This window comes from Podarcis muralis, chromosome 9, assembly GCF_964188315.1.
Source record: "Podarcis muralis chromosome 9, rPodMur119.hap1.1, whole genome shotgun sequence".
NCBI lineage: Eukaryota > Metazoa > Chordata > Lepidosauria > Squamata > Lacertidae > Podarcis > Podarcis muralis.
Genome location: NC_135663.1, coordinates 2,908,356 through 3,052,534, shown reverse-complemented (window position 1 = coordinate 3,052,534; position 144,179 = coordinate 2,908,356). Strand labels below are relative to the sequence as shown.

The 144,179-nt window shown below is 43.9% G+C and overlaps 4 protein-coding genes across 4 annotated transcripts; all 4 read left to right on the top strand.

Annotated features, from left to right (window-relative positions):
• The first annotated feature begins 27,504 nt into the window (after positions 1 to 27,504).
• On the top strand, positions 27,505 to 41,027 carry LOC144328921 (C-type lectin domain family 10 member A-like). The gene is made up of 6 exons (XM_077934585.1): positions 27,505 to 27,649; positions 28,925 to 29,035; positions 30,008 to 30,169; positions 31,514 to 31,600; positions 39,689 to 39,840; positions 40,914 to 41,027. Exons 1-6 carry the CDS (start codon positions 27,505 to 27,507, stop codon positions 41,025 to 41,027), a joined length of 771 nt encoding a protein of 256 aa, XP_077790711.1.
• A 27,179-nt stretch (positions 41,028 to 68,206) lies between these two features.
• Positions 68,207 to 75,941, top strand: LOC144328920 (CD209 antigen-like protein C). The gene is made up of 5 exons (XM_077934584.1): positions 68,207 to 68,306; positions 68,850 to 69,011; positions 69,899 to 69,985; positions 74,597 to 74,748; positions 75,828 to 75,941. The coding sequence occupies exons 1-5, from the start codon at positions 68,207 to 68,209 to the stop codon at positions 75,939 to 75,941; spliced, it is 615 nt and encodes a 204-aa protein (XP_077790710.1).
• Positions 75,942 to 92,656: 16,715 nt separating this feature from the next.
• LOC114603714 (C-type lectin domain family 10 member A-like) lies at positions 92,657 to 113,339 on the top strand. Its single transcript, XM_077934599.1, has 9 exons — positions 92,657 to 92,861; positions 98,731 to 98,814; positions 101,327 to 101,404; positions 102,235 to 102,345; positions 103,449 to 103,547; positions 104,574 to 104,660; positions 109,415 to 109,566; positions 110,636 to 110,745; positions 112,967 to 113,339. The coding sequence occupies exons 2-9, from the start codon at positions 98,760 to 98,762 to the stop codon at positions 113,115 to 113,117; spliced, it is 843 nt and encodes a 280-aa protein (XP_077790725.1). The 5' UTR covers positions 92,657 to 92,861; positions 98,731 to 98,759; the 3' UTR covers positions 113,118 to 113,339.
• A 3,950-nt stretch (positions 113,340 to 117,289) lies between these two features.
• Positions 117,290 to 138,018, top strand: LOC144328919 (uncharacterized). Its single transcript, XM_077934583.1, has 9 exons — positions 117,290 to 117,294; positions 117,385 to 117,424; positions 119,337 to 119,589; positions 121,457 to 121,552; positions 123,268 to 123,366; positions 124,329 to 124,415; positions 125,754 to 125,905; positions 127,631 to 127,734; positions 137,871 to 138,018. Exons 1-9 carry the CDS (start codon positions 117,290 to 117,292, stop codon positions 138,016 to 138,018), a joined length of 984 nt encoding a protein of 327 aa, XP_077790709.1.
• Positions 138,019 to 144,179: the final 6,161 nt, after the last annotated feature.

Here is a 144,179-nt window from a genome sequence, read left to right as displayed (position 1 = left end):
AGTGCTGCTGTTTCTTTTCTTTTCAGGTACTGGAATATCTATTCGCCACATGATGAATTGAACCATGACTGCACTGCAATGAGCTTTGATTGCGTTGGTGGTTGCTGGATGGCATTAGAATGTCATCTACAAATGCCGTATATTTGTAAGAAGGTGCCTGATGATGCTTGGCTCTAAGAAGACACCTTAAGATGAACGAAACTGGATCTCATGATCACTACACAAAAGCAAAACCAAGAGATCACTTCCACCCCAATGTTTTAATGCACAATTCACACTCTGCCATAGATTATATGACTCTTTGGCATCAGCACTCAAAAACACCTTGAAAAGAAATTATTCTGCAAACTCAAATGTAGATGGCTACAAAAATAAAGAATGGAAGCATCCAGTCATAGCCTGTTTTCTGTTTAATGTATTTATTTGCAATGCATACCAATATTTGTTCCCTTACTCTGTGTGTTTGATGCCCCATTGCCCCTTCTGATTTCCATCGCCAATACCTTACAAGGCACAGAAGGACAACCCTGCATGCCAGGCAATGAGAATGGGGGCCACCTAACGTTTGGTGTCCCCTTCTAGCAGACTAATCACAAATACAACTTTGGAAATTCAGGCACCCTTACTCTCATATAGAGTTAACATTGGGCAACAAACACATTGAACTGCTCTTGATTTCTTCAGAATTTGATAGGGGGCAAGACTGGGGTCCACACCAGTGTAGGGAAACTGTTTCACTGTCGAACTGCTCTTAGTGTCAGAAAGAGGTTTAGTTGGAATCTTCTTTCTTGTAACTTGTAACCATGGGTCTGGACTTCCAGGGAGCATGGGAATGGCAGATGGAGCGTGAGCCTGATCGTTGCAACAGGCTTGATCTTCACGAGGGGGTTACTGGGAGTATTTCGGTAATACCTAGGTATATATGAATTTTGTTTTCCTAGCTTGATCAAAATTATTTATTATTTCATAACAGGTATATAGTTAAGAGGGACGCGGGTGGCACTGTGGGTAAAACCTCAGCACCTAGGACTTGCCGATCGCATGGTTGGCGGTTAGAATCCCCGTGGCGGGGTGCGCTCCCGTCGTTCAGTCCCAGCGCCTGCCAACCTAGCAGTTCGAAAGCACCCCAGGTGCAAGTAGATAAATAGGGACCGCTTACCAGCGGGAAGGTAAACGGCGTTCCGTGTGTTGCGCTGGCTCGCCAGATGCAGCTTGTCACGCTGGCCACGTGACTTGGAAGTGTCTGCGGACAGCGCTGGCTCCCGGCCTATAGAGTGAGATGAGCGCACAACCCTAGAGTCTGGCAAGACTGGCCCGTACGGGCAGGAGTACCTTTACCTTTACCTATATAGTTAAGAGCTTAGGCGGCTTCAAGCAGCGGGCACCTGGGGCCCCGCACCTCTTGCACCCCCAGGTAAAGACGGCCCTGCATAGAACACTACCCTTTTTTCTGGAAAAATAAAACTGGTGGCATGTATGTTTTGATGATGGTACATTCAGTAAACGTATACTGAACATGTTGAAATTTGACTGCTTCTGTTCCTTTTCTTTGTGCTTTAACTTTGCAAATGAAGATTTACACTATTGCACTTTGCCATATTTCCTGGTACAAGTGTTGAGACAGGAAGCTTTCCAATACTACTAGCAGAGTTTATGAGGAGTAAGGATTCTTCTGGGGGATATGCTTTGAAGGTAAAGTATGTACCCAGCCTAAATAAAAAATAAAACTAATAACTTTTGAAAAAAATAAGCAGTATATCAAATCTGAAATCAACATTTGCCTGTATTTATGCTTTATATTGCATGCTGATTGGATATGATCAGCAGCCAATCAGGAAATGGTATAGCATAAATGGGAGGAGTTTTGGAATGCCTGACATCACAAGGGAGGTGGTTCTTAGCCAGTGGGAGGATGAAATTAGAAAAAAGATTGTTCCATGACAACACCAAGGTATCCAAACAGAAAGAGGTCTGATAGGTGGAACACTTTCCTTGCAAGCTGTGATATTTACAGGGTCTCAGTCCAAGGCCAAAAGGTCACTAAGAGGCTAAATAAGAAGGAGCTTTTATAAACTACAAATGGTTTTTCTCTTTTGAATACTAGAACTCAGGGTCATTTGAGTGGTGGTACATTATAAGGATGTGCACAGGTGCTGTCTTGCCAGCGTCCCCTACTGGCTGTTTGGCCAATAGCAACCATCAGGCAAGCAAGAGGTTCTTTGGATTCCACTGGACAGAGAATTGACAGACTCTTAGGTAGAGACAAACTTTTAATAATTGGTTAACATTAGCAAAGAAATCAATCAGCAACGTAGAATAGAGTCTAATATAAAGCCAACAGCAACTGGAAATAACTACAAAGCTAGCAATATAACCAATAACCAAAATATCTTAGGCAAAAATAATCATTATACAGATAGCATAGGTTCAGTCACCCCAGCCAATGGAGATCTAGAAGGCTTATCTGGGACACTTCAGACTGGCAGGTGGTCGTTCTCTTCACATTCTGGAATGGAGCATAGAACAATGTATCAAGATCTCCCTGTCTCCTTCAGCTGCTGGCCCTTATATAGTCCATAGTGTAGGTCTCATGACAAGCTGGCAACAGATGTAATTCATGATGTAATTCCATTCCCATCCTTTGATCTGGCCTGGGAGTCGACACACGTGGGCATGAGAGCCTTCATTTGCATTCTTTATCTCTGTGGCTCAGTCAAAGTAAGATTACTTTCCTTGTTCCCAGACAACTGCTTCCTCCTTCCTTCCCCTTTGCAGTCAAGTGTTTGATAGCTGGCCAAGCCATGAAGTTCCTTTCGCTTCTTCTCAAACAGCCATGTCCCTTATAGTAAAGCTCCAGCTACATTGCAAACCAGGAGCACCACATTCTGTTTTATTCCCTGGCAATACAGGTGCCCTGCTCTGATTCATGGGCCCAGTTTGTAAATCCAGATCCAGATCATGATCCAGAAAATATAAGGTTTCGGAAAACCCATTTACTAGTATATCAAGGGCTGCTAGCTCAGATGGCTTTGAAATGGGATTAGACAACAGCCCTCTTTCTTTCTTTAAGCCACAGCATCAGATGTCAGGCTGGGTCTTTGCAAAAAGAAAACAAAATGGCACACTTGGGGAGCCTGGGTAACAGCTTCCCTCTGCTTCTTTTCCAGGTCCAACTCAAGGTCTCCAAAGTCTTGCTAGATTCAGTTGGATTTACATGCATCCAACTGAGACCAGATCTAGGACTCCATCTTTTCTGATGATCAGGAGGCAGTTATATAATTAAATGTATATACCTTCCTTAAAGGGTGGGGAGGATGTTATTGGTCTACCTCTCCTGACATCCCCAACCATTGACCATGATGCCTGTGATGGAGGGAATTGGCACCCAGGAACATCTGAAGACCTCAAAAAAAATTAATGATAATGATAATAATAATAATAGCAATTTTTACTTATACCCTGGCAGCTTCCAACAGATTCAAAACAAAATAAAACATCACACATTAAAAACTTCCCTAATAGATCCCACATTATCTATTAAATGGTGAACATCTTACCGGAGCCCTGTAAACTAGATGTCCAGGAGTTTAGAGAGGAATAGGATGCAAAATGAGAATGTGCTATATTACTTAAACCATTTTTTTAAAATGCCTTGGAATCCATATAGAACATCTCTCTTGTTTTTTGTTTTTTTAATAATATTTATTACTTTTACAACAATTTAAACACTACATAAAAAAAACAAAGAAAAAACAATACAGTACAATACAAACACGCTACATAACACTAAAACATTAAACTAACAAGACAAAGCAAAAACAATTTAAAAACACATAAAAAAGAAAAAAAATCCAATATCTTATCTTTCTTTCACATATTTCAACGACCTCCTCACACCTCCCTTTTTGTATTCCACTTCTATTGATTATTTCAGCAATTCCTTTCCATCTTCCCCTGTTTTCTATCCTATAATTATCTTAACACAAACTAACCTTATTTTTTCCTTTAATGTTCTGTTAATCTATTTATACTTAATTCCTTATAATCTTTCTACTAAAGCCATATAACTTCATTCCAACATTCTTCTAACATTCATTAATTTTACAATATTTCTGTAAATAGTCTTTAAACTTTTTCCAGTCTTCTTCCACCAACTCCTCCCTGGTCTCGGATTCTGCCAGTCATTTCCGCCTCTTTTGGTTTAAAACTGAGATTGATCCAACGAAAGGAAAAGAGAAAGACTTTTCAGTTATATTGGACAGAACAATGTATTTATGGGAAAGGACGGTCTAATACTGATAGAGGCTGCTTTCTACCTAATGTGCTCATAGTCTTATTCTCCATTTGTTTTTATCTGATTCTAAATTGTTGCTTCACAGACAAAACTGAGAGGATGGGGAAGCCAGCACATGCCAAGCCTGCAAAGCCCCCAAAACCCACAAAGCCTGCAGCACCAGCGAAGGCAGAACAACCTGCAACCATAACTGATGGTCTGTATACAGCACAATCATATGGGATGAGGTTTCTCATAAAGTAGAGGAATGCACAAGAAATGCACAGCTTCCGTCTGCTTCTTTTCCAGGTCCAACTTGTAGTCTCCATAGTCTTTTTGGGTTTGTTTGTTTTTTATTTATTTATTTGGTTTTGCAAATTAAAATTTTACAGTCGCATATCAACATACAAAATAAAAACACGATTCCAGAGAATTTCCTGGACTTCCCCCCTCCCCTTTGTGGGTCCTATTGTTGGTCATTTCCTCCTGCATCTTTTATAATAATGCAAATCTTTTACATTTATTTCTTTTTTAATTAACTTTTATTGATAAATACAACACTCAGAAACACAAAAAACCAAAACAAACTTATCATACACACACACACACACACACACACACACACAACTCCTTAATTCCTATGAAAGAAAACAATTAAACATACGTTAATCCAAAGAAATATCAAATTACATAAAATAACTAAATACGAAAACATAAATCTTGACTTCCCTCCACCTATGTGTGGCTCCCTTTGTTTCTTTTCTTCTTTTCGCTGTGTTATCAATATTATTCTCGACTATCTCATCTTATACCCATTTCTTCTTAATTTTTTACTCTATAAATTTCATTCATTTCATATTGATATATTTGTACCAGAACAATGTTTATTCATGTATTCCTTCATGCAAGTCCACTCCTCTAGCAATTTTTTATCTGATTGGCCTCTCACTACTGCTGTAAGTCTTGCTGATTCTATGTTTTCACAAAATCTTATTTGCAATTCTTTTATTGAGGGAGTTTTTTCTCCCTACCAATTTTTTGCTATAATCATTCTAGAAGACTTTTTTCCCTAGCAGCAGGAATGTCAGTCGATATAATTCCCAAGAGGAATGCCTCTGGGTTTTTGTTACATGATATTTTAAGCATTTTTTTATTTCCTCTTGGATGTCGCTCCAAAACTGTTTAATATACACACATTCCCACCACATATGATGCATTGTTCCTATCTCTGTTTTGCACCTCCAGCACAAATTAGATTTTGATTTATAAATTTTCACCAATTGGGCCAGGGTTAAATGCCATTTTCATTATATTTTCTCTGATTGTGAAGCAAACTGTAAATTTGAAATTTCTCCCTTTGGTCTAATCGAATCATGTGGCCTATATCTCTGGCCCACTTAATCATATCTTCCTTCACCTCTTCATCTTTTAATTTCCCTTCTAATAACTGGTTGTATATTTTAGATAATATCCTTTTGGGGTTTTTTAATAACTCTGTTTGTAATTTTGATTCTTCTTTGCCAAATCCAGTGTTCTTATCCTGCTTGAATAGGTGATCAATTTGGTAATATTGTAGCCATGTATTACAATATTGACTAAGTTTTTCATATGGTTTTAATTTTAATTGGCCTTGATCTTCTTTTACTAATTGTTGATATGTGGCCCATTTGCCTTCCATATTTTTCTTTTTAACAGATAGTACTTCTAATGGTGATATTCACCATGGTGTTTTGGGCTCTAACAGTCTTCAATGTCTTTCCCAGACTTTATATAATGACCTTCTAATTACATGGTTTAAAAATTCTTTGTGTACAGCTACTTTGTGATAAGCTAAATAGGCATGCCAGCCAAATCTATTATTCCATCCATCCAGGTCCAAAACATCAGTGTCTGATCCAACACAAACCTGCAGCTTCGTAATAAATTATCAAATCAGGGAGCCCAAACCCACCTCTTTCTTATCTGTTAACAGTTTGTATTTGTTGCATGGCTTTGCTTTTTGCCTTGCCATATAAATTTCATCAAGTCTGATTTCCATATGTTGAAACATTCTAATTTGCCTATTATGGAATCATTTAAAACAGAAATAGTAGTTTTGGTAGGCTATTCATTTTTATTACTGATATTCTACCCCATAGTGTTAATTGCAATTTTGACCAAATTTCCATATCTCTTTTTACTTCAGTCCAGATTTTTTTATAATTATCCTCAAATAGGTTTATGTTTTTCATTGTGATCTCTATTCTCAAATATTTAACTTTTTTAACTATTTCGAAGCCAAATTTTCTTACTATTTGTTTTCTCCTGATTTCCCATACTTGTAACCATTATCTTTGTTTTGTCTTTATTAAGCTTAAATCCAGATACTTGACCAAAATTTAACTTTTTCCCCAGTATAATCTCATATAATCTCAATACTTTCTATTGGGTTCTCAACCATTGAGACGAGATCGTCTGCATACAGCACACAATCATATGGGCTGAGGTTTCTCATAAAGTAGAGGAATGCACAAGAAATGCACGGCTTCCATCTGCTTCTTTTCCAGGTCCAACTCATGGTCTCCAAAGTGGTGTTGGTGGTAGTTATAAATTTATTTAGTTTTTCAAATTAAAATTTTACAATCACATATGCAGCACTATTATGAATAGGAAAAGAGTGCTGCAGATACTTAACCAAGACATAAGAATGGATCAAAATATAAAAAGACTTCCCTCCTCCCCTTTGTGGGTCCTATTATTAGTCATGGATGGTCTAACACTGATAGACGCCAAAGTGTAATGTTGGAAATGCCTCATTGAGACATATTTTTGGCCTGATGTTTTTGACCATTTCAACTTTATTCCAATGAAATCCTTGAAATTTGTAGATGTCCATCTACTTTAAAAATTATGTTTCTGTAATAGGGAGATTAAGTGCAGGACAACAAAAGTGAACATGGTGAACTCTCCTACTTGATGAGAGACTTATACTCCAATCAATGTGTTCATACTCTGATCCTCCATGTTATAATGGCTTGTTGTTTCACAGACAAAACTGAAAGGGTGGAGACGCCAACACCCGAAAAGGGTGCAGAGTCCATAAATAATGAAGCATCCAGAAAGGATTCAGCAGAAGCAGCAGCAGATGAAACTGATGGTCTGTATCACAGTCATATTGGATGAGGTTTCTCATAAAGTAGAGGAATGCATGGGAAAGGGAAGTTGATGAAAGGACAGGCAGGGAGTGGAACCAGTCATGTTGTGCTAGGGAGGAGTGCAGAGAAAAGCCCACATAGCTCTTTGGGTGCCAGAGATCCACAAAGCCCCATAGAAACCCCAGGACTCAGCCCACTCTTGGCTGCTGGCTGTGGTGATCCTTTACTGTATGGAGTCCAGAATGGCTCTACCATTAGGCAGAATGAGGCAGTTGTCACAGGTAGCAGGTGCTGGGGTGGGCAGAGATGGGTAGACCACACAAGCTGCGCTGCACCTCCTCAGTTACTCTGCTGTCCCATCAGCAGTATCAAAATAAGAGCCAATGGCCAGTCCAGCTCAACTTCTGTATGTGGCATTATGTGTACAGAGGGAGCATCTTGTCATTTGTTTGGGGAGCAGAAAGTCATTCAGTATCAGACGCTACTGTTTTCTGATCCAGACATTGGTCAGAAAGGTTTCCTCAAGCAGCAAGCCGTCTCGCTTTGCTTCCTCCACCTGCTTATCCTCCCAAGGGCCCACCCCCTGAACAATGGACTGTCTCTGGCTGATGGCTGCCACAGCATATGGAACCCTTTTTCCTGGGTTGGGAATGGTATGTTGGCTCCTGATGGCTAAAGCAGAATTGTCTTTCTTCAAGCATCTGGTTTTCAGAACCTGGTTGCTTTCATCACATCTCCAATGGGTGAAATATTTGTCGTACTTGAGATTTTCATCCTCACTGCCATGACACTCCTGATTTTCCTTCTATGTAAGTACATAATTAGCATACTTTGCAACTAATGTCACGGGCTTTGCTTCAATGCCAACAGCATTTCCATTTATCCCTTTGATCCCTCTTTGATTTCCCGGAGGGAGTTACAGCTGTCACCCATTGAAAGCAATGTCACTGTTTTGTTCTCCCTGAATAAGTGAGTTCCAGCACTTGGAACAGAAGCACAGGCTAACACAAGTCCCTGGGACACCCTGGACAATTCCCTTTCCCAGTTGCCATTCTTTGCTCCTTTCCCAACTAATCCTCATTTGCTTTGGAAGAGCCCCCATTCCTGATCCTTGCCACCCTGCCCTCTTCTAGGGCTCCAGTCCCCTGAAGGAAAGTGCTTGGGGAAAACAGGCTGCAGAGGATAAGGCCATGGCCAAAGTGGGTGGGTCCAGAGCCTACCTAAATATTGAGATACTGTATATGCAGGGCCTTTTTCAGCTGGAATTCATCAGGACCCTGTTCTGGCCCCTCTCAGGTGGGCGCCATTGCCATTTTAAGAGAAGAAGGGAGGCATTCATGCTGAGTTCCAGCACCTCTTTTTGTAGAAAAATAGCACTGGATAGATGAAGAAATTGCCTTTTTTCATAGCTAGTTCATTTTTAAAGGGCACTCCAAAGTAAGCAAAGCTCAGGGGGGAGGAAACCAAATGATCCAAGAATTTACATATTTTGAGCGTACGGCAGGGCATGAGGCAGCTTGGCAAATGCAAGTCTCTAGGACAAAGAGGACAGGTGCATCTAGACAACCAAAAATCTAAAGCTGTCAAAGGAAGGCCAACCATCTGATGAAAGTAGCAACAGCCACCTGAACAGGACTTCAGAGCACCAGGGCAGCCACAATCAAGGCATAGGAAACCAATATAAGGGCTGGAAGCAGAAAATATAAAAAGTATTAAAAGCAGTTTGGAACCAAGTATCCCCTCCCCCAGGTCACCAGGCTAGTAAGCTAGAACACAATTTCTTCATTTTTTTTTCTACCTACCTCCTCCTTAGATCAGAAGGAAATGAAAAAGAGAGAGGAGATTCAGGAGGCAATGAATATGATTCAAAACTTTGTTGTTGGAAATGAACCATAGAATAGAATCATAGAATCATAGAATCATAGAGTTGGAAGAGACCACAGGGGCCATCGAGTCCAACCCCCTGCCAAGCAGGAAACACCATCAGAGCACTCCTGACATATGGTTGTCAAGCCTCTGCTTAAAGACCTCCAAAGAAGGAGACTCCACCACACTCCTTGGCAGCAAATTCCACTGTCGAACAGCTCTTACTGTCAGGAAGTTCTTCCTAATGTTTAGGTGGAATCTTCTTTCTTGTAGTTTGGATCCATTGCTCCGTGTCCGCTTCTCTGGAGCAGCAGAAAACAGCCTTTCTCCCTCCTCTATGTGACATCCTTTTATATATTTGTACATGGCTATCAAATCACCCCGTAACCTCCTCTTCTCCAGGCTAAACATGCCCAGCTCCCTTAGCCGTTCCTCATAAGGCATCGTTTCCAGGCCTTTGACCATTTTGGTTGCCCTCCTCTGGACACGTTCGAGTTTGTCAATGTCCTTCTTGAACTGTGGTGCCCAGAACTGGACACAGTACTCCAGGTGAGGTCTGACCAGAGCAGAATACAGTGGCACTATTACTTCCCTTGATCTAGATGCTATACTCCTATTGATGAGGCCCAGAATTGCATTGGCTTTTTTAGCTGCCGCGTCACATTGTTGGCTCATGTCAAGTTTGTGGTCAACCAAGACTCCTAGATCCTTTTCACATGTACTGCTCTCAAGCCAGGTGTCCCCCATCTTGTATTTGTGCCTCTCATTTTTTTTGCCCAAGTGCAATACTTTACATTTCTCCCTGTTAAAATTCATCTTGTTTGTTTTGGCCCAGTTCTCTAATCTGTCAAGGTCGTTTTGAAGTGTGATCCTGTCCTCTGGGGTGTTAGTCACCCCTCCCAGTTTGGTGTCATCTGCAAATTTGATCAGGATGCCCTTGAGTCCATCATCCAAGTCGTTGATAAAGATGTTGAATAAGACCGGGCCCAAGACAGAACCCTGTGGCACCCCACTAGTCACTCTTCTCCAGGATGAAGAGGAACCATTGATGAGCACCCTTTGGGTTCGGTCAGTCAGCCAGTTACAAATCCACTGAGTGGTAGCATAGTCAAGACCGCATTTTACCAGCTTCTTTACAAGAATATCATGGGGCACCTTGTCAAATGCCTTGCTGAAATCAAGGTAGACTACATCCACTGTGTTCCCTTCATCTACCAGGCTTGTAATTCTGTCAAAAAACGAGATCAGGTTAGTCTGACATGACTTATTTTTCAGAAATCCATGCTGACTATTGGTGATCACAGCATTCCTTTCTAGGTGCTCACAGACTGTTTGCTTAATGATCTGCTCCAGAATCTTCCCTGGTATTGATGTCAGACTGACTGGGCGGTAATTATTTGGGTCCTCTCTTTTCCCCTTTTTGAAAATAGGGACAACATTTGCCCTCCTCCAGTCTGCGGGGACTTCGCCTGTTCTCCAGGAATTCTCAAAGATGACTGCCAGTGGTTCTGAAATCACATCTGCCAGTTCTTTTAATACTCTTGGATGCAGTTCATCTGGCCCTGGAGACTTGAATACATCTAGACTAGCCAAGTATTCTTGTACTATCTCCTTAGTTATTCTGGGTTGTGTTTCCTCTGCTGAATCATTTGCTCCAAATTCTTCAGGTCGGGCATTGTTTTCTTTATCGGAGAAGACTGAGGCAAAGAAAGCATTGAGGAGTTCAGCCCTTTCTGTGTCCCCTGTTTGCATTTCACCATCTTCTCCTCTGAGTGACCCCACGGTTTCTTTGTTCTTCCTTTTGCTACGAACATACCCATAAAAGCCTTTTTTGTTGCTTTTAACCTCTCTAGCAAGCCTGAGTTCATTTTGTGCTTTAGCTTTTCTGACTTTGTGTCTACACGTGCTGGCTATTTGTTTGAATTCCTCTTTGGTGGTTTCCCCCCTTTTCCATTTTTTGTACACATCCTTTTTTAATCTTAACTCAGTTAAAAGTTCTTTAGATAGCCACCCTGGCTTCTTTAGGCACCTTCCATGTTTCCGTCTCATTGGTATTGCCTGAAGTTGTGCTTTTACTATCTCCCTCTTAACAAACTCCCAGCCATCTTGAACTCCCTTTCCTTTTAGTATTACTGTCCATGGGATCTCACCCAGCACTTCCCTAAGCTTTATGAAGTCGGCTTTCTTAAAGTCGAGAAATTGAGTCCTAGTATGCTTGGCTGCTCCTTTCCGCTGTATAGTAAACTTCAGAAGAGCATGATCACTCGCGCCTAATGATCCTTCCACTTCTACCCCACTAACCAGGTCATCAACATTGGTTAGGACCAGATCTAAAATGGCTGTTCCTCTTGTTGCTTCTCCCACTTTCTGGACAATGAAGTTGTCTGCAAGGGCAGTGAGGAATCTGTTTGACCTTATGCTCTTGGCTGAGTTTGACATCCAACAAATATCCGGGTAATTGAAGTCCCCCATTACTACTATCTCCCTTCCTTTTGCATGCTTGGCCATCTGTTCCAGGAAGGCATCATCTATGTCCTCCGTTTGGCTTGGGGATCTATAGTAAACTCCCACAATGAGGTCACTGTTATTCTTCTCTCCCTTAATTTTCACCCAAATGCTCTCACTTTGGCTTTGAGGTTCTAAATCTTGGATCTCTTCACAGGTATACACATCCCTGACATATAACGCCACTCCTCCTCCTTTCTTGTCTGGTCTGTTTCTTTGAAATAGATTGTATCCCTCCATTATTACATTCCAATCGTGGGATTTATCCCACCAGGTTTCAGTGATTCCTATTATGTCATATTTAGTTTGCTGTACCAGGAGCTCAAGCTCATCTTGTTTATTTCCCATGCTTTGCGCATTAGTGTACAGACATTGAAGTCCATTAATCATTCCCCCGTGTCTCTTATTTAAGGATTTTTTCCTCCCACCACTAGGTCTGCATGCTCTTTGCTCCATTCGGTCTATGACATTTGGATGATCATCTTCATCAATTGATAGACTCCTACCTTCAGGAGCACTGTCTCCCTCCCCCACATTAGTCAGTTTAAAGCCCTCCTGATGAGGTTTCTGAGATTTTTTGCAAAAACATTCCTCCCAACCGTTGTGAGGTGCAGCCCATCGCTTGCCAGAAGTCCATCTTCAAGAAACTGCATTCCGTGATCTAAGAATCCAAACCGTTCCTGTTTGCACCATTTGCGAAGCCAGTTGTTCACTTCCACTATTTTTCCCTCTCTCCCTGGGCCACGTCGTTCAACTGGGAGGACAGATGAGATGACAATTTGTGCATTTAATTGCTTCAATTTCCTGCCCAGAGCCTCGTAATCTCTTTTGATCTTCTGGAGGCTATTGCTTGCAGTGTCATTTGTTCCCACATGAACCAAGAGGAAGGGGTATTTGTCAGTGGGTTTTATGATTCCTTGCAGTCGTTCAGTTACATCTTGGATCTTAGCCCCGGGGAGACAGCACACTTCCCGAGACATCTTGTCAGGCCCACAGATCACTGCTTCTGTTCCCCTCAGTAGGGAATCCCCTATCACCACTACACGCCTCCTCTTAGGTCTGGTCGGGGTTCTTCTGTGAGCTGTCGGTTCCAAGGTCGCCTGGACATTCCCAGAGGACTGCCTTTGCTCCTCGTCTTCATATACCTGATCGACTGTAATGAGGGAGAGATCCTCAAATGGAGTCTGCTCTTCGTCTTCCATGCTAGGGGAAAGGACCTCAAAGCGATTGCGTATTTCTAAACAATCAGAGTGAACCCTGGGCCTCCTACTTCTTTGAGTCACGTTTCTCCATATATCTGGCTCCTGTGTTGGTGAACTAGCCACCTTCTCAGGGGAGTCCCCTGTCTCTTCCTTGGTGGAGACGGTGTGCTCTGTTGCTTCCAAGAAGAGTTCCAGCTCTCTAATTCTTTGGAGCGTAGCTACACGTTCCTCCAGTTGCTGGACTTTGTCTTTTAAGAGGGCAATCAACATGCAATTGCTGCAGGTAAAGCTGCCTGCAACCTTTGGCAAGATGGCAAACATTGCGCAGGAACCACAGGCGACTGCAGCTGTTCCCTCACCCTCCATCTTGAGAACGTGTCGTTGGGGGTGACTACAGTGGTCCTCTCAACAGAAGCCCTGCCCCCTCTGACCTTTGCCCAGAGAGAGCAGCTAATCAGCCACAAGAAACTCACACAAGAAAACCCTTTTTGTTCCTTCTTCAGCTGCTGCCCTAAAACTCTGAACCATTCTATCTGGACAAGGATGGTAAGCATTTTATTTCCACATCCTCACTTTTGCTAGAACATGTTTAATTTATAGAGACTGCAATTCCTGTAGTTCAATTTGGGATTCGTATTTTGTGAGCAATACATATATTCAGTGAAACTCATCAGTTTTTTTTCATTGCTCAGCAGGAAGTAAAGCAGATGGTTGTGATTCTCACATCTTCCCACTAGAAATGCTGTCCTCCCCCACCAAACTGTAATTCACAATGTTTGTGCTAGTGCAATATTTGTGCTACTGCAAGATTTTAGCACTAGGACAAGGGAACTTTGTCCCCACTTCTCCCTTCTCTTCTGCCATCCCCAAAACTGCACTCCAGGGTGGGGAAAAACTTTGGGTTCCTGTATTTTTTGTATCTCACAAAGCATAATTGAAAGCTGCAAAGTATTCTTTGTATATTTGGCTTTACTGTGTGACTCAGTGGGAAATTGGTTTGTGATTCCCAGCAGAAAAGGAGGACATAGGAGGGGAACATAAGAGATACTTCATGAGTCACTTTCAATATCATCTTCATCATAATTTTTTATTTGTATGCCGCCTTTCCACAGTTAAAAAACAATTCTCAAGCAGCATAAAGCTCAATGCTTACAGCATAACAAGATTTACATAATTTAAAAAGTCATAAACAAATAAACCACATAAAAAATACACAACCAAATGGGAAACAATTTCCACATAAATCAAAGTCTAAAATTAAGAATATAGCATTAATATCACAGTTTAAAATGACATAGGTAAAAAATAACAGCAGTTTAAACAAAACAAAAAAACACAGAGTCCTCTCTGCCCAGCAGCAGCAGGGGCAGACGTCTTTTAGAGAGCATATCAGACCCTGCCCTAGGCCAGGAGGTGAGTGGCAGGACTGGAGCCCTCAGGAGCTGTGATTAGGAGAGTGGATTGCATGGGTGTTTGGTCTGATCCAGCTGCAGGATTCTTTTGAGGCTTTTCATTGGTGATCTCAGCCAGGGAGAATCAAGTGCCAAAACAAACAAGATGAACTTTGACAGGGAGAAATGTAAAGTATTGCACTTGGGCAAAAAAAATGAGAGGCACAAATACAAGATGGGGGACACCTGGCTTGAGAGCAGTACATGTGAAAAGGATCTAGGAGTCTTGGTTGACCACAAACTTGACATGAGCCAACAGTGTGACGCGGCAGCTAAAAAAGCCAATGCAATTCTGGGCTGCATCAATAGGAGTATAGCATCTAGATCAAGGGAAGTAATAGTGCCACTGTATTCTGCTCTGGTCAGACCTCACCTGGAGTACTGTGTCCAGTTCTGGGCACCACAGTTCAAGAAGGACACTGACAAGCTGGAACGTGTCCAGAGGAGGGCAACCAAAATGGTCAAAGGCCTGGAAACGATGCCTTATGAGGAACGGCTAAGGGAGCTGGGCATGTTTAGCCTGGAGAAGAGGAGGTTAAGGGGTGATATGATAGCCCATAGGGTTGGACTCGATGGCCCTTGTGGTCTCTTCCAACTCTATGATTCTATGATTCTATGAAATATATAAAAGGATGTCATATAGAGGACGGAGAAAGGTTGTTTTCTGCTGCTCCAGAGAAGCGGACACGGAGCAATGGATCCAAACTACAAGAAAGAAGATTCCACCTAGGAGGACAAAGGAGGGGAATATAAAAGATACTTCATGAGCCACTTTTAATATAAGAGTATAGGATAGTGGATTTCATGGGTCTTTGATGTAATCCAGCTGCAAGGGTCTTCTGAGGCTTTCCATTGGTGATCAAGTCTGCCCTCATATTCATAAGAACCCCATCCTGGAGCTCTGCTTCTTGTTTCAGGCTAGATTGTTTTAAAATGTTTGAAAATGGTTTCTTAATATTCACAGATTGTTATTTCAGATACTCCTGCCTTAAACTGTTTCAAACCTTGAGACTTCCAAATACTCGCTGCAGCTTAAAACTTATCAGAGAAAGTGCAGTATCTTGAAAACAGAAATGATCAACTGCAAAAGGAACTTGGTAAGCTAACCTATGATGCTGAAGAATTGTAGCACAGTGAGAACCTGCCCTGAGTCTGTGCCAGTTGAATGTCCCTCCTCTAGCTGAATACTCTTAGAGCCAGAGCAGAGTGCTGCCCTCCTTTGCACCCAGCCACCCTAGGGAAACATCAGAGATATTCAGTTCAGCTCTCCTGATCTGCTGAATTGATTTAGCTTCTATGGTGAGGAAAGAAAAGACCGTCATTTTTGCTGTAGCAGAGACAATCAAAACAGGTCAGCTAAAAGACCTGTCCTTTATTATATTCCCCCATGGGAGAGAGATTCTTGAATAGCACTTCCGAGGCAACTTCCACCAACTTGCTCAGAGAGACTGCTGGGCAGTGGGGTGGTTGGTGCAACAGCAAAATCTCTCTCCTGTTTCACAACCCATCATCAGAAAGGAGCCCTCAAGCCCCCTCACATAGTGAATTGGCCCATTGACATATGGGTAAAAATACTTGTGGACCATAGCAACCCTCTCTCTACCCACAGGCCTGTTCTGGTGCCACAGCAAGTACCCAGACCACAAAGCTAGGTCACAATAGGGTCCTTCATTTATCTGCACAGGTCTCTAAGGTGGGTTCTCCTTCACTGGAAACACTTCCTAAATAGGTAATGAATTTTAGGTGGGTTCCCACCAAGCAAGACCCAGTGATAACAGCAAGAACCTTTTATTGAACTAACAGAACTGGACAACAGGGGCAAAGCAAATGCTTACAGACATTTCTGAAAGCCTAGGCCACTCCCACTCTCATTGTGCTTGTCTGCCTAAACTCCCAAGCTGAGAATCATAACTGAGAGTTTAAGGGGCAATGGCAATAGCCCAAATCCTGAAATGTCCTGTGATTGGATATCATGTATCAAATCAGAACCCAGGGGCTCAGAATGCTTAGTGCAGACTCAAGCTAAGGCAAACACAGACCACTGAATACATAACACCCCTCCCTCTTAGGCACAAAACCGCATCCCCATCAACACACATAGCCATCAAAGTGGAGAGGGCAGTGCCTCACCCTCTGGGAGTGCTGAAGCTCATTGCTAAAAACATGGTGGAGGAAGGGGAAAAAAAGATTTACAACAGAAAACAGATTTTGTTATACATAAAAAAAGGAAAATATCTAGGAGTTTTGTTAACAGCTAAGAATATTAATTTATATATTGCCAAGAATGTTGTTCTTGTTTCAATCAGTCCCGGTAATAGGCAGTGTCGGATGCTTTGAGCAATGGCAAAAGGACATTTCCAGGTTTATCTGGCAGGGGAAGAAACCAAGGATAAAATATAAATTACTAACAGATGCAAGAAAGAGAGGTGATTTCTCCTTGCCAGATCTGTAATTCTATTACGAAGCATCCTGTTTCTGCTGGCTCCAGGATGCTGGATCACGCTGAAAAGTGCAGACATTCTAGATTTAGATTTATTATCTATTCTAGATAATAGATTTGGATGGCATGCTTACATATGGTACGAAAAAGCAAAGGTACATAAAGCATTTCAGAATCATATAATAAGAAAATTGATTTTCAGCATATAGGAAAAAGTATAAAAATCTCTATTTGAGGGGGTGGGACCCCTGGTGAATTTTCCCTTTGGAAGCAATATCTTTGAGAAGAGTGAACATCAGAGGTATAGATACTGTTAACTGAAGTAGAAAATCAGTTAAAATTAAAAAAAATTAAGAGATAAGAGAACTAGCAACAGATTGGCTACAGTATTTTCAGTTGAATGATATCTTCAAGATAGACACAAAGAGAGCTTTTAGTCATGAGATATCAAGATTCCAAAAAGAACTTTTGGAAAATAGTACTAAAACTCTGTCCAAAATGTATAACCTGCTCCTAGAATGGCATACAAAGGACGAACCGGTTAAATCGGTTATGATAAACTGGGCAAAGGGCTTAGGACATAACATACAAATAGAAGATAGGGAGAGGCTATGGAAAACAGATTTGAAACCTTACTAGAAACTTGAAAGATGGTTGGATTATATTTTCAAGTTCGTTCTATCTGTTTTCTCCTGAGCTACGCTCATGGGTGGATTCCAAAGACAAGTGTGAGAGGGAAGGTGCCCAGCTTGTTTCTGCAGATACAGATACAGAAGAAGAACAGGTGAGCATCAAAGCCGAGTATCTCCTTGAGTCAAAGGGTTCTTATCATCACTATCCATTTAAGAAGGTCCTATCCACCTGTATGCAGCCAAGACAGCAACTCCATCAGTCAAGCCAAGGGGTGGGTGGTGCACGGAGCAGCTGCTACCATCTAGGACTCAATGAGGTTTCTTAGAGCTGCTGAACTTGAATAGCCTGAAACTGGCAGTCATGAAGGAGGTCTTGGAGAAGGAGGAGGAGGAGGAGGAGGAGGAGGAGATACTTGAGGGGAATCTGTCCCTTGGATTTCCTGTAGATTCTTCCTCTGCTCTTTGAGATGTATTGAGTGCTTAGAAAAACGGTTTCCCTCACCACCCTAACCCTTTGGCATGAGAGTATCATAGGAGCTTGCAAGGTATATCCTTCTCCCAGCCCCTTAGCCCGGGCAGAGGAGCTACTGGGGTGCTGCAGGGCACAGACATGGGTGAGACCCCATCAACCATACCACAACCAGATTGATTGCAGTGTCTCTGGAACCAACAAACAAGCATAGATACAGAAATTGGAGTGTTTGCTTCACAGGTTACTGTCCCGATAGATGGTTCCAAGACCAACTGTTCTATGGCACAGTCATTTATAGTATCTGGGAATTTTAACTCTGTGTCATGACTGGAACACATATGTAAACAGTCTCGGTGAGGCCAGGTGAAGTTACCCTTCACTGCAATATTTCCTAATTGGGATTCTTCCTTGATTCCAATGATCATCACCCATCATCATCATAATTTGGATCAGGGGGACAATATCATATCCTCAGCACACAATTCTTCTTGGTGCTTGATGCAACCATACATGGAATAATATGTATTATTTTGATCACTGCTTCCCAAAACAATGTGGATTGGACCTTCAATGGTGACACCTCCTCCTTTTGAAATGTGTTTGTTTGATGCCAATTGAATGTCTGTAAAGGGCTGTTGTCTCCCCGAGAAAGGGACATTGTCAAGAAAGGCTTTGAGAGAAGTGCCTGGCTCCTCATTCCTACTGAAGATTTTCTGTTTTTTCTTTCTCTCCACCCCTACTGTAGTTTTTTATAGACCAGCATGTAAAAGATCGTAGAAAGTTTTTTTGGATTGGACTCTTTAAAGACAAGGAAGGGAACTGGACATGGGTGTCAGGGAGGCTACCTGAAGCCGAGTAAGTTTTTGAAGTAACATATGTTAATGGCATTAATTCCAAAAAGTTGCAGATTCTGTTTACATAATTGATACTTTCCCTCTCCAAATATATTTTGCCATGCAATTTTCTCTACTACCAAAGATCTACATATATACCCCTCCACATCATTGTCCAGGTGAGTGACTGCTGCTTCTCACCAGACTGGAAAGGCAGAAAAGCTTCTCTAACCTAGTGAATGTGGTGATTTGGAAGAGGATGAAGGCATCCTTTTAAATGGTTTGTGGTGATTAGCTCAGCTTCAAAAGGACTTGCAGGGACCTAAAGCTGAGCAACACTCTTTAGGAAAGTATTTCTGCTGTTATCTGCTAAGCAATCTGAATAACCAGCAATCTCTAACCTAAAATAATAGCAGCAGATGAAGTAAGTGTGTAAGAGAGGGTAGTTCATGTCACTCTCTTGGATAGAATCATAGACACATAGAAATTTAGAGTTGGATGAGACACCCAAGGGTCATCTAGTCCAACCTCCTGCAAAACAGGAATCACAACTGAAGAATCCTTGACAGATTCCTAATAGTTTTTGCTGTCAGCTGGCAGTTTAAGACAGTTCAAGGTTCCCTTTAAGTATCTAACAACTCTTTTCAGCTTGTGTTGATGGATGTACAAGGTCAGAGTAAGATCTCACTCATCCACAGCTTGGTAGTAGAAAAGAGAACTGGACTGGCATTTATTACCAAGACTGGATTAACAGAGGGCTGCTTTCAATTTTGCAAGGTCTCCTGCAACAAAATCCAATGACATTCATCTCCGTTGATGCACCCAATACCAACCACTAATCCTTTTGGGTAAAGGTATTGAGTAAACTTTACAAACGGGCAGTGGGGTTGTATAATACTAGCTGGGAACTTAAACCCTGTTTGCCAGTGGTTCCCAGTTAGCTAAGCACTGCAGACCCCTTGTTTTTCAAAAGCCAAACCATCTTCCTTTGAAGATTTCGATATCTCTGTGGCAGTTTTTGTTATGTGAATGGTATAATGGAGTGCCTGAGTGGGTGGTTTGTGGACCACCAATTGGGAACCACTGCTGTATGTGAACTTAGACTTGATCAAAGGTCAGATCCAAGCAGAGGTGGAGCTAGGTGCTCCGGCATCTGGAGCGGTGTGTACCTGGGGGCGGGGCGAGTGTCCCAGGGGACTGGGCGCATGTCTCAGGGGGGCACCGGCTGCCGTGAGCCTCCTTGCAGGTGCAGCCTGTGACGAGTGTTGGGGGCAGCGCAGCAATGCCACCCCCCCTCAGGGATGGCACCCAGGGCAAGCTGCACCCACCCCACTCAACTTTTTCTGCCTCTGGACGCAACCCAAACATCTCATGGAAGTAAAAAAGACCCATTTCACCATTGTTACTAGTATCAATAGATTCATGGAGAGCTAAAAATGAGTTATACAATACATTTACAACGTTTTTTGTGTGCTGTGTAGTTCAACTTGATTGAATATAAAATGGACACTGAAGAATGTAAGGCCTTATCAGAAGTGACGATAAACGGGATGGATGTTAAGACAGAAATAACTAAACATATTTTTAATGGTAGAAGGCACGGGGAGCAGGTGAGGAAATAGACCTCCAATCTTGATTAATCAGTGCTGCTCTTTCTTTTCTTTTCAGGTACTGGAATTTCTATGAGCCAAATATTGAAAGGCACCACGACTGCGCTGCAGTTACCTTTGATTGCTACAAAGCTTGCTGGATAGCATTAGAATGTCATCTACAAATACCGTATATTTGTAAGAAGGTGCCTGATGATGTTTGGCTCTAAGAAGACACCTTAAGATGAGTGAAATTGGATCCCATGATGTCTTCATAAAAGCAAAACCAAGAGATCACCCCACCCCACAGGTTTAATGCACAATCCACACTCTGCCATCTAGGTTATGGGACTCTCTGGCATCAGCCCTCACAGTCATCTTGAAAAGACCTTCTTCCGAAAGCTCAGATGTAGATGGCTACAAAAATAGAGAATCGAAGGGTCCAATCATATTCTGTTTTCTGTTTAATGTATTTATTTGCAATGCATACCAATATCTGTCTCCTTACTCTGTGTGTTTGATGCCCCATTGCCCCTTCTGATCTCCATCGCCACTACCTTACAAGGCACATAAGGACAACCCTGCATGCCAGGCAATGAGAATGGGGGCCACCCAGCGCCTGGTGTCTCATTCTAGCAGGCTAATCACAAATACAACTTTGGCTTCATCACTGGGAAATTCCGATGCCCTTATTCTCATGTAGAGTTAACATTGGGCAACAAACACAGTGAACTGCTCTCGATTTCTTCAGAACTTGGCAGGGGGCAAGACTGGGGCCCACACACGTGTGGGCACAGCACTGGCAGCATGTGCTGCTCTTTTCATGGCGTTCATATGGCAGGGGTGCCAACTTGAATAAAATATTGGGGGTGGAGCAGGTAAGCTCCCCCCTGCATAATCGATCACAAGACAGTGCACTCATACCATTTGAATGGCAATGCCCATGAACTTAGGGGAGGTGGCCCCCTAAAATATTTTATTGGGTCCTCTACCCCTAGGAGTTGGCTCCTATGCAAAGTGTCTGTTAACTGAGTTAAGTAACCAATTAGATTCTGCTGTTCAGAATCACACCTTTACAAGGTGTGAATAGCTTGGTCTATGCTGAGGACTAGCATCCCAGGAGCCAAGCCAGGGACCTCTCCTGCCACGTCTTGCATGACTGATGGCTGGAAGTGGTTGTGGTTGCTTCAATCTGTCCTGCATATCCAACCAAGGAGAACTGATATTTTAATCATTTATTGACAAAAGGATAGCATCTTGGTGGTATATTTGATACTTGTGTCTTGTGCCATGTATCCTTGTTCCTAACTCTGAAAGAGAAAGTCGTGGGGGTGTTTCATGAGGGAAGAACTGAAGCCGGCTTTCAGAACTTCTGGGTGGATTCCATCCTGTCATGTGGCTTTACCACATGCTTGAGGGTTAGAATCATTGAATCATAGGATTGTAGAGTTGGAAGGGACTCAGAGGGTCATCTAGTCCAACCCTCTGCAATGCAGAAATCTCAAACTGAAGCCTCCATGACAGATTGCCATCTAACCTCTGCTTTAAAACCTCCATTAAAGGAGTCCACAACCTCCTGAGGGAGACTGTTCAACTGTTGAACCGCTCCTAGTGTCAGAAAGATGTTTAGTTGGAATCTCCTTTCTTGTAATTTGAAACCATGGGTCTGGACTTCTGGGTGCCATAGGAATGGCAGTTAGAGTGCAAGCCTGATTGTTCCAACAGGCTCGGTCTTTGCGAGGGGGTAGGGGAAGTGCTAAGGCTATGTGCACCCCTAAACAACCTAAAGGGATCTCTTTAGGCTCTGAAACGTGAGCACTCCCTCTCTCTCCTGAGTTGCTTTGAAAGGAGCGGGTGGGGGGGCAGATTGAGTCACTGAGTAAGTGCTCCAACTCAACCCAGCAAAGAAAAGCCTAAAGTTCCAGCTGACAGTGTTTACTTTTCCAAAAAACTGCAAAGCTGAAGAAATTCTTTGAACTCATTTGGATTGATCTGGCAATCTGATGCGAGGTTGAAACAGAACTCCATCCCAACCGCAGATTATTTTACTCTGCATGGGAATATTCTACAAGTGTAAGATTTCTTTTTTCTTGCTTTCCTGCTTATGACTGCTTATGACTAAATACCAAAGGATTATATTCCTAAGAAAACTTGCATAGAATATTTTATTGTGACTTTATTTAACATATGTTAAGGAATTTTGGTGGCCAAGAATGCAGGAAGAAATCAAGGAATATATCAAGGCGTGTGAAGTTTGCCAGTGAACCAGGAGGCCCCAGGAATCACCAGCAGGGTTGCTTCAACCACTCCCCCCCCCAAGGGCCATGGGAAGCAATATCAATGGACTTTATCAGCGACCTATCGGAGTCACTGAAACAGACAGTCATATGGGTAGTGGTAGATCTGTTCTCTAAGATGGGGCACTTCGTGCCCTGCAAGAAACTGCCTCCGATGTACGTGTACAAGCTGCACGGGTTGCAGCGAACGGTCATATCGGACAGGGGAACGCAATTTACCTCCCAGTTCTGGAGGAAACTGATGCAACTATTGAAGGTAGAAGTATGTCTTTCGTCGGCCAGGCACCCACATACAAACGGAGAGTCAGAGAGAATGAATGCCACCTTACAACAGTACCTACACTGCTACATGAATTATCAGCAAGATGACTGGATGGAGAAGTTGGCACTCGCCGAGTTTGCCCACAACAACGCAGTACACTCGTCTACACAACAGACTCCGTTCTTTGCCTGACCTGGCAGAGTATTTTGAAGGTCATTAGAACCCTGCTGGACCAAACCAAAGGCCTATCCAGTTCAGCATTCTGTTCTCACAGTGCCCAGCCAAGTGCCTAATTTTATGGTCCTTGTGAGGTTATCCAACAGCCATAGGATTTTGTAGACTTTCCTCTCCATGAACTCCTTGTTGCATCTGCAGGAACTTTAGCCGCTGTCCTTCCTTTGCAGTAAAAGGGATATAAAGGATCAGGTCAGGGAATGGTGGGATAGAACAAGCTATCTCTATCTCTATCTCTATCTATCTCTATCTCTATCTCTATCTCTATCTCTATCTCTATCTCTATCTCTATCTCTATCTCTCTCTCTATCTCTATCTCTATCTATCTCTATCTATCTCTATCTCTATCTCTATCATCTCTATCTCTATCTCTATCTCTATCTCTATCTCTATCTCTATCTCTATCTCTTATCTATCTATATTAACTATCATCTATATCTCTATATTTATATCTATCTATCAATCAATGAGACTTGGGATCTTCTTGATCCAAAAAAAATTCCCTTCTTCCAACACACCAACTCTACAATCATATCAATGGGAGGCTTTTAAAAAAATGCCTATGGGAGGAGAGGAGAGGAGAAGAAGAGCAGCCAGGTCCCATTTTCTGCCCTGCCCTCAAAACCCCAGCGTGTGTGCCTTGGAGCCTTATCAAAGGCTCGAGGTCATTAATTATTCATCGGAGGCAATTTCAAAGGCTCGGCTCAGAGGAAGATGAGGCCTTATCGGCTTGGCCAAGTGGAAATGCCGACAATTATACCCCACCCATCTGGCTAGGATTCCCCCGCAACTCTGGGTGGCTTCCAGCAGAATATAAAAATATAATAAAAGTCAAGTGTTAAAAACTTCCTTATACAGGATGTCTTCTTTTGTAGTTCCTAATTTCATTGACATCTGATGGGAGGCAGTTCCCCAGGGAAGGTGCTACTCTCATGAAGGCCTTCTGCCTGGTTTGTTGTAACCTCATTTACAGTGAAGGAGCAGCCAGAAGACCTTTGGTGCTGGACCTCAGTTTCCAGGCTGGATGATGTGGGTAAAGATGCTCCTTCAGATATACAGGGCCAAGTCTGTTAAGGTCAGCACCAACAGTTTGAATTATGCTCAGAAATGTACTGGGAGGCACCTTTAGGGCCAGTGTTATATGATTCTCATATATTTATGGAGAAAGACAGGATATAAACAGGATATAATTTTTGAATATTTTTATTGGTAGGTAGAAAAAGTTAATGGACCCCTGAACAGTTAAGTCCAGTCGAAGGTGACTATGGGGTTTCAGAGGTCATCTCGCTTTCAGGCCAAGGGAGCCAGCGTAGGTCCACAGTTTTCCGGTTCATGTGGCCAGCATGACTGGCATACAGAGGACTGTGACGAGTGCCAGAGCACACGGAAACACCGTTTACCTTCCAGCCACAGTGGAACCTATTTATCAATTTGCACTTTGGCATGCTTTTGAACTGCTAGGTTGGCAGGAGCTGGGACAGAGCAATGGGAGCTCACCCCGTCACAGGGATTCAAACCGCTGACCTTCTGATCGGCAAGCCCAAGAGGCTCAAACAAAAACACAACGAACAACAAAAGAAACAAGTGTACATAGTTATGAGGGGTTTCTAGCACATGAAGCTTATCAGAGTCCAATTCAGAGTTTGCGCAGATCTATCTTTCTTTCCAAGTACAGTTCTCTATGAGTTACCATTGGTTGAAGGTCTGCTGCATGCAGGGTTTTTTTGCATCTGGAACTCACTTGAACTCAGTTCTGACACCTCTCAGGTGGACACCATTGTGAGAGAGCAAGGGAGGTGTTCATGGTAGGTTCCAGTACCTTTTCAGTGTGGAAAAATAGCACTGGTGGCATGTATGTTTTGATGATGATACATTCATTAAATGTAGACCAAAAATGTTGAAATTTGAATATTTCTGTTCCTTGTCTTTCTGCTTTAACTTTGCAAATGAAGATTTACACTAATGCACTTTGCCATATTTCCTGGTACAAGTGTTGAGATAGGAAGCTTTCCAATATTACTAGCAGAGTTTATGAGGAGTAAGGATTCTTCTGGGGGATATGCTTTGAAGGTAAAGTATGTGCCCGGACTAAATAAAGGATTATATTCCTAAGAACACTTTGAAAAAAATAAGTAAGATATCAACTCTGAAACCAACATTTGCCTGGGTTTATGCTTTATGTGGAATGCTGATTGGCTAAAATGAGCAGCCAATCAGGAAATGGTATAGCTTAAATCGGAGGAGTTCTGGAATGCCTGACATCACAAGGGAGGTGGTTCTTAGCCAGTGGGAGGATGAAACAACCTTAAGAAGAAATTAGAGAAAAGATTGTTCCATGGCAACACCAAGGTATCCAAACAGAAAGAGGTCTGAGAGGTTGAACACTTTCCTTACAAGCTATGATATTTGCAGGGTCTCATTCCAGGGCCGAAAGGTCACCAAGAGGGAAAATGATAGGGAGCTTTTATTAACTACAGATGGTTTTTCTCTTTTAAATACTAGAACTCAGGGTCATCCAATGAAATTGAGTGGTGGAACATTCTAGGGCTGTGTACAGGTGCTGTCTTACCAGTTGGATCACTGTATTACTGGTTGTTTGGCCAATAGCAACCATCAGGCAAGCAAGAGGTTCTTTGGATTCCACTGGACGGAGACTCTTAGGTAGAGAAAAACTTCAATTAATTGGTAAACATTAGCAAAGAAATTGATCAGCAACGTAGAATAGAGTCTAATATAAAGCCAACAGTGACTGGAATAAACTATAAAGCTAGCAATATAACCAATAAGCAGAATGTCTTAGGCAACAATAATGATATTACAGATAGCATAGGTTCAGTTCTTTGTGTCTGCCCAGCCAATGAAGATTTGGAAGGTTTATCTGGGATACTTCAGGCTGGCAGGTGGACATTCTCTTCACATTCTGGCATGAAGTATAGAACAATGTATCAAGATCTCCCTGTCCCCTTCAGCTGCTGGCCCTTATATAGTCCATAGTGAAGGTCTCATGCCAAGCTGACAACAAATGTAATTCATGATGTTAATTCCATTCTCATCCTCCCAGCCTGGGAGTCAACACATATGGGCATGAGAGCCTTCATTTGCATTCTTTATCTTTATGGTTCGGTCAAAAAAAGGTTACTTTCCTTGTTCCCAGAGAACTGCTTCCTCCTTCCTTCCCCTATGTAGTCAAGTGTTTGATAGCTGGCCAAGCCATGAAGTTCCTTTCACTTCTTCTCCAACAGCCATGTTCCTTATATTAAAGCTCCAGGTACATTGCAAACCAGGAGCACCACATTCTGTTTTATTCCCTGGCAATACAGGTGCCCTGCTCTGATTCATGGGCCCAGTTTGTCAATCCAGATCCAGATCATGATCCAGAAAATACAATTTTTTGGAAAAAGCTATTTACTAGCATATCAGGGACTGCTAGCTCAGATGGCTTTGAAATGGGATTAGACAACAGCCCTCTTTCTTTCTTTAAGCCACAGCATCAGATGTCAGGCTGGGTTTCACAAAAAGAAAACAAAATGGCACACTTGGGGAGCCTGGGTAACAGCTTCCCCTCTACTTCTTTCCCAGGTCCAACTCATGGTCTCCAAAGTCTTGCTAGATTCAATTGGATTTATAGGCATCCAACTGAGACCAGATCTAGTACTCCATCTTTTCTGATGATCAGGAGGCAGTTATATAATTAAATGTATATACCTTCCTTAAAGGGTGGGGAGCATGTTATTGGTCTACAACTTCTGTCATCCCCAACCATTGACCATGATGCCTGTGATGGAGGGAATTGGCACCCAGGAACATCTGAAGACCTCAAATGATAATGATAATGATAACAATTTACTATTTATACCCCGCCCATCTGGCTGGGTTTCCCCAGCAACTTTCTGGGTGGCTGCCAGCAGATTAAAGACAAAATAAACAAAATAAAACACCACACATTAAAAACTTCCTTAATAGATTCCACATTATCTATTAAATGGTGAACATCTTACTGGAGTCCTGTAAACTAGATGTCCAGGAGTTTAGAGAGGAATAGGATGCAAAATGAGAATGTGCTATATTACTAAAAAAAAAAAAAATAAATGCCTTGGAATCCATATGGAACATTCTTTTGGTTTAAAACTGAGATTGATCCAGCAAAAGGAAAAGAGAGAGACAATTCAATTATGTTGGACTCAACAATGTCTTCATGGGAAAGGATTGTCTAATACTGATAGAGGCCGCTTTCTACCTAATGTGCTCATAGTCTTATTCTCCATTTGTTTTTATCTGATTCTAGATTGTTGCTTCACAGACAAAACTGAGAGGATGGAGAAGCCAGCACCCGCAAAGCCTGCAAAGCCCAAAAAACCCACAAAGCGTACAGCACCAGCAGAAGCACCAGCAGAAGCACCAGCAGAAGCACCAGCAGAAGCCCCAGCGGAGGCAGAACAACCTGCAACTATAACTGATGGTCTGTATACAGCGCAGTCATATGGGATGAGGTTTCTCATAAAGTAGTGGAATGCGCAAGAAATGCACAGCTTCCGTCTGCTTCTTTTCCAGGTCCAGCTTGTGGTCTCCAAAGTCTTTTTGGGGTTTTTAAAAATTGATTTATTTGGTAAAATTTTACAATCACATATCAACATACAAAATAAAAACACGATTCCATAGAATCTCCTGGACTTCCCCCCTCCCCTTTGTGGGTCCTATTGTTAGTCATTTCCTCCTGCATCTTTTATAATAATGCAAACATTTACATTTCTACATGTGTATCTACTTTTATAATTATGTTCTTGTAATAGGGAGATTAAGTGCAGGACAACAAAAGTGAACATGGTGAACTCTCCTACTTGATGAGAGACTTATGCTCCAACGAATGTGTTCATACTCTGATCCTCCATCTTATAATGGCTTGTTGTTTCACAGACAAAACTGAAAGGGTGGAGACGCCAACACCCGAAAAGGGTGCAGAGTCAATAGATAATGAAGCATCCAGAAAGGATTCAGCAACAACAACAGCAGCAGCAGCAGCAGCTGAAACTCATGGTCTGTATACAGCACAGTCATATGGGATGAGGTTTCTCATAAAGTAGAGGAAGGCATGGGAAAGGGAAGTTGATGGAGAGACAGGCAGAGAGTGGAGCCAGTCAGTTTGTGCTAGGGAGGAGTGCAGAGAAAAACCCACACAGCTCTTTGGGTGCCAGAGATCCACGAAGCCCCATAGAAACCCCAGGATTCAGCCCACTCTTGGCTGCTGGCTGTGGTGTTCCTTTACTGTGTGCAGCTAGGAATGTCTCCACCATTAGGCAGAATGAGCCAGTTGCCTTAGGGAGCAGGTGCTGAGGTGGGCAGAGATGGGTAGACCACACAAGCTGCACTGCACCTTCTCAGTTAGTCTGCTGCCCCATCAGCAGCATCAAAATAAGAGCCAATGGCCAGCCCAGCCCAGCTTCTGTATGTGGCATTATGTGCACAGAGGGAGCATCTTGTCATTTGTTTGGGGAGCAGAAAATCATTTAGTACCAGACGCTACTGTTTTCTGATCCAGAAATTGGTCAGAAAAGTTCCCTCAAGCAGCAAGGCATCTCGCTTTGCTTCCTCCACCTGCTTATCCTCCCAAGGGCCCACCCCCTGAACAATGGACTGTCTCTGGCTGATGGCTGCCACAGCATATGGAACCCTTTTTCCTGGGCTGGGAATGGTATGTTGGTTACTGATGGTTAAAGCAGAATTTTCTTTCTTCTAGCATCTGGTTTTCAGAGCATGGTTGCTTTCATCACATCTCCAACGGGTGAAAGATTTGTCGTACTTGAGATTTTCATCCTCACTGCCATGACACTCCTGATTTTCCTTCTATGTAAGTACATAATTAGCATACTTTGCAATTAATATCACGGGCTTTGCTTCAATGCCAACAGCATTTCCAAAAAGAGATGGCAGTATCCACCTCCCTGAATAAGTGAGTTCCAGCACTTGGAACAGAAGCACAGGCTAACACAAGTCCCTGGAACACCCTGGACAATTCCCTTTCCCAGTTGCCATTCTCTGCTCCTTTCCCAACTAATCCTCATTTACTGGGAGAGAGCCCTCATTCCTGGTCCACATCACCCTGCCCTCTGCTAGGGCTCCAGTCTCCTGAAGGAAAGTGCTTGGGGAAAACAGGCTGCAAAGGATAAGGCCATAGCCAAAGTGGGTGGGTCCAGAGCCTACCTAAATATTGAGATATATGCAGGGCTTTTTTCAATCGGAATTCATCAGGACTCAGTTCCAGCCCCTCTCAGGTGGGCTCTGTTGCCAATCTAAGAGAACAAGGGAGATATTCAAGGTGAATTTGCCACCTCTTTCTCCAGAAAAATAGCACTGGAAAAATGAACACATGACCTATTTGCCAAGCTAATTCATTTTTAAAGGGCACTCAAAGTAATCAAAGCTTGGAGTGGAATGAACCAAATTATCTAAGAATTTGCATATTTTGAGCATACAGCAGGGCATGAGGTAGCTTGGCAAATGCAAGTCTCTAGGACAAAGAGGACAGGTGTATCTAGACACCAAAAAATCTAAAGCTTTCAAAGGAAGGCCAACCATCTGATGACAGAAGGAACAGGCCAAATGGAAACAGGACTTCAGACCAGCAGGGCAGCCACAATCAAGGGACAGGAAACATCAATATAAGGGCTGGGAGCAGAAAATATTAATAGAACTCAGATTTATGTTTTTGTTGATTTGATTTTTTATTCACTCTTCTCCCTAAGCTCCCAGGGCACGTTACAAGTCAGCATTTAAAATTCAATGTTAAAAGCAGTTTGACACCAAGTATCCCCTCCCCCAGCTCATCAGTCCAGGGTGCTAGAACGCAATTTCTTCATTTCTTTTCTACCTACCTCCTCCTTAGATCAGAAGGAAATGAAAAAAAGAGTGGAGATTGAAATGGCAATGAACATGATTCGAAACATTGTTGTTGGGATTGATTCAAACTATAACGACAAGGATGGTAAGCATTTTATATACAAATCCTCACTTTTGCTAGAACGTGTTTAGTTTAAACAAACTTCAATTCCTTTAGTTCACTTTGGGATTCATATTGTGTGAGCAAAACACATATTCAATGAAACTCATCACCCAATAGAGTTTATCACGGTTTCATTGCTCAGCAGGAACAAAAGCAGATGGTTGTGATTCTCACATCCCCCCACTAGAAATGCTGTCCTCCCCCATCACACTGTTAATTCACAATGTTTGTGCTAGTGCTAGATTTTAGCACTGGCACAAGGGAACTTTGCCCCCACTTCTCCCTGCATGCCATCACCAAAACTGCTCCCCAGGGTGGGGAAAACTTCAGAACAGAATGGAGGGAAAGGGACTGAAGATTGCATTGCACAAGGAGAAATCCTTGCAGTGACGTAACGTCCTGCTTAGTTCTCTGTGGACTGCAACTCAATATTCATCAAAAAAAAGAGTTTGGGTGCCTGTATTTTATTAGATTTCAGAAAGCATAATTGAAAACCGTAAAGTAATCTTTGTATGTCGGGACACGGGTGGCGCTGTGGGTAAAAGCCGAAGTGCCTAGGGCTTGCCGATCAAAAGGTCGGCGGTTCGAATCCCTGCAGCGGGGTGCGCTCCCGCTGCTCGGTCCCAGCGCCTGCCAACCTAGCAGTTCGAAAGCACCCCCGGGTGCAAGTAGATAAATAGGGACCGCTTTCTAGCGGGAAGGTAAACGGTGTTCCATGTGCTGCGCTGGCTCGGCATATGCAGCTTTGTCATGCTGGCCAGGTGACCCGGAAGTGTCTCTGGACAGCGCTGGCCCCCGGCCTCTTGAGTGAGATGGGCACATAACCCCAGAGTCTGTCAAGACTGGCCCGTTCGGGCAGGGTTACCTTTACCTTTACCTAATCTTTGTATATTTGGCTTTACTGTGGGACTCGAGGCGGGAATAATAATAATAATAATTTATTATTTATACCCTGCCCATCTGGCTGAGTCTCCCCAGCCACTCTGGGCGGCTCCAGCCCAGAGTTTTGGAATTGTTTTGTGACCCTGTGATTCCCAACAGAAAAGGAGGACAAAGGAGGGGAATATAAAAGATACTTCATGAGCCACTTTTAATATAAAAGTATAGGATAGTGGATTTCATGGGTCTTTGATGTAATCCAGCTGCAGGGGTCTTCTGAGGCTTTCCATTGGTGATCAAGTCTGCCCTCATATTCATAAGAACCCCATCCTGGAGCTCTGCTTCTTGATTCAGGCTAGAGTGTTCCAAAATGTTTGAAAATGGTTTCTTAATATTTGCAGATTGTTATTTCAGATACTCCTGCCTTAAACTGTTTCAAACCTTTAGACTTCCAAATACTCGCTGCAGCTCAAAACTTATCAGAGGAAATGCGGTATCTTGCCAAAAGAAATGATCAACTGCAAAAGGAAATTGGTAAGCTACCCTATGATGCTGAAGAATTGTAGCGCAGTGGGAACCTGCCCTGAGTCTGCACCAGCTGAAAGGTGTGAAAACTCTTACTACCAGAGCAGAGTGCTGCCCTTCTTTGCACCTGGCCACCCTAGGGAAACATCAGAGAAATTCAGTTCAACTCTCCTGATCTGCTGAATTGATTTAGCTTCTATGGTGAGGAAAGAAAAGACTGCCATTCTTTGCTATAGAAGAGACAATCAAAACAGCTCAGCTAAAAGACCTGTCCTTTATTATATTCACCCATGGGAGAGAGATTCTTGAACAGCACTCCCGAGGCAACTTCCACTAACTTGCTCAGAGAGACTGCTGGGCAGTGGGGTGGTTGGTGCAACAGCAAAATTTCTCCCCAGTTTCACAAGCCCATCATCAGAAAGGAGCCCTCAAGCCCCCTCACATAGTGAATTGGCTCATTGGCATGTGGGTTAGAATACCTGTGGACAATAGCAACCCTCTCTCTACCCAGTACTCAGACCGCCAAAGCTAGGTCAGGATAGGGTCCTCCATTTATCTGCACAGGTCTCTAAGGTGGGCTCTCCTTCACTGGAAACACTTCCTAAATAGGTAATGAATTTTAGGTGGGTTCCCACCAAGCAAGACCCAGTGATAACAGCAAGAACCTTTTACTGGACAACAGGGGCAAAGCAAATGCTTACAGACATTTCTGAAAGCCTAGGCCACTCCCACTCTCATTGTGCTTGTCTGCCTAAACTCCCAAGCTGAGAATCATAACTGAGAGTTTAAGGGCCAATGGCAATAGCCCAAATCCTGAAATGTCCTGTGATTGGATATCATGTATCTAATCAGAACCCAGGGGCTCAGAATCCTTAGTGCAGACTCAAGCTAAGGCAAACACAGACCACTGAATACATAACACCCCTCCCTCTTAGGCACAAAACTGCATCCCCGTCAACACACCTAGTCATCAAAGTGGTGAGGGCAGTGCCTCACCCTCTGGGAGTGGTGAAGCTTGGGTCCTTAGGCATGCCAATGAAGCTGCAGCTGTTGTCATGGGTGTCACTGATGTCATTGACTCTGCACTGTCTGGTGGTGCAGTGTTGGGGCCCCATTCCTCAGCCCTACCCTGGGCCGCAGGGTTCTCATCGGGTGCATCAGTCTATGAGCCAGGCTGATCATTCACCTTGTCCCTGGGCTCAGGTGTGGGAGCAGTGACTGGAGCTGGGGCATCAGCCAGACGGTGGGGTGTTTGGTCCACATGCTGGCAGTGGACCTGAGCATCTGGTGTGGCAGCCTTGTAGGAGCCTGGCCCAGTGCCCTGGTAACAGTGGTGGAGAGCAAGGCAGGACAATCCCCATAGTTCTGGATGTAGACAGGGTCATCAGGGGCGAAGGAACTGGGGGCCGCTGGAGCCTCTCAGCCAAGAGGTTGATCAGATGCCAGATTAGGGTGCAACCAATCCAGGAGTAATACCAGTTTCGAGTTCATAAGGAGCTCTGCTGGGCTTCAACTATTCAATGCAGAGTTTGAATGTGCTGCTGTAGCAGGAAATCCACTAGGCAATTGTTCCAGCCCCCTGGGCAATCCAGTTGAAGGATTTTGTGATGGTCCTCATCATTCTCTAAGATCGCCCATTCATTGATGGGTAGAACAGTGCTGCTGTGACATGCCGGATTAGGTCGTAGGCCATGAACTTCTGTAACTTGGCTGACATGAACTGTACTCCATGATCAGACATGATGTTGTCTGGCAGGCTGTGTATGGTGAAGAAAGACCCGCAGCAGGGCCCAGAATACGATCCTGGAGGTCATTGCTGACACTGCCACCACCTTGAGCCACTTTGACAAGGAGTCCACAATGATGAAGAATGTCTGACCTTGATATGGGCCAGCAAAACTAATGCGGAGTCTTGACCATGGTGTGTGTGTTATCTCCTACTGTCGGATTGTGGCCTGAGGCATGTCTGGTTAAGACTGGCAGTGCTGGACCCACTCTTCTACTGCAGAATCAATGCCTGGCCACCAGATGTAGCTACTGGCCAGAGCTTTCATATGGACAATGCCTGGGTGACTCAGATGGAGAGCCTCCAGCACTCTGGTCCACAGCTTAGCAGGGATCATGACCCGGTTTCCCCACAGAAGGCATCCCTTGTGGACTGACAACTTATATTGCCGGGAGACAAATGGGGAGTATTCTGTTGGGATACTGCCAGGGAGATAACGTCCATCTGAGCCCCCAAGCCGGCTGGCGGACGATCCATCAACCTCCCGTAGTCACGCAGTCACGCAGTATCAGCAATTAGCGACACGAAGCCTTAGAAATAGATTGCCACATTCCTAGGCTGGTGCACACTCTTTCAGCAGAATCCACACAGCAAAAGATGCACAGCAGGGGAGCATATTTACAGTTTATTCAACGTTGGTCAGAACAAAGAAAAGACATGACCATCTGCTTCAGCGTCCAAGCACAGACAGAGAAAACGAAAGCAATAGCAAACATAAACATCCTGTAACAGGAAATACGCAGACTCTGTGACTCACAAAAGCCTGCTCCCTTTTAAGGTGGAACGGAAATATCCTAACATCAAGGCAACCCACTAGCAACCCCCTCCACACCCAGTTGAGGACTCGAGAGATGGCGCAACGCTTCACCAAGTGTGTGGCGACATCCGTGGCATGGAGCGGCAGCTGAGGCAGAGTCTCTAGCAGTATCACACTGAGGACTGGAGATGGGTCGGAGTCTATGCCTGGCAAAGGCAGGTAGCTTAGGGCATCTGTGTGGCAAAGACTCTTGCCATGGTGGTGGTGCAGCACATAGTCATATGCCTTGAGAAAGATGGACCACCTTAGCATCCTCAGGGACAGGATCTGGGGCGTCTGCTATGCAGGAGCGCAAAGGCCCAGCAAAGGCTTGTGGCCAGTCATGATCGTGAAGTGGTGGCCATAGATGTAGTCATGGAACTTCTTCACTTCTGCCACAATAGCAAGGGCCTCCATTTTGATTTGGGTGCAATTACATTCTGTGGATGAATAAGTTCTGGAGTAGAATGCATTGGGGGCTTCCCACCCATTTGGCAACTGGTGGCTCAGGACTGTGCCAATTCCACATGGAGAGGCATCACAGGCAAGCACAACGGGCTTGGTCTCATCAAAATGGGTAAGGACACTGTCAGAGGAGTGCAGGTGTTCAACAGCATTGAAAGCAGCATTCTGAGCATGGCCCCAGATCCAAGGAGATTTCTTGTCCAAAAGCAAGTGCAGGTCCTCCACGATTGCAGCCTTGTGTGGGAGAAAGGAGTGGCATGATTGGATATCATGTATTGAATCAGAACACAGGGGCTCAGAATCCTTAGTCCATATTCAAATTCAGGCAAGCACAGAACACTGAATACATAATAGGTAAAGTGATTACAGTGGTGCCTCGCAAGACGAAAAGAATCCGTTCCGCGATTCTCTTCGTCTAGCGGTTTTTTCATCTTGCGAAGCAAGCCCATTGACAGCTTAGCGGATTAGCGCTACAGTGGTCTAGCGGCTTTCAGCGATCAGCTGTTAAGCGGGTTATCAGCGGAACAGCTGATAGGCGGCTTAGCGGCTTAGGAAAAGGGGGGGGAGCGGAAAAAGCCCGCGGGGACGCGCAAGATTTTTTCGTCTTGCAAAGCAACCCCATAGGGAAATTTGTTTTGCGAAGCGCCTCCAAAACGGAAAACCCTTTCGTCTAGCGGGTTTTCCGTCTTGCGAGGCGTTCGTCTTGCGGGGCACCACTGTATAAAATAGTTTATAAAGCTTTAGATGCGAGAGCAGAGAAGGGGAACAAATGCAGATTGCGTCACTTGTACATAAAAACAAGTGAAGGATGGTCAGCACCAAAACACACATTTCATGAGAGTTGTATAATGCCATTTCCCCTCTTTTTCTTTGACGTTGGGAAAAATGATTGCCTTTAAAGAAATTATGCCAAAATCAGACCTAAACCCTGATTGAAATGGATCTAGAAAATCAGTTACCTCCAAGGGCACCCGGATCTGGTCCACGACTACCCACTCAAGAACCTTACCCAGGAAGTATCCTTACTTTAAAGATACTCTACCAAAAGTTTTAGAAAAGATACGGGACTTTGGGCAGGTCACAGGTTCTAAATTAAATTTAAATAAGACGAAGGGATGCAGGTGGCGCTGTGGGTTAAACAACAGAGCCTAGGACTTGTCGATTAGACGGTTGGTGGTTTTGGCTAAAAATATGATGGAGAAAGAAAAAAAAGATTTACAACAGAAAACAGATTTAGTTATACATAAAACAGGAAAATATCTAGGAGTTTTGTTAACAGCTAAGAATACTAATTTATATAAGGACAATTATGAGAAGGAATGAAAGAAATAAAAGAAAGACAGAGTTATAGGGAAGAATGAACTTATCATTTTGGGGAAGAATATCTTTGAAAAAATGAATGTACTACCAAGAATGTTATTCTTATTTCAATCAGCCCCGGTAATAGGCAGTGTCGGATACTTCGAGCAATGGCAAAAGGACATTTCCAGGTTTATCTGGCAAGGGAAGAAACCAAGGATAAAATATAAATTATTAACAGATGCAAGAGAAAGAGGAGGTTTCTCCCTGCCGGATCTGTAATTCTATTATGAAGCATCCTGTTTCTGCTGGATCTGGGATGCTGGATCACACTGGAAAGTGCAGACATTCTAGATTTAGAAGGACATGATAATAGATTTGGATGGCATGCATACCTATGGTATGAAAAAGCAAAGGTTCATAAAGCATTTCAGAATCATATAATAAGAAAATTGATTTTCAGCGTATGGGAAAAGTATAAAAATCTATTTGAGGAAAAAAACACCCTGGTGGATTTTCCCTTTGGAAGCAATATCTTTGAGAAAAGTGAACATAAGAGCCATAGATAATTGTAAACTGAAGTAGAAAATCAGTTAAAATTAAAAGATTTTTAAGAGATAAGAGAACTAGCAACAGATTGGCTATAGTATTTTCAAGTGAATGATATCTTCAAGAGAGATTTTAGTCATACGATATCAAGATTCCAAAAAGAACTTTTAGAAAATAGTACTAAAACATCTTTCCAAAATGTATAACCTGCTCCTAGAATGGCATACAAAGGACAAACAGGTTAAATAGGTTGTGATAAACTGGGCAAAGGACTTAGGACATAACATACAAATAGAAGATTGGGAGAGGCTATGGAAAACAGATTTGAAATTCACAGCATGTTGTACGCTGTAAGAAAATTATATGAAAATGATGTGTTGGTGGTATCCAACTCCTACTAAGTTATCCAAAATGGATAGAACAAGCTCTAAAATTTGTTGGGAATGTAAAGAGAAGGAGGGTAGCTTTTATCATATGTGGTGGTCATGCAAGATAACAAAGTCTTTCTGGGAAGTGATATATAATGAATATATAATAATATATAATGAATTGAAAAAAAATGTTTAAAGTTACATTTGTTAGAAAACCAGAAGCATTTCTGTTAGGAATCACAGGTTCTGATATTCCAAAAGACCAGAAAGGACTGTTTATGTATGCGACAACTGCTGCAAGGATGCTACTAGCCCAAAGATGAAAAGAAGCAACAGTTCCGAGCAAGGAAGAATCACAAACTCTGCTGGACTATCCTGAAAAGGCAAAAGTGACTGGCAGACTCAGGAATCAAGAAGACAGTGACTAAAAAAGCTCTCCCCTCCCTGCTAGTTTGTATCAGCCACAAAGGGCAGGGGCCAGAGTGCAAGTGGTTGTCCTGACCGATCCAAGCACCTTGTCCGCATTCTTGAACCATACTGACTGAAACACACCCATCACAATGGAAACAGACTCTGCTCTGGACACCCTTCGAGATTCATCTACTGTAATAGAAGGGTCAAGATGCAAGCAATTTTATCCTCCAAATGCTTTGCAAACAAGTCACAGAAAGCTGCTTTCAGTTCTACCATCTCCATCGGGCCAGACTGCAGCAGGGCCTGCACTACCTGGGAAAGCTCTAGCTGGATGGCACAATGGAGGAAATGGAGGAAGCAAAGCAAGCCTTCTTTGTAGCCTTTACTGCCACTTGTTAGGTTTGAGGATGAGCCCTTACTAGTAGTCGATTGCATTCAACCAGAGTTTCTTCCACACGCGTTAAAGCCATCTCCCAGCTTCTTTCTTCACCCTAACTTCTGCACTATGCCAGGGGGCAAAACAGGCTGCATGAAGCGGGAAAGGGCATTCAGGGCCAATTGTGTCAATGGTCCAAGCCAAGTCAGAGGGCCTTCTGGGTAGCTGTGCCCACACTGTGGCACTCCCTCCCACCAGATGTCAAGGAAATAAACGACTACATGACTTTCAGAAGACATCTGAAGGTAGCCTTGTGCAGATAAGTTTTTAATGTTTTGTGTACAATTGTGTTTTAATTTGTTGGAAGTCACCCAGAGTGGCTAGGGGAAACAAAAAAGCATGTAAATGAAGTAGTAGTAGAAGTAGTAGTAGTAGTAGTACTGAAGTTGAGGCTCCAATACTTTGGCCACCTCATGAGAAGAGAAGACTCCCTGGAAAAGATCCTGATGTTGGGAAAGATGGAGGGCACAAGGAGAAGGGGACGACAGAGGACGAGATGGTGGGACAGTGTTCTCGAAGTGGCCAGCATGAGTTTGACCAAACTGCGGGAGGCAGTGGAGGACAGGAGTGCCCGGCATGCTCTGGTCCATGGGGTCACAAAGAGTCAGACATGACTAAACTAACAAAAACTAAACAAAAACAACAACAGTAGTCAGTTGTGCCAGAGCTTGGTCAAAGCTCAACAGGAGCACCAGTCAGATCAGCTGGAAAATCCCCCAGAGCCATTTGGAAGCTCACTGGATTTATCCTGTCAGCTCAGGCAGGGAGACAGCTAGGCAGCAAAGCGGGTGGTAAACCTGCAGAATCCCTCATCTGTCCCAGTTGCCCAATATCAACAACACACTCTAGAGTCCCCTTTCCCCTCCACAACTCGACAGAGAGCCTGGAGAGAGAAAGAGAATTTTGATAAACCACAGCTACTCCCCCTTCCCAACCTTCACATTGAAGGAATGGGTTTCCCAAACCCAAAACTGACTGTGCAGGCAGTTTGAAACTGCACCAAAATCCCTGTTTTTCCTTAGCTAAAATCCATTAACTTGAGCTCTGAGCTCAATGTATAAACAAAAGCGTGGCTGTATAAAAACGTGCTCAGAGCCATCTCCTTTATCAGTTTGTGACGGCAAGGATGACCTTGGCTGTTCAGTAGAACACGGATGACACATCTAGGTCTTATCTTATGTCCTGGACACACTCTGACGCGCAGACCTAGTCTGGGAACAGTGCCAGAGTGTGTTCTTGGAGTTGGTGACCTCTTGCTCCAAGATAAGAGTATAAGAACAGGAATATCATTTTATGGTCAGAAGTACAGGAAGGAAAACCCTTTTATGGTTAAGAGTAACCAGAGCAGGAACATCTGTGATGTCAACCTGCGTGTACAAGCTGACGTGCTTGGATTCCTGGGGAAGGGGGAGAGGGTGCCTAGAGGATATCTATACTGCATGAAATCTCTCATTTCTTTGGACTTGCTGTGGACTGACCACGCAAGTGCCTTTCTGCTGTTCCGGAGAGCAGAAATAAAGAACTCTTTTTCTGAACCAACCCTCGGTGTCATTTGACTTCCTTCCTCCCTTCCGGGAGCAACGCAGAGCCCACCAATCGGTAAAGTCTAATAAGGCTACAACGTCTGCCCTAATTGTGCCCTAAGTATCCAGGTGGAAACAAGTGGGTGAGGCCCCTGGGGTTCAGATAAGGCCTGTGAGGGGACTTTGTCTATTCCCTCAAACGAAAGGTTCTTCACTGTGCTTCCAGCTATGCCCCCCCCCCCAGTATTTACTGCAGCATCATAAAGTGGTTGAAGAGTTAACGTTGCTCTTATTTTAATCTTTTTGAGCTTCCTAGATGAATATATGTTATCATGTGGCCGCAGAAATGAACTTAAGAAAAATAATTGAAATCTGCACAGAAATACAAGTTTGTTCCCCTTAAATTCCCTATCTTGTTTTCTTTTTCTCTTCGTCTCGTCCTCTGGCTTGACTCAAAGACATCCTTACTAGAAACTTGAAAGATGGCTGGGTTATATTTTCAAATGCGTTCTATCTGTTTTCTGCTGAGCTACGCTCATGGGTGGATTCCCAAAAAAAGTGTGAGAGGGAAGGCGCCAAGCTCATTTCTATAGAAACAGTGGAAGAACAGGTGAGCATCAAAGCCAAGTATTGAAAAAGGTAGGGGATCTCCTTGAGGCAAAGGGATCCTATCATCACTATCCAATTAAGAAGTTCCAATACACCTATATGCAGCCAAGACAGCAACTCCATCAGTCAAGCTAAGGGGTGGGTGGGGCAGGGACAAGCTGCTACCATCTGGGGTTAACTAAGATTTCTTAGAGCCGCTGAACTCTAATAGCCTGAACCTGGCAGTCAGGAAGGAGGTCTTGAAGGAAGAGGAGGAGTAGATACCTGAAGGGAATCTATCCCTTGGATTTCCTGTAGATTCGTCCTCTGCTCTTTGAGATGTACTGAGTGCTTAGAAAAAAGGCTTCCCTCACCACCCTAACCTTCTGGCATGAGAGTATCATGGAGATGACTCTAGAGGAGCTTGCAAGGTATATCCCTCTCCCAGCCCCTTAGCCCAGGCAGAGGGGCTACTGGGATGCTGCAGAGCCCAGACATGGCTGAGACCCCACCATCAGCCCATCAAGCATACCACAACCAGACTGATTCCAGTGTCTCTGGTACCAAGAAACACGCATGGGTACCAAAATTAGAGTATTTGCTACACAGGTCACTGTCCCACTGGTATCAAGATGTTCTATGGCAAAGTTATTTATAGTATCTGGAAATTTTAACTCTGTGTCATGACTGGAAGACATATGTAGTCAGTATTGGTGAGGGCAGGTGAAGTTACCCTTCACTACGGTATTTCACCTTTGGAATACTTCCTTGATTTCATCATCAATCATAAGCATCATCATAATTTGGACCAGGGGGACAATAGTGCATCCTCCATACCAAAATTATTCTTGGTGCTTGATGCAACCATACTTGGAATACTATGTATAATTTTGATCATTGCTTCCCAAAAAAATATGGATTGGGTCTTCAATTGTGTCACCTGCTCCTTTTGAAATGTTTTTGTTTTATGTCTGTTCAATGTCTGCAAAGGATTATAGTCTCCCCAAGAAAGGGAAATTGTCTAGAAAGGTTTTGGGATGCTCCTCATTCCTACTGAAGTTTTCTGTTTTTTCTTTCTCTCCACTCCTACCGTAGTTTTTTATAAACCATGAAGTAAAAGGTCGTAGAAAGGCTTTTTGGATTGGACTCTTTAAAGACAAGAATATGGAATGGAAATGGCTATCAGGCAAACTACCTGAAGACGAGTAAGTTTTTGAAGAAATATTTGCTAATGGCATGAATTCCAAAAAGTTGCAGATTCTGTTTATATAATTGATCCTTTCCCTCTCCAAATATATTTTGCCATGCAATTTTCTCTACTACCAAAGACCTACATATGTACTCCTCCACATCATTGCCCAGGTGAGTGACTGCTGCTTCTCACTAGGCTGCAGAGGCAGAAAGGCTACTCTTCCTGCTTCTCTAACCTAATGAATGTGGTAATTCAGAAGAGGAAGAAGGCATCTTTTTGAATGGTTTGTGCTGATTAGCTCCGCTTCAAAAGGACTTGCAGGGACCTAAAGCTGAGCAACACTCTCTTTAGGAAAGTATTTCTGCTGCTTTCTGCTGAACAATCTGAATAACCAGCAATCTCTAACCTAAAATGATAGCAGCAGATGAAGTAAGTGTGTAAGAGAGGGTAGTTCATGTCACTCTCTTGGATAGAATCATAGACATATAGAAATTTAGAGTTGGATGAGACACCAAGGGTCATCTAGTCCAACCTCCTGCAAAACAGGAATCACAACTGAAGAATCCTTGACAGATTCCTAATTGTTTTTGCTGTCAGCTGGCAGTTTAAGACAGTTCATGGTTCCCTTTAAGTATCTAACAACTCTTTTCAACCTATGTTGATGGATGTACAAGGTCAGAGTAAGATCTCACGCATCCACAGCTTGGTAGTAGAAGAGCGAACTGGTCTGGCATTTTTTACCAAGACTGGATTAACAGAGGGCTGCTTTAAATTTGGCAAGGTCTCCGAGATCAAAATCTCCCAATTTTGTTGTTGTTTAGTTGTTTAGTCGTGTCCGACTTTTCATGACCCCATGGACCAGAGCACGCCAGGCACTCCTGTATTCCACTGCCTCCCGTAGTTTGGTCAAACTCATGCTGGTAGCTTCAAGAAAACTGTCCAACCATCTCGTCCTCTGTCGTCCCCTTTTCCTTGTGCCCTCCATCTTTCCCAACATCAGGATCTTTTCCAGGGAGTCTTCTCTTCTCATGAGGTGGCCTCAGCTTCACAATCTGTCTTTCCAGTGAGCACTCAGGGCTGATTTCCTTCAGAATGGAGAAGTTTGATCTTCTTGCAGTCCATGGGACTCTCAAGAGTCTCCTCCAATACCAGAATTCAAAAGCATCAATTCTTCAGCGATCAGCCTTCTTTATGGACCAGCTCTCACTTCCATACATCACTATTGAGAAAACCATAGCTTTAACTATACAGACCTTTGTCAGCAGGTGATGTCTCTTCTTTTTAAGATGCTGTCTACGTTTGTCATCGCTTTTCTCCCAAGAAGCAGGCCTCTTTTAATTTTGTTACTGCTGTCACCATCTGCAGTGATCATGGAGTCCAAGAAAGTAAAATCTCTCACTGCCTCCATTTCTTCCCTTTCTACTTGCCAGGAGGTGATGGGACCAGTGGCCATGGTCTTCGTTTTTTTGATGTTGAGCTTCAGACCATATTTTGTGCTCTCCTCTTTCACCCTCATTAAGAGGTTCTTTAATTCCTTCTCATTTTTGTCATCAGAGTTGTGTCATCTGCATATCTGAGATTGTTGATATTTCTTCCGGCAATCTTAATTCCGGCTTGGGATTCATCCAGTCCAGCCTTTCGCATGATGAATTCTGCATATAAGTTAAATAAACAGGGAGACAATATACAGCCTTGCCATACTCCTTTCCCAATTTTGAACCAATCAGTTGTTCCATGTTCAGTTCTAAATGTAGCTTCTTGTCCCACATAGAGTTTCTCCAACTTTGGCTGCAAAGAATATGATCAATCTGATTTCAATGCTGCCCATCTGGTAATGTCCATGTGTAGAGTCGTCTCTTGTGTTGTTGGAAAAGAGTGTTTGTGATGACCAGCTTGTTCTCTTGATGGAACTCTATTAGTCTTTGCCCTGTTTCGTTTTGAACTCCAAGGCCAAACTTGTCAGTTGTTCCTTTTATCTCTTGACTCCCTACTTTAGCATTCCAATTCCCTATAATAAGAACATCCTTCTTTGATGTCATTTCTAGAAGGTGTTGTAAGTCTTCATAGAAATGATCACTTTCAGTTTCTTCAGCACCGGTAGTTGGTGCATAAACTTGTATTACTGTGATGTTAAAAGGTGTGCCTTGGATTCGTATCGAGATCATTCTATCATTTTTGAGATTGAGTCCCAGTACAACTTTTGCCACTCTTTTGTTGACTATGAGGGCCACTCATAGAGCCACTTCTATGGGATTCTTGTCCACAGTAGTAGATATGATGATCATCCGAACTGAATTCGCCCTTTCCTGCCCATTTTAGTTCACTGATGCCCAGGGTGTCAATATTTATTCTTGCCATCTCATTTTTTACCACATCCAACTGCCATGGTTCGTGGATCTTACATTCCAGGTTCCTATGCAATATTTTTCTTTACAGCATTGGACTTTCCTTTCACTTCCAGGCACATCCACAACTGAGTGGCATTTTGGCTTTGGCCCAGCTGCTTCATCAGCTCTGAATCTACTTGTACTTGTCCTCCACTCTTCATCAGTAGCATGCTGGACCCCTTCTGACCTGAGGGGATCACCTTCCAGCGTCATAACTTTTATATGCCTGCTGTTTTTGTTCATGGAGTTTTCTTGGCAGGGATACTGGAGTGGCTTGCCAGTTCCTGCTCCAGGTGGATCACATTTAGTCAAAACTCTCCACTATGACCTGTCCGTCTTTGGTGGCACTGCATGGCATAGCTCATAGCTTCACTGAGTTATTCAAGCCCCTTATCCACAACAAGGAAATGACCCATGAAGAAGGTTGCACCCAATACCAACCACTAATCCTTTTTGGCGAAAGTATTGAGTAAACTTTACAAACTGGCAGTGAGGTTGTATAATACTAGCTGGGAACTTAAACCCTGTATGCCAGTGGTTCCCAGTTAGCTAAATACTGCAGAGCCCTTGTTTTTCAAAAGCCAAGCTGTGGGCCACCCTACCTTTGAACATTTTGATATCTCTGCAGCAGTTTTTGTTATTTGAATGGCACCAAGAAGCCCCTGGGTGGGTGGTCCATGGACCACCAATTGGGAACCACTGCTGTATGTGATCTTAGACTTGATCAAAGGGCACATCTCACCCAAACATCTCATGGGAGTAAAAAAAAAACCTACTACACCATTACTAGTAATTTCAATTTAATAGATCCATAGAGAGCTTTTAAAAAGAGGGATTTATAGAATACATTTTTCACAGAATTTTAGTGCTGTGTAGTGGGACTTGATTCAGTATACAATGGACACTGGAGAATGCAAGGCCTTACCAGAATTGACAATAAGTGTGGGGCTAGGGTGATATCTTTATCAACTATGGATAATTGATTAGAGTAAATATAGAATCAGCATCTAAGATTTAGATAAGATATATATGTGAGAGATATCATATCATTTCAGACAACTATATAATGGATTTGTGGTTATAGATTATATTTTGTATTTCCTTTGTAGACATAGCTATGTTTGTTTCTGTATAGTGTCATTGCTATACTCAAGCATGGGATGGGTGATGGATGTGAGAGGAGGTGGATGAAGGCGGATGCAAATCTAACAAGGTTTTAATATGCTCAGAATAATCGCTACTGTGCTAACTCTGCTATCAGAGAGTAAGGATCTCTCTTTCAAAACCCTCTCTCCAACACCCACAAAAGTCCAGAGCAGATCTGAGGAGGATGTGGGTGCATATGGAAAGGAGAGAGGGCCAGTTCTGTTGCAGAAATGGAAATCCTGGCAATAGCAGAAGTACTGGATTGGATACTGCCCAAACTAAATTGACTGACAGTTCTTGTGTGTACCTCTGAGCCTTCCAAAGTGACACCTTCACTATTTTGTAGTTTCCTATGAGAAATCACTTCATATAAAAAGAAAAGAGACAGTCTTGACCCACAGATTTTTTAATATTTGGTTAGAATTCTAAAATCTGGGGAGAACAATCCATTCCTATTGTGGGTGGATGTTAAGAGAGAAAGAGCTGAACCTCTTTTTAATGATAGAAGGCAAGGGGAGCGGGTGAAGAAGTAGACATCCAATCTTGATTGATCAGTGTTGCTCTTTTCTTTTCAGGTTCTGGGTTTATTATTCACTACATGATGAATTGAACCATGACTGCACTGCAATGATCTTTGATTGCGTTGATACTTGCTGGATGGCATTAGAATGTCATCTACAAATGCCGTATATTTGTAAGAAGGTGCCTGATGATGCTTGGCTCTAAGAAGACACTTTAAGATGAACAAAACTGGATCTCATGATCACTACACAAAAGCAAAACCAAGAGATCACCCCACCCTGCTGTTTTAATGCACAATCAACACTCTGCCATCTAGATTATGGGACTCTCTGGCATCAGCCCTCAAAAAGACCTTGAAAAGACCTAATTCTGCAAGCTCAAACGTAGATGGCTACGAAAATAAAGAATGGAAGGGTCCAGTCATAGCCTGTTTTCTGTTTAATGTATTTATTTGCAATGCATACCAATATTTGTTTCCTTACTCTCTGTGTTTGATGCCCCATTGCCCCTTCTGATCTCCATCACCACTACCTTACAAGGCACATAAGGACAACCCTGCATGCCAGGCAATGAGAATGGGCCCCCCCAGCACCTGGTGTCTCCTTCTAGCAGACCAATCACAACTTTGGCTTCATCACTGGAAATTCTGGCACCCTTACTCTCATATAGAGCTAACATTACTCTCATGTAGAGCTAACATTCTACTCTATCAGCGTTTATTTACAGCAGTAATAAATCAGCCAGTGTCCGGCACGAAAAACATCCTCTGCGCCAGACAAAACCAAAAGTCAGACAGAACAAAGAAACCAGGTTCTCCAGAAGTGGAGAAAGCTCCTCCCCAGAACAGGCAGGATGACACTAGGACTCTGAGCTGTTAACCCTGTAAGCTCTGATTCCCCTCACACTCCCTCTTGTCCTGCGCTGCTGGGGGCTTGTAAGTATCACCACTTACCCCAAAACCAAACCTTCACAGAACTCCCCATGACGCTGGAAGCTCAAAGGTTTTGTGAACCCATCTGCCAGGTTCTTCTGGCTTGGGAAGTACTGCAACTTCACCAAGCCTGTCTGGACACTCTGACACACATTCTGGAAACGTATGTCCAGATGTAATGGTGTCCGGCACACTTCCCTGTGCCAAATATTCCCAAAACTTTATGACCATCCCAGATACAGACTTCCTGTCATCCAGATTCGCCCAGTCACTATCTGTTCAGAATGTGAGTTTGGCATCACCTGTAGCTGACAGTTTGAGACGGAAGTCTTTGCTATCCTGCAGGTATCTCAGCACCCGCTTAATACCATTCCAGGCACTTATACTGGGCTTTGTAGCTTCCCTGCTGAGCAGATTGGTAGCAAAAGCAATGTCCAGCCTGCTCCACTGGGAAAGATACAGCAGACTACCCAGAGCTGACTGAAAGATTTCAGCATTCTCAAACTCAGTGTGTTCCGCTAGCTGACTGTCTTTCACGTAGCTTGTCTCCATGGGTGTTCTAACCCCTGCACAATCAGACATTCTGAACTTCTCAAGCAACTGCTCAATCTTGCCTTTCTGACTGAGCAAGAAGCTTCCATCTTCAGACCTGTCTATCTGTACCCCTAGGTAAACTCACTGAACCCAGGTTCTTGAGTTGGAAACATTTTCCAAGCTCTTTGGCAAACGTCTGCACCTGATTGTCTGCCCTTGAGACATGAATTATGTCATCCACAAAAACAAAAACCAGTTATTGTGACTCTCCTAACCCTTTTAGGTACAGACAGCTGTAAATAAATACTTCTAGAGTAGAAGAGAGGGACGCGGGTGGCGCTGTGGGTAAAACCTCAGTGCCTAGGACTTGTTGAACATAAGGTCGGTCGTTTGAATCCCTGCGACAGGGTGAACAGACAGGACGACGCTAGGACTCTGAGCTGTTAACCTTGTAAGCTCTGATTCCCCTCACAGACCTCTCTGCCACGTCTTGCATTATTGACAGCTGGAAATGGTTGTGGTTGCTTCAATCTGTCCTGTATACCCAGCCAAGGAGAACTGATATTTTAATTAATTATTGACAAAAGGATATCATCTTGGTGGTATATATGATACTTGTGTCTTGTGCCATGGATCCTTTTTCCTAACTCTGAAAGGAGGTTGTGGGGGTGTTTCATGAGGGAAGAACTGAAGCTGGCTTTCAGAACCGCTAGGTGGATTCCATCCCGCCATGTGGCTTTACCACATGCTTGAAAGTTAGAATCATTGAATCATGGGATTGTAGAGTTGGACGGGACTCAGAGGGTCATCTAGTCCAACCCTCTGCAATGCAGGAACCTCAAACTGAAGCCTCCATGACAGATTGCCATCTAACCTCTGCTTTAAAAGCTCCATTAAAGGAGTCCACAACCTCGGGGGGGGGGGGAGAGACTGTTGCACTCTTGAACCGCTCTTAGTGTCAGAACTATGTTTAGTTGGAATCTCCTTTCTTGTAACTTGAAACCATGGGTCTGGACTTCCAGGTGCCATGGGAATGGCAGACAGAGCGCGAGCCTGATTGGACTGACGGGCTCGGTCTTCGCGAGGGGGGTAGGGGAAGCGCTAAGGCAGTGTGTTGTTGTTTGTTGTTTAGTCGTTTAGTCATGTCCGACTCTTTGTGACCCCATGGACCAGAGCACGCCAGGCACTCCTGTCTTCTACTGCCTCCCGCAGTTTGGTCAGGCTCATGTTTGTAGCTTCGAGAACACTGTCCAACCATCTCGTCCTCTGTCGTCCCCTTCTCCTTGTGCCCTCCATCTTTCCCAACATCAGGATCTTTTCCAGGAAGTCTTCTCTTCTCATGAGGTGGCCAAAGTATTGGAGCCTCAACGATCTGTCCTTCTAGTGAGCACTCAGGGCTGATTTCCTTCAGAATGGATCGGTTTGATCTTCTTGCAGTCCATGGGACTCTCAAGAGTCTCCTCCAGCACCAGAATTCAAAAGCATCAATTCTTCGGCGATCAGCCTTCTTGATGGTCCAGCTCTCACTTCCATACATCACTACTGGGAAAACCATGGCTTTAACTATATGGACCTTTGTTGGCAAGGTGATGTCTCTGCTTTTTAAGATGCTGTCTAGGTTTGCCATCGCCTTTCTGCCAAGGAGCAGGCGTCTTTTAATTTTGTGACTGCTGTCTCCATCTGCAGTTATCATGGAGCCCAAGAAAGTGAAATCTCTCACTGCCTCCATTTCTTCCCTTTCTATTTGCCAGGAGGTGATGGGCCCAGTGGCCATGATCTTCGTTTTTTTGATGTTGAGCTTCAGACCATATTTTGCGCTCTCCTCTTTCACCCTCATTAAAAGGTTCTTTAATTCGTCCTCACTTTCTGCCATCAAGGTTGTGTCATCTGCATATCTGAGGTTGTTGATATTTCTTCCGGCAATCTTAATTCTGGCTTGGGATTCATCCAGCCCAGCCTTTCGGATGATGAATTCTGCATATAAGTTAAATAAGCAGGGAGAAAATATACAGCCTTGCCATACTCCTTTCCCAATTTTGAACCAATCAGTTGTTCCATATCCAGTTCTAACTGTAGCTTCTTGTCCCACATAGAGATTTCTCAGGAGACAGATGAGGTGATCAGGCACTCCCATTTCTTTAAGAACTTGCCATAGTTTGCTGTGGTCGACACAGTCAAAGGCTTTTGCATAGTCAATGAAGCAGAAGTAGATGTCTTTCTGGAACTCTCTAGCTTTCTCCATAATCCAGCGCATGTTTGCAATTTGGTCTCTGGTTCCTCTGCCCCTTCGAAATCCAGCTTGCACTTCTGGGAGTTCTCGGTCCACATACTGCTTAAGCCTGCCTTGTAGAATTTTAAGCATAACCTTGCTAGCGTGTGAAATGAGCGCAATTGTGCAGTAGTTGGAGCATTCTTTGGCACTGCCCTGCTAAACCTACAAAAACTAAAGGGATCTCTTTAGGCTCTTCAGGCTCCTGCAACCTGAAATGTGAGCTCTCTCTCACTTCCCTGCTGCTTTGAAAGGAGCTGGGGGGGCATGACTGAGTTGCCGAGTAAGCGCTACAATGCAACCCAATGAGGAAAAGCCTAAAGCTCCAGCTGACAGTGTTGGGGTGGACCTGCTTTTTTGTTTCTAGGTGTCATGAAGTTGGTGTAAGAGAAGAAGCCCACAAAGCAAAGCCATCTTACGGGTTTTCCTCTCTCCTTCTTGTGAATGTTGCTATGCGTGAAATTATCTGGGAGGCTTTGATTGTGATAGAGAAGAAACAGGAAGGGAGGGCAAAAGGTTTAAGAGGCTACCTTATGTGGTGGCAATGTAAAATTATTAAAAAGGCCTGGGAAAAGACATATAAAGATTTGAAGAGAATGTGGAAAATCATTGTTGTTTAAAAAAGGAAGTTATGATATTGAGGAATATTAGCAATCTACTCAGAGCAAAAAGCAAAACTAATTATAAACCAGGTGATCACGGACGAATGTAATATCCATAAAGGAACCAGACAAGGGTGTCCACAATCACCATTGCTGTTCATCCTGGTACTGTAAGTACTTGCCAAAAACATAAAAGCAGACAAAGAGATTATAGATATAAAAACTGGGGAAAGCGAGTTTAAATTAAAAGCATATGCTGATGATTTAGTGATAACAGTGGAAGACCCAAAAACATCACCCCCCAAAGTAATAGAAAAGATTCAGAAATTTGGGGAAGTGGCAGGATTTAAACTAAATAGGAACAAAACTAAACTACTAGTCAAAAACTTGAAGGAAGAAGAAAAGGATTCAGAGCAAAATATTGAGATAGAAGTCCACCAAAAGGTTGAGTACTTAGGGATATGGTTAACATCATGAAATATAAACTTATATAAAGATAATTATGAAAAAAATTGGCTTGAGGTAAATTTAGAAATATGAACAGAATGAATCTCTTATTGCTAGGGAGAATAGCAGCGATTAAAATGAATGTGCTTCCAAAAATGTTATTCGTTTTTCAATCAGTCCCAGTAATCCTGAAAGATGAACGTTTTAAAAAATGGCAGAAGGAAATTTCTAAGTTCATGGGGGGGGGGGGAGGCCAAGGATAAAAAATAAAATATTTACAGATACTAAAGATAGAGTTTGCCTTCCCAGACTTTAAATTATATTACGAAGCTACATGCCTGGTATGGATCAGGGACTGGATGAAGTTGGAAAAGCAAGAAGCATTAGAACTGAAAGGACATGATAACAGATTCGGCTGGCACGCATATTTATGGTATGGGAAAGGGAAGGTACATAGAAGTTTTTATAACCATATAATTAGGAAATCACTAATGAGAGTATGGGAGAGATATAAAGACTTGTTAGAACAGAAGTCCCCTTGGTGGCTCTCACCACATGAAGCCTTACTGCTCAAACCACTTGGAAAGAAAGTAAAGTGGCTGATTTGCTAAAGGACCAAGATGGGAAATGGAAACTAAGAGATTATGATGAATAAAAGACCATTTTCAGAGTTGGTTACATTATCGACAATTACATGAAACATACAAAGAAGACAACAAGAAAGGATTTAGCTATACGACATCCAGATGTCAAAAGGAAGTGGTAGAAGGGAAAGTAAAACTGTTAAAAGGTGCATATAGCATCCTGCTAGAATGGGAGATGAAGAGGTGAAATCAGTTATTATTAAATGGGCACAAGATATAAGCCCTAACATCATGTTGGAAGAATGGGAAAGGTTATGGGAAATTGATTTAAAATTCACATATTGTTCTTTGCTGAAAGAAAACTATATGAAAATGATGTACAGGTGGTATATAACACCAGTGCAGTTAGGAAGAATGTATAAAACTGGTTCAAATCTGTGTTGGAAATTTAAGGGAAAAGAAGGGACTTTTAAATCACATGTGGTGGGAGTGTAGTAAAAAAATTTTTTTAAAGAGAAATGATATATAATGAGTTAAAGAAAATGTTCCAATTAACATTTGTAAAAAAGTCTGAAGCTTTCTTGTTAGGGATTGTAGGAAAAGACCTGCCAAGGAAATTAAAAAAACATTTTCATGTATGCGACAACGGCGGCAAGTGTCTTAATACCACAAGGATGGCAGAATGAGGAAATCCTGACTAAAGAACTGTGGCAAGAGAAACTGATGAATTATGCGGAATTGGCAAAACTGACACATAAACTACGTGACAATGATAACTGTGACTTTAAAGAAGAATGGGAACCTTTTACGAAGTACTTAAAGAAACAACAAAATGAACTGGACTCCTTGGCAGGTTTTGAATATACATTCACAAACTTTTTATTGGTAATATACTGAAAGATAAACTGAGGATCTTTACAACTCTGTAACATGCAGAGTATATGTGCTGAGAAACCAGAGAGAGGAGCTGAGGGAAGTCTGGGTGGGGTGATAGGGCATTCTTTTCTTTTTAGGGGAGGAGGGAGGGGGAAATGGGGAGAGAGAAAATGAGGATGATGTATTTTTGATAAATTGTTAATTGCTGAAATCCCTAATAAAAAAATATTTTCTTAAAAAAAGGAAGTGTGACACCTAGTGGTTATAGAAATATATATATTGGTAAAATCTGTGTTTTAATTGGGATAGATTGTGTCAATGAATAGAATTAAATTGTTGAATTATAAATATCAAAACATGGCTGCAAGAAAACCACTGGTCCCGACTGGAACTTCTGCAACCACTCCAGCACAGGGGAGAAGGATTTTGGTCCAGGAATTAGAACCAAAAACTGATTTCACAGGTATGATTATGGACTTAAGAAAAGAAAATAGGGGAAACGGTTAGGCATTGGGGAGTGAACTTGACCAGAATACAAAGTTAGTATTGGATACAACAGGACAAATTAAAGAATAGATGGGAATAACAGTACTGGACCTTAAAACTAAGACAGAGAGTCTAGAAGAAAAGACAAAACTGGCACAAGCAGAGGAGAAAGACCTAAAAAAGGACCATGAGAAATTAATGGAGGAATCAGCAGAATTGAGTGCTTCGCAGGAATCAGCTTGGGATGCAATAGCTGTTCTAGAAATGCGCCAGAAGAAAGAAATCTTTGCTTCTGGGGAGTTCCAGAAGAATCATAAGAAGATATAAGACTTAAATTACAGTAATCATAGAGTTGTCAGAATGGAAAGGGATTCAGGAAGAATTTTTGGAGAATTCGAAAGATAAAATGTTTAAGATAAAATCAAGTTTTGCAAAAACCAAAACACTACCAAGAGATTGCCTGTTAGTTTCCAAATCACGTGCGATAAAAGACATAATATTACAAACGAATTACCAAAAAAGATTACAAATAGAACAGAATATAATCATTTCAAAGGAAATTCCTAGTAGATTACTTAGAAAACCAAATAACTAAATTACTGACAGACGCATTGAAAAATAAAATTCCATATAGAGGAAAGGCACAGGCAGAGGGGAAAGATCTAAAAAAAGGATTTGGGGCTTCCAGATATCATGGTCCCGCCCCCGTTACCATTTGTTGATTGCCATGGAATTTTTTGGGTTGGGGTTTGAGATGGGTTTTTGGAAGACACCTGTGCGTGAATTAGTTTTGTGTGTGTAGACCAGTGCACCCTGACCAATGCACAGTCTTCGCAGTAAGGCTCTATTCTGATGGCAAGAGTATCATGATGACTGGTTGATTCTTATCTGCTCCAGCCTTCATCTGCCTTCACAGCCATTGTATTATTATTATTTTAATGTTTAAAATTTTTATTTTTTACCAACAACCAAAACACAGGGAAACCCCCCAGGTGGCTGATACATTGGGTTTACATAATCAATAATAGCATATTCAAATCAACCATATGTGCAATTTTATATACATTAACACTCCTCCATCCACAAGGTTTATTTAACATTTAACATTTTAATTGCCCCAAATTGTTCAAATCTACCCTTCACAGCCACTGTAACATACCACTTGTTATCGTCCACCTGTCCTGCCATTGAGAACTTCTTGGATCATTCTTCGTCTAGCTCCTCTCCTTTGACCTTACCGCCTTGGTGACCCTGCTGGGAGTATGAGACTCTCAACAGCTTCACTCACAAGGGTCATAGGAATTATAAGCCCACTCACCACAACAAGAGGATGATCCAGTGAGTGAGCTATAAATAATACAACAGCGGCATCAAATGGTGGGAAACTAGCAACAAGCGCTTGGAATTGTGAGATAAATTGAAGTATAAATAATACAACACTGACACACAGGGGTAAATGTACAAAATGACAGTAACAGGATATAAAAAACCAACTTCAACAAGAAGGAGATTTAAGTGATATTTTGACAGTAATGAGAGTATCACTAAGCCAGCAATAATAATAATAATGGATTTGCAAGGGATTTAAGGGATTGCTCCAAAGAAATAAGTGATCTGTTTTAAAGGCCTAGCTCTCTGGAAGAAACTGAAAAAACAACAACACACTACTGGTCAATGAAATTAGAGACATGAAATCAAGTGAAAGAGATGCAGGAACAAATCACATAAACCCAAGAACAGGTGATTGCAATACAGCAGAACCCAGAAATACTGGATGAACCGGTTGCTCTCCTAGAGATGCAGCACAAGGAAATGTATTTGAGATGTTGATTGATTCCAGAATAAAGAGAGGAAGGTTTTTAACAACCGCTGATTAAAGAATTGAAGAAATTTCTGGATACCAAGGAAGATGAGATGGAGAAACAAATTGAGTGGGCACACAGCACTAAACCAGCATCTGCAGGAGCAAGGAAATTTCCAGGAGATTGCTTAGTTCAATTCTCTACAAGAACCATACAGGGCAAGATTTTGCAAACTCAGAACAACCTACAGACTGACATCCAAAGGATTACAAAGGATTACAAGTGAAGGAAATCCCAACTAGACTCCTAAATAAAAGGAAAGACTACAAATTCCTAGCAAATGCTTTGAGAAAACCCAGCGTGTTGGGAGTTCCCTCAAGGACTGAGCTTTCAATTCAGAATGAAATTATTTTGAGCAACAGAAGAACAAGAATGTGTTAGCTTCAGGTTTCTATTTTATACTTTGTGTAATGTTAGAAACAAATGAGCAGTTCAGAGAGTGAAGATATAATGTCTTATAAAAGCAATATGGGAAGCCACAGAAAAATAAGAATGGTAACATATGATGTTCTTAACATGCATTATGTGAAAACTGGGGGGGGGGGGGTAATAGAATTGTTTTTATGCATACATGAAATAGACCTTCCAAATAGGCAAAGGCACTTCTATAGAGGATGTTCCATCTTTCTCCAAATCCTGTCTTTTTTTTTTTTTAATAAATTTTTATTAGTTTTCCATAAATAAAGAATAAACAAAACAAAAACATAAGCATAAACAAACAAAAACATGACTTCCCCATACCACCCCTTTTCTGCATTCTTGTTTCAAGATTTTTTAGCAACCCTCTGATCTTAACTTAAATATATTTCATGTATTTAACTTCAGTTAATTATTAATACAACTGTAGTTCTTTATCTCTTATAACTCTGAGCCCCTAATTTTCCAAATTACAACAGTTTTTAAGATAAACTTTAAATTTGTTCCAGTCTTCATCCACCGCCTCTTTCCCCCGGTCTCGAATTCTGCCAGTCATCTCTGCCAATCCCATATAGTCGATCACCTTCGTCTGCCATTCTTCCAACGTGGGTAAATCTTGCGTCTTCCAATACTTTGCTAGAAGAATTCTTGCTGCTGTAGTGGCGTACATAAAAAATGTCCTATCCTTCTTTGGCACCATTTGGCCCACCATACCCAAGAGAAAGGCCTCTGGTTTTTTAACAAACGTTCTCTTCAGAACTTTTTTTATTTCATTGTAGATCATTTCCCAGAAAGCCTTAATCTTCGGGCAGGTCCACCAAAGGTGATAGAAGGTTCCCTCCGTTTCACTACACTTCCAGCACTTGTTGTTGGGCAAATGATAGATCTTTGCTAACTTAGCAGGAGTCATGTACCACCTGTAGATCATTTTCATAATGTTTTCTTTTAAGGCATTACATGCCGTAAATTTAACACCAGTGGTCCATAACTGCTCCCAGTCAGCAAGTTCAATGTCATGCCCAATGTCCTGTGCCCATTTAATCATATTAGATTTCACCATTTCATCTTGAGTATTCCATTTCAACAGCAAGTTGTACATTCTTGACAAATTTTTAGTATTGGGTTCTAACAGTTCTGTTTCTAATTTTGACTTCTCCACTTGGAAGCCTTTCTTTCTGTCCTGTTTAAATACTTCATTTATCTGTCGATAATGTAACCAATCTCTCACCTTAAATTTCAGTTTCTCAAAACTCTGCAATTTTACATTTTCACCATCTTGTTCTATAATTTCACAATATTTAGGCCAATTAGAACCCATATTCAATTTTTTCACCTCTTTTGCTTCCATTGGTGACAACCACCTGGGGGTTTTACTTTCAAACAGGTCTTTATACTTAATCCAAACATTATACAGAGCTTTCCTCACCATATGGTTCTTAAAACCTTTATGCAATTTTACCTTGTCATACCATATATATGCATGCCAACCAAATCTGTTGTCAAATCCTTCAAGATCCAAAATGTCTGTATTCTCGAGGAGCAGCCAATCTTTCAACCAGCAAAACGCTGCTGATTCATAGTAGAGTCTTAAGTCCGGCAGGGCAAAACCCCCTCTATCTTTCGCATCTGTTAATGTCTTAAATTTTATTCTTGGCTTTTTGCCCTGCCAGACAAATTTCGATATGTCTTTCTGCCACCTCTTGAAACAGTCCATCTTGTCTATTATTTGTAATGTCTGAAACAGAAATAACATTCTAGGCAATACATTCATTTTGATAACAGCAATTCTGCCTAACAAGGAAAGTTTCAGCCTTGACCATATGTCTAAGTCTTTCTTAACTTCTGTCCAGCATTTATCATAATTGTCTTTAAAAAGATTCACATTTTTCGATGTCAAATTCACCCCCAGGTACTTCACTTTTTTTGCTATCTCCAAACCTGTTTCATTCTGGAATGTCTCTTTTTCTTCATTTGTTAGGTTTTTTTCCAAGACTTTAGTTTTTTGTTTATTCAACTTAAATCCTGCAACTTGACCAAATATCTCAATCAGTTCTAAAACTCTTTTTGTGCTAGTGATTGGCTGTTGCAAAGTCAAAACTAGGTCATCTGCAAATGCCCTTAATTTATACTCTCTCACTCCGACCTGAATTCCTTTAACCAACTGGTCCTTTCTAATCATATTTAGCAAAACCTCCAGAACCAGTATAAAAAGTAGGGGGGAAATAGGACATCCCTGTCGTGTTCCTTTCTCTATGGCTATCTCTTCCGTTACCACATTATTCACAATTAGCTTTGCCTTCTGCTCAGAATAAATTGCACCTATACCATTTTCAAAACCTTGGCCTACCCCCATCCCTTGGAGATTCTTTTTCATAAAACTCCAAGAAATATTGTCAAAGGCTTTCTCCGCGTCCACAAAAATCAAAACCGCTTTTCTGTTAATGTTCATTTCCAACAGTTCCACAATGTCTATTATGTTCCTCACATTGTCAGACATATGTCTTCCCGGGAGAAAGCCGGATTGATCCTTATGAATCTCACCTGTCAATACTTTCTTCAGTCTTTTTGCTAAAATGTCTGCAAAAATTTTGTAATCCACATTTAATAATGATATCGGGCAGTAGTTCTTAACCTGGTTCTTCTCAGTCTCGGTCTTTGGTATAAGTGAGATAAAAGCCTCTTTCCACGTTTCAGGTGCCCTTTTCCCCTCCAATATTTCATTGCAAACTTCTTTCAATGGTTGCACTAAACCTTCTCTCAAAGCTTTATAATATCTAGCCGTCAGTCCATCTGGTCCTGGAGACTTTCCCAGTTGTGCCTTTTGAATGGCCTCCTCTATTTCCTGTTCTGTTATTTTCTCATTCAAAATCAACTTGCCCTGTTCTGGAATTTTCGGTAATCCATAATTTTTAAGAAATTCTTCTATTTCTTTTTCGTTTACTGGCCCCTGTGTGTATAATTTCCTAAAAAAACTTTGAAAACAGTTACTTATCTCATTTGGCTTATGAACATTCTTTCCCTCTATCTCCAAACAAGTAACTGTATTCAATTTTTGCCTCTTTTTCAATTGCCATGCAAGGAGCTTCCCACACTTGTCTGCAGACTCAAAAGTCCTTTGTCTCATTTGTTTAATTTTCCATTCTATCTCTTGATTTGTCAGTTCCATATATTGCGTCTGGTAATATTTTATCTCTCTCAAAATTTCTTGAGACTTTGGTTTTGACCTCAGTTTCTTTTCTCCTTCCTTCATTTTTTCTAAAATTCTTTCTTTCCTTTCATTTTGCTTTTTCCTCTTGATTGAATTCTGTTGTATCAGGAAGCCTCTCATCACGGCTTTACTCGCGTCCCAAATTGTTCTTTTTTCCACATCTGTTCTCAAATTTATCTCGAAGTAATCTTTCAATGTCTTTAGGGCCTTTATACAGAATTGTTCATCTCTAAATAGAGAGTCATTCATTCTCCATCTAAAGGATCCAGTTGTTGTCATTTTCATCTCCATCTTTACGGCATTGTGGTCGGAGCAGGTTTTTGGGCAGATTTCTACTTTTTTAATCTTTGTAGCCATCACACTAGATACCCAGATTTGGTCAATTCTCGTCCATGTCATTTTAGATTCCGAGAAAAAAGTTCCCTCTCTCTCGAGAGGATTCTTTGTTCTCCAGATGTCAATCAAGTCCATGTTTTCCGTCATCTCGAAGAAAGTCTTTGGTAATCTTCCTTCTTTAGATATTGTCTGTCTTTGTGCCTTGTCCATATTTGTAGAAACCACTCCATTCATGTCCCCCATCATTATTATTTTGCAGTCGAGATAATCTAGTAAGGTCTCATGCAACTTCTTAAAAAATTCTGCCTTCCCATCATTTGGTGCATATACTCCAATTATCAAATATTTTTCCCCCTGGATCTGTACTTCAATTGCCAGGTATCTTCCTTCTTCATCCTTAAATTTTAATTTTGGGTCCAATTTTTCCTTTGCATAAATCACTACTCCTCTCTTTTTTACTTTATCGGAAGATATAAATTCTTGTCCCAATCTTTTGTTCACCAACAATTTCCTGTGTGCTCTAGTTATATGAGTTTCCTGTAGACATATCAGATCCAATTGTTCCCTTTTCAAAATGTGGAAAACCTGTCGTTTTTTTCTGGGATGGTTCAAACCGTTGCAATTCCAGCTTAGAAGTTGCAGAGACATTTTGTTTGTTAGATGTTTGATCCTCCGACTGCTCCAAGTTTTTCTTCCTCTTCAGTTGGCAGTTGTGGTAGTCCGAATGATAAGTTTGCAATGTCCGTTAGCCCTCCTCCTTCTGGTGTTAATCCTTGTCCTTCTCTTGCCGGGTCCACCGTACCTTTCTGTAGGTCCTCTAGGTTTCTCTCCAAAAAGTACTCTTTCTCCTGTACTGTTCTTATTCTTACTTTCTTCCCTTTGTAGTTAAAGGACAACCCCTGTGGGAATTCCCACCTGAAGGGTATGAAGTTCTTCCTCAACAAATTGGCAAGGTCTCTATAAAAAGTCCTCACTTCCAAGATGTATTTAGGGATGTCCTTAAAGATTTGGACTTGAATGTTTCCAATCACCAAAGCTTTTTGATAGTGAAGGTTCAGTATCTTGTCTCTTTCCTCTTTGGTTCTAAAAGTGATCAGACAGTCCCTTGACTTCTTGCTTTGCTTTCTACCAAGTCTGAAAGCAGTTGTTATCCCCACTTCATCTTCCTCCAGATCTTCTTGCCAATTTTCCAGAATTGCCTCTGTGAGAAATTCCGCCAGATTGTCCTCTTCTTTCTCTGGAACCTGTCTAAATTTCAGATTTCGTTCTTTCCGTTGTAATTCCAGTAAGGAGAGGGCCGCTTCATGCTCATTCACCTTTTTCTCAATCGGCACAAGTCTTTCCTGTGTCTCACCTGCAACAGATTTTGCACTCTCCGCAATTTTCCTTGTTTCTGAAGATTCCTGAATCAGTCTATTTATAGATTCTGTATTTGATGCCACTGATGTAGTATTCAGATCCAATCTTGCTGTAAGTTCTGTCAATTTCTTTGAATTTTCTGTAGATTGCTTTGTTAAGGCCTCAAGGGATTGATTTATTTTAAGCAGTGCCTGTGTCATAGATTCCATTGATGCTGCTGTCCCACTGTCCGGTGCAGGCACTGTGTTGCCAGAGATTGAACCTCTTTTCTTTTGTGTTAGTTTAGCTTTAGATCTGGTTCTTATCTCCTCTGCCGTGCCACTCATATCCCAAGGCCGTTCTCACAGGAAAAACTTGCAATGGAAAATCCCACTATTAGTCAGTTGCTTTGCAATTTTTCCCTCTTAGCCCTCAAGAGGGAGCAGTTAAAGGTTTCCAAGTTAGAAACAACAAAGAGACAGAAAGCCGGATGTAAAAAGTCTCAAGTCCGCCATTAAAGTTGTAAAACTTTTTCTCCAATTTAAATTTGGTTAGTCCAATGTCAGTAACAAAGTCCCATTTAAATCTTAAGTGTCTTAAAGTTTTTTCACCATTTAAGGTATAGTCTATATCCACTTCAAAGTTGTTTTAAAGAACAGTTTTCCCGGTGTTAAGTCCTGGCAGGTCGTCCCGGGGATCAGAGCAGTGAAAAACTATGTTTCCCTTTAAATTAAAAGTATCTTCACAAGACTGTCTTTTTTCCCCCTTCTCCTGGCAATCTGGAGGGGAGAGATACTTTTGACAGCTCAGGTTTGACAGTTCGCAACTAAGTTTCTAATAACTGCAGCGAGGTCTTTCGTTGCTTTAAATTCCTGCAGTCCGGGGGGGGCAGACTTCCTTATTTTTTGCCCTCCCGTTTTCAGCCAAATTTTCTATTTTTAAGGGTTCCTGATTTTTTTTCCCTTCTTACTCACGGGAATCCAGTCCAGATTTTCTTTTCAGGAAGGAATCGGCGCTCTCCGCTAATGGCGACGCGGCTTCACTCCGCAGGCTGGGTAGCGACTCTCAGCACCGCGCTCACTCCCGATGCCGCTCCGGAGCCTTTAAAAAGGCTCTTTCACAGTACCGGGGGGCGCAAAGGTGCCCACCGAGTCTCCTTGCTCTCAGGCTTCCGCACCTGAGATTTTAGGGGTCCCCCACTCGCCGTAGCGGGTAAGACCCGAACTTGCGGAGCAGTCCTTCTCCGGAGCTCGGAGGTAGGACCGCCATTAAGCGCTGGCACCGACCGGAAGTCCTCTCCAAATCCTGTCTTAGCCCTACTATCTTTGAACTCAGCCTTGGGTTCCACCCTATGGTAGGGTTGCCATACATCTGGGTTTTCCCAGACACATCTCCTTTTTCAGGGTCTACATGCCCATCCTCGAGGATTTTTAGAATTTGCCAAAATTTCTGGGGGGGGGGGGGGTTCTTTTCTTCCTTTGGTACCAAGACAAGCCCCAAAGGAGCATATTTGTGCTTGGGAACTCCCACTCCAGGAGTGTATCATAGAACACCTGTGCTCCGGGAAGTGGTGTATCTGGGAGCTTTCCTTCCCAGCCAGAGAGTGTGCATGCGCAAGGCAAGTCCAATGTGCCCCCATCCCACAACCCTGCCAGAACCATCGCTCTCTCTACTGGCTCCCTTGGACCTGACATGGGAACCGAGAGAAGGCAGAAGCACAGCTGGCCTCAATCTTTTGTTGTTGTTTTTATAATAATATTTATTCAAATTTTAAAAGGTTACAAAAAGAAAAACACAATATATAAAGACAAAACATAGTAAAAATAGAAAAATAGAAAAAGCAAAAACAACTAAAAAAAGAAGAAGAAAAAAAAAAAACACAATCCAAAGAACAAGAAAAGCAAAAGAACAAGTTAAACCTTAATATAACTCCCTTTCTTAACTTATCTCCTTGACCTCCTCACACCTCCCCTCTTTGCATTCTAATTCATATAGATATTTCAGCAAATCCTTCACCTTATTTTTATCCTTATATCTTATCTTATTATACTGTAGTTTCCCATTCTTTCTTTCACCAATTAATCACCCACCTTTACTTTATTTAATCTTATTTCTCTTAAAACTTATATATCTAAGCTTATTCTTAAAACGTTTTCCCTAGGGTCAGAAAAAATTCCATTCCACGATTTCCCCATCTCTCATTAAAAGATAAAAAAACAAAACAAATTATAATATATACATTTTAAATTCCCAATTTTCTTTCACCAACTCCCCTCCCCGGTTTCGGCCCCTAGCGATAGTTCCATCAATCTCGGAAAACCATCAACCCAGAGATCTTAAGTCCGAGGCTCTTAAATCTCTTTCATGTCCCCTCTGCCGGTCTTTTTGATAGTCTTTGGTGTTAAAGAGCAGATCTCGGTGAAGCTCCAACCCGTCAGTAGTCATATTCCTTCTTAGCAGGTATGCCAGACTTCCGTAGTTAGAAGTAGGGCCTATAAGAAATTCCAAATCTTGTTTCACACTCCTTTCAAATCCAAAGGCCCTAAAAACTCCGGCCTCCGCCTGACTCAGATTTGTATCCCAAAAGTCATTTGATCTCCACATAGGGTGATTTCTCCATCTTTCGTTTTCCAAACCAAGCCGGGCTTCCATCTCCAAAAACTGGCTCCTCCTAGTTGCCATCCTGTAAGGCCTCGAGTTATAGTCCACCATTTGCCTCTGTAGGGTTACGGCTTCCCCTTGCATCACTTTAATCACAACAGATTCCTCCTTCTCAGATTCTTCAATTTGTTCAGTTAGAAAAGATTCTTGTGCCGGATTCTTGTCAACTTCTTTACTAAAGCCCGTTTTTGTTCCCAAGGTTACAACATTGGTAGCCATAACATTTATCTGGTCTTGCAGCTTTCCCAACAAATAAAATGTTCTATTCAATTGACACTCGACTTCCTTCCTGACCGCCATCCTTAAGAAGTCCAAGGTCAAAACTAGTTTTCTCAAAACTTTTATCTTAAGCAATTTCCCAGCTGCATCCTTACGACAATATCCCAGAGCTCCCTCTAGAGGGACACAAGTTCCTTTTATCACTCCTTCCAGCACAGTCCCAAAGGTCCCAAACGTAAAATTGTAACAATTCCTTCCTTCTTTTTAAATACTGAAACGGGCACTAGAAACAAAGTCCTTCTTTTATATCTTAATAGCTAGCTTGTAACTTGACAGCTAACTTGACAGCTGTCAGATTTATCCGTCAACGGGCTCTCACAGACCGCTCCCGGTTTTAGGGAAGTGGCGCTTCAGTTCCCAAATTTTAACCCTCACCTGCAGGCTTCCCTGCTTCTAAGAAGATATTGATAGTAGTTTCAATCAGTGGAGTTTAGATCCTTTACGTAAGACTTTCCACGATCTTAGTTAACAAGTTCTTTGCTTCAGTTTATTTACAGAACGGGGAGGTGGACTTCCTGTTTAGACCTTCCCCGATCGGTGCCAATTTAAAAATACTTTAAAAGCCCAATTTCCGTTCTACTCACGGGTTGTTGTTTAAAATCCAATCGTCCACAAGAAAAAGTCAGCGCTCTCCAGCAACGGCTATGCGGCTTCACTCCGCGAAAAAAGCAGTTGACTCACAGCACCGCGCCACTCACCCAGCTCCGCTCCGAAGCCCGTAAACGGGTCTCCTTGCGAGTTGGGGGGGCGCAAAAGGTGCCTGCCGAGTCCCACGTTCACAGGCTTCACCCGCCTATGATTTCTGTAGGGTCCCCACTTCGCCATAGCGGTATAGACCCAATTTCCGCGGAGCTAGTCCCTCCAGATCGGAGGGAGTCCGCCATTAGCTGATGGCGCTAACCCGGAAGTCCCCCAATCTTTTGTTTCATGTTTCTGTGTACATAGTTATGAGGGGTTTCTAGCATTTGAAGCTTATCAGAGTCCAATTCAGAGTTTGTGCAGATCTAGCTTTCTTTCCAAGTACAGTTCTCGTGGAGTTGCCATTGGTTGAAGGTCAGTTGCATGCAGGGCTTTTTTGCATCTGGAACTCACTTGAACTCAGTTCTAACACCTCTCAGGTGGACACCATCATAAGAGAGCAAGGGAGGTGTTCATGGTCAGTTCTGGTACCCTTTTTTCTGGAAAAATAGCACTGGTGGCATGTATGTTTTGATGATGACACATTCATTAAATGTAGTCCAAAAATGTTGAAATTTGAATATTTCTGTTCCTTGTCTTTCTGCTTTAACTTTGCAAATGAAGATTTACACTAATGCACTTTGCCATATTTCCTGGTACAAGTGTTGAGATAGGAAGCTTTCCAATATTACTAGCAGAGTTTATGAGGAGTAAGGATTCTTCTGGGGGGTATGCTTTGAAGGTAAAGTATGTACCCAGCCTAAATAAAAAATAAAACTAATAACTTTTTTGGGGGGGAAATAGTATATCAAATCTGAAACCAACATTTCCCTAGGATAATGCTTTATGTGGAATGCTGATTGGATGTGATGAGCAGCCAATCAGGAAATGGTATAGCCTAAATGGGAGGAGTTCTGGAATGCCTGACATCACAAGGGAGGTGGTTCTTAGCCAGTGAAAGGATGAAAAACCCTTAGGAGGAAATTAGGGGAAAGATTGTTCCATGGCAACACCAAGGTATCCAAACAGAAAGAGGTCTGAGGGGTGTAACACTTTCCTTACAAGCTATGATATTTGCAGGGACTCATTCCAGGGCCAAAGGTCACCAAGAGGGAAAATGAAAGGGAGCTTTTATAAACTACAAATGGTTTTTCTTTTTCAAATACTAGACCTCAGGGTCATCCAATGAAACTGAGTGGTGGTACATTATATGGATGTGCACAGGTGCTGTCTTGCCAGCGTCCCCTACTGGCTATTTGGCCAATAGCAACCACAAGGCAAGCAACAGGTTCTTTGGATTTCACTGGACAGAGAACTGACAGACTCTTAGGTAGAGACAAACTCTTATTAATTGGTAAACATCAGGAAAGAAATTGATCCGCAACCTGGAATGCAGTCTAATATAAAGCCAACAGCAACTGGAATAAACTACAAAGCTAGCAATATAACCAATAAGCAAAATATCTCAGGCAACAACAACAACAAAACAGATAGAATAGGTTTAGTTCTTCATGTCTCTCCAGCCGATGGAGATCTGGAAGGCTTATCTGGGATACTTCAGACTGGTAGATGGTCGTTCTCTTCACTTTCTGGAATGGAGCATAGAACAATGTATCAAGATCTCCCTGTCTCCTTCAGCTTCTGGCCCTTATATGCCGTATTTTTCCTTGTGTAAGACTAGGGTTTTTTAACTGGGAGTCGACACATGTGGGTGTGAGCCTTCATTTGCATTCTTTATCTGTGCAGTTCAGTCACTGTAAGGTTACCTAATGTGCTCATAATCTTATTCTCCATTTGTTGTTGCCTTATTCTAGCTTGTTGTTTCCTAAACACAACGGAGAGGATGGAGCAGCCAGCGCCCGCAAATCCTGCAGCACAATCGGCAACTATAACTGACGGTCTGTATACAGCACAGTCATATGGGATGAGGTTTCTCATAAAGTAGAGGGATGCATGGGAAATGCACAGGTTCTGTCTGCTTCTTTTCCACGTCCAACTTGTGGTCTCTAAAGTCTTATTATTATTATTATTATTTATTTATTTCGTTTTTCAAATTAAAATCTTACAATCAAATATCAACGTAAAATATAAAAACAAGATTCCAAAGAATCGCCTGGACTTCCCTCCTCCCCTTTGTGGGTCCGATTGTTAGTCATTTCCTCCTGCATCTTTTATAATAATCCAAATCTTTTACATTGCTATTATGTCCAAAATTCTCCATTAAACTACAAGTGGTATTCCAACCACACTAAGAATTTTAGCTGTTTACAGTGGTTTTAAAAATAGATTATAAACTTTCCCCATGCCTTAAAATTTTCCTGATTTCTGATTCATTTTTGCCATTTCGGCATAATCCACCAACTTTATCTGCCATTCTTTTCTGGCAGGGACTTCATCTTATTTCCATCTCTGGGCCAATAACATCCTCGCAGCCATGGTCATGTACATTGTCTTTTCTGCTCCTTTGGGATTTCGGCGCCTAGAATTCCTAACAGAAAGTATTTGAGGGGGTTTTTGGGGGGGGGGAATTAAACTTTCCCCCCAATTTATTAAATATCATTTCCCAAAATTCTTTTACTACCTTACATATCCACCACATTTGATAAAAGGTGCCTTCTTTTTCCTTATATTTCCAACATATATTTGACCCTGATTTATACATTTTTGCTAATTGACTAGGAGTTAAATACCAACGATATATCATTTTCATATAATTTCCTTTCAGCATGCAACATGCTGTGAATTTTAAATTCCAATTCCCTAAGTTCTCCCACACTGCAAGTTGTATATTATACCCAAAATCTTTCACCCAGTGTATCATTGGCAGATTAGGGCATGCCCAGGTGTCACCTGGATCCCCCTGGTTGAAATGATCAATTTGTCCCTTGGCATGGGGACATTCCCAGGGGAGCTGAAGGAAGCAGTGGTATGCCCACTCTTAAAGAAAACTTCACCAGATCCTTTAGATCTATCCAATTACCGCCCAGTTTCAAATCTTCCATGTCTGGGTAAGGTAATTGAGAGATCGGTTGCCGGACAGCTTGGTAGGTTTCTGGAGGAAACATCGGCTTTAGATCCATTTCAGTCTGGGTTCCGTCCTGGTTTCAGGACCGAGACAGCTCTGGTTGCCCTAACATATGATCTCCCTAGACAACTAGGGGATGAGGGAACAGTTCGGGAATATATACACGGTAACTGATTAAAAATTAGGCAATAAGTAAAGGACAATACAATATTACTGATGTCCACAGCTGAAGAAAGGAAAAAAATACTGTAATTTAATTGGCTGCTCCTCTTAACGTCAGTTCATAACTGTTGTTTACAAATGCTTACTGAAGTCCTATATAAACTAGATATCGAGGAGCTTAGAGAAGAATAGAATGCAAATGAGAATGCTATATTATCAGTAAATAGATGAATTATTTGAAAAGCAATTGTAATGAACAGATTATGCTTGTAGGACTGCAAGAAGTTCTGTAAGGAGGATTATTTGAAATATTGCAAGAAAAACTATGAAAAGACTTATGAGTTAATGATAATTAAGAGTAATAGAGAAATTAAGAAATGCAGAACAAGTGATAAAGAACGGGAAATCATCAGAGGTTGTTGATGGCAGTCTAAAATTTGTATAAGATAAGAATTTATGCTAAATGATTGTTGGAAATGATATGTTTTAAAAAACTAATAAAAATGTGGAGACAGAGAGAGGGAATGCTATATTATCTAATACATTTTTCAATACCTTTGAATCCATATGGAACATCTTTTTGGTATAAGATGGAGACTGATCCAGCAAATGAAAAAGAAAGACATTTCAGTTATATTGGACTCAACAATGTCTTTACAGGAAATGGTTGTCTAATACTGATAGACGCCAAAGTTTAATGTTGGAAATGCCTCATTGAGACATATTTTTGGCCTGATGTTGTTGTCCATTTCAACTTTGTACCGATGAAATCCTTGACATTTGTAGATGTGCATCTATTTTAAAAATTATGTTCTGTAATAGGGAGATTAAGTGCAGGAGAATAAAAGCAAATTTTGTGAGCTTTCATGCTTGACAAGAGACTAATACTCTGAGCTTGGAAGGGAAAACACCCACCATCCAACCAATGTGTTCACAGTCATTATAATAGCTTATTGGTTCACAGATGCAACTGAGAGGATGGAAAAGTCCGGAATTGATGAAGCATCCGGAAAGGATTCAGCAGCAGCAAAAGAAACTGTTGGTCTGTATACAGCACAGTCATATGGGATGAGGTTTCTCATAAAGTAGAGGAAGGCACGGGAAAGGGAAATTGATGGAGAGACAGGCAGGGAGTGGAAACAGTCAGGTTGTGCTAGGGAGGAGTGCAGAGAAAAGCCCACACAGCTCTTTGGGTGCCAGAGATCCATGAAGCCCCATAGAAACCCCAGGATTCAGCCCACTCTTGGCTGCTGGCTGTGGTGTTCCTTTACTGTGTGCAGCCAGGAATTGCTCTACCATTAGGCAGAATGAGGCAGTTGCCTCAGGTAGCAAGTGCTGGGGTGGGTGGAGATGGTTAGACCACACAAGCTGCACTGCACCTCCTCAGTTAGTCTGCTGCCCCATCAGCAGCATCGAAATATCAGCCAATGGCCAGTCCAGCCCAGCTTCTGTATGTGGCATTATGTGTTCAGAGGGAGCATCTTGTCATTTGTTTGGGGAGCAGAAAGTACTTTAGTATCAAAGGCTACTGTCTTCTGACCCAGACATTGGTCAGAAAAGCTTCCTCAAGCAGCAAGGTATCCCCCCTTGCTTCCTCCACCTGCTCAACCACCCAGATAACCACCCCTTGAACAGTTGACCGTCTCTGGCTGATGGCTGCCACGGCATACAGAAACCCTTTTTCCTGGAGTGGCAATGGTATGTTGGCTTGTTGATATTTAGTTGTTGAGTTGTGTCTGACTCTTCGTGACCCCCTGGACCAGAGCACGCCAGGCACTCCTGTCTCCCACTGCCTCCCGCAATTTGGTCAAACTCATATTGGTAGCTTCAAGGACACTGTTGGCTACTGATGGCTAAATCAGAATTTTCTTTCTTCAAGCATCTACTTTTCAGGACATGGTTACCTTCTTAAAATCTCCAACGGGTGAAAGATTTATCATACTTGAGATGTTCATCCTTATTGCCATGACACTGCTGCTTTTCCTTCTATGTAAGTACATAATTAGCATACTTTGCAACTAATGTCATGTGCTTTGCTTAAATGCCAATAGCATTTCCAAAAAGAGATGGCAGGATCCACCTTCCATTTATCCCTTTCATCTCTCTTTGATATCAGGGGTTGAGTTACATCTGTCATTCATTGAGAGCAATGACACTGTTTTGTTCTCCCTGAATAAGTGAGTTCCAGTTCTTGGAACAGAAGCACAGTCTGTAGTCTGTAGCGTAGGTCTCATGCCAAGCTTGCAAGAAGCACAGGCTGACACAAGTCCCTGGAACACCCTGGACAATTCCCTTTCCCAGTTGCCATTCTCTGCTCCTTTCCCAACTAATCCTTATTTGCTGTGGGAGAGTCCCCATTCCTGGTCCTCGCCACCCTGCCCTCTGCTAGGGCTCCAGTCCCTTGAAGGAAAGTGCTTGGGGAAAACAGGCTGCAGAGGATAAGGCCATGGCCAATTGGGTGGGTCCAGAGCCTACTGAAATATCAAGATATATGCAGGCCCTTTTTCAGCCGAAATTCATCAGGACTCTGTTCCAGACCCTCTCAGGTGGGCTCTGTTGCTAATCTAAGAGAACAAGGGAGATATTCAAGGTGAGTTTGGCACTTCTTTCTCCAGAAAAATAGCACTGGCTAAATGAACACATGACCTATTTGTAAACCTAGTTCATTTTTAAATGGCACTCCAAAGTAAGCAAATCTCAGGGGGAGGGAACCAAATGATCCAAGACTTTACATATTTTGAGCATACGGCAGGGCATGAGGCAGCTTGGCAAATGCAAGTCTCTAGGACAAAGAGGACAGGTGTATCTAGACACCAAAAAATCTAAAGCTTTCAAAGGAAGGCCAACCATCTGAGGACAGAAGCAACAGGCCAAATGGAAACAGGACTTCAGAGCACCAGGGCAGCCACAATCAAGGGACAGGAAACATCAATATAAGGGCTGGGAGCAGAAAATAGAAGTCATATTCATGTTTTTGTTGATTTGATTTTTTATTCACTCTTCTCCCTAAGCTCCCAGGGCACATTACAAGTCAGCATTTAAAATGCAATGTTAAAAGCAGTTTGAAACCAAGTATCCCCCTCCCCCAGGTCACCAGACTAGTAAGCTAGAACAGAATTTCTTCATTTCTTTTCTACCTACCTCCTCCTTAGATCAGAAGGAATTGAAAAAAAGAGCTGATTTTCAAGTGGGATTGGAAATGATTCGAACCTTTGTTGTTGGGATTGATTCAACCTATAAGGACAAGGATGGTAAGCATTTTATATACAAATCCTCACTTTTGCTAGAACATGTTTAATTTAAATGGACTTCAATTCCAGTAGTTCCCTTTGGGATTCATATTGTGTGAGCAAAATATTCAGTGAAACTCATCACCCAACAGAGTTTATCACTTTTTCACTGCTCAGCATAAAGAAAAGCAGGTGGTTGTGATTCTCACATCTCCCCACTAGAAATGCTGTCCTTCCCCATCACACTGTAATTCACAATGCTTGTGCTAGTGCTAGATTTTAGCACTGGCACAAGGGAACTTTGCCCGCACTTCTCCCTGCATGCCATCACCAAAGCTGCTCTGCAGGGTGGGGAGAAACTTCAAAACAGAATGGAGGGAAAGGGGCAGAAGATTGCATTGCACAAGGAGAAATTCCTGAGCTTACAGAACGCCATCTTTAGAACTATGTGGAATGCAACCCAATATTCATCAGGAAAAGAGTTTGGGTGCCTGTATTTTCTTAGATTTCAGAAAGCATAATTGAAAACTGTAAAGTAATCTTTGCATATTTGGCTTTACTGTGTGACTCAGTGGGGAATTGTTTTGTGACCCTGTGATTCCCAGCAGAAAAGGAGGACAAAGGAGGGGAACATTAGAGATACTTCATGAGCCACTTTCAATATGAGAATAGGATAGTGGATTGCATGGGTCTTTGGTCTGATCCAGCTGCAGGGGTCTTCTGAGGCTTTCCATTGGTGATCTCAGCCAAAGAGAATCAAGTCTGCCCTCATATTCATAAGAACCCCATCCTGGAGTTCTGCTTCTTGTTTCAGGCTAAAGTGTTTTAAAATGTTTAGAAATGCTTTCTTAATATTTGCAGATTGTTATTTCAGATACTCCTGCCTTAAACTGTTTCAAATCTTTTAGACTTCCAAATACTCGCTGTAGTTCAAAACTTATCAGAGGAAGTGCGGCATCTTGCCATCAAAAATGATAAACTGCAAAAGGAAATTGGTAAGCTACCCTACGATGCTGAAGAATTGTAGTGCAGTGGGATCCTGCCCTGATTCTGCCCCAGCTGAAAGCCCCTCCTCTACCTGAAAACTCTTAGAGCCAGAGCAGAGAGCTGTCCTCCTTTTCAGGTCAGCTAAAAGACCTGTCCTTTACTATATCCATCCATGGAAGAGAGATTCTTGAACAGCACATCTGAGGCAACCTCTGACAACTTGGTCAGAGAGACTGCTGGGCAGTGGGGTGATTGGTGCAACAACAAAATCTCTCTTGTTTCACAAGCCCATCATCAGAAAGAAGCCCTCAAGCCTACTCACATAGTGAATTGGTTCATTGGCATGTGGGATAAAATACCTGCAGACCATAGCAACTCTCACTCTACCCACAGGCCTGTTTTGGTGCCACAGCAAGAAAAAGCAGAGAAGGGGAATGATTTCTGAAATATTCTATGATTGGATATCATGTACCAAATCAGAACACAGCTGCTCAGAATCCTTAGTCCGGACTCAAGCTCAGGAAAACACAGACCACTGAATACATAACACCCTTCTCCCTTAGGGATGAACACTCATCCCTGTCAACACAAATATTCATCAAAGTGGTGTGGGCAGTGCCTCACCCACTGAGATGGGTGAAGCTCATCCCCTGGGTTGTTGGGGATCCTGATGGAGCTGGAGCTGGTGTCATGGGTGACACTGGTGTCATTGCCTCCACACTGTTTGGTGTTGCAGTGTTGGGGCCCCATTCCTCAGCTCTACCCTGGGCCGCAGGTTCTCATCAGGCACATCAGCCTGTGAGTCAGGCTGATTGTTCACCTGGTGTTCTGGCATGGTAGCAGTGGCTGGCGCTGGGGATCAACGTATTGATCAATAGACAGGCATCAACGTATTTAGTCCACATGCCGGCAGTGGACCTGAACATCTGGTGTGGCAAGCTTGTCGCCCCGGTAACAGCAGTGGAGATAAACACAGGGTGATCTCCATAGTTTGGGATGTAGACAGGGTCATCAGGTGTGAAGGACCTGGGGGCCGCTGGAGCCCCTTGGCCAGGAGGCCGATCAGATGCAAGATTTGGGTGCAGCCAATCCAGGAGTGATGCCAGCTTCTGGTTTAGAAGGAGCTCTGCTGGGCTTCAACCTGTGGCAATGCAGGGTTTGAGGTGCTGCTGCAGCAGGAAATCAACTAAGCTCTTGTTCCAGTCCCCCTGGGCAATCTGGGTGAGGGATTCCTTGGTGGTCCTCACCATTCTCTAAGCCTGTCCATTCGTTGATGGGTGGAACGGTGCTGCTGTGACATGCCGGTTGTTGGCCAGGAACTTCTGGAACTCGGCTGACATGAACAGTACTCCATGATCTGACATGATGGTGTCTGGCAGGCCATGTAGGGTGAAGAAAGACCCACAGCAGGGCCCAGATGACGATCCTGGAGGTCATTGCTGAGACGGGCACCACCTTGAGCCACTTTGACAAGGAGTCCACAATGATCAAGAATGTCTGACCTTGGCATGGACCAGCAAAATTGATGTGGAGTCTTGACCATGGTGTGCATGTCATCTCCTACCTTTAGATTGGGGCCTGAGGCATGGATGGTCAGGACTCTTGTCAGGCCTGGCAGTGCTGGACCCAATCTTCTACTGCTGCATTACTGCCTGGCCACCAGATGTAGCTACTGGCCAGAGCTTCCATATGGACAATACCTTGGTGACTGACATGGAGAGCCTCCAGCACTCTGGTCCACAGCTTAGCAGGGATCATGACCCAGTTTCCCCACAGAAGTCATCCCTTGTGAACTGACAGCTCATGTTGCTGGGAGACAAATGGGGAGAATTCTGCATCAAGGTGATCTGCTGGGCACCCCCTCCACATCCAGTTGAGGACACAGGAGATGGACACATGAGTGTATGGTGACATCCATGGCATGGAGCGGCACCTGGGGAAGAGCCTCCAGCAGCATCACACTGTGGGCTGGGGACGGGTCGACGTCTATGTCTGGTAATGGCAGGTAGCTTAGGGCATCTGCGTGGCCCAGGCTCTTGCCAGGAACGTTGTGCAGCATGTAGTCATATGCCCTGAGAAAGATGGACCACCTTAGCATCCTCAGGGACAGGACCTGGGGCGTCTTCTAATCAGCAGCAAAAAGGCCCAGCAGAGGCATGTGGTCACTTATGATAATGAAGTGGTGGCCATAGGTGTAGTCATGGAACTTCTTTACTTCTGCTACGATAGCAAGGGCCTCCTTGTCAATCTGGACATAATTGCATTCCGTAGATGACAAAGTTCTGCAGTAGAACGCATTGGGGGCCTCTCACCCATCTGGCTACTGGTGGCTGAGGACTGCGCCAGTTCCATATGGGGAGGTGTGACAGGCAAGCACAACAAGCTTGGTCTCATCAAAATGGGTAAGGACTCATCAGGGGAGAGCAGCCGTTTGACAGCATTGAAAGCAGCATTCTGAGCATGGCCCCAGATCCAAGGAGATTTCTTGTCCAAAAGCCAGTGCAGGTCCTCCACGATTGCAGCCTTGTGTGGAAGAAAGGAATGGTGCGACTGGATAGCATGTATTGAGTCAGAATCCCAGGGTTCAGAATCCTTCGTTCAGACTCAAGGCAGGCAAACACAAAGCACTGAATAGATATTAGCTAAAGTGATTATAAAATTGTTTATAAAGCTTTAGATGCGAAAGCAAAGACGGGGAACGAATGCAAATTGCATCACTTGTGCATAAAAACAAGCGAAGTATGGTCAGCACGAAAACACACATTTTGTGGAAGTTGTATACAGTGGTACCTCGCAAGACAAAATTAATTCGTTCCACGAGTTTTGTTGTCTTGCGATTTTTTTCGTCTTGCGAAGCCCGGTGTCGGGAAAGTTTTGGAAAAGCTTCAAAAATCACCAAAGTCTTTAAAAACCTCAAAAAAGGCTACCACACCGCGTTCTATGAGTTGCTCCTCGAAGTCAAGTCACAACTGTATTAACGGTGTTAAGAAAAAGGAAACAAACTTGCAAGACGTTTCCGTCTTGCAAAGCAAGCCCATAGGGAAAATCGTCTTGTGAAGCAGCTCAAAAAACAAAAAACCCTTTCGTCTAGCGAGTTTTTTGTCTTGCGAGGCATTCGTCTTGCGAGGTTCCACTGTAATGCCATTTCCCCTCTTTTTCTTTGACCTTGGGAAATATGATTGCCTTTAAAGACATTATGCCAAAACCAGACCTAAACCCTGATTGAAATGGATCTGGAAAATCAGTTTCCTCCAAGAGCACCCGGATCTGGTCCACGACCACCCACTCAAGAACCTTGCCCAGGAAGGTGAGCTTAGCAACTGATGGACTGTTACTTAGATTTTTCTGAGCCCAGGGAACAACAACAACAACAATTTATTTATATTCTGCCGATCAGGCTGGGTTTCTTAAGGAGTGATTTTACCACTGCCTCTGCTCTGGACACCCTTTAAGATTTATCTGCTGTAACAGAAGGGTCATGAAGGGTCAATTTTATCCTCAAAATACTTTGCAAACAAATCACGGAAAGCGGCTTTCAGTTCTACCATCTCCTTCAGGCCAGACTGTAGCAGGCCCTACTCCACCCAGGAAAGCTCTGCTGGATGGCACAATGGAGGAAGCTAAGCAACACTTCTTTGTAGCCTTCACTGCCACTTGGTAGGCTTGAGGGTGAGCCCTCACCAGTGTTCAATTGCATTCAACCAGATTTTTCCTCCACACACGTTCAAGCCATTTCCCAGCTTCTTTCTTTGCCCTAACCTCTGCAGTATACCAGGGGGCCAAACAGGCTGAATGCAGTGGGAGAGGGAGCTCAGGACCAATCGTGTCAATGGCCCAAGCCAAGATGTCAAGGAAAAAAAACAACTATCTGACTTTCAGAAGACATCTGTTCAGGGAAGTTTTTAATGGTTAGATTCCAGTTGTGTTTTATTTTGTTGGAATTCACCCAGAGTAGCTGAGGAAAACCCAGTTAGATGGGCAGCATATTAAAAAGTATCATGGTCGTCGTCGTCATCATCATCTTTATCCAGTTGTTCCACAGTTTGGCCAAAACTTGGCAGGAGCACCACCCACTTTCAGATGAGCTGGAAAATCCCCCAGAGGCATTTGGAAGCCCACTGGAACCATCCTGTCAGCTCAGGCAGGGAGACTGCTGGGCAGCAAACCAGGTGGTAAACGAGCAGAATCCCTCATCTGTCCCAGTTGCCCACTCTAGATTGCCCTCCCCACCTCCGCAACTGGACAGTTAGCCTAGAGAGAGAAAGAGAATTTGGATAAACCACAGCTACTCCCCCTCTCCATCCTTCAAGTCTGCCCTGATGCTGCCCGAAGTATCCAGGTGGAAACAAGTAGGTGAGGTTCTTGACTGTGCTCCCTGTTCCAGCTATGCCCACCCAGGTATTTACTGCAGCATCAGCATCAGCATGGGCTGATGAGTTAATGTTGTTCTTTTTTTAAAGATTTCTGAGCTTCCTAGATTAATATATGTTATCATGTGCCCAGAGAAATGAACTTCACAAAAGTAATTGAAATCTGCACAGACATACAAGGTGGTTCCCCTTAGATTCCTTATCTTGTTTTCTTTTTCTCTTCTTCCTCCATACCTGGCTGACTCAAAGACATCATCTCTAAAAATGTGAATGATGGTTGGGTTTTCTTTGCAACGGCATACTATTGGTTTTCCCATGGGCCACAATCATGGATGAATTCCAAAAATCTTTGTGAGAAGGAAGGCGCCAAGCTCCTTTCTCTGAAAACAGCAGTAGAACAGGTGAGCATCAAAGCCGAGTATTGAAAAGGTAGGGGATCTCCTTGAGTCAAAGGGCTCCTATCATCACTATCCATTTAAGAAGGTACAATCCACCTGTATGCAGGCAATACAGCAACTCCAACAGTCAAGCCAAGGGGTGGGTGGGGCAGGGAACAGCTGCTACCATCTGGGGCTAACTAAGGTTTCTTGGAGCTGCTGAGCTCCAATAGAATGAAGCTGGCAGTCAGGAAGGAGATCTTGAAGGAGGAGGAGGAGGAGTTACTTGAGAGTCATCTATCCCCTGGATTGCCTGTAAATTCTTCCTCTGCTCTTTGAGATGTACTGAGTGCTTAAAAAAAAGGCTTCCCTCACCACCCTAACCCTCTGGCATGAGGGTATCATGGAGATGACTCTAGAGGAGCTTGGAAGGTATATCCATCTCCCAGCCCTTAACCAAGGCAGAGGGGCTACTGGGATGCTGCAGGGCACAGACATAGGTGAGACCCCATCGTCATCCCATCAAGCATACCACAACCAGACTGATTCCAGTGTCTCTGGAACCAACCATCAAACATGGATGCAGAAATTGGAGTATTTGAGACACAGGCTCACTGTCCCGCTAGGTGGTTCCAAGATGAACTGTTCTATGGCACAGTCTTTTACAGTATCTGGAAATTTTAACTCTGTGTCATGACTGGAAGACATATGTAGCCAGTCTCGGTGAGGGCAGGTGAAGCTGCCCTTCACTACAATATTTCCTCTTTGGGATGCTTCCTTGATTCCATCATCATCATCATCATAACGTGGATCAGGGGGACAATAGCACATCCTCAGTACAAAATTATTCTTGGTGCTTGATGCAACCATACTTGGAATACCATAGTTTTGATCACTGCTTCCTCCAAAAATATGGATTTGGCTTTCAAAGGTGACACCTGTGTCTTTTGAAATGTGTTTGTTTTATGCCTGTTGAATGTTTGTAAAGCGCTATAGTAGCTCAGAGAAAGGGACATTGTCTAGAAAGGCTTTGAGAGAACTGCCTTGCTCCTCATTCCTACTGAAAATTTTCTGGTTTTTCTTTCTTCCCACCCCTACCCTAGCGCTTTGTGGTGAATGAAGTAAAAGCCCGAAGAAAGCTTTTTTGGATTGGACTCTTTAAAGACAACAAAGCGAAATGGAGATGGCTGTCAGGAATAGAGGCTTTAGTCACGTAAGTTTCTGCAGAAACATATGTTAATGGCATGCATTCCAAGAAGTTGCAGATTCTGTTTATGTAATTGATCCTTTCCCTCTCCAAATATATTTTGCCATGCACTTTTCTCTACTACCAAAGACCTACATATGTACTCCTCCACATCATTGCCCAGATGAGCGGCTGCTGCTTCTCACTAGGTTGCAGAGGCAGGAAGGCTCCTCTTCCTGCTTCTCTAACCTAGTGAATGTGGTGATTTGGAAGAGGCTGAAGGCATGCTTTTAAATGGTTTGTGCTGCTTAGTTTAGCTTCAAAAGGACTTGCAGGAACCTAAAGCTGAGCAACACTGTCAGCTGGCAGTTTAAGACAGTTCATGGTTCCCTTTAAGTATCTAACAACTCTTTTCAGCTTGTGTTGATGGATGTACAAGGTCAGAGTAAGATCTCACTCATCCACAGTTTGGTAGTAGAACAGAGAACTGGACTGGCATTTATTACCAAGACTGCATTAACAGAGGGCTGCTTTCAATTTTGCAAGGTCTCCTGGAACAAAATCCAATGACATTCATCTCTATTGATGCACCCAATACCAACCACGAATCCTTTTTGGCAGAGGTATTGAGTAAACTTTACAAACGGGCAATGGGGTTGTATCATACTAGCTGGGAAATTAAACCCTGTATGCCAGTGGTTCCCAGTTAGCTAAGTACTGCAGACCCCTTGTTTTTCAAAAGCCACGCCATGGGCCACCCTACCTTTGAACATTTTAATATATCTGTGGCAGTTTTTGTTATAACAAAAAAAATTCCTTCCAGTAGCACCTTAAAGACCAACTAAGTTAGTTCTTGGTATGAGCTTTCGTGTGCATGCACACTTCTTCAGATACACTGAAACAGAAGTTGCCAGATCCTTCTATATAGTGAGAAGGTGGGGAGGGGTATTACTCAGAAGGGTGGTGGGAATGGGTGATTGGCAGATAGCTGTGATGAGCCTGTTGACGACTCTTAACGACTGTAATAGGTCTTACAGGAAAAAGCAAGGGGTGAGAAGGTGAAAAATGGCTTTGTCATGTATAATGAGATAAGAATCCAATGTCTTTGTTCAGACCAGGTCTCTCCATGGTTTTAAGTTTGGTAATGAGTTGCAATTCAGCAGCTTCTCTTTCCAGTCTATTTCTGAAATTCCTTTGTAGTAAAACAGCTACTTTGAGATCTTGTATAGAATGTCCTGGGAGATTGAAGTGTTCTCCTACTGGTTTCTCTATCTTGTGATTCTTGATGTCAGATTTATGTCCGTTTATTCTTTGGCCTAAGGTTTGGCCTGTTTGTCCAATATAGAGAGTTGAAGGACACTGTTGGCATTTGATGGCATACACAATGTTAGACAATGAGCAATTAAATAGTCCTGAGATGGTATGTGTGATGTTGTTGGGGCCAGTAATGGTGTTGTCCGGGTGTATGTGGCAGCAAAGTTGGCATCTGGGTTTATTGCAGGCTCTGGTGACTATGGCAGACCAACACGGCTACCTATCTGTAACTGGAGTTTTTGTTATGTGAATGACACCATGGAGCCCCTGAGTGGGTGGTCCATGGACCACCAATTGGGAACCACTACTGTATGTGATCTTAGACTTGATCAAAGGGCAGATCTCACCCGAACATCTCATGGGTGTAAAAAAATCCACCTACTGCACCATTACTAGTAATATCAATTTAATAGATTCACAGAGAGCTAAAAATGAGGGAGTTATAGAATACATTTATCACAGAATTTTAGTGCTGTGTAGTGGGACTTGATTCAGTACACAATGGACACTGTAAAATGCAAGTGACAATAAGAGTGAGGCTAGAGTGATATCTTTGTCAACTATGGGTAATTGATTAAAGTAAACTTAGAACCATCATGTTAGATTTAGATAAGATATATATGTGAGAAATATCATATCATTTCAATCAACCCTATAATGGCTTTGTGGTTATAGATTATATTTTGCAATTCATTTGAGGACATAGCTATGTTTGTTTCTGTATAGTGTCATTGCTCTCCTCATGCATGGGGTGGGTGATGGATGTGAGATGAGGTGGATGAAGGCGGATGCAAATCTAACATGGTTTTAATATGCTCAGAACAATCACTACTGTGCTAACTCTGCTATGAGAGAGTAAGGATCTCTCTTCCAACACTCTTTCTCCAACACCCACAACGGTCCAGAGCAGATCTGAGGAGGATGTGGGTGTATATGGAAAGGGGAGCGGGCCAGTTCTGTTGCACAAATGGAAATCCTGGCAATAGCAGAAGTACTGCATTGGATATTTCCCAAACTAAATTGACTGAAAGTTCTTGTGTGTACCTCTGAGCCTTCCAAAGTCACACCCTCAGTTTTTTGTAGGTTACTATGAGAAATCACTTCATGTGAAAAGAAAAGAGACAGTCTTAACCCACAGTTGTTGTTGGGATTTTGAATACGTGCAGCTTCACACAGAGTCAATTAGGAGTTGGCCAACAGCCAAGGCAATGTAAAGGAGTAAAATCTGCCTGGAGATATAGAGGCCTGGAAACAGCTCCCTCATTGGTCAAGCTCACTCATGGGAATAATGATTTATGGCCTATTGACTGGAATGTGTTAGTAGAGCGTTGAGAGTTGAGTGTTAGTGTAAGAGTCATGTGGTGAGAGAGCTAAAGATCCATGTTGTGCTCTGTTCCTGTAAATAGTAACTTGAAGTCCACTGTACATAATAAACACCTATAAGTAACATGTAACTGATTCCTGCTTCGTCCATCCTGCCTGCAACTGATTGCTTTCGTGAACTCTGCGTATACTCTGCTAAGGTCCTGCAACAAGTTAGAAAGTTGCGAAACACCAATAGTTGTTGTTGTTGTTTTTCTTACATGGTTAAAGGTAAAGGTACCCCTGCCCGTACGGGCCAGTCGTGTCCGACTCTAGGGTTGTGTGCCCATCTCAATTAAGAGGCCGGGGGCCAGCGCTGTCCGGAGACACTTCCGGGTCACGTGGCCAGCGTGACGAAGCTGCTCTGGGGAGCCTGCACCAGCGCAGCACACAGAAACGCCGTTTACCTTCCCGCTATAAAGCGGTCCCTATTTATCTACTTGCACCCGGGGGTGCTGTCGAACTGCTAGGTTGGCAGGCACTGGGACCGAGCAACGGGAGCTCACCCCGTCGTGGGAATTCGAACTGCCGACCATGCGATTGGCAAGTCCTAGGCGCTGAGGTTTTACCCACAGCGCCACCCGTGTCCCACCCTTACATGGTTAGAATTCTAAAATATGGGGAGAAAATCCAACCATAATGCAGTAAAGATGGAAATGAGATTAACTTCAACTGGTTCCTTCAGATGGAAGATGAATGACACCTTATTAAGAGATCAAGAGATTGTCAAGAAGGCCCAAAAGAACCTGCAGGACTATTTTGAAGTAAACTTGAAAACTACAGTGGAAAAAAGAACAATCTGGGACGCAAGTAAAGCGGTGATGAGGGGGTTTCTGATACAACAGAATGCAATAAAAAAGAGAACCCAAAATGAGAAAAAAGATAGAATTTTGGAGAAAATAAAAGAAGGAGAGAGAAAATTAAGATCGAAACCAAAGTCACAGGAGATTCTGAGAGAAATTAAATTATATCAAGTACAATATATGAAATTGATAAATCAGGAAGTCGAATGGAAAATCAAACAAATGAGACAAAAGACTTTTGAATCGGCTAATAAATGTGGAAAACTGCTAGCATGGCAGTTGAAAAAAAGACAGAAGCTGAATACGGTCACCAATCTTGAGATTGAGGGGAGAAACATCCAGAATCCTGTGGAGATTAGAAAATGCTTCCAGAGATACTTCAAACAACTTTACACCCAGGGGCCGCAGAAAGAGACTGATTTAGACCAATTTTTAAGAACTAATGGATTACAAAAACTATCTCAAGAAAACAAGACAATATTGAATCATAAGATAACGGAACAGGAGATTGAAGGTGCCATTCAGAACATGCAATTGGGCAAGTCTCCAGGGCCGGACGGGTTAACCTCCAAGTATTATAAGACTTTGAAAGACTATCTAATTCAACCATTAAAGGAGGTGTGCAACGAGATTATGGAGGGGAAGAAGGCACCGGAGTCGTGGAAAGAAGCTTTCATCACACTTATACCAAAATCTGAAGCTGAAAAGACACAACTCAAGAACTACCGTCCCATCTCCCTTTTAAATGTGGATTATAAAATTTTTGCAGACATTTTGGCTAACAGATTAAAAAGAGTGTTAAATGAAGTGATACCAGGTCGGCTTCCTCCCAGGCAGACATTTGTCTGACAACACAAGGAACATTATTGATATTCTGGAGTTACTGCAAACGAACACTAATACAAGAGCAGTTTTGATTTTTATTGATGCGGAGAAGGCCTTTGACAATATCTCTTGGAGTTTTATGAAGAAAAATCTTAAGGGAATGGGAGTGGGACGGGGGTTTGAAAATGGTATAGACGCAATCTATTCAGAACAAAAAGCAAAATTGATAGTTAATAATGTGGTGCCAGAAGAGTTTAAAATTGAAAAAGGAACACGACAGGGTTGCCCTATCTCTCCATTGCTATTTATTTCGGTCCTGGAGGTGCTCTTGAACATGATTAGGAGGGACCAGTTGATTAAAGGAATCCAGGTCGGAGCTAAACAATATAAATTCAAGGCCTTTGCAGATGACCTGGTTTTGACATTACAGGAGCCAGAATCTAGTACGAAAAGGGTTTTAGAACTGATTCAAGAATTTGGTCAGGTGGCAGGATTTAAATTAAACAAGCAAAAAACTAAGGTTTTGGAGAAAAATTTGACAACAATGGAAAAAGAAAGGTTTCAGAAGGAGACAGACTTAAATGTGGTGAAGAAGGTGAAATACCTAGGGATTAATATGACGGCCAAAAATTTGAATTTATTTAAAGATAATTATGAGAAATGCTGGTCAGAGGTTAAAAAAGATTTAGAAATTTGGTCAAAATTGAAGCTTTCCTTGTTGGGTCGAATTGCTGCCATAAAGATGAATGTATTGCCCAAAATGCTGTTTTTGTTTCAAACTTTGCAGATTGTGGACAGGATGGACTGTTTCAAGGGGTGGCAGAGAGATATTTCTAAGTTTGTCTAGCAGGGCAAAAAGCCCAGAATAAAATTTAAAATATTGACTGATGCCAAAGAAAGAGGGGGGTTTGCCCTGCCAGACATGAAGTTGTATTATGAATCAGCAGCATTCTGCTGGTTGAAAGACTGGCTACTTCTTGAGAACACTGACGTTTTGGATTTGGAAGGGTTCAACAATGGGTTTGGGTGGCATGCATATCTGTGGTACGACAAGGTCAAGGTTCATAAAGCGTTCAAAAACCATATTGTCAGGAAAGCAGTGTTTAATGTCTGGACAAGATATAAAGATTTATTAGAAAACAAGACCCCAAGGTGGTTATCACCTATGGAAGCTAAGGCTCGTAAAAGACTCAATATGGAGGCCAAGTGGCCGAAATATTGGGAGATATTAGAACAAAATGGAGACACATTGAGATTGCAGAGTTTTGAGAAACTAAAAGATAAAGTGCGAGATTGGCTACATTACTATCAAATTAGAGAGGTTTTTAATATGGATAAAAAAATAGGCTTCCAGGTGGAAAAATCGAAATTAGAAACAGAATTGTTAGAACCTAAAACTAAGGTACTTTCAAGAATGTATAACTTGCTGTTAAAATGGAACACTCAGGATGAAACGGTCAAATCAGCTATGATTAAGTGGGCGCAAGATATTGGTTATAACATTATGTTTGCAGACTGGGAACAGTTATGGACCACTGGTGTGAAATTTACGGCATGTAATGCCTTAAAAGAAAACATTATGAAAATGATATATAGGTGGTACATGACACCAGTCAAGCTTGCAAAAGTATATCATTTGCCTGATAACAAATGTTGGAAATGTAAAGAAACTGAGGGAACATTCTTTCACCTTTGGTGGACGTGCCCAAAGGTCAAGGCTTTCTGGGAAATGATCTATAATGAACTGAAAAAGGTATTTAAATATACCTTTCTTAAGAAACCAGAGGCCTTTCTTTTGGGCATTGTCGGCCAATTGGTGTCTAAGAAGGACAGAATTTTCTTTATGTACGCAACAACAGCAGCAAGAATACTCATCGCAAAGTACTGGAAGACACAAGATTTGCCCACTCTGGAAGAATGGCAGATGCAAGTGATAGACTACATGGAATTGGCATAAATGACTGGCAGAATCCGAGACCTGGGAGAAGAGTTAGTAGAAGAGGATTGGAAGAAGTTCAAAGACTACCTGCAAAAACATTGCAAAATGTATGAATGTTTAAATGATGCACAGGCTGTAAAGATAATATGGCATCAGTGACATAGTTGAAAGGAATATGTAAAAAATGTTTTAAAGAAATAAGGGTGAAAAAATTGAATGATATTATGTCAAAGTCAAACTAAATGACACAAAGGGATTAAGTTATAAAGAATAGGTAAAAATGGATTTAAAGGGAAAGGAAAAATTGGAGACATAATAGGTTGAAAAGTATAATATAGAATAAGATTTGAAAGAAGGTAAAGTACTGCTGAATATGAGTGTGTAAAAGGGAACACAGAAAAGGGAGGTGTGAGGAAGTCAGAAAAGAAGGTTATAAAAACAATAAGTAAAAAATTGGATTTTTATGTTTTTTAATGTTTTTCTTCTTTTTACCTTTTTTGGTGTTTTTTATTGTATTTTTCTGTTTTTGTTTGATTGTGATGATGTGTTTCTTTTTTTGGTTGATTGTGAAGTTTGTTTTACTATTCAAAATTCCAATAAATATACTTTAAAAAAAATATATATGGGGAGAAAAATCCATCACACTTGTGAGTGGATGTTAAGAGAGAAAGAGCTGAACATCTTTTTAATGATAGAAGGCAAGGGGAGCGGGTGAAGAAGTAGACATCCAATCTTGATTCATCAAGGCTGATATTTCTCTTCTTTTCAGCTTCTGGAAATGGGGTGAGCCAAATAGAGCCGCGAGGCACGACTGTGGTGTATTGACCTTTAATTGCCGCGAAAGTTGCTGGGCAGCATTAAACTGTGAGCAAGTGACACAGTATATTTGCAAGAAGGTGCCGAATAATGCTTGGCTCTAAGAAGACACTTTCAAGATGAATGAAACTGGATCTCATGATCACTACACAAAAACAAAACCAAGAGATCACCCCACCCTGCTGTTTTAATGCACAATCCACACTCTGCCATCTAGATTATGGGACTCTTTGGCATCAACCCTCAAAAACACCATGAAAAGACCTTATTCTGCAAGCTCAAACGTAGATGGCTACAAAAATAGAGAATGGAAGGGTCCAGTCATAGCCTGTTTTCTGTTTCATGTATTTATTTGCAATGCATACCAATATTTGTTTCCTTACTCTGTGTGTTTGATGCCCCATTGCCCCTTCTGATCTCCATCGCCACTACCTTACAAGGCACATAAGTACAACCCTGCATGCCAGGCAATGACAATGGGGGCCACCCAGCACCTGGTGTCCCTTTCTAGCAGTCTAATCACAAATACAACTTTGGCTTCATCACTGGGAAATTCCGATGCCCTTATTCTCATGTAGAGTTAACACTGGGCAACAAACACAGTGAACTGCTCTCGATTTCTTCAGAACTTGGCAGGGGGCAAGACTGGGGTCCACACCAGTGTGGGCACAGCACTGGCAGCATGTGCTGCTCTTTTCATGGCATTCAAATGGCAGGGGTGGAGCAAGGAAGCTCCACCCTGCATAATCGATCACAAGACTTGATCCACAGAAAGCTCCTCCCCAGAACAGGCAGGATGACACTAGGACTCTGAGCTGTTAACCCTGTAAGCTCTGATTCCCCTCACACTCCCTCTCGTCCTGTGCTGCTCGGGGCTTGTAAGTATCACCACTTACCCCAAAACCAAACCTTCACAGAACTCCCCATGACGCTGGAAGCTCAAAGGAAGCTCAAAGGAATCTGCCAGGTTCTTCTGGCTTGGGAAGTACTGCAACTTCACCAAGCCTGTCTGGACACTCTGACACACATTCTGGAAACGTATGTCCAGATGTAATGGTGTCCGGCACACTTCCCTGTGCCAAATGTGAGCCTTAAGCTTTCTTCCTGGCTCCAAGCAGAGTTTTGCAGCAGCGGTTAGTGCTTTGTGTGGGTGATAAATCAAAGTCTGTTCGCAGGCTTCTTGCTATCTAAGAAGGCTTTAATTAGGTACAGAAAAACATCATAAATCAGCCCGGAGGACCAGCGGACATCCTCTCCGGCTCAACAGCTAAAAGCGAAAGTAACTTACACACAAAGAAAGATTCCTGTATGTGAACAAAACCACGCCTCAGAATGTGAGACTTCACACAGAACTGTTTAACCCTGTAAGTTCTGATTCTCCTCACAGTTTGGTTCTGGCCTTAAACTGCCCAGACTCTGCTGACTTCAGACAGGGTTGATTGCCCTCCCAAACAGTGATGGGCAAGCAACACTCCCCACAGATTTCTTGAACCAGACATCTGTAGAACTCCTGTTCCCAGCACAGGTCTGACAGTGCACTGAACTCAGCTTCAGTAGAGGACAGTGCAATGAGACTCTGCTTCCGGGACTTCCTCCCAACTAGATATTCCCCAAACATTATTACCATCCCAGATACAGACTTCCTGTCATCCAGATTCGCCCAGTTGCTATCTGCTCAGCACGTGAGCTTGGCGTCACCTGTAGCTGACAGCTTAAGGCAAAAGTCTTTGGTATCTTGCAGGTGACGCAGGACCCGTTTAATACCATTCCAGGCTTGCACACTTGGACTTGTAGCTTCCCTGCTCCACTGGGAAAGATACAGCAGACTACCCAGAGCTGACTGAAAGTTCTCAGCTTTCTCAAACTCAGTGCATTCCGCTAGCTGACTGTCTTTCACGTAGCTTGTCTCCATGGGTGTTCTAACCCCTGCACAATCAGACATTCTGAACTTCTCAAGCAACTGCTCAATCTTGCCTTTCTGACTGAGCAAGAAGCTTCCATCTTCAGACCTGTCTATCTGTACCCCTAGGTAAACTCACTGAACCCAGGTTCTTGAGTTGGAAACGTTTTCCAAGCTCTTTGGCAAACTTCTGCACCTTGAGACATGAATTATGTCATCCACAAAAACCAAAACCAGTTCTTGTGACTCTCCTGACCCTTTTAGGTACAGACAGCTGTAAATAAATACTTCTAGAGTAAAAGAGAAGCTGAGTGCAGTCTCTGATTTACGCACACTTTGCACGCACAGAAAGTCACTTTGCTGTGTTTTACTCTGCTGTGCTCAGATTTCTGAAGGAGCAGAAATGTGCAATGGAAGCCTGCAGGACCTCCACCCTTCACCATTTACAGCAGTACTAAATCAGCCAGTGTCTGGCATGAAAACATCCTCCACGCTGGACAAAACCGAAAGTCAGACAGAACAAAGAAACCAGCTTCTCCAGGATAAAGAGGAACCATTGATGAGCACCCATTGGTTTCGGTCAGTCAGCCAGTTACAAATCCACTGAGTGGTAGCATAGTCAAGACCGCATTTTACCAGCTTCTTTACAAGTATATCATGGGGCACCTTGTCGAATGCCTTGCTGAAATCAAGGTAGGCTACATCCACTGCGTTCCCTTCATCTACCAGGCTTGTAATTCTGTCAAAAAATGAGATCAGGTTAGTCTGACATGACTTATTTTTCAGAAATCCATGCTGACTATTGGTGATCACAGCATTCCTTTCTAGGTGCTCACAGACTGTTTGCTTAATGAGCTGCTCCAGAATCTTCCCTGGTATTGATGTCAGACTGACTGGGCGATAATTATTTGGGTCCTCTCTTTTCCCCTTTTTGAAAATAGGGACAACATTTGCCCTCCTCCAGTCTGCCGGGACTTCGCCTGTTCTCCAGGAATTCTCAAAGATGACTGCCAGTGGTTCTGAGATCACATCTGACAATTCTTTTAATACTCTTGGATGCAGTTCGTCTGGCCCTGGAGACTTGAATACATCTAAACTAGCCAAGTATTCTTGTACTAGGAGACTTGAATACATCTAAACTAGCCAAGTATTCTTGTACTAGGGAAGGAGGTCAATAGGTACATAGAGGAAAGATTTAAAGAAAGAGACAAAGAATTGTAATGAAAATTTATTTTACTTTTATGTTGTGTATCGATGTTTTTTGATATTGTTGATTTGTTTTCTTTTGGTTATTTAAACGAAAATCAATAAAAAGAATTTTTAAAAAAACAACAAACTGCTGATTAAAGAATTGGAGAAATTTCTGGATACCAAGGAAGATGAGATGGAGAAGCAAATTGAGAGGGCACACAGCACTAAATCAGCATCTGCAAGAGCAAGGAAAGTTCCAGGAGATTGCTTAGTTCAATTCTCTACAAGAACCATACAGGGCAAGATTTTGCAAACTCAGAACAACCTACAGACTGACATCCAAAGGATTACAAGTGAAAGAAATCCCAACTAGACTCCTAAATAAAAGGAAAGACTACAAATTCCTAGCAAATGCTTTGAGAAAACCCAGCGTGTTGGGAGTTCCCTCAAGGACTGAGCTTTCAATTCAGAATGAAATTATTTTGAGCAACAGAAGAACAAAAATGTGTTAGCTTCAGGTTTCTATTTTATACTTTGTGTAATGTTAGAAACAAACGAGCAGTTCAGAGAGTGAAGATATAACGTCTTATAAAAGCAATATGGGAAGCCACAGAAAAATAAGAATGGTAACATATGATGTTCTTAACATGCATTATGTGAAAACTGGGGGGGGGGATTAATAGAATTGTTTTTATGCATACATGAAATAGACCTTCCAAATAGGCAAAGGCACTTCTATAGAGGATGTTCCATCTTTCTCCAAATCCTGCCTTAGCCCTACTATCTTTGAACTTAGCCTTGGGTTCCACCCTGTGGTAGGGTTGCCATACATCTGGGTTTTCCCAGACACATCTCCTTTTTCAGGGTCTACATCCCCATCCTTGAGGATTTTTAGAATTTGCCAAAATTTCGGGCGGGGGGGTTCTTTTCTTCCTTTGGTACCAAGACAAGCCCCAAAGGAGCATATTTGTGCTTGGGAACTCCCACTCCAGGAGCGTGACATAGAACACCTGTGCCCCGGGAAGTGGTGTGTCTGGGAGCTTTCCTTCCTAGCCAGAGAGTGTGCATGCGCAAGGCAAGTCCAATGTGCCCTCATCCCACAACCCTGCCAGAACCATCGCTCTCTCTACTGGCTCCCTTGGACCTGACATGGGAACCGAGAGAAGGCAGAAGCACAGCTGGCCTCAATCTTTTGTTTCATGTTTCCGCCCTCCTACGTTTCTCAGCAGCTGCAAGCGAAGAAGTTAAGGGAGCTCTTTTTCCACACCGGATGCTTCAACCAGTGCCCAGTAGCGAAGGCAGAATAGCCAAGGCTTTTTCATGGGAGTCTCACCCACCGCACATTAACTTGCAGTGTTTGTTTGGGGAAGGGGTACTTGATTCACCCCCAGTGGAGCCTGCTGCTGTGCAAAAGCCCTAGCTACACCATTGGTGCAGCAGTGTGCCCAAGTTCACACAAAGAGGCTCCAGGAAGAGGAGGCATCCAGTACACCGGGGAAAGGAGGAGGAAAGCAGCAGCAGCTGCTGTGCTTTCGAAGAAAGCGCCAACCATGCTGACGCCCCCACTGGCAGGCTGGGCAGGGCAGGGCTGGCCAGGAGGATGGCAGGTGGAGCAGTCCCACTGTGCTCAGCATCCTGCCTCCTTTGCCCACTCACTAGCCACCCCACTCGAGCTTTCTCTCACCACAAGTGCTCCTTCACAACACCCATCTCTCTCTCTCTCTCTCTCTCTCTCTCTCTCTCTCTCTCTCTCTCATTCCCCTCCCTTCTCTCCAAGCTCCATCGCCTGCCCCACCTTTGTTTTTTTCACGCTGTCAGTTGCTCCTTTGAAAAAGCATCTCCTCTTCATACATTCATTTATTCTTTCTCCCCCCTCCCCCTCCCCACTCAGTTCAATGCTGCAAGTGCTTGCTTAGAATGAATTTGGTGGGACTAAAGAAACCTGCATAGGAGACTTCCGGGTTAGCGCCATCGGCAATGGCGGAGTTCCTCTAACCGGGAGGAACCCACTCCGCAAAAATCGGGTCTTGCTGCCACGGCGAAGGCGGAGACCCTTCAAAAATCCCAGGCGGACGAAGCCTGGGAACGTGGGATTCAGCTGACACCAGGAGCGCCCCCCCCCCCTACTCGCAGGGAAACCCTTTTATGGGGGTGCAAAGCGACGTGGGGTGAGCGGCGCGGTGTTTTGAATCGACCGCTACTTTTGCGGAGTGAAGCCGCACAGCCGTTTCCGGAGAGCGCTGACTTTTTCCTGTGGACAATTGGACTCTAAACAAGTACCCGTAAGTAGAAATGGAAAATTGGATTAAGAAACATCTTAATTTGGCACCGAAGCGGGAAGGTTCAAAACAGGAAGTCCGCCTTCCGCTTTTGTAAATAGACTGAAGCAAAAACCTTGCAAGCTAAAGTCTGGAAAGTCGTTTATAAAGGTCTAAATTTCCTTCATTTATAACCACCAAAACCCCCTTGGAAGCAGGAGAGGGGGGGGACTTTGACTGTTCAAGCCTGCAGGAGAGAGAGTAAAGAAAGATAAGTTTCCACCGTCTCAAACCTGGGAACAGGGTGTCAGAGACAGAAATTTTGGGGGATGTTCATTGACTGTGAATGGAACATTTTTGACAGATAGCTAAAAAAGAGAAACAAACTGATTCCAGTGTTGCCTTTTGCATTCAAAAGAAACAAAATATTTGAAAAATGAAAGTAACTTTCCTTTGTTGGACTTGCTTTAAAAAGATGGATACAAATAGAAATTGTCTCCTCTAGAGGGAGCTTGTTAAATTGTTGCTGCAGTTTACTTGGGGATTTTACAGCTGGGAGATTAAGATCGTGGGACCAGTCTCTTGACCTTGAATAAAAATGTGTTTGGAGGAAGTTTTGGTGCTTGCTTTTTGCAAGACAAGCGCTTTGTTGGAGCAGATGCATGAGAAGATGGATTTGATGACTGAGAAGATGGATCTGATGACTGTTGTAGTCAGTAACTTCGGACAAACAGTGAATACTTATACAGAAACCATTCAGGGACCAACTCAGGAACCTGCTTTGACAGGGCAAGTGCAAGTGCAGAAGATAGTGGAGGAGGTTGCTGTTGCACCTCAAGTAATACAAATGGAGAGACCTGAGGCCCTGCAGGAGCATAAGCTGTTGTTTTTGAAGATTGAATTTGGAGTGGGCCAGGGGGAGTCTGGAGCTGTGGGGGCTCTTAATCTCGGAGGGACTTTGAAACATGCTTTAAAATATTTTCTGGATTATATTGCTGACTGTGGGGAGTGGGAATGTGGGGAATGGGCTGGTCTGATGAGGGGAGATGGAGATAATTTTGGGTTGGAATCTCCCTGAGACCTACTCCTCAATGAGAAAGGAAAGAAATTAAAAAAGAGATCAACAAAAGACAAGGAAAAGTGCAGGTATAAACAAGAAGAAGAAGATCTGCAGAAGGGACATGGAAAAGACTTAAGAGCCTAGGACATAAGATTACCAGGTTGATGGACTAGCTGGAATGGACAATAAGGACTGACATAACCCGAGACCAGGAAGAAGAGACATTGGATGAAGATTGGAAGAAAGCTTATAAAGAAAAAATTTTATATTGGGAATTAGTGTAAAATTAATGAATATTAGGGGAAATGTTGGAATGAAACTATCTAGCTTTAGTAGAAATGATATAAGGAGTTACCATATTTTTCGCTCTATAACACACAGATTTTTTCTCCTAAAAAGGAAGGGGAAATGTCTGTGCGTGTTATAGAGCGAATGTGTGGTCCCTGGAGCCAAAAAATCAAGCAAAAGTCAAACCGCGAGTCACGGAGAAGGGAAACCTGAAAAGAGGAAGTGGCAGCTTTCCTGCATTCTGCCTCAGGGTCTTACTGCCCACCCTCCTCTGTTTCGTTGCTGTGATTGCTGAAACGGAACAAAGAGCAGGGAAAGCCCCTCCCCTCCAGGCAAGCAGAGTGTAGTTCTTTCTAATTCCTCTCTGTGCTCCGGTGCTGCTGGGGGAGAGGGAGAGAGAGGGGGGGAGGGAGAGGGAGAGGGGGGAGGGAGAGGGAGAGAGAGGGGGGGAGGGAGGGAGGGAGGGAGGGAGGGAGGGAGGGAGAGAGAGAGAGATGGCTGGCTTGGGGGGAACTTTTGCCTTTCTTTCCTCCCACCCCAAATCCCTCTCCAGCATTCTTAGCCAGCTGCTTCTCTGCACACCCCTCTCATGTCCCTTCTTTGTTTTTCCTTCGCTCCCCACTTAAAATGTGGTTACAAAGCATAGATCAACATGGATCCTCAGGATCTTTGCATTGGGTCACCCCAAATTCACCATCAGATCACATAGCATGTCCATGGCTACAGCCTGCACCAAAAAAATCACGCACCCACTGTTGCCTGGGGCTGCAATGGTGCAAAAACGTGGTTAAAAAGCATGGATCCACATGGATCCTCAGGATCTTTGCATTGGGTCACCCCAAATTCACCATCAGATCACATAGCATGCCCATGGCTACAGCCTGCACCAAAAAAAGCACACACCCACTGTTGCCTGGGGCTGCAATGGTGCAAAAATGTGGTTACAAAGCATGGATCCACAGGGATTCTCAGGATCTTTGCATTGGGTCACCCCAAATTCACCATCAGATCACATGTCTGTGGCCACAGCATGAAGCACAAAAATGATACATCCACTGTTTCATTCAGAATGTTTTTTCCCTTGTTTTCCTCCTCTAAAAACGATGTGTGTGTTATGGTCAGGTGCGTGTTATAGAGCGAAAAATACGGTATGTATAAATAAGTATTAAGTTTTAAGTTTTAAGGTATTTTATGGTAAGATAAGGTTAAAATAAATTAAGGCAAATTGAATAACAGAATATAGTGAAAGATGGTAAGGATTTGCTGAGTTAATTAATAGGTTAGACTGTTAAGATAAATTACTCAACAAAAATTGAGAAAGATGGAAAGAATTTGCTGAAACAATTAATTAAACTAGAACACAAAAAGGGAGGTGTGAGGAGGTCAATGAAACAAGCAAATGAAAGATAAAGATATGGAATATGGGATCTGTGTTTTTTTGTTGTTGTATTGTTGTAATGGTTTTTATGTACCTTTTTTTCTTTTTTATGTAATGTAGTGTGTGTTTTATTGAATCTTTTTGTTGTTTTCTTTTTTTTCTGTAATCTTTAAACTGTCAATAAATATTATTTAAAATAAAGAAACCTGCATAGGATCGAAGGCATCGTGGCAAGGAGCATGTGCCTCTTATTCCATGCGCGCACACACACAAACACACTCCCACCATCATGCTAGTTTTATTTCAGTGAATTTGGGTTTCTCTCCTGCCCAGTTCTAATGAATAGGGTCAGGTTAACCTTACTAGCACTCAGTGAGGAAGGCAAGTCTGAGGGACTGCTGAAAGGTGAACCAGCAAGTTTTATGGATGAACAGGTACTTTTAAGTAGGTTCCAGGTTTTGTTTCTTTTCAGAACCACGATTCAGCCTTGAGGTACTTTTAAATAACAGAGTGCCTTAGACTGCAGCCTCAGGAGCAAGTCTCATTAAATTCAATATGCCTTACATGGAATAGATATGTGTCGGATTGATCTGTGAATCTACAAAAAGTTTTTCATCAAATCATATACAAGTGTAATGTAGTTCTTACCTGCTCATACGTTTACTCACAAGTAAATTCCACTGAGTTTAATGGGACTTGAAACATCCCTCAAACATCCAGGATTAGAACAATTTCCTAACTTGTCAGCAAATGTGTTCTCTTTTTGCTCTTCAAAATATGGCAACCTTTCTGTACCACAGAGAACTAGTAGGCTTTTTACTGACAGCAACACAGTAGCTCTACAATGGAAGAAGCAGACTTAAATACCCCTGGAGTATGGGGAAATAATATCTGGGATAGAGCAATACCTGAGTGTCTCATGAAACACAGAAGGGCAATTCAAGGCATAAGACAAAGAGACACCTTCCAAGAAATATAGACCCCTTTCTTTAGCTACTTTAATGTCCAAAATCATGACCCTGTTATAGCCAGGGCCGTCTTTACTCGGGCGTGAAAGCGGTGTGGTGCACCCGGGTGCCGAATTATGGGGGGCGCCAGGCGCCCGCCACTGAAACCACCTCAGCTCTTAACGATCTACCTGTTATGAAATAATAAATACTGTATTTTTCCATGTATTATTTAGACAACCTTTTTTTACCTCAATATTAAGTCTAAAATGGGGAGGGGTCATCTTATACATGGGGTGTGCCTCGTTGGGACAGGTGTTACCACAAGCAGGATAGTATCAGCAGCGATTGTCCACTGTGTATTGGCTGCTGCTGCGTCAATTGTGAGTGACATGCAGCTGCTTGTCCTAATCGGGCAGACGATAGGCGGCAATGGAGGCATGCATGATTGCAAGGGGCGCTCCAGTGGGTGAGTCATTTTCGTGGCTGAGAGGATTGCTGCCTGTGGTGCAGAGGGGCGCCACCAGCTGCCTCTGCAGGAGCAGCAGCCAAGGCTGTCCCATGGGGAGAACCTGTGGGGTGTGGCAGGTGAGAGAGAACCCCCTCACAATCTCCTCCCTCTGTGTGTGTGTGTGTTAGACTGTTTCTAAAATTCATTTCTTGGTGCATTGGCCGGGAAAACAGCATTCCCCGAGGACAAGGGATGTGGGTCCAAGGCGTCCCTGTGGTGAACAGCTCGGATTCGGTGTCAGCGGTTCCAGTGCACATCCTGCCAAGTTCGTGGGAGGAATTGCCACCCGTTCCTCAGTGGAGACACTGCAAGGACCGGAGAAACAGCAACGGCCAAAGGAAGGTACCTCGAGGAAAAAGGTAAAGCTCCACAGGGCATTTGTGGGAGCAGAGGGGTTTGATCAGCCCCCACCAGTAGGGCAATAAAGGTGCCACTGGTTTTGGTTCCGCCCAGTAGGAGCAGTAAAGGTGCTGCTGGGCCCCAGTCAAAGCCGTGAAGTGCTGCCGGTTGGTTTTTGGTAAAAGGGGGATTGGGGGAGGTGCATGGGTTTCTGAATGTGCGTGTGGGGACACTCTAGTGAATGTTTTGAGTGCGTGAGACGTTGGGGGCACAGCGCCACCGGCGAAGTGGTGTGTGGTCTTTGGCAAGTCCGTACAGGCCACTAATAAGACTCAAAGATAGGTGACTGAGTGAGAAATAACGCTAGGAGGATGGAGGGTCCCAGGGTCAAGGGGAATAAAAGCAGTAAAACAACTCCCACGACCCCATTACAGTGCTTCCTGGGAAAAATTGGAAAGACACCACGAAAATAGAGGAGTGGGGATTTAAAAACTGAAGAAAAATAGACTCCAACACTTATGTGAAGTTGCCTGACCATCCCCATGGCTTCGGAAAAGTAGAACTGTGTTTACCCAAGCCAAACTGCAGAGGAGGGAGGAATAATTAGCCCCCCTCCACCCTATGCAGCAACTGCACCAAGGCTACCAGATCTGGGAACAAATAGGGCTCCGAGGGCTGCTTCTCCGCCCCCGTGCCCAGGCTAAGGATCCAAATGAGATTCCCTCTCTGCCCGCTGCCCCTCCACAACCCCCAAGCAAAAAGACTGTTGCAGCAAAGGCAAGTGAACAGACTATTTGTCAATTCATGCAAGTAACAGGGCATCAGCTTTTTTTTTTTACTTGTGCCAGGCACTCGCAATAGCTTCAGGGGGAAAAAATGGGATGTGAGGCATGTTTATCTCTTGGCTGATATCAGAAGGACACTGCTGCATTCTCGCCAACCAGCTACTCTGACCTGCTACTGCCTGGAGCCAATTAGGATTTACAGTCAAGCGACATAAACCCAGAAGGCCAAAGGTTACCCACCCCCCTGCCCCAAGTACTAACCTGGAAAGTGACTTTCTTAAAATCAAGTGAATGCTTTCTGTAAACTTTGTCAAAAGTTTTTTCTTTTTAAGGTGCTATTTTACTCTGAAGAAGGAGCCGCAGCATAACAGGATTTTTGAAACTTTGCCAGTGTGAAGGAACACATTGTTCTTCCTACAGACACTAGCAGATGAACTGAAATTTGCAACATGGCTTACAGGCCACAAAAGCTCTGAAAAAATAGAGCACAGGGGAAAAAAACTTTTAAAAATCTCAGCTTATCCCTTGCGAAGTTTCCTGCCAAGCATACCCTTTTGAGTTAATATACCTTATGTGTGATTGTTATCTATCAAATGTGCAGTCGCTCTACCGTGTTTTTCCCTCTTCTTTTAACAGGTGAGCCTTTGCTTGAACACCTTGTGCCTTAGTCGAGCCTCTGCATCCCTATGAACCAGGTGATGAGGACCCAGATTGGACCCAGACGCCGCTCCAGCCTTGTTGGAAGAAACTCAAGACGTCCACCACCCGCAAAACTACCACCCTGCTGACGTCACTCCTGGACGCTGACGTTTTGCACGGCTGGAGAATCCAGCATGGATTGAAAGAGGACATTTTCTCATTTTCTTTTCTTTCCCTTTGCATATTCAGTTTTATTGAAGGTACGCCACCCCTGCAGAGGAGGATGTTTTTGTGGGTCTTTCATTCAGGGTACTTAAACCCCAGCCCACTTCATTATCTTGCCACCTGGCAGAGCTCCACCCAGAGCCTCCAGAACTTACCTAAAGCCCCCTTTGAACCAAAAAAAAAATGTGGGCGCAAATGGCAGAAATGGTGGCTTATTCTGCAAATCGAACCAATTGCACCGTCTGCACTCTGGCACCTGTAGATGCTCTGGGGGAGTGCCCCTCCTCCCTGTGCCTTGGAATGAATCATCAGTTACAGTCCTGATCATTCCATTCCTTTTCAGGGGGATGCAATCCCGCTGCAATCGTACCTTCCCAGCCCAAACCATTGCACCTGAGTCCACGCCAGGAACTTATCTTTTGGCTGCAATCTGACTGCATGCATGACACGCTTGGTGTGGGCTTCAGAAGGGGGAAGTAGTGTATCTGCTCAAGAACATGATGTATATTGGGTATGTAGCAGGCATGGGGTTTGCTTCCTGACCCGATAACCTCTGCGCCCCATCGAAGAACAGGCATTCAGCTGACCTAGCAACAATTGCAGGAGGCAGCTCCCAAAATTGGGGCAAGCATCAGTCGCCTCAAGAAAGGATAGTGGCCCATTTGGGACGAGCCTGGCAGCTGTCCAAATTAAGAGGAGGGAATGAAGGAGGTGAGGACAGGTGCCCCACCTAGGCCCGAAGTCACCCCTGGCCAAAGCAGGCTCAAAGCTTTTCAAAATCATTTTCTCAGCAGCTAAAAGCCATTAGCTAAGCATCTTAGCTGAATAAAACAATGCTTTTCCATTTCTTAGGCCAGTTGACCTCACTAAAAGAACAGAACTGAATCTTATCTCATTTGGTTGTAACACATCTGAACACGCTGAACGCAAGGCTTCTCTACCCCCTTTCCTGGGAAGAGTCCAAAAGAGTCCCAAGACAGGAGTTTTCTGTTCATGCTCAGGGGAACTCATGGGGGAGGACTCTTGAGGAGGAGGAGGAGAAAGGGGAGGGAACTGGAAGGGGAATATATGCTCTGTGCAAATGACTGTGAACCCATGTTTGTTTGTGAGTTATCACACTTGCTCCTTCTACCAGTTCATGGATGGTAGAAATAAAGCTTTTTCTCTGAAACTATTCCTTGAATGTCTGTTTGACTCCCACTTCCTCTCCCGGGTGCAATACTTTTTCCCACCCGAGGGCAAAGCCTCATAATGCTACACTTACAGTGAGGGAGCTGCCAGAAGACCCTCGGAGCTGGACCTCAGTGTCCGGGCTGGACTATGGGGTAGAGACGCTCCTTCAGGTATATAGAACCGAGGCTGTTTAGGGCTTTAAAGGTCAGCACCAACACTTTGAATTGTGCTCGGAAATGTACTGAGAGCCACTGGAGAAACTTTACGACCAGTATTATATGATTCTTGCAGCTTTATACAGAAGGACAGGATTTAAATGACAGAAAACATTTTTGAACAATATTTTTATTGGTAGTGACATATAAACATACAAAAACATAATAAACAACAAGAGAAACAAGTGTACATAGTTATGAGGGGTTTCTAGCACATGAAGCTTATCAGAGTCCAATTCAGAGTTTGTGCAGATCTATCTTTCTTTCCAAGTACAGTTCTCTATGAGTTGCCATTGGTTGAAGGTCAGCAGCATGCAGGGCTTTTTTACATCTGGAACTCACTTGAACTCAGTTCTGACACCTCTCAGGTGGACACCATTGTGAGAGAGCAAGGGAAGTGTTTGTGGTCAGTTCCGGTCAGTGGCAAAGCTGCATGATCCGCTACTGCGGGCGGAGAGCAGGCGGTGGCATGGCTGGCACCCTCCATGGGGAGGAGGGTGCACCCCAGGGACGTGGCGCACATCCTGGGGGTGTGGCACGCCACCTGCAGGAGCATGGTGCACATCCTGGGGATGTGGTATGCTGTCTGCAAGGGCGTGACACACGTTCTGGGGGGGCATGGCACCCGGTACATGCAGGTGTGCGCGGCATGTGTCAGGGGGGTGCGCGGCATGTGTCAGGGGGGTGCGCAGCAATGGCACCCTACCGAAATAGTGGGACGGGGGCGGGCCGCTCCCTCTGAACTCCCATTCCTCCGCCAGTGGTTCCGGTACCCTTTTTTCTGGAAAAATAGCACTGATGGCATGTATGTTTTGATGATGACACATTCATTAAATGTAGACCAAAAATGTTGAAATTTGACTGCTTCTGTTCCTTTTCTTTGTGCTTTAACTTTGCAAATGAAGATTTACACTAATGCACTTTGCCATATTTCCTGGTACAAGTGTTGAGATAGGAAGCTTTCCAATATTACTAGCAGAGTTTATGAGGAGTAAGGATTCTTCTGGGGGATATGCTTTGAAGGTAAAGTATGTACCCGGCCTAAATAAAAAAAAAACTAATAACTTTTGAAGAAGAAGAAAATAGTATATCAAATCTGAAACCAACATTTCCCTAGGTTTATGCTTTATGTGGAATGCTGATTGGATGTGATGAACAGCCAATCAGGAAATGGTATAGCCTAAATGGGAGGAGTTCTGGAATGCCTGACATCACAAGGGAGGTGGTTCTTAGCCAGTGGAAGGATGAAAAACCCTTAGGAGGAAATTAGGGAAAAGATTGTTCCATGACAACACCAAGGTATCCAAACAGAAAGAGGTCTGAGGGGTGTAACACTTTCCTTACAAGCTATGATATTTGCAGGGACTCATTCCAGGGCCAAAGGTCACCAAGAGGGAAAATGAAAAGGAGCTTTTATAAACTACAAATGGTTTTTCTTTTTCAAATACTGGACCTCAGGGTCATCCAGTGAAACTGAGTGGTGGTACATTATAAGGATGTGCACAGGTGCTGTCTTGCCAGCGTCCCCTATCGGCTGTTTGGCCAAAAGCAACCACCAGGCAAGCAACAGGTTCTTTAGATTCCACTGGACAGAGAACTGACAGACTCTTAGGTAGAGACAAACTCTTATTAATTGATAAACATCAGGAAAGAAATTGATCAGCAACCTGGAATGCAGTCTAATATAAAGCCAACAGCAACTGGAATAAACTACAAAGCTAGCAATATAACCAATAAGCAAAATATCTCAGGCAACAACAACAACAAAACAGATAGAATAGGTTTAGTTCTTCATGTCTCTCCAGCCGATGGAGATCTGGAAGGCTTATCTGGGATACTTCAGACTGGTAGATGGTCGTTCTCTTCACATTCTGGAATGGAGCATAGAACAATGTGTCAAGATCTCCCTGTCTCCTTCAGCTTCTGGCCCTTATATGCCGTATTTTTCCTTGTATAAGACTAGGCTTTTTTAGCTAAAAATTTAGGTTTAAAATTGGGGCTCGTTTTATACATGGGTTGTGCTGAGGGGTGTTTTGTTAATTTGGAGTCCCCCAAAATAAGGGGTGTCTTATACATGGGGGCATGTTATATACGGAAAAATATGGTAGTCTGTAGCGTAGGTCTCATGCCAAGCTTGCAACAGATGTAATTCATGATGTAATTCCATTCCCATCCTCTGATCTGGCCTGGGAGTCGACACATGTGGGTGTGAGCCTTCATTTGCATTCTTTATCTGTGCAGTTCAGTCACTGTAAGGTTACTTTCCTTGTTCCCAGTCAACTGCTTCCTTCCTCCTTCCTTGCCCCATGCAGGCAGGTGTTTGATAGCTGGCCAAGCCATGAAGTTCCTTTCGCTTCTTCTCAAACAGCCATGTCCCTTATAGTAAAGCTCCAGCTACATTGCAAACCAGGAGCATCACATTCTGTTTTATTCCCTGGCAATACAGGTGCCCTGCTCTGATTCATGGGCCCAGTTTTTAAATCCAGATCTAGATCATGATCCAGAAAATATAAGTCTTTGGGAAACCTAGATCAGATGGCTTTGAAATGGGATTAGACAACAGTCCTCTTCTTTCTTTAAGCCACGGCATCAGATGTCAAACTGGGTCTTTGCAAAAAGAAAACAAAATGGCACACTTGGGGAGCCTGGGTAACAGCTTCCCCTCTACTTCTTTTCCAGGTCCAACTCGTGGTGTCCAAAGTCTTGCTAGATTCAGTTGGATTTATAGAGTGAAAAATACTTTATATTGGACTCAACAACGTCTTTATGGGAAAGGATGGTCTAATACTGATGCCGCTTTCTACCTAATGTGCTCATAGTCTTATTCTCCATTTGTTGTTGCCTTATTCTAGCTTGTTGTTTCCTAAACACAACGGAGAGGATGGAGCAGCCAGCGCCCCCAAATCCTGCAGCACAATCGGCAACTATAACTGATGGTCTGTATACAGCACAGTCATATGGAATGAGGTTTCTCCTAAAGTAGAGGGATGCATGGGAAATGCACAGGTTCTGTCTGCTTCTTTTCCACGTCCAACTTGTGGTCTCTAAAGTCCTTTTATTATTATTATTTATTTATTTCGTTTTTCAAATTAAAATCTTACAATCAAATATCAACGTACAATATAAAAACAAGATTCCAAAGAATCGCCTGGACTTCCCTCCTCCCCTTTGTGGGTCCGATTGTTAGTCATTTCCTCCTGCATCTTTTATAATAATCCAAATCTTTTACATTGCTATTATGTCCAAAATTCTCCATTAAACTACAAGTGGTATTCCAACCACACTAAGAATTTTAGCTGTTTACAGTGGTTTTAAAAATAGATTATAAACTTTCCCCATTCCTTAAAATTTTCCTGATTTCTGATTCATTTTTGCCATGTCGGCATAATCCACCAACTTTATCTGCCATTCTTTTCTGGCAGGGACTTCATCTTATTTCCATCTCTGGGCCAATAACATCCTCGCAGCCATGGTCATGTACATTGTCTTTTCTGCTCCTTTGGGATTTCGGCGCCTAGAATTCCTAACAGAAAGTATTTGAGGTTTTTTAGGGGGGGGATTAAACTTTCCCCCCAATTTATTAAATATCATTTCGCAAAATTCTTTTACTACCTTACATATCCACCACATTTGATAAAAGGTGCCTTCTTTTTCCTTATATTTCCAACATATATTTGACCCTGATTTATACATTTTTGCTAATTGACTGGGAGTTAAATACCAACGATATATCATTTTCATATAATTTCCTTTCAGCATGCAACATGCTGTGAATTTTAAATTCCAATTCCCTAAGTTCTCCCACGCTGCAAGTTGTATATTATACCCAAAATCTTTCACCCAGTGTATCATTGGCTGATTAGGGCATGCCCAGGTGTCGCCCGGATCCCCCTGGTTGAAATTATCAATTTGTCCCTTGGCATGGGGACATTCCCAGGAAGTAGTGGAAGAAGAAGATGAAGAGGAGGAGGAGGAGGAGGAGGAGGAGGAGGAGGAGTTTGGATTTGATATCCCGCCTTTCACTCCCCTTCAGGAGTCTCAAAGCGGCTAACATTCTCCTTTCCCTTCCTCCCCCACAACAAACACTCTGTGAGGTGAGTGGGGCTGAGAGACTTCAGAGAAGTGTGACTGGCCCAAGGTCACCCAGCAGCTGCATGTGGAGGAGCGGAGACGCGAACCCAGTTCCCCAGATTACGAGACTAGTGCTCTTAACCACTACACCACACTGGCTCTCACACTGGTATGTCCGCTCTTAAAGAAAACTTCACTAGATCCTTTAGATCTATCCAATTACCGCCCAGTTTCAAATCTTCCATGTCTGGGTAAGGTAATTGAGAGAGCGGTTGCTGGACAGCTTGGTAGGTTTCTGGAGGAAACATCGGCTTTAGATCCATTTCAGTCTGGGTTCCGTCCTGGATTCAGGACCGAGACAGCTCTGGTTGCCCTAACAGATGATCTCCCTAGACAACTAGGGGATGAGGGAACAGTTCGGGAATATATACACGGTAACTGATTAAAAATTAGGCAATAAGTAAAGGACAATACAATATTACTGATGTCCACAGCTGAAGAAAGGAAAAAATACTGTAATTTAATTGGCTGCTCCTCTTAACGTCAGTTCATAACTGTTGTTTACAAATGCTTACTGAAGTCCTATAAACTAGATATCCAGGAGCTTAGAGAAGAATAGAATGCAAATGAGAATGCTATATTATCAGTAAATAGATGAATTATTTGAAAAGCAATTGTAATGAACAGATTATACTTGTAGGACTGCAAGAAGTTCTGTAAGGAGGATTATTTGAAATACTGCAAGAAAAACTATGAAAAGAATTATTAGTTAATTATAATTAAGAGTAATAGAGAAATTAAGAAATGCAGAACAAGTGATAAAGAACGGGAAATCATCAGAGGTTGTTGATGGAAGTCTAAAACTTTGTATAAGATAAGAATTTATGCTAAATGATTGTTGGAAATGACATGTTTAAAAAAACTAATAAAAATGAGGAAAGAGAGAGAGAATGCTATATTATCTAATACATTTTTCAATACCTTTGAATCCATATGGAACATCTTTTTGGTATAAGATGGAGATTGATCCAGCAAAAGAAAAAGAAAGACATTTCAGTTATATTGGACTCAACAATTGTCTTTACAGGAAATGATTGTCTAATACTGATAGACGCCAAAGTTTAATGTTGGAAATGCCTCATTGAGACATATTTTTGGCCTGATGTTGTTGTCCATTTCAACTTTGTACCGATGAAATCCTTGACATTTGTAGATGTGCATCTATTTTAAAAATTATGTTCCTGTAATAGGGAGATTAAGTGCAGGAGAATAAAAGCAAGAGCTTGACAAGAGACTAATACTCTGAGCTTGGAAGGGGAAACACCCACCATCCAACCAATGTGTTCATCGTCGTTATAATAGCTTGTTGTTTCACAGATGCAACTGAGAGGATGAAAAAGTGCGGAACTGATGGAGCATCCGGAAAGGATTCAGAAGCAGCAAAACAAACTCGTGGTCTGTATACAGCACAGTCATATGGGATGAGGTCTCTCATAAAGTAGAGGAAGGCATGGGAAAGGGAAGTTGATGGAGAGACAGGCAGAGAGTGGGACCAGTCAGGTTGTGCTAGGGAGGAGTGCAGAGAAAAGCCCACAGAGCTCTTTGGGTGCCAGAGATCCATGAAGCCCCACAGAAACCCCAGGATTCAGCCCACTCTTTGCTGTGGTGTTCCTTTACTGTATGGAGTCCAGAATTGCTCTACCATTAGGCAGAATGAGGCAGTTGCCTCAGGTAGCAGGTGCTGAGGTGGGCAGAGATGGGTAGACCACACAAGCTGCACTGCACCTCCTCAGTTAGTCTGCTGCCCCATCAGCAGCATCGAAATATCAGCCAATGGCCAGTCCAGCCCAGCTTCTGTATGTGGCATTATGTGTTCAGAGGGAGCATCTTGTCATTTGTTTGGGGAGCAGAAAGTCCTTTAATATCAAAGGCTACTGTCTTCTGATCCAGACATTGGTCAGAAAAGCTTCCTCAAGCAGCAAGGTATCCCCCCTTGCTTCCTCCACCTGCTCAACCACCCAGATAACCACCCCTTGAACAGTTGACCGTCTCTGGCTGATGGCTGCCACGGCATACGGAAACCCTTTTTCCTGGAGTGGCAATGGTATGTTGGCTTGTTGATATTTAGTCGTTGAGTTGTGTCTGACTATTCGTGACCCCCTGGACCAGAGCACGCCAGGCACTCCTGTCTCCCACTGCCTCCTGCAATTTGGTCAAACTCATGTTGGTAGCTACGAGGACACTGTTGGCTACTGATGGCTAAATCAGAATTTTCTTTCTTCAAGCATCTACTTTTCAGGACATGGTTACCTTCTTAAAATCTCCAACGGGTGAAAGATTTATCGTACTTGAGATGTTCATCCTTACTGCCATGACACTGCTGCTTTTCCTTCTATGTAAGTACATAATTAGCATACTTTGCAACTAATGTCATGGGCTTTGCTTAAATGCCAATAGCATTTCCAAAAAGAGATGGCAGGATCCACCTTCCATTTATCCCTTTCATCTCTCTTTGATGTCAGGGGTTGAGTTACATCTGTCATTCATTGAGAGCAATGACACTGTTTTGTTCTCCCTGAATAAGTGAGTTCCAGCTCTTGGAACAGAAGCACAGGCTGACACAAGTCCCTAGGACACCCTGGGCAATTCCCTTTCCCAGTTGCCATTCTCTGCTCCTTTCCCAACTAATCCTTATTTGCTGTGGGAGAGTCCCCATTCCTGGTCCTCGCCACCCTGCCCTCTGCTAGGGCTCCAGTCCCTTGAAGAAAAGTGCTTGGGGAAAACAGGCTGCAGAGGATAAAGTGGGTGGGTCCAGAGCCTACCTAAATATCAAGATATATGCAGGGCCTTTTTCAGCCGAAATTCATCAGGACTCAGTTCCAGCCGCTCTCAGGTGGGCTCTGTTGCTAATCTAAGAGAACAAGGGAGATATTCAAGGTGAGTTTGGCACCTCCTTCTCCAGAAAAATAGCACTGGAAAAATGAACACATGACCTATTTGTAAACCTAGTTCATTTTTAAATGGCACTCCAAAGTAAGCAAAGCTCAGGGGGAGGGAACCAAATGATCCAAGACTTTACATATTTTGAGCATACGGCAGGGCATGAGGCAGCTTGGCAAATGCAAGTCTCTAGGACAAAGAGGACAGGTGTATCTAGAAAACAAAAAATCTAAAGCTTTCAAAGGAAGGCCAACCATCTGATGACAGAAGCAACAGGCCAAATGGAAACAGGACTTCAGAGCACCAGGGCAGCCACAATCAAGGGACAGGAAACATCAATATAAGGGCTGGGAGCAGAAAATAGAAGTCATATTCATGTTTTTGTTGATTTGATTTTTTATTCACTCTTCTCCCTAAGCTCCCAGGGCACGTTACAAGTCAGCATTTAAAATTCAATGTTAAAAGCAGTTTGAAACCAAATATCCCCCTCCCCCAGGTCACCAGACTAGTAAGTTAGAACAGAATTTCTTCATTTCTTTTCTACCTACCTCCTCCTTAGATCAGAAGGAATTGAAAAAAAGAGCTGATTTTCAAGTGGGATTGGAAATGATTCGAACCTTTGTTGTTGGGATTGATTCAACCTATAAGGACAAGGATGGTAAGCATTTTATATACAAATCCTCACTTTTGCTAGAACATGTTTAATTTAAATGGACTTCAATTCCTGTAGTTCCCTTTGGGATTCATATTGTGTGAGCAAAACATTCAGTGAAACTCATCACCCAACAGAGTTTATCACTTTTTCACTGCTCAGCATAAAGAAAAGCAGGTGGTTGTGATTCTCACATCTCCCCACTAGAAATGCTGTCCTTCCCCATCACACTGTAATTCACAATGTTTGTGCTAGTGCTAGATTTTAGCACTAGTGCAAATGAACTTTGCCCCCACTTCTCCCTGCATGCCATCACCAAAGCTGCTCTGCAGGGTGGGGAGAAACTTCAGAACAGCGGCGTAGCGTGGGTTGTCAGCTCCCGGGGCAAGGCAAGTAATTTGCGCCCCCTAACCTGTGGATTTGCGCCCCCTAACCCGTGGATTTGCCCTAACCCCAGATGTTGCGCCCGGTGCGGCCGGCCCCCCCTGCACCCCCCCCACACTACGCCACTGCTTCAGAACAGAATGGAGGGAAAGGGGCGGAAGATTGCATTGCACAAGGAGAAATTCCTGAGCTTACAGAACGCCCTTTTCATCAGGAAAAGAGTTTGGGTGCCTGTCTTTACTTAGATTTCAGAAAGCATAATAGAAAACTGTAAAGTAATCTTTGCATATTTGGCTTTACTGTGTGACTCAGTGGGGAATTGTTTTGTGACCCTGTGATTCCCAGCAGAAAAGGAGGACAAAGGAGGGGAACATTAGAGATACTTTATGAGCCACTTTCAATATGAGAATAGGATAGTGGATTGCATGGGTCTTTGGTCTGATCCAGCTGCAGGATTCTTCTGAGGCTTTCCATTGGTGATCTCAGCCAAAGAGAATCAAGTCTGCCCTCATATTCATAAGAACCCCATCCTGGAGCTCTGCTTCTTGTTTCAGGCTAGAGTGTTTTAAAATGTTTGGAAATGCTTTCTTAATATTTGCAGATTGTTATTTCAGATACTCCTGCCTTAAACTGTTTCAAATCTTTTAGACTTCCAAATACTCGCTGCAGCTCAAAACTTATCAGAGGAAGTGCGGCATCTTGCCCTCAAAAATGATCAACTGCAAAAGGAAATTGGTAAGCTACCCTACGATGCTGAAGAATTGTAGTGCAGTGGGATCCTGCCCTCATTCTGCCCCAGCTGAAAGCCCCTCCTCTACCTGAAAACTCTTAGAGCCAGAGCAGAGAGCTGTCCTCCTTTTCAGGTCAGCTAAAAGAGCTGTCCTTTACTATATTCATCCATGGAAGAGAGATTCTTGAACAGCACATCTGAGGCAACCTCTGACAACTTGGTCAGAGAGACTGCTGGGCAGTGGGGTGATTGGTGCAACAACAAAATCTCTCTTGTTTCACAAGCCCATCATCAGAAAGAAGCCCTCAAGCCTACTCACATAGTGAATTGGCTCATTGGCATATGGGATAAAAACCCTGCAGACCATAGCAACTCTCACTCTACCCACAGGCCTGTTTTGGTGCCACGGCAAGTACCCAGACGGCCAAACCTAGGTCAGGATAGGATCCTCCATTTATCTGCACAGGTCTCTAAGGTGGGCTTTCCTTCACTGGGAACACTTGCCTTATAGGTAAAGAGATTATAATGATGTTTATAAAGCTTTTTATGAAAAAGCAGAGAAGGAGAATGATTTCTGAAATATTCTATGATTGGATATCATGTATCAAATCAGAACACAGCTGCTCAGAATCCTTAGTCCGGACTCAAGCTCAGGAAAACACAGACCAATGAAAACATAACACCCTTCTCCCTTAGGCATGAACACTCATCCCTGTCAACACAAATATTCATCAAAGTGGTGTGGGCAGTGCCTCACCCACTGAGATGGGTGAAGCTCATCCCCTGGGTTGTTGGGGATCCTGATGGAGCTGGAGCTGGTGTCATGGGTGACACTGGTGTCATTGCCTCCACACTGTTTGGTGTTGCAGTGTTGGGGCCCCATTCCTCAGCTCTACCCTGGGCCGCAGGTTCTCATCAGGCACATCAGCCTGTGAGTCAGGCTGATTGTTCACCTGGTGTTCTGGCATGGTAGCAGTGGCTGGCGCTGGGGATCAACGTATTGATCAATAGACAGGCATCAACGTATTTAGTCCACATGCCGGCAGTGGACCTGAACATCTGGTGTGGCAAGCTTGTCGCCCCGGTAACAGCAGTGGAGATAAACACAGGGTGATCTCCATAGTTTGGGATGTAGACAGGGTCATCAGGTGTGAAGGACCTGGGGGCCGCTGGAGCCCCTTGGCCAGGAGGCCGATCAGATGCAAGATTTGGGTGCAGCCAATCCAGGAGTGATGCCAGCTTCTGGTTTAGAAGGAGCTCTGCTGGGCTTCAACCTGTGGCAATGCAGGGTTTGAGGTGCTGCTGCAGCAGGAAATCAACTAGGCTCTTGTTCCAGTCCCCCTGGGCAATCCGGGTGAGGGATTCCTTGGTGGTCCTCACCATTCTCTAAGCCTGTCCATTCGTTGATGGGTGGAACGGTGCTGCTGTGACATGGCGGATTAGCTTGTTGGCCATGAACTTCTGGAACTCGGCTGACATGAACTGTACTCCATGATCTGACATGATGGTGTCTGGCAGGCCGTGTAGGGTGAAGAAAGACCCACAGCAGGGCCCAGATGACGATCCTGGAGGTCATTGCTGAGACGGGCACCACCTCGAGCCACTTTGACAAGGAGTCCACAATGATCAAAAATGTCTGACCTTGGCATGGACCAGCAAAATTGATGTGGAGACTTGACCATGGTGTGCGTGTCATCTCCTACCTTTGGATTGGGGCCTGAGGCATGGGTGGTCAGGACTCTTGTCAGGCCTGGCAGTGCTGGACCCAATCTTCTACTGCTGCATTACTGCCTGGCCACCAGATGTAGCTACTGGCCAGAGCTTCCATATGGACAATGCCTGGGTGACTGACATGGAGAGCCTCCAGCACTCTGGTCCACAGCTTAGCAGGGATCATGACCCAGTTTCCCCACAGAAGGCATCCCTTGTGAACTGACAGCTCATGCTGCTGGGAGACAAATGGAGAGAATTCTGCATCAAGGTGATCCGCTGGGCACCCCCTCCACATCCAGTTGAGGACACAGGAGATGGATACATGAGTGTGTGGTGACATCCATGGCATGGAGCGGCAGCTGGGGAAGAGTCTCCAGCAGCATCACACTGTGGGCTGGGGACGGGTCGACGTCTATGTCTGGTAATGGCAGGTAGCTTAGGGCATCTGCGTGGCCCAGGCTCTTGCCAGGAACGTTGTGCAGCATGTAGTCATATGCCCTGAGAAAGATGGACCACCTTAGCATCCTCAGGGACAGGACCTGGGGCGTCTTCTAATCAGCAGCAAAAAGGCCCAGCAGAGGCATGTGGTCACTTATAATAATGAAGTGGTGCCCATAGGTGTAGTCATGGAACTTCTTTACTTCTGCTACGATAGCAAGGGCCTCCTTGTCAATCTGGACATAATTGCATTCCGTAGATGACAAAGTTCTGGAGTAGAACGCATTGGGGGCCTCTCACCCATCTGGCTACTGGTGGCTGAGGACTGCGCCAGTTCCATATGGGGAGGTGTGACAGGCAAGCACAACAAGCTTGGTCTCATCAAAATGGGTAAGGACTCATTCAGGGGAGAGCAGCCGTTTGACAGCATTGAAAGCAGCATTCTGAGCATGGCCCCAGATCCAAGGAGATTTCTTGTCCAAAAGCCAGTGCAGGTCCTCCACGATTGCAGCCTTGTGTGGAAGAAAGGAATGGTGCGACTGGATAGCATGTATTGAGTCAGAATCCCAGGGTTCAGAATCCTTCGTTCAGACTCAAGGCAGGCAAACACAAAGCACTGAATAGATATTAGCTAAAGTGATTATAAAATTGTTTATAAAGCTTTAGATGCGAAAGCAGAGATGGGGAACGAATGCAAATTACATCACTTGTGCATAAAAACAAGCGAAGTATGGTCAGCACGAAAACACACATTTTGTGGAAGTTGTATACAGTGGTACCTCGCAAGACAAAATTAATTCGTTCCACGAGTTTTGTTGTCTTGCGATTTTTTTCGTCTTGCGAAGCCCGGTGTCGGGAAAGTTTTGGAAAAGCTTCAAAAATCACCAAAGTCTTTAAAAACCTCAAAAAAGGCTACCACACCGCGTTCTATGAGTTGCTCCTCGAAGTCAAGTCGCAACTGTATTAACGGTGTTAAGAAAAAGGAAACAAACTTGCAAGACGTTTCTGTCTTGCGAAGCAAGCCCATAGGGAAAATCGTCTTGCGAAGCAGCTCAAAAAACAAAAAACCCTTTCGTCTAGCGAGTTTCTTGTCTTGCGAGGCATTCGTCTTGCGAGGTTCCACTGTAATGCCATTTCCCCTCTTTTTCTTTGACCTTGGGAAATATGATTGCCTTTAAAGACATTATTCCAAAACCAGACCTAAACCCTGATTGAAATGGATCTAGAAAATCAGTTTCCTCCAAGAGCACCTGTATCTGGTCCACGACCACCCACTCAAGAACCTTGCCCAGGAAGGTGAGCTTAGCAACTGATGGACTGTTACTTAGATTTTTCTGAGCCCAGGGAACAACAACAACAACAATTTATTTATATTCTGCCGATCAGGCTGGGTTTCTTAAGGAGTGATTTTACCACTGCCTCTGCTCTGGACACCCTTTAAGATTTATCTGCTGTAACAGAAGGGTCATGAAGGGTCAATTTTATCCTCAAAATACTTTGCAAACAAATCACGGAAAGCGGCTTTCAGTTCTACCATCTCCTTCAGGCCAGACTGTAGCAGGCTCTACTCCACCCAGGAAAGCTCTGCTGGATGGCACAATGGAGGAAGCTAAGCAACACTTCTTTGTAGCCTTCACTGCCACTTGGTAGGCTTGAGGGTGAGCCCTCACCAGTGTTCAATTGCATTCAACCAGATTTTTCCTCCACACACGTTCAAGCCATTTCCCAGCTTCTTTCTTTGCCCTAACCTCTGCAGTATACCAGGGGGCCAAACAGGCTGAATGAAGCGGGAGAGGGAGCTCAGGACCAATCGTGTCAATGGCCAAAGCCAAGATGTCAAGGGAAAAAAACAACTATCTGACTTTCAGAAGACATCTGTTCAGGGAAGTTTTTAATGGTTAGATTCCAGTTGTGTTTTATTTTGTTGGAATTCACCCAGAGTAGCTGAGGAAAACCCAGTTAGATGGGCAGCATATTAAAAAGTATCATGGTCGTCGTCATCATCATCATCTTTATCCAGTTGTTCCACAGTTTGGCCAAAACTTGGCAGGAGCACCACCCACTTTCAGATGAGCTGGAAAATCCCCCAGAGGCATTTGGAAGCCCACTGGAACCATCCTGTCAGCTCAGGCAGGGAGACTGCTGGGCAGCAAACCAGGTGGTAAACGAGCAGAATCCCTCATCTGTCCCAGTTGCCCACTCTAGATTGCCCTCCCCACCTCCGCAACTGGACAGTTAGCCTAGAGAGAGAAAGAGAATTTGGATAAACCACAGCTACTCCCCCTCTCCATCCTTCAAGTCTGCCCTGATGCTACCCGAAGTATCCAGGTGGAAACAAGTAGGTGAGGTTCTTGACTGTGCTCCCTGTTCCAGCTATGCCCACCCAGGTATTTACTGCAGCATCAGCATCAGCATGGGCTAATGAGTTAATGTTGTTCTTTTTTTAAAGATTTCTGAGCTTCCTAGATTAATATATGTTATCATGTGCCCAGAGAAATGAACTTCACAAAAGTAATTGAAATCTGCACAGACATACAAAGTGGTTCTCCTTAAATTCCTTATCTTGTTTTCTTTTTCTCTTCTTCCTCCATACCTGGCTGACTCAAAGACATCATCTCTAAAAATGTGGATGATGGTTGGGTTTTATTTCCAACGGCATACTATTGGTTTTCTCATGGGGTACAATCATGGATGAATTCCCAAAAAGTGTGTGAGAAGGAAGGTGCCAAGCTCATTTCTATAGAAACAGCAGCAGAACAGGTGAGCATCAAAGCCAAGTATTGAAAAGGTAGGGGATCTCCTTGAGTCAAAGGGCTCCTATCATCACTATCCATTTAAGAAGGTACAATCCACCTGTATGCAGGCAATACAGCAACTCCATCAGTCAAGCCAAGGGGTGGGTGGGGCAGGGAACAGCTGCTACCATCTGGGGCTAACTAAGGTTTCTTGGAGCTGCTGAGCTCCAATAGAATGAAGCTGGCAGTCAGGAAGGAGATCTTGAAGGAGGAGGAGGAGGAGTTACTTGAGAGTCATCTATCCCCTGGATTGCCTGTAAATTCTTCCTCTGCTCTTTGAGTGCTTAGAAAAAAGGCTTCCCACACCACCCTAACCCTCTGGCATGAGGGTATCATGGAGATGACTCTAGAGGAGCTTGGAAGGTATATCCATCTCCCAGCCCTTAACCCAGGCAGAGGGGCTGCTGGGATGCTGCAGGCCACAGACATAGGTGAAACCCCATCGTCATCCCATCAAGCATACCACAACCAGACTGATTCCAGTGTCTCTGGAACCAACCATCAAACATGGATGCAGAAATTGGAGTATTTGAGACACAGGCTCACTGTCCCGCTAGGTGGTTCCAAGATGAACTGTTCTATGGCACAGTCTTTTACAGTATCTGGAAATTTTAACTCTGTGTCATGACTGGAAGACATATGTAGCCAGTCTCGGTGAGGGCAGGTAAAGCTGCCCTTCACTACAATATTTCCTCTTTGGGATGCTTCCTTGATTCCATCATCATCATCATCATAACGTGGATCAGGGGGACAATAGCACATCCTCAGTACAAAATTATTCTTGGTGCTTGATGCAACCATACTTGGAATACCATAGTTTTGATCACTGCTTCCTCCAAAAATATGGATTTGGCTTTCAAAGGTGACACCTGTGTCTTTTGAAGTGTGTTTGTTTTATGCCTGTTGAATGTTTGTAAAGGGCTAGAGTAGCTAAGAGAAAGGGACATTGTCTAGAAAGGCTTTGAGAGAACTGCCTTGCTCCTCATTCCTACTGAAAATTTTCTGGTTTTTCTTTCTCCCCACCCCTACCCTAGCACTTTGTTGTGAATGAAGTAAAAATCAGAAGAAAGCTTTTTTGGATTGGACTCTTTAAAGACAACAAAGCGAAATGGAAATGGCTGTCAGGCACAATACCTAGAGCCCAGTAAGTTTTTGAATATTTGCTAATGGCATGCATTCCAAAAAGTTGCAGATTCTGTTTACGTAATTGATCTTTTCCCTTTCCAAATATATTTTGCCATGCAATTTTCTCTACTACCAAAGATCTACATATGTACTCCTCCACATCATTGCCCAGATGAGCAGCTGCTGCTTCTCACTAGGTTGCAGAGGCAGGAAGGTGATTCTGAAGAGGCTGAAGGCATGCTTTTAAATGGTTTGTGCTGATTAGTTCAGCTTCAAAGGGACTTGCGGGAACCTAAAGCTGAGCAATACTGCCAGCTGGCAGTTTAAGACACTTCATGGTTCCCTTTAAGTATCTAACAACTCTTTTCAGCTTGTGTTGATGGATGTACAAGGTCAGAGTAAGATCTCACTCATCCACAGCTTGGTAGTAGAACAGAGAACTGGACTGGCATTTATTAACAAGGCTGCATTAACAGAGGGCTGCTTTCAATTTTGTAAGGTTTCCTGGAACAAAATCCAATGACATTCATCTCTCTTGATGCACCCAATACCAACCACGAAACCTTTTTGACAAAGGTATTGAGTAAACTTTACAAACGGGCCGTGGGGTTGTATATTACTAGCTGGGAAATTAAACCCTGTATGCCAGTGGTTCCCAGTTAGCTAAGTACTGCAGACCCCTTGTTTTTAAAAAATGTACCTTTGAGCATTTTGATATCTCTGCAGCAGTTTTTGTTATGTGAATGACACCATGGAGCCCCTGGGTGGGTGGTCTGTGGACCACCAATTGGGAACCACTGCTGTATGTGATCTTAGACGTGATCAAAGGGCAGATTTCACCCAAACATCTCATGGGAGTAAAAAAACACCTACCACACCATTACTAGTAATATCAATTTAATAGATTCACAGAGATCTAAAAATGAGGGAGTTATAGAATACATTTATCACAGAATTTTAGTGCTGTGTAGTGGGACTTGATTCAGTACACAATGGACACTGGAGAATGCAAGTGACAATAAGAGTGAGGCTAGGGTGATACCTTTGTCAACTATGGATAATTGATTAAAGTAAAATTAGAACCATCATGTTAGATTTAGATAAGATATATATGTGAGAGATATCATATCATTTCAATCAACCCTATAGTGACTTTGTGGTTATAGATTATATTTTGCAATTCATTTGAGGACATAGCCATTTTTGTTTTTGTATAGTGTCATTGCTCTCCTCATGCATGGGGTGGGTGATGGATGTGAGATGAGCTGGATGAAGGCGGATGCAAATCTAACATGGTTTTAATATGCTCAGAACAATCACTACTGTGCTAACTCTGCTATGAGAGAGTAAGGATCTCTCCTCCAACACTCTTTCTCCAACACCCACAATGGTCCAGAGCAGATCTGAGGAGGATGTGGGTGTATATGGAAAGGAGAGAGGGCCAGTTCTGTTGCAGAAATGGAAATCCTGGCAATAGCAGAAGTACTGCATTGGATATTTCCCAAACTAAATTGACTGAAAGTTCTTGTGTGTACCTCTGAGCCTTCCAAAGTCACACCCTCAGTTTTTTGTAGGTTACTATGAGAAATCACTTCATGTGAAAAGAAAAGAGACAGTCTTAACCCACAGTTGTTGTTGGGATTTTGAATACGTGCAGCTTCACACAGAGTCAATTAGGAGTTGGCCAACAGCCAAAGCAATGTAAAGGAGTAAAATCTGCCTGGAGATATAGAGGCCTGGAGACAGCTCCCTCATTGGTCAAGCTCACTCATGGGAATAATGATTTATGGCCTATTGACTGGAATGTGTTAGTAGAGCGTTGAGAGTTGAGTGTTAGTGTAAGAGTCATGTGGTGAGAGAGCTAAAGATCCATGTTGTGCTCTGTTCCTGTAAATAGTAACTTGAAGTCCACTGTACATAATAAAAACCTATAAGTAACAAGTAACTGATTCCTGCTTTGTCCATCCTGCCTGCAACCGATTGCTTTCGTGAACTCTGCGTATACTCTGCTAAGGTCCTGCAACAAGTTAGAAAGTTGCGAAACACCAATAGTTGTTGTTGTTGTTTTCCTTACATGGTTAGAATTCTAAAATATGGGGAGAAAAATCCATCACACTTGTAAGTGGATGTTAAGAGAGAAAGAGCTGAACATCTTTTTAATGATAGAAGGCAAGGGGAGCGGGTGAAGAAGTAGACATCCAATCTTGATTGATCAAGGCTGCTATTTCTCTTCTTTTCAGCTTCTGGAAATGGGGTGAGCCAAATAAAGCCGCAAAATACGACTGTGGTGTATTGGCCTTTAATTGCCGCGGAAGTTGCTGGGCAGCATTAAACTGTGAGCAAACAATACAGTATATTTGCAAGAAGGTGCCAAATGATGCTTGGCTCTAAGAAGACACTTTCAAGATGAACAAAACTGGATCTCATGATCACTACACAAAACCAAAACCAAGAGATCACCCCACCCTGCTGTTTTAATGCACAATCCACACTCTGCCATCTAGATTATAGGACTCTCTGGCATCAGCCCTCAAAAACACCTTGAAAAGACCTTATTCTGCAAGCTCAAACGTAGATGGCTACAAAAATAAAGAATGGAAGGGTCCAGTCATAGCCTGTTTTCTGTTTCATGTATTTATTTGCAATGCATACCAATACTTGTTTCCTTACTCTGTGTGTTTGATGCCCCATTGCCCCTTCTGATCTCCATGGTTGCTACCTTACAAGGCACATAAGGACAACCATGCACGCCAGGCAATGAGAATGGGGGTCACCTAGCACCTGGTGTCCCCTTGTAACAGACTAATCAGAAATACAACTTTGGCTTCATCACTGGAAACTCTGGCGCCCTTACTCTTATGTAGAGCTAACATTGGGAAACAAACACAGTGAACTGCTCTCGATTTCTTCAGAACTTGGCAGGGGGCAAGACTGGGGTCCACACCAGTGCGGGCACAGCACTGGCAGCATGTGCTGCTCCTTTCATGGCATTCATGGTAGCAGGGGTGCCAACTTTAATAAAATATTGGGGGTGGAGCAGGTAAGCTCCCCCCTGCATAATTGATCACAAGACAGTGCACACACATCATTTGAATGGCAATGCCCATGAACTTTGGGGAGGCGGCCCCCTAAAATATTTTATGGGGGCCTTCACCTCTTGAAGTTGGCTCAAATGTACAGTGGCCATCAACTGAGTTAAGTAACCAATTAGACTCTGCTGTCCTGAATCAGACCTTTACAAGGTGTGAATAGCTTGGTCTGTGTTGAGGACTAGCACCCCAGGAATCTAGCCGGGGACCTCTCCTGCCACATCTTGCATGATTGAAGGCTGGAAATGGTTGTGGTTGCTTCAATCTGTCCTGTATACCCAGCCAAGGAGAACTGATATTTTAATTCTTCATTGTCAGGGAATGAACTGATCAGGAAGACTCAGAAGTGTCCACTCAGTCTGTTTGGCTCCTCTCAGAAGAGGAGGGAGAGTGGGAAGGTTTTCCCCCTTGTCTCCAACAGTTTCAAGAGGAGAAGAAAACAGAGCTGAATTATAACTGAAGGAAGAAATGCCTAGTTTTTAGATATTGGAGGAGGAGGGGGGAGAGAGAGAGCAGACTGCAGAGACCTCCCTGGAAAGTTTGGGAGATCCTCCTTCTCCAAGGGCTCGTAGGTCCCTACACATTCAAGAACAAAGAATGCGAAGGAGTATGACTCCTGGGACTTCCTGTACACTTTCAGGATGTTGTTGGGGATGGAAGCCAAAAGAAAGTTTGAAAACCATTAGTCGAGGTTGAAGGAATTCTCAGGCTGTGCTGTGATAGCCAAAGGTTTGTTATGTTGTATAAGATGGGATGTTATGTTTGGAAAATATGTGTAAAAACCAATAAAAATTATATTAGAAAAGAAGAATGAACTGATCCTATAATTTTTTTCCCAAGGTCATGGTGTCTTTTGATAACAGGACAGAAGGAGCCTGGTTTCATTCTCTCTTTTTCTTTCTTTGTTTTCTCTCTTCAGTCATACCTCATGTTACGTTTGCTTCAGGTTGAGCGTTTTCAGGTTGCATCCCGCGGCAACCCGGAAGTACCAGGAAGGGTTATTTCCGGGTTTCACAACTCACGCATGCGCAGACATGCAAAATGACATCACGTGTGTGCGCAGAAGCGGTGGATCGCGACCCACGCATGTGCAGACGCGGGTTTCATTCTTTTCAGGTTGCGAACGGGCCTCCGGAATGGATCCCATCCGCAACCATAGATATCACTGTACTTTGTTTTTGTGTGCTTTTTCTCTCATTTGAGTGGTGATTTGTATGTGGAACCGCTGCTTTACCCCCTGGACATCACTTCCACCGTTGACATCCCTGTAATGTCCTGAAAAATCCAGACGTATGGATTTCAAACTAGATGCTTATATTGCCTTCAGTGTTTAAGCATTTTTACTCAGCTATCACTTCATTGAGGCTTCCACTGGATCATTTGGAGCAAGACCACAACACACAGGGCAGTTGACAATATAGCACGCTCAATCTTTTAACTAGAATATGTCCTCCTTCTCTGGATACTCATGGGGGATTACATTATTTCCACAACTTTTTTGCTTCCCTTTTTGTAGGCTTTCCCTTTTCGTTGCTGTGATTCCTTCTCACTACCACTGTTGTCTGAGACAGAGTGAGAAGCAGATGAACAAGCATGCAGGTTTCAACAGTGATGATAAGGAGGCATCGGAGTCCTCTATATGGGGCCATGGGGGCCCAGGCACCCATAAATTTTCAAAGAAGGGGCCACCCCCCAAAAAGGTTCTACACTGCCGTGCACCCACGCTGCAGGGAGTCTGCATTACATGTCAGTAAGCCAACGTCACGTGCAAACGTCACAGTGATGTCGTGCAGCCCCAGGCCCCCTCTGTCACCAGAGCAAGGCAAGGAGGCTTTTGTCAGTGGCCTCCTCCACTGGGTGATGGAGCCCTCAGCAGTTGCCCAGCCATGCTGGTCCTTGATGCTGGTCCAGTGAGTGATCACTTTGGGATCCACTTGCCTGTGGCAGTTCTTGCTCATCACAGTTGGAACTAGAATAAGCCTAGATATAGTCCTTTCCCCGAGGCAGCCTCTCTCCTCTCTGCAACTGTAGATGCCATTGCTTGGCATTTCCCCTCTGCTCTCCCTGGTGCAGCCAGTGAGGAACCTGTGACTGCAACTGCTATTCAGTCCTCCTTGCTTTTGTGTCTGCCTCACACAGCTACTGCTGCCTCAATTCATAAGGAATTTTTATAATAATAATAATAATAATAATAATAATAATAATAATAATTCCATAAGATAGCTTTCCTAGGTATATGCTCTGTGTGGAATCTTGATTGGCTGCTTGTCGTGCCCAATCAGGGAGAAGCAGAACCTGAACAAGAAGAGTTCTGGAATGTTCTGCATCAAAGGGCTAGGTGGTTGAGCCGCTGAAGGAACAAACAGCTGCGGGAACAAACAGAGAGGCAAAGAGAAGAAGAACTGACTGAGGCACAACAATATCCCAGCGGTATCCCACGGTATCACAGTGAATGTTATAAATGTTATTCATATGAAACTACTTTATGCCCACTGCATCAGTTCGTTGGGTATCTTGGCCAGCTAGTACGATTTCAGCAGCTTCCTTAGATCTCAAGCAAGAAGAAGTCCTTTACCAGCTCTGTTGGGTCTTGTCCTGCAGAGCATCTGGTCTGTCATTTAGGTGTCACTCACAAAGTTCCAGTTCTCCTGTTCTGCTGGGAGAGATGTAATCTCATAGAGGTACCCTGGTGGCAGTAAAAATTTTGCTTAAATACTGAGGGTGGGGGGCAGGATGTTGTTGTTGTTGAGTCGTTTAGTCGTGTCCGACTCTTCGTGACCCCATGGACCAGAGCACGCCAGGCACTCCTGTCTTCCACTTCCTCCTGCAGTTTGGTCAAACTCATGCTGGTAGCTTCGAGAACATTGTCCCACCATCTCGTCCTCTGTCGTCCCCTTCTCCTTGTGCCCTCCATCTTTCCCAACACCAGGGTCTTTTCCAGGGAGTCTTCTCTTCTCACGAGGTGGCCAAAGTCTTGGAGTCTCAGCTTCAGGATCTGTCCTTCCAGTGAGCACTCAGGGCTGATTTCCTTCAGAATGGAGAGGTTTGATCTTCTTGCAGTCCATGGGACTCTCAAGAGTCTCCCCCAGCACCATAATTCAAAAGAATCAGTTCTTCAGCAATCAGCCTTCTTTATGGTCCAGCTCTCACTTCCATACATCTCTACTGGGAAAACCATAGCTTTAACTATACGGACCTTTGTTGGCAAGGTGATATTATCTTTAAATTCTATTTTTTCCTTACTATTTTAAGAGTTCGCTCCACTACATTGTCACGTGAAGGAACCCAAGATGAAATACCACTTAAAATGAGGATGTAAAATGGCAGCCAAGGAAAAGTCCCCATCAATGAAGCAATGTAAGCACTTTCCACTTTTATTTATGCTCACTTCTTTTCCAACTGCTCATTAACTACTACATTTTTAATTAAAAGCTGTGTTAACGGTCTACTCCATTATATGGTTCTGAACATAGGATGACGTGAGGAGCCAATCCGAATGAGCAGTTAAAATGGCAGGAGGTCTGACATTCGCAGAAGGCAAGTTGTTTCTGTTTGTATTTTCTCTTCAGAGGAACCCAGGACAACAGGACCCACACTCTCCTCTTGGGAGTGAGGCCCAAATATGTCCCTTCTGCCCCTCTGACTCCTCCTTCCTTCTATCCTCCTTCCTTCCTTTTGTCTTGGGAGTGTGATATCAAGGAGGGGGGCAGAAGGTTATGTCTTGGTTACTGTACGTTTCTGAGCACGATTCAAAGTCTTGGTGCTGATCTTTAAAGCCCTAAATGGCCTCGGTCCAGTATACCTGAAGGAGCATCTCCACCCCCATCATTCTGCCCGGACACCGAGGTCCAGTGCCGAGGGCCTTCTGGCGGTTCCCTCACTCCGAGAAGCCAGGTTACAGGGATCCAGGCAGAGGGCCTTCTCGATAGTGGCACCCACCCTGTGGAACGCCCTCCCACCAGATGTCAAAGAGAAAAACAACTACCAGACTTTTAGAAGACATCTGAAGGCAGCCCTGTTTAGGGAAGCTTTTAATGTTTAATAGACTATTGTATTTTAGTGTTCTGTTGGAAGCTGCCCAGAGTGGCTGGGGAAACCACTCCTGCCCCACCTTTCTGCTTTCAGGATGCAAACCACCTGGCAGAGTATTTTGAAGGTCATTAGAACCCTGCTGGATCAAACCAAAGGCCTATCTAGTTCAGCATTCTGTTCTCACAGTGCCCAGCCAAGTGCCTAATTTTATGGTCCTTGTCAGGTTATCCCACAGCCATAGGATTTTGTGGACATTCCTTTCCATGAACTCCTCGTTGCATCTGCAGGAACTTTAGCCGCTGTCCTTCCTTTGCAGTAAAAGGGATAAAAAGGGTTAGCTCAGGGGATGGTGGAATAGAACAAGTTTTTTAAAAAATAAAAAAAATAAAAATATCACTGAGACTTTGGATTTTCTTGATCCAAAAAATTTCCCCTTCTTCCAACGCCCCCGCTCTCCAACTATATCAATGGGAGGTTTGCTGTTGTTGTTGTTGTTTTAAAAAATGCCTATGGGAGGAGAGGAGGAGAAGAGCAGACAGGTCCCATTTTCTGCCCTGCCATCATGACGCCAGCAGAAATTTGGATTTGGTTGCTCTTCCACCAAACCAGTAGGATTGAACATTTTGCGTGGTGAGTTCCTGCCCCCCCCCCCAGTGTAAATAATGACACATGACACAATTATTTAGGTTAATGGGCTAAAAATGGCCACAACTTTATTGGTTACAGGTGATGAGTCGTATTGGTATTGGGTTAGGCATTGGTCCGAATTGACTATCCGGCTTCAGCCTGTTTGCTTGAAGACCGGGAGTCCTGCTGATGCACATCAACTAGGAACTCCCCTGGGGTCACCGCTCAGGGGCGTGCCTTAGGCCCTCACCTCCATAGGCTTCGGATAGGGCCATGCCTCCCGGAATCCTTTACCGGACTACCCTTCAATATGTGGGGCAGGTGATGGTTCTTCATCCACATAACAATACCCATACCAGTGCCTAACCGCCAATGCCAGGGAAGTTGTGACAATTTGCTACGAGGTAGGTGAAAACCAAGTGGCTTAAGGGAAAAAGCATAAGACTATACATATCTAGAGCAGAAGCTTTATTACGGTAGTTCAGTAGTCAAGATCCTAACCAAGAAAAAGCTAAGGAACTAGGACCTGGGAGACCAGGGTTCAGATACTCACTTGGCCATTAAACTCATTGGGTGACACGGGACTAGTCACTGCTTCTCAGCCTGACCTACCTCACAGGGTTGTTTTGGGGATCAAATGAGGAGGGGGGAGAACCATGTATGCCACCTTGAGCTCATTGGAGGAAAAAAGTGGGGTTAAAATAAAATAGACCACTTTAGGAAACAGGAAATCCATTCAACAAAAAGAGGTCACCATGCAGTCTATACACTTGTATCCGACCCATTGTATTTCTGGTCATATTGATCAGATCACTCACTATCAGAAGTCTCTCCCCCACCCCTTGCAATATTTAGGAAGTAGTCTGCTCTGTATGTACATTACTTAGTGTTGTGTAATTGCTCTATATTTATTTTAATGCAGATTTTAAAGAGAAGTTGTTATTTTACAGTGCCACAGGATGCAGCTAAAGGAAGAGCTTCCAAGTCCCAGTTTAGTTCCCGAACTAATATGGAATCAAAAAGTAACATAGGGTCCCGATCCAACGTGGGGTCTAGATCCAATGTGGGTTCCAGATCAAAAATAGGAATGAGAAAGCGACAACAATATATGGCAGGTATGTACATTGCACACCTAGCAGTGGTTCATCTCCACCCCCATCGTTCAGCCCGGACACTGAGGTCCAGCGCTGAGGGCCTTCTGGCGGTTCCCTCATTGCGAGAAGTGAAGTTACAGGGAACCAGGCAGAGGGCCTTCTCGGTGGTGGCACCCGCCCTGTGGAACGCCCTCCCACCAGATGTCAAAGAGATAAACGAGTACCTGACATTCAGAAGACATCTGAAAGCAGCCCTGTTTAGGGAAGTTTTTAATATTTAATGCTGTATTGTTTTTAACACTCAATTGGGAGCCGCCCAGAGTGGCTGGGGAGGCTCAGCCAGATTGGGAGGGGGGTATAAATAAAAAACTATTATTATTATTCATCCTGTAATGAGAAGCACAGAAAGGGGAGGTTTTCTGTTCCTGTCTGGGGCCATGATGGCAGCTTTCCCATTCTTGGGAGAGACTCAGACAGAGGGAAGATGGGTTATGTGAGGCTGTAAAACCTCCTGAAAATCCCTGAGGTGATTCCAGGAAACAGGGTACCCGTGGCCATCTGTGTACCCTCTCCTGCCACCAAAGAAGCTGGGTCTTGAACTCTCCGTCACAGAGGCTGCCTCCATAGAACACAATGGCAAGAGGCAGAGCGCCTTCGAAATTTGGAACATTGGACTAAAATTAAAGGCACCTCCAGTCCCTGACAGTGTGTGTCATGACATCACAATGTGGGCGGGCCCAGGTCAGCGCCGCTGAAATGTGTTGTGGGAGATGTGGTTATTGGTTAGGTTCTTGTTTTGATTATGTATTTTGTCTTTTTTATATTACATTTTCTATGTTGTGAACTATCCGGAGATAAAGGACAGTATACCAAAAAACCACAATTTTTTTTAAGCGTTAGTCCGAAACATATAGAGAACCTCAGGTTGGCAAAGGTCGCTGTAGTAGAACCCTTTCCCCAGGGAGTCTCGTCTGGCACCTTCATTATATATATTTAGGAGCCAGGTGAAAATGTTCCTCTTCAACCAGACCTTTGTCTGATTAATTTTCTTTGTACTTTTAAATGTGCTTGGGGGAGGGGGGAGGCTATGGCTTCGATTTGCTCTTGTTCTTGTTTTAATTATGTATTTTGGACTTTTATTTTTATTTTTATGTTATGAACCATCCTGAGATCTACAGATAAAATTAAATAAATAAATAGTGGGGGTGATAAATTCTTTTATAGAAATATACTCTTCTGCTTAGGAACTACTGTCGACCCAAATGTTTCTCATTTTAAATTAGTTTTGTTACCTGGCTTCAAGAACTTTAATTAACTTCATCTGTTTATTTGCATTTTCTTGACTCAGTTGATACTACTGCTAATACAAATTAACTGGTTGTTCCCAGACTTCTGCTGCAGGGAAGCAGCCACATATGATGTCAGGTGTGGAGAATGCAGGCATGCTTTGGGGAAAATATTGATTATTTAAGACAGATACGTTTCGAAAATGCCCCTGATGATGTATGGATTCATTCAAATGTTTTGTTTCTTAAAGCATTTGTTTTTGTTGTTGTTTAGTCGTTTAGTCGTGTTCGCCTCTTCGTGACCCCCTGGACCAGAGCACGCCAGGCCCTCCTGTCTTCCACTGCCTCCCGCAGTTTGGTCAAACTCATGCTGGTAGCTTCAAGAACACTGTCCAACCATTATATAGTTATAAGCATTATATAGTTGTATATATGCAAATGATAGTATATATAAGCAAGTATTGCAACACACACACACACACACACACACACACACACACACACACACCAAAGGACCAAGCTATATTACTAACTGTAGCAAAAGTCTTACGTTGGCTCACTGTAGTTAAAGCCAAATTTTCTTTCTTTTTTTGTCTTTCAAGGGAAGCTAGCTGCTTTTCAATCTCCTGTTGGTACATATATTACAATAATGATGTGCCTGATCCTTTTTTTCGCCACCATTGGAGCTGTTGCTTTTTGTAAGTTCAATTCCTTTTGCAGAGAAAAGCCTTTAGTATTATCCTGACTTGGTTTATTTCGTTGTGAATATTGATTGATAAGACTATCAATCTAGCCTCTTCTAAGACCTTTTACATCCTCTTAATTTCAAAGAGTGAGCTAAGGGTGTGGTTAAATCTTGCCTGTTGAAATAAACACCGCTGAAATCTTGTCCCTAGACACTTTAGATCAGAGGTTTTCAACCACAGCTCCCTTGACCAACTACACTCTTTCTGCAGCTCCTCTGTGGGGCTCAGGAGCCCAGTTAGGTCACCCCTTGCCTGCACAGCTGGCTGCCCCTCACCCCTTTTCAAACACCCTCCCTTAAGGAGTATTCCCTCCTCCCCTTCTCCCCAGTCAGCATGGTGTAGTGGTTAAGAGCAGTGGACTCGTAATCTGGTGAACCAGGTTCTCTTCCCCGCTCCTCCACCTGCAGGTACTGGGCGACCTTGGGCTAGTCACACTTCTCTGAAGTCTCTCAGCCCCACTCAGCTCACAGCATGTTTGTTGTGGGGGAGGAAGGGAAAGGAGATTGTGAGCCGCTTTGAGACTCCTTAAGGGGAGTGAAAGGCAAGATATCAAGTGCAAACTCTTCTTCTATATCAAGTCCAAACTCTTTGTCTTCTTTTCTTCTTGGGAGTCCTCTGGGCAGCCGCTGCTGCTGCCCTTGGTCTCTGAGCTGCCCCCCCCCCTTGCCCCAAAGAGAGGTGCCTCCTCTAAATGCCCCACAGGGGCCTGGGAAGCTTCTTCTTCTTCTTCTTTGGCGCTCACTCATAGTCGAGTAAGATTGTCTTCCATGAACACAGTCTTAACAGTGAGTCCATAAGTGACTGTGGAGGCCAATTCTGGATCCACACATCCTTCCACAGTGGGGACATAGGTTTCCGGGCAGGAGTTGATCATGGTGAGGGTTTGGCAAATGTGCCTTCCTCTTAGCCCGTTTCTCCCTTTCTTCCTGAGTTCAAGCATCTACCAAGTCCATGACACCTTTGGTAAAGACTGTTCTCCAATTGAAGCCCTCACAGGCCAGTATTGCCCAATTGTCAGTGTTTATATAATCTTTTTTTAGATTTGTCTTTGAGAAAGTCTTTAAACCTCTTTCACTGTCCACCAGCATTATGCTTTCCATTTTTAAGTTTGGAATAGAGTAGTTGCTTTGGAAGACAAAAGATGGCATCAGAGGGGGGAGGGAAGGAAAGAGGGACAGAGGCCAGTGCTGCCCATGGCAGCCCTGACCATCATTCAAGGCACTCCAGAGTGCCACGGCACACTGGTTGAAAACCACTGCTTTAGATACTTCATAAGCCAACCTAGCTTTTGGGCTTCGGAAACTCACCTCTACAGAGTGAAAATGTGGGTCCATTGAGCTCAGCATTGTTGGAACCAGAGAGAGCTCGCCTTGTTTTTTAGGCTCCAAGCAAAAGAGAGGCAGTTTTGATTAATACAAATTGTGTAGTGAAGACCTTTTTACTTGTCCAGACCGTGTAAATTTAATGCAGTTTTTGCTGGAATGCTGCCCGCTCTTCTAGTCTGAAGATCTGATTGTGAAGTGACTGCTTTCTCTGGTGTTGAAAAGAGGCTCAGGGATAAGGCACAGGGAATGTTGATTCAGTATCAGCCCTGGTAATCCCAAGGTAGGAGTGCAGCCATACATGCACTAGTGTGTAGGAACACCATTTCTTTTCCTCTTTTCTAGATCATGAGCGATCAAAAAAAATAGTCTCCCTACGAACAGCAGTTGCGAAGATTAGGGAGTTTATGATCAAAAAGCAACCATCCCTCAAACGCAAGAATGGTAAGCAATGAGTTGCTTGGTGTCCATCTGTCTTGGGAGACAATGGAAGAGTGAAGTCAAATTGTTGGAAGGTTACAGCACGTGCTGTGGCTGTAGAGACCGATACAGGAGAGATGTGTTTTGCTGTAGCTGGGGCAGATGAAGGTGTCTGGTTGTACTACTGTAGAGGCACCATGGCGCTGCTTCTCTCTGCACCCCTCCCAGCACTCATTCCTCCCCTGGTCATTGCTATGGATGCACAACCTGTCTCCAGCCACTGCAGTCGTCTGCAAGGGATTCCCACACGATGGGGTTCATGGTGCCAGTCTTCATGTCACATCTTTGTAGTGCAGAGTTGGTATGCCAATGGGCCTGGTGCCTGAAGCCAGCTCCCCGTAAAGTACATCTTTGGGTATCCAAGGAAGCAATGGATTAGATTTAGTAAATTCAGAACCATTCCTACCCCACCACACCTAGGGTTATTCTTCTGCAACAGAACTTATTTCCAGTCTTGTCTCAAGGAGGCAAGGAGCATAGTGGATGGGTTGTGGTGGGACTGGGTTAGGTGCAGCATCCATGTGCAACATGATGCCCACAATGGTACCCATAACCCCTTTCCCCAGAAAGAGGGGCAGCTGTTCCCCCAGCAGTTGCTCATAGGACTAGAACTTTTGCAGATACCACAACTTTGGTCAGTAGTTTAGATAGCCAAATCTTTCCCACCTTATGACATAAGTATTTTGGCATGGGCTCAGTAAAAAGCAAAAGTATACACTTGGGGATTCCATTTGGGTGGAAGTTTGAGCTGCTTTCTGTCCTTGGTGATGTGAGCCAGGATTGCTCTTATATGGGTACTGTATTAGAATTCTCATCTACTTACATGAGGTAGAATATGACAAGCCACCAGAATCTGGGAAATGGCTTTCTAATGTATCTGTATAGCTGTTGAGATACAACTGCCTTGAATTGTTTGCATCCTTTAGATTCTGTAATACTTAAAGCAGCTCAGAAGTTGGCAGAAGAATTGCTTGTATGGGATGCCAAAGCACGTGAAGTACAAGCTGGAATTGGTAAGTTATTCTGAAACAGCGGTGCTTAAATTTCATACTATGGAGAGAACCCACCTTGTTGTTGTTGTTGTTTAGTCGTTTAGTCGTGTCCGACTCTTCGTGTCCCCATGGACCAGAGCACGCCAGGCACTCCTGTCTTCCACTGCCTCCCGCAGTTTGGTCAGACTCATGCTGGTAGCTTCGAGAACACTGTCCCACCATCTCGTCCTCTGTCGTCCCCTTCTCCTTGTGCCCTCCATCTTTCCCAACATCAGGGTCTTTTCCAGGGAGTCTTCTCTTCTCATGAGGTGGCCAAAGTATTGGAGCCTCAGCTTCACGATCTGTCCTTCCAGTGAGCACTCATGGCTGATTTCCTTAAGAATGGATGCGTTTGATCTTCTTGCAGTCCATGGGACTCTCAAGAGTCTCCTCCAGCACCATAATTCAAAAGCATCAATTCTTTGGCGATCAGCCTTCTTTATGGTCCAGCTCTCACTTCCATACAACCCACCTTGAGACTACACTTATTGAGATTCCGTCATCTGCATATTTCTTGGAGGTACAGTTTCGACTAAACTGTCAATCAGTCTCAAATACCCACCTCCTAGAAAAGGTGTATGGAGGGGGAGCCCATTGTACCCCCACTCAGACATCTGCACTGGCTGCCACTCTGTTACTGGGGAAAATTCAAGGTGTTACTATTAGTATACAAAGCCCTCAAAGCCCTCAACACTTTGGGACCAGGTATCACTTCACCCCATATGTTCTCTCTTGCCTGCTTAAGTCCTTGGAACTGACAAGTGTCACATAATGTTTGTTCTTCACTTGCAAGAACTGATCCTTCAATCTGGCAGCCTGTACAAGTTGAACTCTCTGCCCATTGATACTAGACAGGTACCTCTCCTGTGTTGTTTTCTATGCCTATGAAAAACAGTTTTGTTTAGGCAAGTTGTGCAATTTTATTATGTATGGGGGGTTTTTTATTTAAAAAATTGTGGTTTTATCTATATTTTGATAATTTGAATATGCCTGCTATTTATAAAATCTGTTTTATGTGCTATTTTAATGAATATTGTGTACTATTTGTATGTAAAACACTTAGAGACATTTTTTGATTGAGCAATGTATTAATCTTGTTAAATAAATAAATGAGAAAAATGGTTGCAAATCTACTGATGAAGGCAAAGATGGAAATGGAAATAAATAAGTGACACTGCATTTAAATAAGTGTATTCGTTATCAGAACAAACATTTCAGAAAGTCAGATCTCCTGAGATTTGCATAAATTATGCTGGAGTATAATGAAGTATAACCTCCCCCAACCCTATTTTCCTTCCCTATTCCTGCCTTGATTTAAAGATGAGATTCATGCAAAAATGCAGTTAAAGTGGATCCACCACAAAGGGGCCCTCTATTTCCTTGAAAACAATGAAAGGACGTGGGAAGGTGCAAGAGACTTTTGTGAAGATAAAAAAGCCATGTTGATTTGTATTGAAACTCAAGCTGAGGAGGTGAGTAGAACACTGAAATGCAGTAAAACCAAGGGCACAATCTTCTGAGATGGTACAGTCTCAAGCCTGGATAAATGTATGTTGATTGGTTGAAGAGTGTGGGAGGAGATTATTAGCTGCTGTGTGAGGTGAGAGCTCACAACATGGGACATAAAGTCTCCTTCATAGGAGTCTACACTACCCCAGATAAGAGATGAGGTGAAGCCCATGGGTGTCTGAAGACTGACTCTCTGATCCAAACTACATCATCTGCAGCAAGGTGATGGGCAAAGCCTTGAGGGTGATGGCATTTTCTATTACAGTGGTACCTCGGGTTACATACGCTTCAGGTTACAGACTCCGCTAACCCAGAAATAGTACCTCGGGTTAAGAACTTTGCTTCAGGATGAGAACAGAAATCATGCTCCGGTGGCACGGCGGCAGTGGGAGGCCCCATTAGCTAAAGTGGTGCTTCAGGTTAAGAACAGTTTCAGGTTAAGAACGGACCTCCGGAACGAATTAAGTACTTAACCCGAGGTACCACTGTATGTTGCTAATACTAGTGGATTTCATAGTGGATTGGAAATGGTATGAAGTACAGTGGTACAGTGCCATCCGAATCTGTAATCGAATCCTTTCAGATCTAAGAGATCTGTATTCTCTAATAACATCCAATCCCTCAACCAACAAAGGCACAAAGCCTCGTAATACAATTTCAAATCTGACCTTGAATTCAAAACACCACCACCAGGCCATTGGGTTGGTTGACTCGCATCTCCAAATTCTGAAATACAGGCAAAGCAGAGGGGTCAAGAACTTAGCATGTATACCTGAGACCTGGATGGATGAGCTCGGTGGCCCTATGCTGCCCCAGCTGTGTCCACCTGGGTACTTGGTGAAGCGCCATTCTGAGTCAGAGGGTTGTGTTAGCCAAACAGGTTATTGATTACAATGATCTATTTTACATACTTTCATAGTTGGAGTGCCTGACTGTACTGAAAAGGGATGTTATACAGCTGTCAGTCAGCACCAGTATTCCCTGTTTATAGACCCCAAGAGCAGACAGACACAGAATGCCCTTTCAATTCAGTATTCACTCCCTGCCTCTTTGCAAACTCAAGCCGATTTAGAAACTGCTGTGAGGAGAGTTGAAAGAGGCAGAAGGAAATGAATGGCAGTGATTGCAGAGATACCTATTCTGAATAAATTTGTTTCTGATGGTTCTGTTAACTAATAAATGAAACAAATGGATCCAAACTACAAGAAAGAAGATTCCACCTAAACATTAGGAAGAACTTCCTGACAGTAAGAGCTGTTCGACAGTGGAATTTGCTGCCAAGGAGTGTGGTGGAGTCTCCTTCTTTGGAGGTCTTTAAGCAGAGGCTTGACAACCATATGTCAGGAGTGCTCTGATGGTGTTTCCTGCTTGGCAGGGGGTTGGACTCGATGGCCCTTGTGGTCTATTCCAACTCTATGATTCTATGATTCTATGAAATTGGCCTTGCGTATTTTTATTTTTTTAGGTCGTTGCACAAGTGGTATGTATAGCCTGTTCAGACATTTACATGAATATACGAGGGGAGAGCCTGTTTCTGATGCAACGTTCTCCCTTTCCATGCAATTTTCACTCCTGCAGAATGTCTGGAAGGTGCTACTGTGTTCCTAGGTAAAATATGTAGTATGAAAGGATTTGCAAAAAGATTCTGACCCCTCATTCCTAGGAAATACTTTCTGATCTCTTTGTAGGAATTCATAGAGAAACAAGTCTTTCCTACATACAAAGACCATTGGGTTGGAGTCTATAATACTGGGGGATGGAAATGTATTGATGACCAGGCACCTAAAAGCACGTGAGTCTCTGAACCAAATTATATTGTAGCACCCTTTCCTTCTCTGCACTCACATTCTGCAGTCTTCCAAATGAGCCCAGTGTGGGTGGTGTCGCCTTGATCCCCTTCCTCTCCTGACCTCTGCTTCCCAGGGGTTTTTGGGGAGGAATGCCAAGCAATGTCTTTGGCTTCACTTTATGAAATACATGTGGTTGGCTTTTTACTGTAGTATTATTCAGTGCTTGGACACAGGTGATGCTGTGGGTTAAACCACAGAGCCTAGGACTTGCCAATCAGAAGGTCGGCGATTCGAATCCCCTCAACGGGTGAGCTCCCGTTGCTCGGTCCCTGCTCCTGCCCACCTAGCAGTTCGAAAGCACGTCAAAGTGCAAGTAGATAAATAGGTACCACTCCGGCGGGAAGGTAAACGGTGTTTCCATGCGCTGCTATGGTTCGCCAGAAGTGGCTTAATCCTGCTGGCCACATGACCCGGAAGCTGTACGCCGGCTCCCTCGGCCAATAAAGCGAGATGAGCACCGCAACCCTAGAGTCGTCCCGACTGGACCTAATGGTCAGGGGTCCCTTTACCTTTACCTATTCAGTGCTTATTCGTGCCTCCTATCTTGGTTAGCAAATAGTTTTGTTGCTACAGAATGAAACACAGCATGGCCACCTGACTGTTACAAAATTTATATCAAAATAGCCTTTATCATTCATCTATCTATCTATCTATCTATCTATCTATCTATCTATCTATCTATCCTGCTCCCCCCATTTTCCTAGAATAGGTGTTAAACTAACTCACCTGTAATTTGCTTGATAGGGATGGAGAACAGTCCTGGTAGGAATGAGTTCCCCCTGCTGGCCGTGACAGACTAAGTCTTGAACTCTTCAGCTACTCTACTGGGGGAAGAGTCATCCATTCTCCAGAACATCCCTGCCTGTGGTCTACAACAGTTAGGGCCTTTTTTGAAAAATTCATCTTCCTTGAATTTGTGAAGTTTTTTCACCTTCCTTCTTCTGAATTTTGCTTTGTTCACTGCCTAGTTCTGTTCTATTACTGTTATCTTTCATGGCACAGGTTTTTTTCCCCTGCCTTAATTTCAGCGCTGTCTCCCACTTTGATTTCCCTTTGCTGTTCTCTCTGCTCCCTGGGGTCTTCATCTTCTCCCTCCTCCGTCCCATCTCCACCACAGAGACAGGAATGTTTTGGCTTTGCTTTCACCTGGCTGGGCATGGGAGGTTTGTTAGTGGCTTTTTCTGAGATTGGACTTTGGTATACCTCAAGTCTCTTAGCATGCAGCTGCTAATTTGAGCGTTTTTATGACTAGTCTCCCCTTTGACATGTCTCCGCTTTGAGCCCTAGTTTACCTGCCCTTTGAACATTTTGATGTTTAGGGCTGTGTTGCTGGTGGTAATCACTTTAGCAGAAAGAGTTTCAGAGTAGGAGGCCTAGTCTTCAGACCTCCAAGACTGCATTTTTCATCAAGGTAGTCACCTCAGCTACCTGTAATGGTAATTTTCCCATTGTGGATATTTGTAGGGTGACAACACGGGCTTCTCCTTGAAGCTTTGTAACGCACTATAAAATAGGCTCAGAGACGCGGGTGGCGCTGTGGTCTAAACCACTGAGCCTCTTGGGCTTCCCGATCAGAAGGTCGGTGGTTTGAATCCCCGCGACAGGTTGAGCTCCCGTTGCTCGGTCCCAGCTCCTGCCAACCTAGTAGTTTGAAAGCACCCTTAAGTGCAAGTAGATAAATAGGTAACGCTCCGGCGGGAAGGTAAATGGCATTTCTGTGCACTGCTCTGGTTTCGCCAGAAGTGGCTTAGTCATGCTGGCCACATGACTCAGAAAAACTGTCTGTGGACAAGCACCGGCTCCCTCAGCCTGTAAAGCGAGATGAGCCCCGCAATCCCAGAGTCGTCTGTGACTGGACTTAACTATCAGGAGTCCTTTATCTTTAACTTTTATAAAATAGGCTCACTTTCATCTGCTGATGCAGTATTTGAGGAGAAGGCCCTCCAGAGAGCCTTGCCACAATAGGTGGATGCCAAGGAAGCCCTCCTTGGACTGAGGAACGCAACCCTGGTGTTTGCCTACCAGAAGTGTCTTCCGTCCTTAAGAGGCAAAAATGGAAATTTTACTTATCATTAATTTCTATTTGATGATAAGGATGAGGACATTCTGCCTACCTCTCCTTCCTCTGTGCCCCCCCCCCCCAGCAGGTTTTCATGGCTTAGGGCTTCTGTCAGTGCCTTATAGCTTTCAAACTTTGTTTAGAATATTAGTGTCTTATCTTGCCTTGTTTGCCTTCCCTCCTCAAATGTTTTCAGGGCTGTTTCCTCTTTCCTCTGTGTCTCTCAGCGCTCTTTCTTTGAAGTTACACCTCTGAATGGACAGATTCCATTTTTCAAGTTGTGATTTTTTGGGGTCGAGGCCTTTGCTTTGCCAGTTGAGAGGGATGGCAGCATGATTCTCCTTGCCTACCACAGAGGAGCTGAAGAACTCAAGACCCTGTCTGTCACGGCCAGGAGGAATCGTCATCGGCACCAGGAAAGTCCTCTGTTCGTTTCATCAGATAGGGATTTGCAGTATGTAAAAATTCCATGTTTCAAAGTTCCCCTGTTGATCCCATTTAAGAAATTGTTGCTGCGTTGGCTCCTTTCCAGTCTGCAGGTACGGAAGGTGATTTTAGGCTAGGAGAGAGCAGACATCCAGTCCGAATTGACTACTGATTAGTGCTGCCATTTGTTTTTAGATTCTGGAGGACTGGTATGCCAAGCCTGACCGTGCCAAATCCCTGTGTCTATATAATAGGTTTCTGCCGGGATTCAAGAGGCTGTTGGGAAGACACCAACTGCAGGGTCCGAAAACGGAGCATATGTAAGAAGAAGCCTGATAAAAGATGGTACACATGAAGCCCTTGAAACTGGACTCCACAATCTCTCCACTAAAACAAAGACAATGCATCAATCCCTCCTTTAAAGAGTCAGCTATCCAGGTTGTGGAATTAGGACATTTATGAGCTCAAGTCTTTGACATCAACAGTCAAAAGCACTTTATCAAACCTGGTTCCTCCATGCTGGAAAAAAGACACTTTATTTTGCAACCACAAAGACTTGGACCTCCAATAAAATAAAGTGTGGAAGAGTTCAGTCATAGCCTGCTTCGAGTTGCAATAAATTAATTTGGTAAATCTACCATGGCTTTGCATCATCCTTAGACAAGGCACGGGTCAAAGATCCCTATCTTGGAGGTACTCAAACTACTTTGGTATCTGAGGTGAAGTTGACTGGCTCTATGGCTCCAGAGCCTTGTGAAGGATTCTAAGGTCATTTATAAATCAAAACAAAACAAGGTAGCGAATACTGGTTGTCCCACACCCTTTAAAAATAAGATATTATTGTGTTCTAATTGAATGTTACACATATAAACATTACTTATGAGATTCTTTGGAGAAGGTGAAGGGATTAATCATTCCGATTGAGACTTTTTGCAGAGATGCACATGTGTGTGTGTGTGTGTGTGTGTGTGTGTGTGTGTGTGTTGGGATGATGAGCTGCTTGTGCGTAAAATCCTAGTCCCTCAGAGTTTGATCAAATCCGCAAACCTCTGCCTACGACGGAGCCCCTCAAGCATGGCTCCGTCAGTCGCTAGCAGAATCTGAAAGTGGGCGCTTACGGAATCTCTTCCAGCATAAAAGCTCCTTAACGGAAACACGTCTTCTGGACTCTCGGCGCGACAGTTTCCGGCGAGGAGTGGGTGTCCCTATAGGAGGTCTTGAAACCTCCCCACTGTTTTCGCTGGAAGTGTCTCTGAGCCATCCCTCCGACTCACTTTCCCTTGGAGTTCCTTCTCTCCCCCTGCTGGTTCCCTCTTCAGCTGCTAAGTCTCTCTCAACCTCAGTGAGCCCTTCCACCTCCTGTCCTTCCGATGGCAGTTCCCTGACATCCACCTCCCCTCCAGGGCCCCCTTCACCCCCTCCCGTCCCCTCCTCTATGGGCGGTGAGGAAGCAAAACCCCTGAAAGAACCTCCCTCATCTTCCGAAGTCTCGAACACTTCCCTCCACCTGTTGCTGTTCCTGGTCTCCCGGTACTCCTCGTCATCGGAGTCAATTCCTTCTTCCAACTCCGATTCTGTGAATCCTTCCAGTTCCTCCTCCTCGTCGGTGGTGCCAAAGTACTCCCTCCTGAACCTTGCTACAGGCTGAGGTTTCCTCGGAAACCTTTGGTGGAACGTTTCTATTAAGACCTCGTCATTGACATCCTCTGCAGTCACCCAAGTGTTTTCGGACTCCGGTTCCCCTTCCCACGCCACCAAATACTCCACCTGATTTCCCTTCCCCCTGGAATCGATGATTTCCGCTACATGGCTGCTGCGTTCCCTTTCTTCTAAGGCTGGTCCCCTGGTGTACTCCCCTTCACGTCCCCCCCTGTACGGTGACAGTAAAGACCTATGGAATACTGGGTGCAATTTCATGTGGTTGGGTAACCGGAGTTTGAAAGCCACTGGGTTGATCTGCTGAATGACCTCAAAGGGTCCCAATCTTTTGGGTCTCAATTTCTTACAACCCCCTTTGAACGGCAACCCTTGGGTTGACAGCCACACCTGATCCCCCACCCTTATGGTTTCACCTTCCCTTCTGTTCTTGTCTGCCTGCCTTTTATATTCTTCTTTGGCCCTTTCTAAGTTGAGCTGGAGCTGACGATGGATTGCTTCCATCTCTTCTACAAAATGTTCGGCCGCCGGGACACTCCATTTCTCCCCTCCTTCCCCTGGAAATGCCCTGGGGTGACACCCGTAATTAGCCAAAAAGGGGCTCATCCCTGTGGACACATTCTCCGCATTATTGTAGGCAAATTCTGCCAGCGCCAACTTTTCGACCCAATCGTTCTCTCTGTCATTGACATAACACCTCGGGTATTGTTGGAGGATACCGTTTGCTCTTTCCGCCTGCCCGTTGGTTTCAGGGTGCCGGGCAGTCGAAAAATTGACCTCCACGTGCAGTAAGCTCATGAGCTTCCTCCAGAACCTGGACGTAAATTGTTTGCCTCTGTCTGAGACCACCCTCAAGGGGGCGCCATGCAACCGAAAAATGTGTTCTACAAACAATTTCGCTGTCTCTTCCGCTGTGACTGCATGTGAGCATGCTACAAAGTGGCACATCTTTGTTAACAGGTCTACTACTACCATGATGGCTGTTTTCCCCTTGGACTTCGGCAGATCCGTCATAAAATCTATCGATACCGCCTCCCATGGTCGTTCTGGTGTGGGTAATGGTTCTAATAACCCTGCCGGCGCCCGCCTTTCCCCTTTGGCTCGCTGGCATTGGTCACACCCTCTTACATACTCCCTTACATCTTCCCTCACCTTGGGCCACCAAAATTCCCTGGTAACCAACCACATGGTCTTGTGTTGCCCAAAATGCCCCGCTGTGGGGCTATCGTGCAACTGCTTGAGTACTCTCCCCCTCAATTCTCCTTCGGGTATATACAGTGCCCCTTTGTAATACAATGCCCCATTTCTTTCCTCAAAGCCTCCGGGGCTCTCTCCCTCCCCCCTGAGACCTCTAAGCTTATCCTGGGCGTATTCATCATTTTCCGTTTCCTCTACCAGTTCTCTTTGCCCCACCAGTGCCGCCCCACACACCCAGCGGTCCTCTGGGATGACATGTCTCTCTTCGGTTGCTCCCTCCCCCTCCAAATACTCAGGTTTACGTGAGAGAGCGTCCGCCCTGACGTTTTCTGGGCCTGGCACATAACAAATTTCAAAGTGGAATTTGGAGAACTCCTGGGCCCATCTCACTTGTCGTTGGTTGAGCACTCGTGCCATTCTCCAATACTCTAAATTCTTGAGGTCTGTGCACACTTGCACCTTATGTTGTGCACCAATTAATAAATGTCTCCATCTCCGGAACGCTTCGTGAATGGCGAGTAGTTCTCGGTCATACACCGTGTAGTTCCTCTCGGATTTATTCAGCTTCCACGAGAAGAAGGCACACGGTCTCCACTCCGACTTACTCTTCCCCGGTTGTAGAAGCACCGCCCCTACCACCCGGTCTGATGCATCGGTTTCAACTCTCATAGGTTTTTGTAAATCCACATGCAGGAGTTGTTCTTCCGAAGCGAACGCCCTTTTCAGTTCTTCAAATGCTCGCTCCGCCTCCGCCGTCCAAACAAATTTCTTCTTGCTGCTGAGACAGTCAGTGATGGGAGCCGTCAAGTGGGCAAAGTTCTTGATGAACTTCCGATAAAAGTTTCCAAACCCTAGGAATCTTTGCACATCCTTCTTGGTTTTCGGTGTTTTCCATTCCAGTACCGCTTGGACCTTGCCTGGATCCATGGCCAATCCCTTGTCTGACAAGCGGTACCCCAGGAATTCCACCTCCTTGGTATGAAACTGACACTTCTCCAGTTTCACCCACAGCTGGTTAGCTTGCAGCTTGCCCAACACTTCTCTGACGTCCCTCACATGCTGCTCCTCATTCTCTGAATATACCAACATGTCGTCTAAGAAGGCTACACAATTCTTGTAGAGCAAAGGTCCCAGGACGTAGTTCATAAATGCTTGAAAACACGCCGAGCCTGCTTGTAGACCGAAGGGCATAACAAGATATTCAAAGGCTCCCAAAGGGGTGAACATGGTGGTTTTCCATTCATCCCCTTTCCTTATTCGTATCAGGTTGTACGCCCCTCTCAGGTCCAGTTTTGTAAAAATCTTTCCCTTCCTCACCCTAGTCAAAATGTCATCAATTCGGGGCATAGGGAAAGCCAGAGGTTCCGACACTGCATTTAGGGCCCGAAAGTCCACTACAAGCCTCGGTTTATCTGTGGGTTTTTTTTGTCCACAAAAAACACTGGGCTGCCCCCCACCGCTCGGGACTCTCTGATGAAACCTCGCTTCAGGTCTTTGTCAATAAACTCCCTTAACTCCTGCATCTCCCTGTCTGACATAGCGTACAGCTTGCCCACTGGGAGCTGGGCCCCAGGGAGTAGATTGATTTGACAGTCAAAGGGTCTATGCGGCGGCAATTTGTCTGCTTCCCTTTCGCTGAATACGTTGCTCAGATCTGCGTATTGTGGGGGCACCTTCCCTTTGTCCGTTACTTCCATCCCTGCTAGGGTGACTCTGGCCCCTTCCGGCGCCTTCCCCTCTTTGCAGTGTTCTAGGCAATGCGCTGACCCAAAGGAGACCACTCTCTGATGCCAGCCCACTAGCGGATCATGTAGCGCCAGCCAGCTCATCCCCAAAATAATGGGAGCTCCTCCCAAGGTGGCCACATTAAACGCTATCCGTTCGGTGTGCCTTGCCACCCTCATTATCATCGGGACAGTCTGTTGGCTAACTTCTCCTCCCAACAGCTCCCTCCCATCGATCGTGGTCACCTGCAAGGGGTTACTTAAAGTGATAGTCTGTATCTGGTGCTCAGCTGCAAACTCCTTACTCATGAAATTACAGGAGCTGCCTGAGTCCAATAGCGCCTTTATCTTTAGTGGGTGTCCGTTTGGCAGCTCTAGTAACACCTCTATCACTAAAGCAGGTCTTGGAGGTTCCGGGGTGGGCACTTTTACTGCTCTTTGGCCTGGCTGCTGTGCCCCGACGGTGACAGCCAGGCGTTGGCTTTTACTTGCTCCTTGACTTCCTCCTCCTTTTCCCCAACAGCTCCCGCCATCCCTTGCCATTCCTTTCTTTGTGGGCAGACTCTGGCAAAGTGACCTGGCTGTTGGCAGAGATAACATTTCTTGGCGCTCTTCCCCTCCTTCTTCCGCCCTTCACTGGGATTTGAAACTGCGCGTGCCCGCGCTGTTCCAATTTCCATCGGCTCTGCCGGCGGGAAAGGTGGCTCTGGAATCTCTGGAATGCGGAAATCCCTCCAACGTTCCCCTTTCCCTTCCCGCTTTTCCAAAGCTCTCGCCTCCTGGCGTGCTCCTATGGTCAGCGCGGATTTGGTCAGCTGGTCCATAGACTCCGCCCTGGGCGCCCGGGAAAGTTCGTCTTTCACTGCCGAAGAAAGCCCTTCTTTGAAAAGCATTTGTATGGGCTCCGCCGATAGATCCCACCCCAATTTATGGATCAACATGGTAAACTCAGTCCAGTACTCACGGACAGATCGGCTCCCCTGTTTGCAAGCCATTAACTGTCTGCGCACCACTCCCTGCTCAATGTCGCTGGAAAACATCAGGTCCATGGCGCGAAAAAACTTCCTCGTATCCTTTAGGATCTCATTATTCACTGCCATCAGGGGCCTAACCCAGTCTTTCGCCCCCGCTTCGAGATGGCCAATCACAAAAGCCACTCGCGACTCCTCATCGGGAAAGTCATCAAACTGCAGATTGAGAGCATATTGCATCTCTGTCCTAAAGGCGTGATAGTTCCTGGGATCCCTCCTCTCCTCGAGCCTCGCCGTCTGCAGCGCTAGCTGGACCTCCAACACCCTGTACCTTTCTTCCAGGCTTGGACCCGCTCCAGCTCCTCCTGCTTCTCCGGTTTCTGCTGGGTTGCTCATGATGCCTCTCCCTGCACAAGCTGCTTTCAGAGACTTTCGGATTGCTGTGATGGGATGATGAGCTGCTTGTGCGTAAAATCCTAGTCCCTCAGAGTTTGATCAAATCCGCAAACCTCTGCCTACGACGGAGCCCCTCAAGCATGGCTCCGTCAGTCGCTAGCAGAATCCGAAAGTGGGCGCTTACGGAATCTCTTCCAGCATAAAAGCTCCTTAACGGAAACACGTCTTCTGGACTCTCGGCGCGACAGTTTCCGGCGAGGAGTGGGTGTCCCTATAGGAGGTCTTGAAACCTCCCCACTGTTTTCGCTGGAAGTGTCTCTGAGCCATCCCTCCGACTCACTTTCCCTTGGAGTTCCTTCTCTCCCCCTGCTGGTTCCCTCGTCAGCTGCTAAGTCTCTCTCAACCTCAGTGAGCCCTTCCACCTCCTGTCCTTCCGATGGCAGTTCCCTGACACACACATATATATATATATATATATATATATATATATATATATATATATATGATTTATAATGTGCCTTAACTGAAAGTATTTAAATTATGGAGCTCTGTATCCATTTACCACATACTGATATGAAATATCCTGGTAGTTTATGATGAAAGCCAGTAATAAAATTATGCCCTTTTGTTTCCAGTACAGACTTCAGCACTGGAAAATTGAAATTTGATAACCCTGGACCAAGATATGGTCCAAATTTATACTAGAGTTTCCTCTAAACCGAGGAATATTTAGCATCAGTACCCCAAGACATCTTGCTTCCCCATTAGGTTTCCAAGGGGATCTCCAAAGCATAGACCAAAGTCAAGCTTCTCTGTCTCTTTTTCCAGCTTTCTCCCTGACTAAACAAAAGCTAATTTTTCTCCCGTTCTCCTCCCTACAAGAGGATGTGGTCTCCAGACAAGTAATGAGATGGGGAAACTACACCTCCTTTGGGGAGCACCATTAGCTAGTTGTTCCCATGGCAACATGGCCAACCCATTAACATGGCCAGTGCCATTATCTTAGCAAAGAGAATGGTTGTCTCATAATGGCATGTGATTGACAGGTGGGTGGTCCTGCCCACAAATTTGGCCCACAAGGCTGAGCCTGATAAGGACCTGTTCTTTGGGGCCAAAAGGTTTTCCCACCTCTGACATAAGACAATTGGCTGTTTACATTGGTCGTTTTCTGGGTTGGGTGATCATTACAGGCATTTTTTGCCTCCCTTCCACGTTGCCAGGAAGAGTTCAGAAAATGTCTTGCATTTGATTTCTATTTTCCCTTATGACAGAGCAGCCAGGCAGAATAGTAGCCATGTCTTTGGTATTCTGAAGGCAGTATACCTCTGAACAGTCATTGCTGGGAATCACAAGTGGAGAGAGCGGTGTCACATTCCGAGTCTGCTTCTGGGCTGCTAATAAGCATCTGGTTAGCCATTTTGGGCACAGGATGCTGGACCAGATGGGCCTTTGGTCTCATCCAGCAGGGCTCTTCCTATGCTCTTAAGCCCCAAAGGGGTGACCGCTATCAGCGCCATGGAGTCCTGAGCCAGGCACTTTCCATGAACCCTCTGCTCCCTCCCACATTGAGTCTACCTCCCGACTCCCATTAGCACCAACCCCTGCTCTTATTCTTCCTCATTGCTACCACCCGCTTGCTTGCCATGCAGAGATCCAAAGAGCGAGCTGGCAGTGGCAATTATTGCTCTTCCTTCTCAACAGCTCTGTTGTCTGAGCCAGAGTGAGAGGCAGGTGAACAAGCATGCAGGTTTCAACAGTGAAGATAAGGAGCACCCAGTGCCTGCCTCCACTGGGTGAGGGAGCTCTCAACAGTTGTCTGATCCTTGACACTGGTCCAGTGGGTGACCACTTTGGGATCAACTTGCCTGTTGACATTTCTTACCCACCACTGCTGGAAGCCGAATAATGCTGAAGATTATCCTTTCCTCAAGGCAGCCTGTCAGGGACTGCCCAAGGAGAAGAAGATTTCGACCCCAGATCGTGGTGGTGGAACACTGAGGAGCAGTCTGGGGAAGGAAGGCGCTGGGAGGTGCTAGAAGCAGAGGGGTTGAGTGATTTTTTGGGGGTGGGGGTTGTCAGGAGAAGGAGGCCCTTCCAGGACAGGGCTAGAGGCTGAGAGTCGCAGTGTGAGCACTGATTCAGACAGAAAGGAATCGGAGGTTGCCTTTGCTACCCAGCAGCAGGATAGTCCCAGTCCTACTGGTTCTCCTCTCTTTCTGACACCCCACTCAAGGAGAGTCTGCACACTGCTGAGCAATGGGCCAGATAGGCCCAGAGGAGGAGCCCACCCCCTCGACACAGTCTTTGTCTGCTTGGGGGGGGGGATCCAGAGTGAGAGGCTAGAGTGAAAAGGCGGGTGTGCTGTGCCTCAGGGTAACCCGTGAAATGCGGTCCAGGACCGGACCAGAATACAAAGGTTCTGCTGGGAGTCAGTCCAAGAGGGCCAAGGCAGGACACAAGGCAGGAAACCAGGCAAGGACAGGTGCAGGATCTCAGGCAGGATCTAGCATACAGTAATGTTGCTCCCGCAACCTGGGGCGGGGTCCGACAGCTTTTTATCTTTGTCGGGGTAGAGGCCAGTCTTGATCCCCCAAGGACTCACCTCCCTGTTTCGCCCAAAGGTGAGCACTCCTCCTGCGAGAACTCAGGTCTCTCCTTCCCTCAGACCTTAGTCTCTGCAGCTCGGGAGACGTCGGTGGGTTCCTAGACCCAGGAGCCGCCTCAGCCTCCCCTGACCCAACCAGTAGTAATAATAATAATAATAATTTATTATTTATACCCCGCCCATCTGGCTGGGTTTCCCCAGCTGTAAGTGGAGCAGCTGTAAGTGATGGCCCAGCTGAAGGCAAGGAGGTCATCCCTGCATCTGGAGCCAGGGCAGGCTCAGGCCCCTGACTCGGGCCAGCTGGTGTTTGTTGCAGGGGAACCTGTGCAGACTGGGACTCTTCAGAATCAGGCCCTAGACTTGGTTCAGATGATGCCTGAGGCAAAGGATCCGGTGCAGACTGGGTCTCCTCTGGTTCCAAGTCTGTCCGAGTCCCAGGCCATCACAGCGGGGTCAGTTTCAGCAACATCTCCAGCTGGATTAAGACGAGCCAGAAGAACTCTGCTATGATGTTACTTTCTGTGAATAAAAGCTGATTGCATTTCTTGCCTCGTGTTCTTTCCTGCCCTGTGGATGACCTGTGCTCACCTGACAGTTCCTTGACAGTCTCCTCTCACTAACTGTAAATGCCATTGCTTGGCAATTACCCCTGCTCTTCCTGGTGCAGGAAGCGATATATCTGAGACTGCAGGTGCTATTCAGTCCTCCTTACTGTTGTGTCTGCCTCACACAGCTACTGCTCTCTAAATCCAGTATATCTATATCTACATAATGAATGAGTCCATTAAAAAATGCTGTGAAATGTTTTCCTGGGCTTATGCACTATGTTGAATGCTGATTTGGCATGGCAGTCAGCCAATCAGGCAACAGTAGAACCTGAATGGGAAGAGTTCTGGAATGTTCTGCATCAAAGGGGTAGGTGGTTGAGCTACTGAAGGAAGGAACAACTGCAGGAACAAACAGAGGAAAAGAGAAGAAAAACTGGCTGAGGCACCACGGTATCCAGACGGGGCACTGCTGGGTGGGGAACATTACTCAAATGTATTGGCGCTTAATGTTTGCCCGGATCCTTTATGGCTGTTCTTGAATTGAAAGTATCAGACGAGGTTCAAGAGCTTCTGTGCCAAGGCTCCCCTCCGCTTTCTATCAATGCCACTTTAAAAGAGATGCCCAGTATAAAAAACTTGTAGTCCACTAACATTTGCTGAGAGTAGTCCCACTAAAGTTAATGGGCTTAAGTTTCTTGTGATCAGTAGTTCCACTGGATCTGCTCCGAGTAAAAGTTGGCTGGATACAAGCGCTAATTTACAGTAAGTAAATACGACTCTAGGGTTGTGGTGCTCATCTCGCTTTATTGGCCAAGGTAGCTGGCATACAGCTTCTGAGTCATGTAGCCAGCATGACTAAGCCGCTTCTGGCTAACCAGAGCAGCGCACGGAAATGCCGTTTACCTTCCCGCCGGAGCAGTACCTATTTATCTACTTGCACTTTGATGTGCTTTTGAACTGCTAGATGGGCAGGAGCAGGGACTGACCAATGGGAGCTCACCCTGTCGCGGGGATTCGAACCACCGACCTTCTGATCGGCAAGTCCTAGGCTCTGTGGATTAACCCACAGTGCCACCCGCGTCCCTTGCAGTAAGTAGCACAGGCCAAATAAGTCACACAGGAGAAGCAAGGAAAGAGTCTGCTTAATTATATCTGGCTTGATGCTTTTAAGCCCAAGTTCCTGGCTTTACAGGGCAAGGAGACAGAAGAATTGCCCTCAGGCACTGGGAAGCACAGCCTGCAGACAGAGGGAGAAGTGGAGGAGGTGGCGAGGCCTCTCAGTGTCCTCCTTGGGCTGCTGCCACGCCTTATCTTTCTTCAGAAAGGCAGAGGTAGATTGATTTATGCTTGATAAGGTCTACAGCAAGAGGAAGCAACTTATTCCAGCACCCTCTGTGAACCTCCCTTTATTATCTGCTCTCTGGCTTCCTTCGAGGTTAGAGGTCACCAAGCTTCTTAAGCCCTGAAGACACACTTGGATTTCTGGTGGTGCCGTGGACACCACCCCTTCTGCTCAATTCCCTCTCCACACACCTAACATCTTCATTCTGTAGCTTTGACCCACCCACCCCAACTGCAAATTGATTCCTGGTGAGGTCTCCACTTAGCTGAGTCTGGAGCCCTTCTCCACAGAGCCCTTCTGTGTATTTAAACCATTTTGCTTCCCCATCAATCCCTGCATCATCTAATGTGAAACATCCTCTCTCATCCTTCTGCAAATGCTTTCCTTCCCTGACTCATCATTTGAGCAGCCAGCCCCAGAATTTCTGCCTTTTCCTTTCCTCCCATAGGTAAAGGGACCCCTGACCATTAGGTCCAGTCGTGACCGACTCTGGGGTTGCGGTGCTCATCTCACTTTACTGGCCGAGGGAGCTGGCGTACAGCTTCCGGGTCATGTGGCCAGCAGGACTAAGCCGCTTCTGGCGAACCAGAGCAGCGCACGGAAATGCCATTTACCTTCCCGTTGGAGCGGTGCCTATTTATCTACTTGCACTTTGACATGCTTTCAAACTTCTAGGTTGGCAGGAGCAGGGACCAAGCAACAGGAGCTCACCCTGTCACGGGGATTCGAACCACCGACCTTCTGATTGGCAAGTCCTAGGTTCTGTGGTTTAACCCACAGCGCCACCCACGTCCCTTCTCTTTCCTCCCATAACTGTATCCTAATCCACTGTGGCAAGACTTGCCAATAGCCTAGCTCTTTAGTTCTTACTTCTTCTTCACCCTTGATCCCTCTCTGCTTGCAGTTGCCCATTGTGTTTTTATCCTCTGGCTGTTGAAGCATCTCTTGGGTCTATCTGACTTGCATCTGCAGTTGACCATCAAATTGACAGAATGAGAGGACAGTTGCTGCACCAGCCTCTCCTGGCACACTTCATTACCTGCCCTTTGACAATTGATGTGTCTTGAGAGACCCACCTCTTTTGTTCTGTTTTGGTCTGAATGGTTTTATTTATTTTATATTTGAATAGTTTTATCTGCAATTTATAATTTTATATATTCTGTTGTTCTGCCCTGGAACCATGTGGGTAAAGGACAGATAAGAGATCTTCTAAATTAACAACTGAAATAGGTAGGCCTTGAGATATTATTTTAATTGTCCACTTCATTTCATGGTTATATAGAAGGACTCCAGGATGAAAAACCACTCAAAATGAGATAAGATGGTCCTGTCAACAAAAGAAGGTAAGTTTCTGCAGCCTGCTATTTTGATCGGTTTTTGACTACTAAATTATTTGCTGAAAATTGTGCTAACTGTCAACTTCATTATATGGTTCTGAACACAGGATGACATAAGGTGCCAACTCAAATGAGCAGATAAAATGGCGGGAGGCTTGACATTCGCGGAACGTAAGTTGTTTCTGTTATTTCCTCTTCAGTGCAATTCAGAAAGACAGATTTCCATCATGCGGAAAATTGGGTGAGGAGGTCAGGCCAAAGTTATGTTTCAGTCTGCACTCTTGATTCAGAATAGTGCCTGGTATCTAAATGGTGATGAAGACCACTGCCCCCGCCTTAGGAACTCTTGTGCCAAGTGTGGCAACAATATTTCAAGATGGTGCCAGGCATCCAAACATCAACAAAATGTGCCGCCACCTCGGCAACCCTCCTGCTGAGTTTGGTGGTTGTGATTATTTTAATTTAATTATTTGTACCCTGCCCATCTGACTGAGTTGCCCCAGCCAGCCATTCTGGGCAGCTGATGTCTCAAGAGGACGTTTAAAAAATGAACAGACAGACAAACCACTTTCCAGAATACAGTAATACCTTAGTTGCCAAACAAATCGACTCCCGAACACCGCAAACCTGGATGTTCCAGTTTGTGAACAATTTTCGGAAACTGAACGTCCAATATGGCTTGTGCTTGAGTGCAGGAAGCTCCTGCAGCCAAACGGAAGCCGCGCCTTGGTTTTCGAATGGTTTCGGGAGTCGAATGGACCTCCGGAAAGGATTAAGTCCAAGAACCAAGGTATTACTGTATACAGTAGTTTATTTCCATGCATAACGAATAAACTCCATCTTTCCACAAATTTAGTTTCCAATTGTCATCCTTCGCTAATGCTGCTATAATTTAATAATTTAACTGTATATGCTATGCTGCCCTATTCTCCAGAATGTTCTACTTGAATCTTTTTGGGTACAATACCGTAATCTGACATTAATACTTGCTTGAGACAATTCATCCCACAAATTCACCCTATTAACTAGACCAAAAGCAGTCTTCGAATAAACAAATGCAGAATACAAGGAGCATTTCTTTACTCTGACATACTGGGGAATCAACTGAGTAATTAAAAAAGAATGATCAACTACTGAATTTCCTTCTTGAAATTCTATTTACTCCTGGGGCAATATATTTGCTTCCTTTAATTCAATGCTTCTTTCTTGACAATAGGTACCGTGAATACAGTTTGCTCGCTGGTAACAATGGGAAAATTGGTCTATAATTTGCTGGGTCAGTCTTGTCACCTTCCTAAATATGGGAACCACAATTCATTCATTCCACCCCTTGTGTCACAATAATAAATGACCAGTCTCATTTATTGCTGTAAACATGGTGGGGTTATAATTTGGACCTGAGGGGATTTTCATTGCCTGAACTATTTTGAGTTGAGCTTGCTTTAAACTGAAATGAATGCTGAAATTAGTAACTCCTAGCTTATATGTAGTACTTTTGAACCTGAAATTGAAGCCAGCATTGAGGCTGGGCAGAGAATGAAGCCTACATTTTTTCCATCATGAGCTGCTTTTTCCAGTAATTAGGTCAGTAATCTGTGGGGCTAGGCTAGGTTGTTTTGGTTTTTTAACCTCTCTCCAAGTATAGGATTTATTCTAGGTTTCTGGCTGCAGTTTACTGTGTCCCTAAAGACCCCCCTGCTACTGCTGAGCTGAAAATTGAATTTCTGCAGGACCATCGCTCCTGAGCTACAAGTTTTTCAAGAATTTACCCTACTGGGATTTAGCTGCTGGCACACAATGGCTTTTCTGTGCCATTGTTGCAAGTTTTAGCTGATGTTCTAATAAATTACATATTATGTGACCCAACCCCACAATGCAGCTTCAAGAACCAGTGTGGCTTCTAGATCGAATGCGGCTTCCAGATCGAATGTGTCATCCAGATCCAATGTGGCTTCCAGATCGAATGTGTCATCCAGATCCAGTGTGGCTTCCAGATCGAATGTGTCATCCAGATCCAGTGTGGCTTCCAGAACAAGACTAAAAAGAAGAAGAAAACAGGCCCCTGCAAGGGGTATGTATGCAGCACACAGAGAAGTTGTTCATAGCATAGAGGAGGAACAGAAACA

What these genes read in the sequence shown, in the direction of transcription:
- LOC144328921 (XM_077934585.1), top strand. Translation starts at nt 27,505, where the DNA reads ATGGAGAAGCCAGCACCCGCAAAGCCTGCAAAGCCCAAAAAACCCACA. An exon ending in AAACTATAACGACAAGGATG is followed by an intron (nt 30,170 to 31,513) that starts GTAAGCATTTTA and finishes TCAAACCTTTAG; the next exon opens with ACTTCCAAATACTCGCTGCA. An exon ending in TCAACTGCAAAAGGAAATTG is followed by an intron (nt 31,601 to 39,688) that starts GTAAGCTACCCT and finishes CTTGACTCAAAG; the next exon opens with ACATCCTTACTAGAAACTTG.
- LOC144328920 (XM_077934584.1), top strand. Translation starts at nt 68,207, where the DNA reads ATGGCCAATTGGGTGGGTCCAGAGCCTACTGAAATATCAAGATATATG. An exon ending in TCTGTTCCAGACCCTCTCAG is followed by an intron (nt 68,307 to 68,849) that starts GTGGGCTCTGTT and finishes CCCCTCCCCCAG; the next exon opens with GTCACCAGACTAGTAAGCTA. An exon ending in TGAAAACAGCAGTAGAACAG is followed by an intron (nt 74,749 to 75,827) that starts GTGAGCATCAAA and finishes CCCCTACCCTAG; the next exon opens with CGCTTTGTGGTGAATGAAGT.
- LOC114603714 (XM_077934599.1), top strand. Translation starts at nt 98,760, where the DNA reads ATGGAGCAGCCAGCGCCCCCAAATCCTGCAGCACAATCGGCAACTATA. An exon ending in AACCTATAAGGACAAGGATG is followed by an intron (nt 103,548 to 104,573) that starts GTAAGCATTTTA and finishes CAAATCTTTTAG; the next exon opens with ACTTCCAAATACTCGCTGCA. An exon ending in TCAACTGCAAAAGGAAATTG is followed by an intron (nt 104,661 to 109,414) that starts GTAAGCTACCCT and finishes GCTGACTCAAAG; the next exon opens with ACATCATCTCTAAAAATGTG.
- LOC144328919 (XM_077934583.1), top strand. An exon ending in CCCACACTCTCCTCTTGGGA is followed by an intron (nt 117,425 to 119,336) that starts GTGAGGCCCAAA and finishes TTTAGGAAGTAG; the next exon opens with TCTGCTCTGTATGTACATTA. An exon ending in GCGACAACAATATATGGCAG is followed by an intron (nt 119,590 to 121,456) that starts GTATGTACATTG and finishes TTGTCTTTCAAG; the next exon opens with GGAAGCTAGCTGCTTTTCAA.